Genomic DNA, 136,725 nt, shown 5'->3' on the forward strand with positions numbered 1-136,725 from the left:
CTTACCCAAAATGTTTTCCTAAGCACTTATTCTCGAACATCCTTAACCTCTGTTCCTCTCTCAAAGTGAGAGTCCAAGTTTCATAACCATACAGAATTGAAAGCAGACTAGATGACAAAAGCTTCTCAACGGAATAATAGCAAGCATTTTCTCATCATTATTCTGCGTGTAATCTCCTACCAAGTGTAATTTATATTTGTTACTGTTCTTTCAAGGTATTTGAATTTTTCCACCTCTTCAAAAGATAAATTTCCAATTTTTATATTTCCATTTCGTACTTATGTTCTGGTCACGAGGCATAATCATATTATTATTATTATTATTATTATTATTATTATTATTATTATTATTATTATTATTACATCTCCACTCAAGAGAACCCGAATTTACCAAATGGTACGTTAGGTTTCTAGTTAAGAAATAAAACAAATACAGATTATATATATATATATATATATATATATATATATACACACACACACACACACACACACACACACACACACACACACACACACATTTAAATAACGAAGCGATTGCTCTACAGCCTTTTAAAGATACAGCAAAAAAAATTTATAAATAAATTGTATATAGCAGCAGAGTTTCTGGGACACTTTACATACCTGAGAGCACAATCTCTAAGAAAATGTTCACTACAACACACCAATACTATGAAAAATGTCCACTATAATACACCATTACTATGAAAATGTTCACTGAAACAAACTATCACTATTAAAATGTCCACTAAAATACACCAATACTACGAAAATGTTCACTGCAACAAACTATCACTATTAAAATGTCCACTACAACACACAATCTGTAAGAAATGTTCACCGCAACACACCATCACTACAAAAAAAGATCCATTACAACACACCATCACTACAAAAATGTTCACTACAACATATCAATATGAAAATGTCCACTGCAACAAACTATCACTACTAAAATGTCCACTACAACAATCTGTAAGAAATGTTCACCACAACACACCATCACTACAAAAAAAGATCCATTACAACACACCATCACTACGAAAAATGTTCACTACAACATATCAATATGAAAATGTCCACTGCAACAAACTATCACTACTAAAATGTCCACTACAACAATCTGTAAGAAAATGTTCACCACAACACACCATCATTAAGAAAATGTCCACTACGTCACACTATTGCTACGAAAATGTCCACTACAAAACACAATCTGTAAGAAAATGTTCACCACAACACACCATCACTAAAAAAAAAGGTCCACAACAACACACCATCACTACGAAAAATGTTCACTACAACACACCATCACTAAGAAAATGTTCACTACAACACGCCATCGCTATGAAAAATGTCCGCTACAACACACCATCACTAAGAAAATGTCCGCTACAACACACCATCACTAAGAAAATGTCCGCTACAACACACCATCACTAAGAAAATGTCCATTACAACACACTACTGCTACATAAATGCTCACTACAACATACTATCACTATGAAAATGTCCACTACATAGACAACTACTATGAAACTTTCTATTACAACACGTAATAATGAACTTGCTGAACGATATCGTAATCTCATGACATCATTATCATGGAAATTGTGAGTAAAATACAGCTACGTGCCTTAAATCCTTAACATCGATGCCAACACGTGCAAGCAAGTAAGAACTCGAAGATAATAATATAGCGATGCTCTCTCTGATATTTTGAGAATGTACCACTGCTATACGAGCGTGGAGTTTCCAGCCAGAACTCTCTTTATTCCGACACTGAGAAATACGTAACTAATTGCTGCCACATATAATTGGCTGTTGTTTGGTTCCCCGCAAAGAAACAGCTTGTCTTGTCAGTGATCTAGAAAATATGTTGGCGAAGAAGGGCACAAAAAGAGAAAACTGAGCGATACTAATTGGCGGGTTGTGTGCAACCGTTAGGTGGATGCAATGAATTTGGCCTCGAAGACAGAGTAATGCCTGCCCTTCACAATACGGTGTACGCCGTACAGAGGTTCGTTTCGTTCAGAGAGCCTCGTCACGAAGATACAGATTAGAGTTCTTCGTCTTGTATGCTGGTCAAGTTTTCATAAATTTATAGTTCGTGTGTTAACAGCTTCACATGTTTTATTGCAGCGTGTGGAAATAAAGACTACTTTGAAATAGGGGCTCTCTTTCTTTACGCGTTAGGCATAGTAAATATGGTACATCTACAGAAATTAATCAAATCTTATTTCAGCTTTCAAGTAATTCAAAACAAACCCTCCTTCAATTTCCCTGGGCATAAAAATGAATGTAAGAACATTATTATCATTATTATTATTTACATATAATCATGGTTAAGAATATTAGTTTCAGTTACAAGGAACTTACGCGTAATGTAATGTTAGGGACGTATATGGCGAGACCCGATTTCTAATTTCAATTTGCCTATTACTGAATTGTCCTGCGTATTCCAGTGACTGCGACAGTCTTTTCACATACAATTAACTACATCTTTCTCTTCACTAGATATGGAGTGGGGTAACTTGGGAATTAACTGTCAAATAAAAATGCAACCCCCTCCCGACATTGTATTCCTTTTTTCTTCCTTGACTCCTCTTTGTTCTGCTTTTTTCTTTTCCCTTGCATTCCTATTTATCTCCTTGTGCTTCTATTGTTCTCTTTGTCGTCCCCTTGTTCATCATTCTTCCTGCCCCCTTGCATTCCTCGATTTACTCTTGTTCTACTTATCTTTTGCGTAATCTACTTTTGATTTTCTGGTTCTCCTTGCCTTCTCTAGCTTCTCCTTTGTTCTCTTTGTCCTTCCCTCATTCTCCCAGTCTTTCCCTTGTTCTCCTAGCCTTCTCCTGCTGTAAATCAATGCTCCTAGCACAGTGACCATTGAAATCTTGTATTACGTAATAGAGCAGCGATTGTTTCATACATTTGAAATATTGAAAGTCTCGAAGTAGCCATATTTTGTAAATACAGTGGCTGTCTCTGATTTATAGTAAACAATACAGCCCTAACGGTAGAAATCCAAGTTGCAAGAAAAAAAAGCATGCAACTCAGTGCTTTAGGGCAATACAAGAAGTCTATGGGAGAGAAGTCCTACCTTATTGAAGTATTGTAAGTTGGGTGGTAGCGAGGCATTCGCTTTCAATCAAGAGTTGACATCCGAAGAGATTTAGATTGATCGGTGAGAGAGATATCCAGAAATGTTGCTGCAGATGGAGTCCGCCATCTCTCAAGATTTTGGCAACGTATTGTTGACATGGCAGGAAACTTTTTGAAGTATGTAATGTCAAAAGTAAGCTAAATAAATTTAGTGTCAAACAGTAACTATGTTGCCATTACTTTTCGAATGCTCTAATATTTAGTAATTCAGTTCATTCTACATATCTATATTTTATGTAAGAAACACTGAACCCAAGATAGTTGAAAGTATTAATTTATCGATTATTTTACTATCTAGTTATTAGTTTGGATCTTCTAGAACTTAAATTAACAAAAGCCATAATATTGGTTTCATTCACCGATATACTAAGGTTAAAATCCTTCGTTACTTGCCACAGCTTATATGACGGGTTCAGAGCCATAGTGGGCCAAGCGCCATTTATTAAAAACGGAGAAAACAAGAGTTAAAATTAATTGATTACCATAATTTAACGAAACATATAGCAAGTAAGATAAAGTATGGACATTAAAATTAAACGATATGTCAATCTTCATTAAATTATGGGATTTACTTAACTTTAACCCTTACTTTCTTCGTTTTCAATAAATAGCGCTTGGCCCACTATGGCTCTGAATCCTTCATATGTAATCATTTGAAGGTCATCTTCTGAGTCTGCCATTACGACCTGGTCATTGACAAATAAAATTCAATTTTAATTAATTTTATTAATTATTTTATTTAAAACATTCAGCCATTTCTTGATGTCTTCGTATAAACAACATTAAAACCTGATTTTATTCGTCGTACCAACCTCTCCAAACATTCCTACTTTTCGCCTCGGTTTCTGTATCCGATGTGGTCCACCAGAAAAAAAGCTCAGAAACCGCTGCTGTATAGGGATCACATTATTACACGAAGCACTCGCTTGATATGAAACAGATGTCATCATCGCATTTCCTTGCTTCACGCTCAATTAATTATCACTATTCTATAACTTTCCGAAACCATTAATTACTGTCACTTTATCTCAAGTTCCGATGAAAAATCACCTCTGATATTATTCACTAATTGGGCTCATGCCGTCACATTGGTGTCAGCGAAGAGGGCTTTAAGTTTTGAGGCAGGATGTCGTAAAGTTGCGCGATTTCCATAACGGGTTCTAATTCATTAAAGACACATAAAGCGACACGAGCACGGATACTTAAACTCCTCCACTCGGTAACATCTTCACTGATCAGTCCTACTCGGCATACAATCTGTCATTAATTTGTTTATTTCTATTTTATTTTATTTAAACCGCAGATGCTATTCTCAGTCACTAAATTGACTCATTATAAACAGGCGAATGACAGAAACCTTTATGATTATCATTTTTCATCCTAAAATTTCAGTCGCCATAATTTTATAAAAATTACAGACAGAATTAAGACATTACGACATTATTAACAGTGTAGATTGGACTTTAACATTGCTGGTGATAAACACAGAAATTCATAATGTTTCGAAAGACTATTCTAAGTTTCTCTTCAGATGAACAAAAGTGTATGGGGTTGAGCAAGATATTTTATTATTATTATTATTATTATTATTATTATTATTATTATTATTATTATTATATAATTTTATGGTAAATTTCAATTTTATTTAATAATATTGGCAATATTGGTCCATTTCTTTATTGTACTTCTAAAAAATAAACAATAATGGTTTACCACACACAATTACACGAACTTTTTTTTTTAAATGCAACATTTTAATCTCTCCCGCTTCCATAAAGCAGTAACATTTTTAAAGAAATTTCTGTTTGTGCGATTTTCGAAACGAGGTAAGAGACTCCTAGTTTCTAATAATCGATGAGAAACCGCTACAAATGTTCGCCGATTAGGTAACCTTCATTGCGGAAAACATTGACGGTACATCTTCTTGTCTCACTTGAATTACGACAACTTTCTCCATAAATTAATAACATATATATTCCTAAACTGTGAATGACATTGTAAGTTCTTTATCGAACACCTGGTACCGAACTGTCATCCGCTCTACAGTAGACCTATGGACAGGGAGCTTGAACTCAGCTGACATGTACGTACGTCTGTGCAGAGTACTGCCTGCTGAACACGTTGCCACGTCTCTCACGCCAGAATATTAACAAATTTAAGCATGCATTTTTATTTAATTTCACGAAAACGTAATAGAACACACAAATATTTATTGAAACTAATATTAACTCTTTGCTAGATATACCTACTGATGTAATTGTTTTCGTAATTTTACTAACGATATAAGCAGCATAACGCGAATAAAATAAGAGAAGAAATATTTTTTTTCTGGGTAAACTATCAAGTTTTGACCCTATGTTGTATGGACATTTCTTGATCCTGTAGACCGTCTCCGACGACTGTGAAAAGGACGATACATATACCCCTTACACCTGTATAAAATGACAAAATAATACCCATTATGATGCAACATTGGTTCTCTTTCTGTGAATAAAAAAAAAAGATTTCTGCCATGTTATTTATGACTTAAAATTTCGTTTGTGAACTCAATAAAACTGCAGATTTATATTGTTTGTTGCCGATTTACAGTTAATTGGAGAAAATACAACAATGAGTACACATATATTTGTAAGAAAAAAACATTAAACCTGAACATTTTTCAACATTGGACCATACTGATTGTATCAAATATAACCATTGGAGCAAATATCCTGATAGAGAGATCCTCCGTAACTCCGCGGATGAAAATTGTACAGTAATAATAATGTGTTTTTGTTTTTAAAGCGAGAGCAGACTAAAATTGTTGCATCTTTAATTTTATTTCTCGTTCAGCTAATACTGCAATGTCCTTTACCTCCCCTCCATATTGTATGTGGAGATAATTTCATAATATAGAAGATACCAGATTGAACTGAAGAAATAACGTTAGAAACTTCACTAAAACGTGTTTCTTTTCCTCCTTCATTATAGCACTTCATTTATTTGAAATTTTCAAAGCAATAACATAACTGGCATGGAGTTTCTTGTCACTCATTTCTTGTTTCATCATATTTTAGTATTATCGGAAATTATTTCAATTTATTTTTGAATTAATATTGTAATTGGTTCTCTACGAAAATAAAATTATTTTGATCTCCATTTTCTTGATATTATACACTTCCGTTTACAATTAGATTGATTATATTCATGCGTACGTATGATTTCTGTCATAATGCTACTCGATCTTTGATTAATAAATCCCTATTAGAATTTTACAATACGTAAGGTATCTTACATTGTCACAATGTGTACCAGCGAAAATACTAGTCCTCCCATTTTTCCTTAAATACACGTTCCCGAACAGACGTCGTAGACTTTGAGAAAAAAACTATATGTAAGCAGGTAAATCCGTCAGTGATAGATACTTGTTTATTGGAGTTGTTGAGGAGTTGAATGGGAGGGGGTGAAGCAAACACAGTCCGTGCTTCTCTGCTCTTATCACGCCATTATTGTAAGCAATCACGATTACAAGCCGATGCATGCTTTAAGTAAAGTATCCATTATGGATATGGAATACTTCTCATGGTACAAGCATTAATAATAATAATAATAATAATAATAATAATAATAATAATAATAATAATAATAATAATAATAATAATAATAATAATGTAACTATGACAATCATAATCGCGAACGTCTTGTATAGAATCCTGGGACGTTTCGAGTAGACTGGCTGTTATTAATTTCTCTACCAAACTTATTACGTTGCTTCTATCTGTGTCCTGAGGATAATATTCGGTAAATTTGTAGTTGGTCCTTACCCCAATCACAAGATATTTCCATTTTTATTACACTCCCTCTGTTCCAAAATATGGTATAGAACGATGTCATTTATTCCGTTCCAAAATATGGTATACATTTCTTAAAGTTCTCAGTAATATAATGTAACTTTAATGCATCTTCTAGATACTTTTTTATTTTTAGTAGGTTATTTTATGACGCTTTATCAACATCTTAGGTCAGGCATGTCAATTGATACCCACAGGAGCAAGCGCGCGCTTTATAGCCCAGGAGAGCCTGAGCGCTTTACAGCGGAAAAGAAAGACGAAAGAGGTGGTATATGCCGCTTGGTCGAGCTATATTCAGGGATGGCCAGCACTGATTCAATGGCTAAAGGGAAGAGAACTTATTAAAACTGTATCCATGTTAATTTTTAGATTTGCCTGATAAGTATAAGTGCACTATAAGAATGTAAGTTTTAATTTTAATCCTCATTTTTCACAAGTTTGATTTTCTTATTCAAAAGAAATATTTTCTCAACTTTTCGTATATAAAAGTGAAATTTTCAGGTATAGGCCTATTTATTTAGTAGCCTTACAGAATGTTTTCGTAAATCTAATATACCGTATATACGTATTACTGAAGATAGTGTATTGAAAATTTTGAAAATATTCGCATGAAAATTGTTTGTAAGGAAATGAATTAACAACGTAACTACTGTTACATCATAAGCAAAAGATACGTACCCATATGTTGTAAAAATGTCAGCTCTATAGCTTCAGCAGATTTCGAGAAAATAATTGAATGATAGGAAGTTGCTCACAAATATCACCTTAAAAGCATAATGCGATAAGAGTTTTGTTATGTAATATTAGTTACACTTAAAACAGAGACAGTACCTAGGTAACTTTGCTTTGTACTGTAATATTGTTTTGATTAGTTTATTGATTACTTTTGTAAGGCTAAAGATACCATCAATATAAATTCCAAAATATCACTTTCTTTATGACTGATGTGTTTCATCCACTTAATACAGTATAATATTTTACTACTATGGAATTTAAGTGAATATTCCTTCTTAACTCTCTATTATGTTATTAAGATTTAAAACACAAGTGCAATATTAAGAAATCACTGTTAGTACTTTTGTTTTACAGACAATATAGATAATATTAAACAGAAAGAAGCCATATAAAAATAACGACATAAAATTTCAAGTTCCGTTTGAAGTTTGTGCACCACTGTTTTCTTAATCCAACAGGTTGCTTCCTCTTTCCATACTTAGCGCTTGCTGCCCGCGCACGACGTCAAGGTCAGAAAAATGCGCTTGCTTTGACATTACTGTCTTAGGTTATTAGCGTCTGAATGAGATGAAGGTGATAATGCCGGTGAAATGAGTCCGGGGTCTAGTACTGATAGTTACCCAGTATTTGCTCATAATGGGTTGAGGGAAAACCCCGGAAAAACCTCAACCAGGTAACTTGCCCCGACCAGGAATTGAACCCGGGGCACCTGGTTTCGCGGCCAGACGCTCCAACCGTTACTCCACAGGTGTAGACTTCTAGATACTTATTTGTATGATAAATTAACATATGAAAAACTAATAAATAAAGTACACTTCATTCTATGTGATGTCAAATTAATAAAGAAAAACAAACATTGTTTTGAGAAAGGCAAATTAACAGAAAAACTGCAATATATAAACCCGTTTTATACGACTATTGTACCTTAGATGTCCTATTCAAAATTGAATGGGTTGTTGTTCCATTTTCTGCAATAGGAACACCACAGCAGGTACCCAATTGATATCTCTCCACAATGATCTGTTTAAATATTATAGTTTGATGCACTACAGAAGATTAGAAATATTCACAACTGCACTATCTGATAGTCCCTTCAATACTGAACAGAATACCACACAGCGAAATAATTCGTGTGCGCATGCGCAATAATCAAACTTGTTTTCTTGGTTACTAATCCATATTTTGGAACGGAGGGAATATCTTTTAACGTCATTAACTATAACGATCTACATACTAAACATATTAGAAATAGGCTATATATTAAGAAAATACGAAGAGAAAGAATTAATCACATGTAAACGTTCTGATATCCATCCATATTTTGCTCATTAATCTAGTACGACTATTGTAACAATCTTAAATATACGGCTACGTTTCAGCATTTCCTAACATTCGACTTACTACCTGAGGAAGGCTACAGAGGGAATAATAATAATAATAATAATAATAATAATAATAATAATAATAATAATAATAATAATAATAATATTTATTTGCAATTGCTTTACCATGTTAAGGTATAAACTTATTTACGTAATGGACTTCTAATCGAGTCATATGTACTGTAAACAAAAGAAAAATTGAGTGCCGACACTAATTTCGCACCGAAATACGGTTTGAAAGTTGCTGTAAAAGTGGGGTGTGATGAAAATATGCGGGCAGGCGAGATCGCACAATTAAGGTGGAAGGGAAGAACACATACATTTCATTTCCGTGCGTTTCCATAGTGTTCATAGACAAAAGGCGAGTTTTCGTAAGGTCTAATCAGTGACAGGTTAGGTTAGTTTAGGCTTTTGGTATGCCTCGCATATAATTACAATTATCTAAGAATATCACTACCCCTCCCAAACTCCTCTCTCCCCATTCTAACCCATTGTTTATTATCTGAGAGGGATCTTTCCTTCGCCTTCCTATGGTAACGCTATTGTAAATAATTACGATAATAATAACAATAATAATAATAATAATAATAATAATAATAATAATAATAATAATAATAATAATAATAATAATATGAACTGATCCTATTAATTTTAAAACTGATTCCAGATCTTAAAAATCGTCACTATTTGTCACAGTGTGACCTGTCGGAAATACGAAATAGACGTAATCGCTTTGAAAATGGGTGTAGACACTCATGGTAGAAAGCAGGCCTACCTATTCACCGAAGTATTCTCAGAGTTATTTAGGATCACTATCGATCAATATTTACGATGGAATAATACTACTGTCCGACCGAGTGGTTAGTTAGTTAGTAGGGTTTAAAAAAGGGCGCGTCAGCTACTATGGCTATTTGCGTCCTTATCTAAAATCATTCACTAAACAGAAACACAATACAATAACCAGAATACTTAAAAGAACTAAAAAACGTTGTCACGGTTAAAACGAGGCAAACAAATGCAGTTTCAACAAGGTGATGCATAAAAACCATAAAAGTGAGAAGTTCTCAGACTCTAATTAGTATTTAAAAAGAAACAACAAAACAATAAAACAAATGCCACCAGAAATAAATTGTCTGGCGCATTTATAAAATACATGGATGTAAAAGGTCCGAATGTCAAATTTGTTAAAATCATATACTAAAAAATGTAACCTCCGGATGTAATCCGAGTGGTTATGTCGCAGGGTCGACGAAAGAGATGTCACGTGACAGTAACTTACTTTACGGGACGCTTCTCTTTAAATAATTTTGAACAGTTGTATAATATTTTTTTATTGGGTTATTTTACGACGCTGTATCAACATCTAGGTTATTTAGCGTCTGAATGAAATGAAGGTGATAATGCCGGTGAAATGAGTCCGGAGTCCAGCACCGAAACTTACCCAGCATTTGTTCGTATTGGGTTGAGGGAAAACCCCGGAAAAAACCTCAACCAGGTAACTTGCCCCGACCGGGATTCGAACCCGGGCCACCTGGTTTCGCGGCCAAACGCGCTGACCGTTACTCCACAGGTGTGGACTGTATAATATTACGTAGACTTCCAATTCCGTACAACAAATATTTTCACGAAAGAGCCTAACAGTCCAACAACTAGCCTTTAGGGAGAGGCCAGCATAAACGGGTGGGGGAAATCGAGATGCGATATAACCACTCGATCGGACAGTACCTATGTAGTGCAATACACGTTAAATAATTTATTTTTTGTTACACTTTGATCATATTTACCAATTTGTGTTTTCGTCTAATTTATTTAGCTGTATTTCAATCTATTCTCCAGTATGGGAGATACTGGATGGAATGTGAGAATTCTACTCTCACTCCACTATTACTTCTTCAGAAAAGCGTAATTAAAATATGTCTTAATAATCCTCTTGATTAGCCATCAGAACTTTTTTATTGATTTAAATGTTCTTAAAATAAAACAAATTTATTGCAATTTATTATTAATTCTGGAGGAAAACCTCTCCATGAATTTTAGAAGTTCTGAGCATGTATAATTATTCAATATTAATTTCCCAAAATTGATACGCTATCCTCTGATTGAGGTTCTGGCAGCACATCTCACTTGATATGTGTCAGAGGAAGAACAATTGTTTGTATACATCTGAAGTCTGACTAGTGTAATATGTAGCTAATTGGCGATGTATGCAATGGAGGGGGAAAGGAACTGGTCACTCTATCCCATTATCTCCCGGCTTACCACACCTGTGGAATAACGGTTAGCGCGTCTGTCCGCGAAACTAGGTGGCCCGGGGTTCGATTCCCAGTCGGGGAAAATTACCTGGTTGAGGTTTTATCCGGGGTTTTCCCTCAACCCAATATGAGCAAATGCTGGGTAACTATCTGTGCTGGACCCCGGACTCACTTCACCGGCATTATCACCTTCATCTCATTCAGACGCTAAATAACCTGAGATGTTGATAAAGCGTCGTAAAATAACCTACTTAATAATAATCTCTTGGTCCAGTTGCCTAATAAGTGTTGTCTTCTTGGTATCACTTGTGAGGTTCAGACCTGTCTTCGAACAGTTCACTAAACAAGAATTGATATACGTAAATTGTTGAGGGCGGAATATAGTTTTACATGTTTTAGATTTTTATGGTTTTACATAATTTTAGGCTTAAGTTAGCTTAAGTTAGTTTAGCTTGCGTTAGGTCAGTTTAGGTTGTGATGGGTTATGTTAGGTTACAGTCGAAATTATCTGTTTCCAACATTTTTTTGTATTATCTTTCGAAAATCGAGCATAAAATCGTCGTTTGTGAAAACAAAAGTGTTCGAAAATCGTGAAGTGGTCATCCTCCAGGATTATCGATTTATTAAACTTTATACACAAAAATCGTAATAAATTCAAATTGTATCATCATAAATACAGGATTACAAGATTGGACTTAATAGACTTGAAGAACCTAAGTGTTTCACAAGCACCACTCTTAATCATGGTACCTACTTCGGCAGGAGACCATATAAAAATAATTGAAAATTTCCGAGTTTACAAAATGTCAATATCAGTTAGAATAATTAAAAATGTCGTTACAAATTTTATTTTTATTATAAGCTTAGTAGGCACGTAGTTCTTAATTTGCATTCCTGCATTTGTGTAAGTGAAATTGTATTATTCCTACGTGAATTTAAATTTAAGTTCTAAACCCTCATTGTCTGTCTTTGTTTACTATGTAATGTGTACGGATTGCTCCTAGAGCACTAATTTTACTATTTCAGGGATGCGCTACAACATGGCTTGTTGTTTGTATTTGTATAAACTAAGCGTTTTCTGCTAGCAGTAGTATCTTTAAATAAGTAAAACAACTTGTAGTAAACATAGGTACAAAAATTATACGTACAGAGCTGCAGGTCACCATTGTTACTTCAACAGACAGTGTTGCATGTGATGTCCAGTCTTCATTTCGCAGCGTCGAGTCCTTCATCCCTAGAATGTCCCGTCTGTTCGAGAATATTACTTTTTCACGAGCCTGCTGACCTGCATTCACAATTCTTTGATGAAATAACGTGATCTTCAATAACTAAAGCGAGCAACACATTTAGTAGTACACCGAATGATGTTCAACTACGAAATGAACGATATACAGCTACAGCCAACTGACGCTTAGTTAGAAGCACGTAGCGTTCCGAAAGAGAGGCACACGGTCAAGCAGAAGCTACCTTTCAGATGGGGGAAATGCTAGAGAGTCATATGGTGTCCTCTGCCTTTCACGTGAAATGTAAACACATACAAGATATTTCGTTCTTCACATTGGATGTACTGCAACGTTATAGCGTTATTCTGTTATGTTCACTCCCTTGGTACTTGATACAATTTGAATTGTTGGAGGGCTGGCATACGACAACAGCGGAACAGAGTTCAAATCTAGGCATTGACGGAGTTCTATTTACAATAAACATGAGCAAGATTGTGAGGGTTTTACAAGGATTCTCCCGGTCTTTTCTTGTCAATCCAATAATATCTCCAAGGTACTTTTCAGTACCACGTTCGTACAGAAAAACAAGCCATCTGCTATGTTGAATAACCATTTCCGTAACACTATAGCCATTATCATCATATCGTAATCTTTTCCGTCACAGCAGCGTCATTATCATACCGTCATAATCATTTCCGTTCCACTACCGACATACTACCGTCACAGAACTGTCATCTTTATCGCCGTAATCATTTTCGTTACATTACCGTCATTATTATCGTCATAATCATCACCGTCATTATCATTACCGTCGCAATCACCGTCACACTACCGTCATTATCATTATCGTCGTAATCATCTCCGTCACAGTACCGTCATTATCATTATATCGTAATATTTTCCGTCACAGCACCGTCAGCATCATTAGAATATTGTCATAATCATCACCGTCACAGCACCGTCATTATCATTCCATCGCAATCATCACCGTCACACTACCGTCATTATCATTACCGTCATAATCACTTCCGTTACACTACAGTCATTATCATTACATCGTAACATTTTCCCTCACAGCGCCGTCAGTATCATTATTGTCATAATCATCACCGTCACAGTACCGTCATTATCATTATATCGTAATATTTTCCGTCACAGCACCGTCAGCATCATTAGAATATTGTCATAATCATCACCGTCACAGTACCGTCATGATTCCATCGCAATCATCACCGTCACACTACCGTCATTATCATTACCGTAATAATCATTTCCGTTACACTACAGTCATTATCATTATATCGTAACATTTTCCCTCACAGCGCCGTCAGTATCATTATTGTCATAATCATCACCGTCACAGTACCGTCATTATCATTACCGTCATAATCATTTCCGTTACACTACCGTCATTATCATTATATCGTAACATTTTCCCTCACAGAGCCGTCAGTATCATTATTGTCATAATCATCACCGTCACACCACCGTCATTATCATTACCGTCATAATCATTTCCGTTACACTACCGTCATTATCATTATATCGTAACATTTTCCCTCACAGCGCCGTCAGTATCATTATTGTCATTATCATCACCGTCACAGTACCGTCATTATCATTACCGTCATAATCATTTCCGTTACACTACCGTCATTATCATTATATCGTAACATTTTCCCTCACAGCGCCGTCAGTATCATTATTGTCATAATCATCACCGTCACAGCACCGTCATTATCATTACCGTCATAATCATTTCCGTTACACTACCGTCATTATCATTATATCGTAACATTTTCCCTCACAGCGCCGTCAGTATCATTATTGTCATAATCATCACCGTCACACTACCGTCATTATCATTACCGTCATAATCATTTCCGTTACACTACCGTCATTACCATTATCGTCGTAATCTTTTCCGTCACAGCACCATCATTATCATTATCGTCATAATAATCACCATCACAGTACCGTCATTATCATTACAGTCATAACTATAGCAGTGCAAAGGGAGCAGTTTTTCGACACAACGGCAACAGGGCAAGGGTTGTAAATTCACCTTGTGTGCCCGCAGAGGTCTAACTCTGCGGTACACAGGATAGCTGCAAGCCAGTAGGTACAGCTTAGTAAAGCAAATGTCAATACTAAAGGAACGTGAGAACAGTTCGGTTCTAGTATTACGATGCCTAAGGGGGAGAAAATTCGTTCGGCGAAGTTTAAGAGACTTATTTCCGAATATGGTCATTTTTTTTTTTGTTGCAGCGAAGATAAACTATTCTGCAAATTGTGTAAAATATCAGTTTCATTAAATAGAGCATGTAATATTCTAAGACATGTAAATAGGGATGTACACAAACGTGCCCTCATGAAGTTGAAAAAAAAAAGGCGAAAAATGTGAGCAGAGTCATAGTTCTTCATCCGTTCTCCATGAAGAAATGTGTGATGCGTTTTGTTAAGCATTCAAGAAGATATGTCCTGGTGTATCTCTTCCTCCTTCTCCTATACTTACTCGATGGGATTCCTGATTGAAGGCCTGCATTTATTACTGTAAATATTTCGACCAGGTCCAGAATGTTATTCAATCATTTGATGTGAAAGATGCATTTGCAATACCACTAGCCCAACGTCTGTTGGTTGATTCAAGCATAAAACAACAATTGGAATACATTGAATCGAATTACGGGTTTATTCCTGATTGCATAACAGCTTTAGAAAAGTCTGGTACAAAACTGGTTGATCAGTTTTTCCTATTGCGAAATATCTGGAAGAAAGTGACTCAAGTAGACGATAAAATTGCTAAAATAATATCTGCGAAAATAACAAATATGTTGAAAAAAATGGTGGATATTATAAACTTTGCAAGATTAGTGACAGTATTTCTGGAGATAAGGATTCCTTTGAAGAACTAACAGAAGTTTAAAAAGATGTTGCACAGGATTTTACGTATGCCCCAGTTGTTTCAACAGACGTAGAAAGAAGCTTCTCAACATATAAGGCCATGCTATCAGATAGACGATAATCGTTTTCTGTTAATAACTTACAAATGTCATTTGTTGTGCATTGTAACAATATTTGGAAGAAAAGTGATAACGTATAACATGTGCATTAATAAATCACACTCATTGTAAGGAAAAGAAAAAGACAAAAATCAATAGTTCAAGTTCTTTTGCGAATAGAATATCATGAACCCGTTACAAATAAACAGTGATTTTGTTTGTGTTCTGTATGAAATCATACATGTAAAGTATATATTATTTGTTTAGGATGAAATGGTTAATTAGTTTTGCAATTTTGATATCTTATGAAAGTATCTGTAGAAAATTAATTGCAGAAACGTTAGGGAACTGTGTCATTTCTATTGTGTCGTCTGTACGTCAACACATCGTGTACATGACCGTCGCTTGTACACAGGGAACACGCCGAGTAACGTCGGAACCCTTGCTATGATGCCATTCTGTCTGTCATGTGCTCCGTCTGCACCGCTCTAGTCATAACCATTTCCGTTCCTCTACCGACGTAAACATCTCCGTCACAGAACTGTCATCATTGACGCCGTAATCTTTTCCGTCACAGCACCGTCATTATCATTATCGTCATAATCATCACCGTCACAGTACCGTCATTATCATTACCGTCATAATCATCTCCGTCACAGTACCATCATTATCAATATATCGTAATATTTTCCGTCACAGCGCCGTCAGTATTATTGCCGTCATAATCATCACCGTCCAGTACCGTCATTATCATTTTCGTTACACTACTGTCATTATCATTATATCGTAATATATTCCGTCACAGCGTCGTCAGTATTATTATCGTCATAATAATCACCGTCACAGTACCGCCATTATCATTACCGTCATAATCATTTCCGTTCCTCTACCGACGAAAAACATCTCCGTCACAGAACTGTCATCATTAACGCCGTAATCATTTCCGTTACATTACCGTCATTATCATTATCGTGGTAATCATCTCCGTCACAGTACCATTATTATCATTACCATCATTATCATTGCCGACGTAATCATTTCCATTACACTATCGTCGTAATCATCTCCGTCACACTACTTCATTATTACCGTCTTAATAATTTCCGTTACAGTGTCGTCATTATCATTATCGTCGTAATCATCTCCGTCACAGTACCGTCATGATCATTATCGTCGTAATCATCTCCGTCACACTACTTCATTATTACCGTCTTAATAATTTCCGTTACAGTGTCGTCATTATCATTATCGTCGTAATCATCTCCGTCACAGTACCGTCATGATCATTATCGTCGTAACCATCTCCGTCACACTACTTCATTATTACCGTCTTAATAATTTCCGTTACAGTGTCGTCATTATCATTATCGTCGTAATCATCTCCGTCACAGTACCGTCATGATCATTATCGTCGTAACCATCTCCGTCACACTACTTCATTATTACCGTCTTCATAATTTCCGTTACAGTGTCGTCATTATCATTATCGTCGTAATCATCTCCGTCACAGTACCGTCATTATCATTACCGTCATAATCATCTCCGTCACAGTACCATCATTATCAATATATCGCAATATTTTCCGTCACAGCGCCGTCAGTATTATTGCCGTCATAATCATCACCGTCCAGTACCGTCATTATCATTTTCGTTACACTACTGTCATTATCATTATATCGTAATATATTCCGTCACAGCGTCGTCAGTATTATTATCGTCATAATAATCACCGTCACAGTACCGCCATTATCATTACCGTCATAATCATTTCCGTTCCTCTACCGACGAAAAACATCTCCGTCACAGAACTGTCATCATTAACGCCGTAATCATTTCCGTTACATTACCGTCATTATCATTATCGTGGTAATCATCTCCGTCACAGTACCATTATTATCATTACCATCATTATCATTGCCGACGTAATCATTTCCATTACACTATCGTCGTAATCATCTCCGTCACACTACTTCATTATTACCGTCTTAATAATTTCCGTTACAGTGTCGTCATTATCATTATCGTCGTAATCATCTCCGTCACAGTACCGTCATGATCATTATCGTCGTAATCATCTCCGTCACACTACTTCATTATTACCGTCTTAATAATTTCCGTTACAGTGTCGTCATTATCATTATCGTCGTAATCATCTCCGTCACAGTACCGTCATGATCATTATCGTCGTAACCATCTCCGTCACACTACTTCATTATTACCGTCTTAATAATTTCCGTTACAGTGTCGTCATTATCATTATCGTCGTAATCATCTCCGTCACAGTACCGTCATGATCATTATCGTCGTAACCATCTCCGTCACACTACTTCATTATTACCGTCTTCATAATTTCCGTTACAGTGTCGTCATTATCATTATCGTCGTAATCATCTCCGTCACAGTACCGTCATGATCATTATCGTCGTAACCATCTCCGTCACACTACTTCATTATTACCGTCTTCATAATTTCCGTTACAGTGTCGTCATTATCATTATCGTCGTAATCATCTCCGTCACAGTACCGTCATTATCATTATCGTCGTAATCATCTCCGTCACACTACTTCATTATTACCGTCTTCATAATTTCCGTTACAGTGTCGTCATTATCATTATCGTCGTAATCATCTCCGTCACAGTACCATTATTATCATTACCATCATTATCATTGCCGACGTAATCATTTCCATTACACTCTCGTCGTAATCATCTCCGTCACAGTACCATTATTATCATTACCATCATTATCATTGCCGACGTAATCATTTCCATTACACTCTCGTCGTAATCATCTCCGTCACACTACTTCATTATTACCGTCTTAATAATTTCCGTTACAGTGTCGTCATTATCATTATCGTCGTAATCATCTCCGTCACAGTACCGTCATGATCATTAACGTCGTAATCATCTGTCATACTGCCGTCATAATTATTACAGTCGTCATCTCCGTCAAATCATACTCATGAACATAACCAGCAATAGTATAATTGCTATGCCAGCCGCATGTGTCATGCAATTGACTGCTCTGCTCAGGGGAAAAAAAAACAACAGAAAGGGTGTTGAATTGAACGGGTTACATTAGCTGGTTGTTTATGCGGATGACGTGAATATGTTAGAAAAAATCCACAAACTATTAGGGAAAGCACGGGAATTTTACTTGAAGCAAGTCATGAGATAGGTTTGGAAGTAAATCCCGAGAAGATAAAGTACTGTAGATGATTATGAATCGTGATCAGAACATAGCACGAAATGGAAATATAAAAATTGGAAATTTATCGTTTGTAAAGCTCAAAAAAATAGAAATATTTCGGAGCAGCAGTAACAAATATAAATGATACTCCGGAAGAAATTAATAATAATAATAATAATAATAATAATAATAATAATAATAATAATAATAATAATAATAATAATAATCCGTGGCGTTACAGCCCGTGAAGGGCCTAGATCGACCAGCCGGCTGCTGGCCTCACGTCCACATGCCGAAGCAGAGGTGGACGATCATACAACCAGAATGGAGGTATCGTGTGGTTAGCATGATGATCCCCCCAGCCGTTATAGCTGGCATTCGCAACCGGATTTCGCTACCTATCGTAGCTCCCCAAGAGTATCACGATGCAGGGTGGGCACCGGTCCCATACACTGGCCGAACTTTCATGAGAAAATTTCTTCTCTCATGAGGACTCGAAACAGCGCGCATTCCGTAACGCGAGACCTAGGCAGGATGCCTGACGCCACGGCGCAGGACGGAAGAAATTAAACGCAGAATAAATATGGGAGATGCCTGTTATTATTCGGTTGAGTAGCTTTTATCATCCAGTTTGCTCTCAAAAAATCTGGAAGTTAGAATTTATAAAACAGTTATATTACTGGTTGTTCTATATGGTTGTGAAACTTGGACTCTCACTTTGAGAGAGGAACAGATGTGTTTGAATATTTACATTATTATTTCAAAATGGATGAACGCTTTCGGCATATAATTATGCTATCCTCAGATCATACAATAATAACATACAATTATGAATACGCAGTGTGTGGATTTTGTTTGAATGATAAAACAATTTTACAATAAATGAATACACGTTAAGTTACACATTAAAATAAAACGAGTAGACAAGCGGACGTTAACAGATTAAAATATAAATATAAATGTATTATAATTGTAATAATTTCGAGGGAAAAATTGTTCCGGAGCCGGGTATCGAACCCGGGACCTTTGGTTTAACGTGTCGGTGTCGGTGGATCGGTGTCGGTTAGAGTTCCCGAGTAGCTCAGTGGTAGAGCGTTGGTACGTTAAACCAAAGGTCCCGGGTTCGATACCCGGCTCCGGAACAATTTTTCCCTCGAAATTATTCAAATCAACTTTACAGGGAGTTATACCTGAAAATCTTGATTTGCGTATTATAATTGTGTTCTTCTAGACACACTAGTGAACATCTTTAAGTCTTGTGTTTCACTTTGTAATATTCGACACCGCTATTTAGCGAATCCAACACATTACAACACATTACTAATTCTTTTCTTATTTGGTGGTCGGACATGGAACATTTACCAACATGACGCACCGCAGCTACTACAAATTTAATTTAACCCTATACGGTAGTATTACTGCGTAATTTGAAATATTACTCACATATTTGTAATTTTATTATCCTACAAATACAAGTAGGTCTATTATTTATTGTAGGCCTACCATTAACACGCGATTCTAAGCTTGATAATAAACCGTCAGAATGTAAGACTAACTTCTGGTGGTCACTAAATAAACTAAATAAAACTCATAACAAACTCGACTCATAATTTCAAATCAAATTAATGAAATACACTGTATTTGTCCCAGGCGTAGAAGTGTCGAGTTTCAAAATAAACAGTCAACTGAACGGGAAGAGAGGCGAAAAAAACTGAAGTAACACCTTTTAAATATAAAGTTCTTTGTATTGTATTGAATCAAAGAAGTCCTTAAAAGAGACAAACTTCTTGGGAAGTTCATTACGAAGTAATATTAAATTATTACGCACTATTTTAACCTTCTGAGTCCTGAGAGTATAGTATACTATACTTCATACATGATTATGATATAAAATGTATATACAGAGACCCTAAGTATAGTATAATATACCTGCAATTGTGCATTAACTATAACCTGCAGATTTTTTTCAGCATTTTCCCTCATGTTAGTGACTTTTTTGAGGTGTAGAATTATACCGAACTTTACAAATAAAGCAACAAATGTCTCAGGACTCAGGAGGTTAAACAATTATTTTCCCGTGAAACTGATGAAAAATACATGTTGGAGGGGAGGCCTTAGTGGTGGGCCCCTGCTGGTGCCGCCTCTACGTATGAGAAAGAGAATTTGTTTCACGCTGGTTATTATTATACGAATGTACCGACACGGAAGTTCATCTCAGTCTAAAAGCTATCTTTCCCCTCTATACACACTGGAGCTATAGCCACGGCACATAAGGTCACAGGACAGGTCTTGCCTCCTCTCACTTGCGTTTTGTCGCTTCTATGAGTCACACTGCAGCAACAGATAACCCATCTCAACCTCGAAACAGTTACTTTCTAATATCATTAAGAAAACGGAATGTTTCCAATTTGTGGGAGCCTTTTACTACGTTACTTAATTATAAAACCAAGTTTTCCGTGTAAACAATAATTAACACTCAGCAGCGGCATTAATTTGTAATTTGATCGACAGTACAACCACCGCCACCTTGAAAAGATAGTTGGAAACGTTTCATTGCGGTGAATTTCTCTTAAACAGACGGTTTCCCAGATCCATAACCATTTAGATTCCCTGACTAGTACTGCTATATCCAGACCATCTCAATACGTTTCCGTATGAAGTAATCAAAATGATGGAAATTCTAAGTAGGTTGTGAAAAAGTGGATCACTAAAGAGAGATATCATTAACGAACGCTCAATAAAGTCTGCAGAAGAATTTTTCCCTAACCTAATGATTATGTATCACCCCTATTGTCATGTCATACAGCACTGTGGGACTTAGAAATATATTTTGCTAAGGAAATGTAAAAGTTGAATAATTTCGAGGGGAAAATTGTTCCGGGGCCGGGTATCGAACCCGGGACCTTTCGTTAAACGTACCAACGCTCTCCCAACTGAGCTACCCGGGAACTCTACCCGACACCGATCCAATTTTTCCCTCTATATCCACAGACCTCAAAGTGGGCTGACAACCGTCAAGCAACCAACATTGAGTGCACACTAACTCTGTGTGACTTAAATTGTGGTTTTTCTATTACGTACAGTGACGTGTATTATGTAAATCAAGCTTTCAGGTCCCGGAACAATTTTTCCCTCGAAATTATACAAATTAACTTTATAGGGAGTTATACCTGAAAGCTTGATTTGCAATGTAAAAGTTGATTTATGATTAGATATACGCTTTGTATGGATGGATAGTGGGGTTTAAAAAGGGCGGGTCAGCTACTAGGTCTATTTCCGCCCTTATGTAAAATTCTTAACAAAACTAAAACATAAACAGTACAATAAGCTGAATGCTAAAACGAATTAAAAAATGTTGTCATGGTATGAACGAGATAAACAAATGCAGTATCAACAGGGGGATGAACAAAAATCATATAAGTGAGCAGTTTTCAGACCCTAGCTAGTATTACAAAGAACCAATAGAATAAAAGCCACCAGAGTCAAATTATATAGCACATTTCAAAATAATAAAATTTTATAAGACATTCGGATGTAAAAAGTCCGAAATGTCAAGTATTTAAAAGAAACAAATATAAAACAAATGTCACCTTTGGATGTAAAGGGTCCAGAGGAAGCTTTGTATGCATTGCAATATTATTTTTATTAAGAATTTAATATTAAAAACGCATTACTGGTTTTATCACATTTGTAAGTTAGGTAGTGTTAATATTGTAGTTCATTTATTATATTACTCGTTGAACTTTAAAACATTCCTTGCCATAAATTTCTACAATGCACGCCACTGATGCAGCGAGCTTGCATCCGAGAGCGGGACTGTGGACTTCCCTTGTCAGCGGGACATGAGCACGCTCGTACGGGCAGAGCACGCATGAGTCTGATCTAAACTGTTACGGAAGCACAAGACGTATAATGTAGAAACTACGAACGGGTAGCGCGAGATATGAAACAAGGAAAATGACGGGAATATAAAAAGAACATGGGAAAGACAAGGAGAACGAGAATATAGGGAGAATAGAAGGAGAACAAGCGGACGACAAAAGAAACAAGGCAACTATAAGAAGAACAAGTTGAAGACAAGGAGAAGGGGAAGGCAAGGAGAACAAAGGGAAAGCAAGGAGAATAAGGTGAAGGCAAAGAGAATGGAAGATACAAGGAGAACGAGGGAAAGATGAGGAAAACATGGGGAATAAAAGAACAAAGAGAATACAATGAGAACAAAGTGAAGGCAGGCAGAACAAGAGGAAGGCAAGTAGAACAAGGGAAAGACAAGAAGGGGAATGCAAGGATAACAAGAGAACGCAAGGACAACAAGGGGAAGGCAAAGAGATCGAGATGAAGTAGAACGAGAGGGATACAAGGGTAGGACAAGAAGAGGAATACTTGCAGAATAAGAGGAAGGTAAAGATAAGAAGGTGAAGGCAAGCACCATAAGGTGAAAACAAGAACAAGGGGAAGGCAATGAGGACAAGGGGAAGAGAAGTAGAGTAAAAAGGAATATAAGTAGAACAGGGGGAATACAAGTACAATCAGAGAAATAAAAGGAGAACAAGGGGAAGGCAGAAGGAAGACAAGCAGAACAAGGTGAAGAAAAGAAGAAGGCCAACACAAGACTAATAAGGAGAAGATAAAGGAACAGGAAGTATAAAAGAACAAGAGGAAGGAAATAAAATGAAAACAAGAATAAGAAAGGAACAAGGGTAAGACAAGAACAAGGCGAAGACAAGAAAAACGGGAATGCAAAAAGAACGTCGGGAATGTAAGGAAAACGGGAGTACAAGGAGAAGACAAGTTAACATGGGAAGGATTGCATTTTTATGTGAAGGACAATTCTTAACTTACTACCGTATACCTCGGGAGGAGGAAGATTTAGTTCTATATCAAACTCAATGTAAATTTTATGAGCGCAAAATTCAACAGATTCCTAGCTCAAGTCTCGTGAACTACTATATTATTGGACTGGAGTAATAAAATTATTAGTCCGGTTCCCCGTGCGTCGGCAACCCACCACACATGCATGCAAGAACGTTTGCCTGACTTTTCAGTATTTAGTGACAACTATTTTGGGTCCTAACTCGGAACCACGATGTTTGGATACTAAAGGGAAATGGTAATGATTTGTTTACCTGAAGCGTCAAGAAGCGCAGCTATTTACGTCATTCTTTAAGATCTTTCAAAAAATAAAAATTAAAGAATGACTAATTTCAGAGATGAACATTATTTAAAAATGCTTTTTAATTAAAGTTTTTTTATTCACTTCTATTAAATATGGTGTCAGCCCAAACGTTTGTCCTTTCTTTCGTTACCAATCTAAAAAAAACTTCGATTATCTATGATACAAACCTAAATATTGGTATTTTGTATCGTGATCAAGCTGTAAAGTTTCGATTATCTGCATGAGTTAGTGGGGTTTAAAAAGGGTGCATCAGCTACTCTGGCTATTTGCGCCCTTATCTAAAATGTTTGAAAACTAAAAACAAGCAATACAATAAACTGAAAGCTAACACGAAACTAAAACACGTTGTCACAGTAAAAACGAGGTACATAATGCTGTCTCTACAAGGTGATTCTAAAGAAATTATAAAAGTGAACAGTTCTCATAACTAAGGTAGTATTTCAAAGGAGATAATAAAATAATAAAACAAATGCCACCAAAGATAAATTATCTGGCGCATTTAAAACAAGAATTTTTTTTTTAAACATTCGGATGTAAAAGGTCCGAAATATCAAGTTTGTTAAAAACATATACTAAACAACAAATGTAACTTCCGGATGTAAAGGGTCCGGAGGATAAGTAAAACGGGTCAATAAAAAACTAAATCACCCTGTCAAGTCCTGTATTCCATAAAAATCTCAGAACTACATATGCTCGACCACGCCGAAATGTAGTAATTATACACCTGGTAGCAGCCCTTTAATGGACCGCATTAAAGTACACCTATTTATCAAAGTTCAGGTTTTCAAACAATCAGAAAGCAATATGAAAGCGCAAGTATCGATTATTCTCGGATATGCAATCGAAAGACAACTAGCGAAAGGTCACGGAGGCTGGAAATCCAATACTGTCGCAGAAGGTTATGTTCTTTTACTATAATAATTAGTGTTAATTGTAAATAATATTCAAATAAATTCAATTTGTCATCTCGTTTTTCAATATCTAAACCCATTTCAAGGTTATATCAAGGTTAATGTTTATTTTACTCTCTAGATTATATCAAGGTCAATGACATTCGTTTCTCGGAAAAAATCAATACTTTCGCGCCTGCGCACATCTCACAATTTACGAGGTAGGCTATTGCACAAGGTCAGTTCCGCTCCTCACTTAGATAAGAATAACATGAATACTTATGAATAACTTCAAGTTAGAAACATGGTCGAGCATAAAAAGTCGTATGAAACTTGCCTATAATGGTAATTAAGATGCTCGTATGAAAATTATGAAACTCGCTTGCGCTCGTTTCATAAACATACTCGCGTCTTAATTACTAGCATTATAGGCTCGTTGCATAATGTACTATTGTACAATTAAAATCATTTCCAAGAGCGTCACATAGAGTCGGCCGAATTCCATATTTTCTACAGTGCAATAAAAAATGTTCCACCGGCTAAGGCAGGGTTTCTATCTCACTGCAGTAGGTTGTGCTTATGAAGGGGCCCGGAAGGGAACGTACCGCTGCCACCATTCATGATTTGATCAACAGTATCACCTCTTAAAATACTGAAAGCTATTTTAACACCCTGTATACTTAGCAATGTCAATTTTTGTTTGTGGTAAATAAAATAGAAGATGCTGGTCTGTTACATTCTTCCGTATTTGATGTGTGTTGCAGAAGGATCACCCACGTTACGCTTACGAATATGGCGTGCACGACCCCCATACCGGCGACATCAAGCGGGCCTGGGAGAAGCGCGACGGAGATGTTGTCAAGGGACAGTACAGCCTGGTGGAGCCCGACGGCAGTGTGCGCATCGTGGACTACGTCGCAGACTGGGAGACCGGCTTCCATGCCACCGTCACCAAGAAGGGACCCTCCATCCATAAGAAGAGGGAAGCTCCCACCAAAACTGACGATAAGGCGCAATGAAACCGACCCCACCATCACCATTAGCACATACATCGTCCAAGCGCGGCGCAGCATCACTGATCTCTAACCTGTACCAGTTCAGAATTTGGGCATACCGGCAGTTACCACACTTCTATTTCTCGTTTTTGGTGGCCAAGTAGACACCATTTGGTTCATGGGTCCAAACACAGCGGAAACGGATTTTAAAAAAAGTTTGATTTCCTTGGGGTTTGAAATACGTGTCATAGAATTGCGGTAAGAATTCATTTCTGATGAATTCACAAACCATGCATGTCAAAATCAATCTCTGTAAGCCATCATCTTCGTTTCCACTCTATCGTTAGGGGGATTCAATATCATATGTCTGTTACCCATAGTTCAGAAATAAGAGTGTTTACATTATTTGAAGCTTACAAAAGTTATAGCTAATGGTTTATGAATGCATGGAGTTAGTAATGAACAACTAGTTTCTTTATATGAGATAAGGTGTTCATGATTGGGTGTTGTAGGGGGAATTTCATAACGTTCAAATACTAAAAAGTTATACATCTCTTAAATTTTCCAAAATATAATATAGTTTCAATACTCATGAAGAGGCATGGCAAAAATGTATATTAGAGGAATGTAAAACACAACACACGTAATTTGTACTAACACAACTTTCAACTTCTTCCGATTTCTCTACAAAACAGTAGACCGAGAAACCTAAATAAACAGGTCAATATTATTCGTACATCAAACACAGCGTTAGTATCTTTTTTTCGTGCGAAAAAAAAAATCAATATTGTGTGGAGAACTGTGCTCAACGTTTATTAAATCATTCCAGCGTTGTAAATATTAGTTTTATACACCCTGTACGTAAGTGGAATATCCAACGCATGCGACTGAATTAATTTCCCTGTCGCTCCCTGAAAACTGAATTATAAAAGAGATCGGAAAAGTTGGAGATAGTTCCCTTCACACTTCAGAATAAATTCTAAAAATCCACAACACAAAAGTTTTATTGTTTAAAACTTCGCTCACATAAAGTAAAATTTTTCAAAAGTGTTTCAATGACGTCAACCCTTATACTCTGTGATATTACGACTTCTTCTTGTACTACAGGGCTTCACAAATGCTCAAAATTGCACGCGTCTAAATAGCCGTGCAACGGTGCAATGCACGGTGCAACGAGGTAAAGATTACTGCTCTGAGGTATTCAAATACATCTTCCGTGATTATTGCACTAAGTCTAGGAGACGGAACTAGACGTCGGAGCCTGAGTCGAAAGGTTACGCAGTTTAGCGATCGATCTTTTTTTGTTCTAACCTTCAGAATAGTGTTGTTTAGATAAATAAAATCTTAGGTTGGCACAACATGTAAAGATAATTCTGTGGTGTTTGGGTAAAGGGAGATAAGTCATAAAAATGAGTTCAGAGATAAATGAAAATTAAACTTGGAACCCTTATTACAAATAATTTTCTACATAAATAAAACACATCAACTGCTAGTATTCTTTGATTTTTACACACCCGCTTGTACAATTTAACTTGTGTGTTCATTTGGGGAACAAAATTCCACCTGGACAAAAAAATGACTTATACCCCTTTACCCGAACGCCACAGAATTGTGTTGTATCGATCACTGAATGGAACTTAACTTTGTTTACTTTAAGTTTTACTCAACTTTTATATGTGAACGATTTTTTTTTTGTCCTCAAGTGTACAAAAACAAACCTGCGGTCGAGTATTTCAGATGCTAATTTAAACCATATTTTCAGGGTTTCTGTCAGTCGGACAATTGTTCCTGATATAACTGGCATCATCGTAAAAAAACGAAAGAAACATCAATAAGCAACGTTTTATGTTAATTGTTATGTTTCTGCCAATAAAAGAAAACATTCAAGTTACCTCAACACACTTACTGTTGGACATTACTTAATAAAAACAAAAATTGTAAATATATATGAAACTTACATTTATTTCGCCGTCACGCATACAGGTTGCACTGACGCCCCCTCAGTATTGTCTTTTTAATGGACGTGCAAAGTGCATTGCGCAGATCAGTGCATTCTGTGAAGCACTGTCGTACCACAACAGATCCCTTCATATGATGGAGATTTCTGTAACAAAGAAACACAATACGATCACCTTTACAGTCATAGATAAAGCCTGCCTACCTATTGGAGCTGCCCTAATTAATTTTATTGAAATACAATCGATTATGCAATGATGTATAATAAAAAAACCAAACGACTTGTTTATTCCTGCTACAATTCTCATAAAACATCCCCATGTCGAGCGACAATGACTGGTATATTTTAGAGATCCGTAGCGTCATAAATTGTCTAGTTACCATATAAAGAATGCTTTAACTTTCATTAAAGTCGGACCTTGACCATATAATTCTCCGAGGTCTGACAGGCGGAAGCCATTTATGGAGACTAACCATATCACACGTAAATGCCAAGTAGTAATGGTTCACATCAATTCTGCAAATACGGAGCTTTAGCCGATGACAATTCCATTATGCTTTTCACAGATTAAATCCACAATACACGTGCTTCATACTAGCCTTTGATTTCATCTACTTTTACCATTCAACGTATAAAATTACCCGCGAAACTCCTTGATTCTTATATCACTTCTTGCAACGATAATTAAAATTCTTTTGTTTCACTTATATTAGTTTTATTTTTCTCAATATTACCTACTGTTAGAGCTAAATTAGCTAAGCGATTAGGTATTCATTACAAGTGCTTTCACCAAAACGGTTCTGCTATGCTGACACTTCCTTCCAGCACCACGGTTAAGAAAGTAATAGGTTGCTATTAATACATTGTTATGTAGTTCGCTTAGTGTACGAATACGTCACACAAGCATAAAAAATAAAATTCCTACAGGCAAAAAAATAACACTGCAATGATTCTTCGCTGTCGTATTTTTTTATTTTTATTAGAAACAGTTAACATTAACACCACCGCATCAACTTCATTCTATAGCTAACTTCAAAGTGATATAAACAGGTATACTATATAGATTATTTGCAATAATCCAAACCCAAATCATAATTTTCGAAAGTGATATTGCAAACATACGACGCTACATAGCCCTACTATTAGTTACCTATAATACAATCGTACAAACATACCTACAATAATATTAGGTTTATATTACGTCTGATCATTTAAAGTCATAATTAATAACTGTGCAAATATTTTACTCTGTATACCTCACATTAATATTTAACAAACTATTAACATTAATCACAAATACTTTAACAGTAAATTAATTTCAATAACATTCCGGCACAAAGGAGCAAACAGTAGCGTTTCTAACTATAACCCGAGTACGATTTCCCGCAGATAAATATTAATGCATCTTCTACCGGAGTTCTCTGCCTCAATCGGCGATGGAACTACATCAGGCAGAGCATAAGGAAAAGGAATCTCGCTATTTGTAAAATTTTAATTGTAGTTCATAATCGAAGGAACAAGGTACCTACGTAATTATTAAGGGGTGATATACACATACGAGTATTCAAAAATTGGTGAAATTCAATTTTTTTTTTTTCAGCAATGAATAATTCTGTAACCCTGGAATTGTATAGCCTTAAAATACGATATTTCTGCTATTGTATATTATTTTCAGATTTAGTATAACTATTACAGTTAGGGGTAATTAGCAATACAAAATTACAGTTGCAATTCCCGTTTTCCTGTTAATTTCCACAAATATCAATATATCTGTGCGATTCTGTATTCTATTCATTAATGAATGCCATAACAACATTACCTACAATTTCAGAAATGTCTTCAGCAAAAATATTCTTTTATTTATATTTTGAAGACCATTTCTTTTAGTTGCATTAGGTCAAAAAATTAAACAAAATAATAAACAAATAAATAAAGTATGTCTTAAACCAATGCTTTCTAGGTAGGTTTTTTCACAAGTATGAAATACAGTTGTACGCAAAATTTACCTGCAATATCTTAAAAATTGATTGAGTTATAAGGGAAACCGTTTTAACAAAAACAAGTTGTGGATGTCATTTTGTATACCCGTGAAGGTAATAGATTCACAAAATCTGAAAATAGTATTATACTAGCGGAAATAGAGGACATCGAGCATACTGTATTTCAAAGTTATAGAGTTATTCATTGCTGAGGAAAAAATATTGAATTTCTTCGTCTCATTACTCAAAGGTGTATGTCCTCCCTCAATTTTAATTCAGCGGCGAAAATGTAAGAATTTCATATTGTAAGCTTACTTTAGATACCGGTATAGGTAAGAAACACACGTCGGCATAGCATGAAAGGGAAACTGTTTAGGGAAATTCAAATTATTAACGTCTCGTAAGATTCTGTTTAGGGAAATTCAAATTATTAACGTCTCGTAAGATTCTGTTTAGGAAAATTCAAATTATTAACGTCTCGTAAGATTCTCTTTAGGGAAATTCAAATTATTAACGTCTCGTAAGATTCTGTTTAGGAAAATTCAAATTATTAACGTCTCGTAAGATTCTGTTTAGGGAAATCCAAATTATTAACGTCTCGTAAGATTCTGTTTAGGGAAATTCAAATTATTAACGCCTCGTAAGATTCTGTTTATCTCGTAAGATTTTGTTTAGGGAAATTCAAATTATTAACGTCTCGTAAGATTCTGTTTAGGAAAATTCAAATTATTAACGTCTCGTAAGATTCTGTTTAGGAAAATTCAAATTATTAACGTCACGTAAAATTCTAATTCAAATTATTAAATTCTCGTAAGATTTAAATATTGCTGAGCCTTTCTTTACATTCTTAAATTTGCAATTCAAACTCATTCACTTGTCCATTCTCCTCAACTCTTCGTCGGCGTTTTTTCCTCACCATTCGTGATTGTCTTCTGTTTCTGCTCCGTATGTACATACTAACCGCAGGTCTTTCTGGTTATCGTGTACCAAATAGTTACCATTATTCGCCAACATATTCGATACACCAGAGATTCCTGCCACTTGAAAGTTACCTTACATAATTCAGCGTCATATCGTTCTCGTGACAATTACCATTAATTCGCTTCGCTAATCGGAACAAGTTAGATCATTCCATAAAACACTCCATCAAGGCGGAGTACATTTCCTTATAAAACACGGTAATTTCAGCCATCATAACGCGGCCATGTATAGTAGCTAATGGAGCAAAACCCGCCCGACTTCCTGACTCGAAGCACTTGCCAATACAACAGGTTTTATCTCCATGCTTTGTTCCATAACCATGCCCATGTATAACGCCATTCAATTTCCTACCATGAAGCATGTTATTTGCCATATTACGTAATAGATTTTTTTACCACTTAACACAATCAACATTATAACTAGTCCAATTTAATTTTTTTGTATATAGCCTGTAGATCATGGGTCTAAATAATTCGAGGTGATCTAGAACTCCATTTACAAACGACTTTTTTCTTTATCATTCATTTGTTCTTATTTTTGTACAATTTTGATACATATATTTTGGATTTAGTTTTAGATTCATTGCCATTTTTTTTATGTAGTTCACGCATTTCATAACTAGTTATTTTTATATGTAAATCGCATAAAAAGTCAATATATTTGACGGTGCTACAATAAAAATATTTTTATACAATTTTGCATTTTAGCAAAGCTTTAGTTTAGTAATATGGCTGAAATTGAGTTCAGCACAATTGTGTAAACTATATGAACATGATTATGTTGGAAATTCATGTGAAGTTTGCATTTATGTTTATAAAGAAAACAATAAAAATATTTTTTCACAAAAAATGACAATCAACTCATTTATAACACTTTCCTAATGAAGGGTAAACTGTAAACAACATCCTTACATGATAATGTCCACAATAATCCTGTAGAATATCCTAATCCTAACATAACGATGTTGAAGCTCTGGTTACCCAAGGATTAGACAGATAGCGCGAGTCTGCCTTGTTACGCATATGCTATCTTTCCTGAAAACATCATTATGAGTAGCCCTACAATATACGCTTCCGGTCAAAAGTTTTCGATGAGCTATGAAAACAACTACATACTTTATTTCAATGTGCAAATACGTCAGGAAACTAAATAGACCAACAAAATAAATATTTTCTCTCTCTAGCTTTATGATATGATAGAATATTCAAAACGAAATCCCTGTTTTAACCACAAATCCATAGTTGTGATAGGTGATCGAAAACTTTTGACCGGTAGTGTACCTTCGTGCAAAGCTCACCAAGTCATTGCTGTAAGATGGATTGTCAAATAGATTGATCCTTTTGGGCGTAACTAATTTAATAAAAACAAATAATTATTATTTTCTTGCTTACATTTTATACATCTTCATTACACAACTTTTAACACTGTATCACTTCGTAATATGTATTATATGACTTTCTTGTGTTAAATTCTATCGTTCCTGGTTTACATGTTTCGACCTATTATTGGCCTTCTTCAGAACTGGTCGTTGCTGGTCTTGGCGCCTCTTGTGTCAGTTTCTCTGTTCTAAGATGTCGAGTAAAACGAAACGTGGAAGACAAAAATGTTTCGTTTTGTTGACAGTCTTGCACTCATTTTTCGCGAATCGTACATGGAACAAGATGGTGGAGGAAATTTTCATTTACATCGCTGTAGCATTAGCTTTGGGATCAAAAACTGAAAAGAGAAGGCTTAGGTCAAAATGGACAAACGCATGGGTACTTAAATGAGATAAACTCTCGCTTACAAATTTACGGACAGATTCAACTCTATAATGAGGGTCACGTAAGAACAGTTCCTAAACAGCAAATATTGCCGTCTTGTCAGTGTTGCAAACTGTTACCAGATAGCATACGATCCTTCGTACTAAATGACTTATTTACTTACCGTTGAAAGGTTATTATAAATAATTCAATAATTTATAACACATTTTCGTTGGCAAACTATACGAGAAAGGGATCAACATGCCAAGTATTTTGTCTGGCAATACGAAATTCATTGGTTTGACTAAACAATTGACTCACGAGACCTAATCTAAAATGTATTTTGTTTGACCACATGAAATTATTAGTAGCCTACTGTAACTCTGAAAACTTACCTGACTATAGTCTTGAATTATAACCACAACGCAACACATAAAGTAACTATTATGTATTAATATTAATACTGATATTATTAATTATTAGTATGTTCAGATTTCACTAGTTTCCATTAACAGGCTCAGAAATCTAGTAAAATTTCAATTTCATGGAACTCCAATACCGACAAATATTGTCGATATTTGTCTCAGCTGCCAACATACTACTTACAAAATCACTACCATTTGTAGTATTTGTCAGTATCGAAATTCGAAACGAAGTTGGCAAAAGAATATTCAACCTGCAAACTAGAAAATCACCACAACCCACAGCACATGTAGTAATGGGGGGAAAAATGGTTAGGTTTCACCCTTAGGGTATGAAGTAAGCTGACCCGGACTATACAACCGGATGACTGATGCTATTATTGAAGGATTTACAATGAAACTTATTTACACCTTCTTCATTTGGTACAGTCAGGTATCAGAAAACGGAATGGCTTCATAATAAGTTTTCTGCAAAACATTGTCATTGCGTTGAAAGACTTCTCACCTCTTGTGCAACATGCTTCACGTATGCAGAAAGTTATCCTTCGCTGGGCTGCAATCTAGTAGCAACAGAGTTCAACACCTCATCAGACCGATCGCCTCTTTTTTTTTTTCTTGCTGAACGACTGCAATGTTGAACTTTCTTCTGGCAGTGAAACCTCCGACAGTGATGCACACACATTTGCAGGCACATCGACGTCTTGATCATCAGCCTATGAAGAAAACAAATTCAGAATACTGTTAGACATAAGATTGTTTTTCAATTTTGAAGTAGAGTATACCAATATAAAATGAAAGTTGTTTTATAATAAAACAATACATTATGATTTTAAAAATTTCGAGCTTAATAATAATAATAATAATAATAATAATAATAATAATAATAATAATAATAATAATAATAATAATATACGGTTTAAAATAACCACAAATTATACTATTATTATTACCTCTTACCTCTTTTGGGGAATTAAAATCGCTGACTATCTGTCTGGAAAGTTTTTGAAGCGTTAAAAATAAAAGGTTACTGCAGCGTTTCTCAAACCATGGTCCGCGGACCACCTGTGGTCCTCGAGGTCTGCTCTTGTGGTCCTTCAAAAAAGACAGAAGAAAAAAATAAAATTCATACGAATTGCGTATCACACAATAGGTAAAAATCTCAAGAGTTTATAAATGACACATGGCAATCGCCTTTCACTTTTTCTCCCAGTACTGATATTTTATGAAATTTATTTACCCTAGCCGTCTATTGACTTCCCACTCTACTCTCAAAAACAAAAGAGGGAATTAAAGCACTATGAACGTGGTGTTTCTTGCTGTCTTTTCCGTGCACATCTGGCGTCGTGCTTGTAACCCAGCTAGGGACCACCCGAATTCATAATAGGACTAAAGTACCGAACCTTTTCATGTACCGTATTTATGACTTTCTTAATAGCTTGGCGACACCCAGTCTGCACATTGAAATGGCCACGTACTATATGTAGTACACCAATTATAGAACGTGCAAAATTGCATCTTTACTTGTTGAAAATCGGGCATGTTTCTGCATTAATTTTTTTTATTTCTGTTTTTACAGATGGCGATATAAGAAATTTTCTTATATTAACATTAACTTAATTAGTTAATACTAATATACAATTAACTGAATTAAATTAATTGTTTCTACGTTAAAATGTAAGTATACTGGTATTAAAATATGCTACATAAATTATAAATTTGCTTTCGAAGGGAACAAGAGTAAGATGGTCCGCGGAACTGTTCTGACTTAAAAAAGTGGTCCCCACTTCAGAAAAGTTTGAGAAACGCTGGGTTAGAGTATAACTGAATGGCACGTAAAAAGTCGGAGCAGATTAGATATCTGCCCCGAGGTTGTCTAATTAAAAATAAATAAGGCCCTGTAAAAAGCATATAATTCTGCAGTAAAAACACTGGTACATTCGCTCAATTTATATTTAAATATCTGTTCATTTGCAATGAAGGAGCAACCAACACAATCATTTACCCGGGATCCGTCAGTAAAAACTGAAGAATAATTTGAAAATCGTGATAAAAGTTCACTAAAACGAAATCTATAAACAAAAGCTAGTGTAAAATTCTTAAAACTTCGGCTGAGACTTACATCAAACATGGAACGTCGCATAATCCACGATGGAGTGGTGCGAACTAGTGGTAGACGGATGTCAAGTTCAGAGAGCAGTTCACGAAACCGGACACTTGCTGGACGAAGTCTCCGTGGACTTCACTGTATCGGCCGTAAAGAGACGAATGGTGAAAGGAGTCGTAAGAATTGTGCTCAGGCTACGAGTGGAGTTTAACAGCATATGAGCACAACACATGACGTCGCCGATACAGAGATGGTTCTCCCGCTTCACAATACAGGCTCTCTATACGAATCGTTCGGAAGGCAGAAAACTATGAAGAGTTATTTATTACATTTCATATATACAGTGACGAAGATATGAAGTCATGGACAATATGTTCTCGCGCGAGCACTGTTTACACAGTCTCTTCAAAATCGCCTTGTATACTAAACATGAAATTGCAGCTGACGTAGATGTTGCATATTCTTGCACCTATGCCTTGTTCTTCTCTCCTCTGTCTCTTCCTCGTCTATGTCTGATGATGGTGTTGTAAACCAATTATGGTGTGGCAAACAACTGGATAAGAGACTAGAAAACTCGGATGCAGACAGGGACAGTGAATATTTGCAGCATTTCCAATGCACCAGAGCTAGTAGAGGTGGTAGCTGCATGCATCGTTTTTTTTAATGTGGTTTCCCCAGTAGGCCTATTCCACAGTTATGTTAGGCTAATTTCACACACATCGATTTCTACCGGCCGGTTTGTTTCTCCTTTCACACTTTCCGTTAGAGACCGGCCAGTTGGTCCTCGTCGGTCGTTGCTATGGATCGTAGGTGCATTATTGCCATGTGGTTTTTATATAGACGTTAACACTGACGGAATATGATTTATTAAGTTCATCCAATAAATGAAAAAAGAAAAGCTGGTCTTTTCAACATATTTGAAGATCTGAGGAAAAATGATTTTTTATACTATTTCCACATGCGCATTGCTTCTTTTGATGAGACACATGAGCCACTGAAATAATTATGATTTTCAGCGTCAGAACACTAAGGCCCGATTTCACCGAGCATTGGTAAAATAGTTCTAAGCTCATGCTACTTAACACAGTGTTAACACTTTAACTCCATGTTATGACAGCAGAGTTTCACCAAACATTTATGACACTTCGTTAAGTAACTTCATGTTATAAACCTTGTTCTTATATAGGGTGTAAAAAATGTATGTTACAAGACTCGGTGGTAGGTAGATGGGTGCCACATGATCATATTTTGTTAATAAACCCATGTCCAGAAACGCTCTGTTTACGTGGTAGCATTTCTGAAATGTAAAGGAGGACGTAGGCAGTAAGGATCACAAAATGTAGGAAAGAAGTAAGAAAGAGTAAGATTTGCTCTAGATTATTGAAGTATGGCATACATACACAATGCAAAACAAGCAATATGTAGTAAAAAATTATTCTGATATTTAGGTAATTGTAGAAGTTACAAAATTCAGTACCCTTAGGCCGTTCTCTCACCAATCCTATGCTACTACGACGCTACAGTAATGAAACTGATACCTTCGATATCGCTCAACGACTGAGAGATAAGGGGCTCGCACACATACACTACGCGACAGCTACACAGTTGATTGGAAGATGTCTTCTGATGATGTCATGATTGCTGATCACTATCTCAGAAGGAAGAAAAAGCGGAGCTGTTGGATGATGTATATTAGGAACAATGTTAATAGAGGGGCTTTTGTTTGTGCCCAAGAACTGCAATATGATGAAAGAAAAAGTTTCAGTTATTCTATCGAATGTCTAAGGCAAGTTTCAAAATTCTTGCTGACTTAGTAATATTCGCAAAGAAGACACTCACAATAGAAGATGTATGTTGAGAAGCAACTATTAATAAATTTGAGGTAAGCATTAGTAAATAAAGTAGATATAATAATTGTATTTTATTGTGAAAGGAAATTATTCAGAATACATACTAATGTTATTTATCTACACCCATAATGTAAAAGCGGTTTTCAAGATTCCTATATTTTAAAAAGGATCATTGATCAGATTTTCGAAATGGAAATAGATCTCAGAAATTCAAGCAAAAGAGATGCTGTTAAAGAACTGTGCTTCCCCTAAAACAGCAACGAAAATATAAAAATTCAGACAGTTGTTCGAATCTAAACCGAAGAAAATGACTCCTGCACAGGTATTAGCCTTCCATGTTAGTGCCAATCTTACGTACAATCAATATGAAATGATGTGCGATAATGCTCAAGAATTAGGATCACACATTTATCTACCGCACACATTTTACGTCAGGCAAAAAAAGCATGTATTTCGGTCACAGAAGTAACTGCAGAAATTAAATTACAGTCAATACTGAAAGTGTGTTATTCTGTGGTGTAATTCACAATAGAGAAAGAAGAAGAAAATATTACTCAGAATTCTGAATCCCCTATAAGTTCTTCTGCTAAGAAACTTCGATTGGACTTGGAGGTTATGTCAAGTACATGTGCACAAGTTCATTCTGTAAATAATATAGCTGTGGGTTATAGAATTATTCACATTCCTAATATTATAATAGCAATTAGTGATAATGCATGTTGTAAAATATGCCATGGTGAAATAACATTAGTAGAAACTTCAGTTCAGGGTTTAGCCAGCACATTTAGTTTTGAATGCAGTGTTTGTGTTGGTGAAGACAGCGAAGAAGGGGACGATTATCGAGAACGCATTCTTAAGGAGTATGAAGCAGAACAAGCTACTGAGGACATAGATATTGATGACTGTACCAGTGTGCTTCAAGGAAAATGTTCTAGTGAAGTTTTGTGGAAAGAAAACTGTAAAACATTATGCTGGACTTCTTGAGAGTGAGGATGAAATTACATTTCTGAGGAAATGGCATTCGAAGATGAAGTCAAGTGAAGTGCTTTTTGTATGGCCTGCTGTACCTGATATATCCTGTATTGAAAAAGGTGATATTTGCAAGGTTTTACCTGATCCCAAGGTAGACAGAAGGGGAAGACTTTCTTTTGGTGTCATGTTTGACAGTTATAATATCCAGTGACTGCTATCACTGCTGTGTTAAATATGTTTCTTAAAAACGTGCTATTTTGATTACTAGCAGATTAATAAAATTGTTCAAATTATTCTAGAAAGCTCTGTTTTTAAATAATTTTCTCATTTTTTAAGTATCTAATATAAAATTTGCATTACTGTGAAAATTTAACTACATTCATAACAGAACCTTCCAGATTTTCGAAGAAAACATAAATAAAAAAATATTTTAAATTAGCAACTTTAAAATTTTATTTCTACAGAAATACTATGCCCTTTCATATGAGAGGGGTGTCATTAAACAACATATGCTGAGATGGGCATAGAACGGGAAAATCTTTTTGTGTTCAAAGTGACCCAACTTTGAACAATGAAAAAAATTTTTGAAAATTGTTTTTGAAGGATTAGAAATTATTGAACTAGCATTTCTATAATCTGTAGCACCTCTTGCAACTTTCGAAGAAAGTTAATTATTAATAGCTAGAGAAGTTTTCATTTACTTTGCAAAAATATTTTTTTTGTACTCAAAGTCACCCCATTTTAGTCCTAATCCTAATGGAAACAATAATGCTTCTGAAATTAATACAAGGATGCCATGAGATGTCTTGAACAAGGTTTGACTAGTATTCAGTTATTTGGGCAGTTATTACTGCCTCCACCAGTCAAACAGACTACAGATGCTCTAATTGTGAACAGAATTGTAAGTGCTCCTAAGTTAGTGGCAAAACAATCAATGGAGAAGGCTGTAGAAGATGAATTAAGCTTACATCAGAACCTGAAAAGCGTGAAATCTCCATCTCAGGAGATGGGTCGTGGAAAACCTGTAGTCATTTATCACGTTATGGTATTGTGTCTGTAATTGGGGCAGAGTCAGGGAAAGTAATCGATGTGAAGGTGAAGTCATCATATTGCAGAACATGCAAGAAATGGAAAGGTCCAAAGAAAGGTCCTCAGTATGAAGATTGGATGGAAAAACATACCCCCCTGTGTACAGCAAATCACCAAGGTAGTGCTGCCAGTATGGAGTGTTGTGGGTTGCAAGATATTTTCAATCACTTCGAGAGAAAATATAATGTGAAGTATGTTGAATACATAAGGAATGGTGATACAAAAAGTTTTAAAACTGTACATGACTCCATGTCCTATGGACCACAAGTAGATATCCAGAAGGTGAAATGCATGGGCCATGTAAGAAAAGAATGGGCACCGGACTTAGAAATTAAAAAAAAAAAATGTCAGGAAAAAAATTAGCTGATGGGAAAGGTATTGGTGGTGCTGGTCGTCTCACTGATTCTGTTATAGAGAAGCTGCAAGTTTATTATGGCAATACTATAAGGGGGAATACGGGGAATATTGAAGCCATGAGGAAGTCAATATAGGCTATATGGTACCACGAAGCATCAACGGATTCTGAACCTTTACATTCTATGTGCCCTTCAGGAAAAGAATCATGGTGTGGATATCGAGCACAAGCAGGTGTTGAAAAAACCTACAGACATCCACATCCTATTCCAATGGCTGTCATGCCAGAAATTAAGCCTATATTCAAAGATTTAGTAGTGACAGAACTTCTAAAAGGTGTCTCAAAGGTTGTACACAAAATCCAAATGAATCTTTTAACAAAGTGTGTTCTATTTGTCCTAAAAACAAAAACTGTGGGTACAAAGTGGTGAAAGTAGCTGCTACTGATGCTGTGGCTACATTTAATGAAGGAAATCCCAGCAGATTACTAGTACTTAAGCACTTAGATGTGACAGTGGAAAAGTTTGCAGAGACTGCTCTCAGACAATGTGACATCCTTCGTGTAAAATATGCTGAAAAGAGACTTCTAAGATTGGTCTCAGTAGACCAATATAGATCAAGAGGACACAAATCAAGACATCAATGGAGGGATCAAGGCCATCTTTCTTAGATTATATCGTTACATATCACATAGTCTAAAACGAAGAAGTTCATATGCTGATGATGAATTATTCAACACTTCAGGAGTCTGGTTCATCGTCTGATATTCCTTTCAGTAACTCAGCTTGTAGAACGAAGAGAAAAACAACGGGAAGTAAGAGGAGTTATTCATAGATCCAGGAACTTGCAGCACAGAGCACATCACTCTGTGAAATCGAGAAAGAATTGCTTATTAAAAAGTATAGGAAAGAAGAACAATTTCTTGACATCAAGATTAAGAATGTGCAACTAAAATAATTGAATCGGTTTTTGTAAAAACCAATTAAGTCAAAATTTAAAAATTTGTAGTAGAAAGAAAAAACTGTTGATTTCAATAATAATTGATACTAACTGCATGATTATGCTTACACATACTTTAAAACATTCCTACTTCAGTATCGTAACGGCTTTGTGTTGTCGTTTTACAGATTAAACGCTAATTTATGTCCTTTTTAAATAGGGTCATATTGCAATAAGAAATTGGAAGAATTAAAACGTTCATTAAAAACTAAAGACTAGCCAGCTTCACTTTGTTTAGCAACAAACATACTTCACGTTAGTTATCTTCTCTCAAAACAGATAGCAGAGAAATTTTGGAGTCTCTCGGAAGGAGAATTTATTAAAGAATGTTTGCTCATCATCTCCAAGTATGTCTGTCCAGAAATGCTAGAATCATTCAAATAAATACGTCTTTCTTATAGAACTGTGACAGACAGGATTACCGAAATGGCTAATGATGTCGAAGATCAGTTAAAATATAAATTAGAAATGCTGGAGTGGTATTCCTTGGCTATTGATGAGAGCGCCGACACCAAAGATATAGCTCAATTAGACATTTTATGCGGACTGTACATTCTGACATGAATATATTTGAAGAGTTTCTTGATTTTGTTCCTTTGGTAAACACCACAAAGGGAGAAGACATCTTCGAGACTGTACTGCAAATTGTGACAAAATACGAATTACCTTGGAGAAAATTGGTCTATGTTGCTACAGATGGCGCCCCCACAATGAGAGGAAAGCAGAATGTCTTCATTGGTATATTGAGACAATTCCTAAAATCAATGAATGAGTCACATGAACTAGTGGCAATACACTGTTTAATCCACCGAGAGGTATTGTGTGCTAAAGCTGCATCTCTCAATCATGTAGTGTAGACAGTAGTGAAATTAATTAATGCAATTCAAGGATCGTCACTCCGTCATCACCGATTTCAGGCATATTTAGACGAAATTGGAGCCGAATTAACTGATGATGTGTCCTACTATTGTCAGGTGCGATTGTTAAGTAGACGAGCAATGTTGAGGTGAAATAGATGCATTTTTGAAATTGGAAGGAATGGAAATACCAGAACTCATGAATGAAGAATGGATAAGCGATCTCGCTTTTCTAACAGATTTAACAATGTATTTAGATAATTTAAACACTTTTATCTTTGGGGTATGTTAAAACATAAAATGTAACTGAACAATCCTCATGCATTGGAGGAACTTCAAGAAAATATTCGGGCCATAATCTCCAGCATTTCAAGGCAAGAATTGGATCGCGAATTTCAGCATCATCTTCGCAGGTGTGAGCATTGATTGAAGCTGGTGGAGGTCATGGTCCGAGGAAGATATGAATCTAGCAGTAAGAAGTGTTGTAAGCAGAACCGTGAGTATGAGAGGAGCTGCTGCATTGTTTAAAATTCCTTATTCCACACTCAAAGATCGAGTAAAAATTTCAAAAGTTGATTTGCGAATGGGAGAAAAGAACCTTATAGACCAGCTGGTCATCCAACTGTATTTAGTCCAGGCGTGATTTCACTATTAGATTGAAAGACTTGGCTGCAAGGGGTTTTGGCTGCACACCAGAACAAATTCGCCGAGCATTTACTTATGCAATGACAAATAACATCAAGCATCCCTGGGACATGGAAAACATGATTGCAGGTTGAGACTGGTTTACCGGGTTTATGAAGAGGAAGAGTGATATATGACTCCGAAAACCAGAAGGATTATCAAAATCTAGAGCTGAGGGGATGAATAAGCAGGCTGTGACTGATTTTTTTTTGACTTGTATCGGAATTTGTGTGAGACTGAAATTGGCACTACCCCTTAATAATTTCCCACCTAAAATAGTGGGAGCAAAAAGTACCAGGGAAGTAGTTAAGAAAACAAGCGTGGAGAGAGGGGAAAATGTTACTATTGTAGCTTGCTGATTCCCCCCTTCGCTATCTTCAAAGGTGTTCGATTTAGAGAAGTGTACAAACATTCTCTACCAGCGGGTTCAGAAGTCGCCATGTCTGATTCTGGATATGTTAACGAAGATGTTTTTCTAAAGTGGCTCAAACACTTTCAGAAGCACCGCTCACCTGCAAAGTATCTTCTAATCTTGGCTGGTATAGTTCTCATTCTTCTCTTCAGTAGATGTGTATAATGTTCAGTATCTAGCATTTGTAACGGGTTTACTTTAAGAAGTAGAGTTTCTTTTTTAGTAGGGAGAGTTATCTGTTTTTTGATATCGTGAACTTTAGAGAGAAAACTTTCCTGTGTTTTGAGATTTGCTGTAAAATTTTTTGTCTGCCAGGTGTTGAAGGGGAGCCTAACTTTTCATACTGTATAACAGCAGTCTTTTCTAGTTTGTATTGAAGAGGTTGTTGGTTTGTTTTTCCATAGTTAGTATTGGGGTAGATTTTACAGACCCTGTGATTAGTCTGAGGCTTTGGTTCTGGAAACATTGGATTGTGTTAAGGTTTTGCTGTTATAAGAACTTCACCACGATATGTGACTAAAGGTTTTATATAAGGTAGTGGTGCAAATGTTGGAAGCCTGCTGGTAAAGTGGAAACGTCGACTATATGGCTCAATAAATGCTGCAGACTAGCGGAAATCATGGGAAACTATTCTTGCAGTTCATAACACCTACGGTAGAGTACTAGCAGCTTGTTGTATTGTGGATTTTAAAAACTTTTAGAGGTAAGTTTTAGCCCTCAAATTAAATACGTTTCTTTCATGCAATTAAATTAACACTTGATATTTTTGGTTAAGGGTTTAATTTAGCAGTTCTTTATGATTTTAAATCGAAGATAAACATTTAAGTTTTAATCAATAACGACTTCGATTCCAATATGGTGATGTGCTGGTAATATGGAAACATACAAGTGGGTCAATAGTGGAAGCGTTTCCATTACCCACACCCAAAGTATTGTTTCTAAAAATCCTATTTGCATATCTTTTAGATGCCACGGACGCATATTGTACCTAAAACGAAGGCTGTTTTGAAGTAGTGGATAACGTCTGTGAGGGAAAAGAAAATGGGATTGAGGAAGGCCGTAAAATTGTATAACGTGACACAGACAACACTTCAAAGATTTGTCAATAATAATATGTCACCTGAGGAGTGTGTCAAGTTAAAAATAGGGCGTAAGACAGTTCTTCCAGCTGAACTAGAGAAACAATTGATGGAATTTCTAGTCGAAATGGACAATCGTTTCTATGGGCTGACAAGAACAGATGTCAAAAGGATGGCATATCAACTAGCACAACGGAATAACATTCTATATCCTTTTGGCTCTAACGTAACAGCAGGTAGAGCTTGGTTCGATCTTTTCATCAGGCGACACAAGAATACACTCACCATCCATAAACCCATAGGAACCTCTTTCTCACGAGCTAATGGATTTAATAGAGAAGCAATAAACAAGTTCTTTGATATGCTGGAAGCAGAATGTGATAAACACTCTTATCCTGCTGATCGGGTCTACAATGTGGACGAGACCGGACTCACTGTGGTTCAGAGCAAGATACCACATGTGATTGGACTAAAAGGTAAACAGCAAGTGGGTGCCATCACATCAGCAGAACGAGGATCTCTGGTGACTGTGATATGCTGCATGAGCGCTGGTGGTACATTTGTACCCCCAATGATAATTTTCCCCCGGAAAACCTGGACCGACACGCTGATGAAAGAAGTATCACCTGAAGCAATAGGCAGATGCCACCCTTCTGGTTGGATTCAAACAGAGCTTTTCACAGAGTGGTTTGATCATTTTCTGAAAAAGACGAATCCAACCAAGGAGTCTCCTGTGCTGTTGATACTTGGGCATAACAGCCATACAAGAAACCTAAATGTCATACAGCGCGCATAAGAGAAGTATGTCACCATCGTGAGCATTCCTCCCCACATATCTCACGAAACTCACCCCCTGGATAAATCTTTTATGGGCACCCTTAAGACATACTATAGTGAGTATATCCGCCAATGACATCACCAGAATCGTCCTTTAGGACCATATGATATTGCAGAAATGTTTGGAAAAGCATATTTTCAATGCCACACAACTCTATTGCTTCCAAAGGACTTTTGGAAACAGGGATTTTCCCATGTGATAGGACTGTTTTTTAAGATAGCGACTTCATTGCTTCCACCCCGCCCCTGACTTCGCAATCTGCAGAAGACCCTCTGCTATAAAGTGATGAAAGCAGGTCTGTGCATAACGCACTGATAGAAATGAATTCTGCCACGACTAGTACAAGTCAGGCTACATCAGCTGTTGTGATTACGCCAGCTACGTAAAACATCAATCAGCCTCGAACCGACCCACATCAACCAAGTGAAATTGGCTTATGAGAAGATGGTTGTTCCAAATCTGCAGACAGCGACTCTCAAAAGGTATGCATGTCTCCCAAAGACATAATGCCAGTACCTCAGCTGAAGATGACGACGTCCAACAGAGGTCGTAAGCAGCAGTCATTACATCTTCACCCTACAAAGCTGACTCGAACAATCTCTAGTCAAGGCTAAAGAGAGAATTGCTTTCAAACCTAAGCTCACAAAAAACAAGTCCAATAAAGGAAACAAGATTAATAAATCTAAATCATGCAAAAGACGACTAATGCTGGATCAGAAATTGGATGAAAAGTCAACCCCATCAAACATTTCTTCAGGAGAATCAGAGATGGACCTTCCAGTTGGCGAAACTGCTCCAAGTGAAGAAGATGCCACTTGCATATTTTGTGGCAATGCTTTTTCGACCGATATTCGAGGAGAACTTTGGACACAGTGTTTAGTCTGTGAAATGTGGAATCACTCAGTGTGTCCTGGATGTGAAAATGAACATTACATAAATGTGAGCTTTGTATATAAACACAAATAGACAAGTAGTTACAAGTTATGTTCTCATAAAAATATTGTTTTTGAGTTATACAGTGATGATTTGCTTTTATTGTATTTGTTTCATTGAAGTAAGTTTTTTTTAGAAATGTTTAAGTGTTTCCACATGAACAGCACTTTTTAAAAATGCAAAAAAAAAAAAAAACTGCAGACTGTTCTGTTTCCATTTTTTTATAAGCACCTATATATTATTTTTGTTATTCTGAGAGCAGTTTCACGTTAAAGATACATCAAAGTATGTTTGTGCAAATTTTTATACGCAAAGAGTCATAAATAAATTTCTTGTGTAGAAAAAACAAACAGGGTTTCCACATTTTCACCACTACCTCTACACACTATATATATATTAACCCCCCCCCCCCCAGGGACTATCACCTTGCCGCAGTGGGGGGGCTTAGTATCCAATGAACCCGACGACCAAATCAGGAAAGCTGGACATATCTAACTTGCTGGTTGGTAAGAGGTGAGAAGAAGCTAAGAATAGTCCCAACATGGGAAGAGAATGACCAACACCTCCGTACAGAAGAACCACAACAATTATTGACATGCTGACCCGTCATGGCATGTGAGGTGTCCCCTCAGTCAGGGGAGAAGGTTGGTGGACTTACATTGATAATCCTCCCAGCTAGGTCAAATGAATCCGCCAATCAACGACAGATGTGGCCCTCCAAACATTTTGGGGGTAGTGTATGAGCGAAGTAACCACCAAAGCAGAAAAAGATGGTGCTCAATCTGAAACGATTACATTTCTGCTAAACTAGCACTGGAGTTTTAATGGTAAAAGTAATATATATATTTTGTATTCCAAACTTCAAGAACTCATGCAAGAGGGATTCGAGTCTGTAACTAAAGAAGATTGGACAGTATACTGTAAACATGCAATTGACATTAAAAACTACTACTGAGACAAAGACATAATAACAGAAGACGTTATAGACAAATTCATAATTTTAATGTAGGCAACATGAACACCAGTAACAATGATGGGAGTGATGATAATCATAGCGACAGTAACGCCAAAGATGTGGAATCCTTTATGTCTGACTCCGTTCCCCTGTAGCCAGGTAAGTGAACTAAGTTTTCAGGTCTGTAGCACACAGAGTTCCTCCATCCCACTTATCCATATCTCTTATCAACTCAAAAACAGTAAAGGATTCTGTATTAAGAGTGTTCTCAGATTCATGTGATTTCCTCGATATGTAGATAGAGAACCACACTGTAGGTTTTGGCTGCACATTCAATTATCATACTCACAAATCTGTGTGTTGACAGGTTTGAAGAATAAGTTGTCAGGTCCTGTGTGCATCTGCATAAGCAACCTACTGCAGACTGCAGCCAACAATTTGCAGGGTCTAAGTAAAAAAAAAAGAATAGAGCGACATACAGACTTTTTTTTTTTTAGTTACGTCGACCTGGTAGAGTGTAAGAGAAGGTCCTACGGCCTTAACTCTGCCAGTATAAATAAATAAAATAAATATCAGTCTGGAACCAAAGGTGTTATCTCTCAGGCATACTTTTAGTAACAATTTGTGTATTTGCAAATCAATAAATCACTTTTAGTTTCATTTGAGGTAAATGCATGTATGCCTGACCTTGTACATGTGCCCGACACTCTGTCCTTTAAATGTATTTAATAAGGAAACTGCTTTGCTTTAAGCGTTTCTCTTTGCTACTATAGTTTCTACTGGTGTAAAAGACCACACAAAATATTTTGAGAGTTTCCTTTTGGAGGATACTCTTCAGCAATTTAAAGGAAACTTTACTGCTGGGAAGTGGACAGGACCAGTGATCAACACTTCCCTCTTCAGTGTTTGGAGATAAATGCAACTCCAGCACGAATCAGGTAGCGATGATTCCGTAAATGCTCCCACAAATGATTCTCTTCTGTTTAACATGGAATTACCAATACTGGATATTTCTGAAGTTATTCAGAATAGTGATTCTCCATTATCTGTGCAAATGGATGCTATCACATCTGTAATTGAAACAGCTACATCACTGGAAACACCAGTGATTAATGAAGAAATCGCCATCAAATATCGCACACAATACAACTGTGAGGCCTGTGCAGGATATGACTATACCATCGCCATTTAAACAAGTGCTATTCTGGCCAGAAGAAAAGACGGAAAGATCCAACAGGAAGAGAAAGGAGAAAATTCCTTCAGGTACTTGGCAGTATCATCACCAAAAGAAGGGTCGAGAGAAAGCATGGAGGGAGCAAGAAACTGCTGAAAGGAAGGAATTACGAGAAGTGAAAAAACAAAAAGAGAAGAGTAGTCAGACACATTGACTCTGATATATATCTCTCCATTCAGATGCAGTTAGTGACGTAGTTTGTGATACTAACATTGAACACTGTACCACCAAATTCAAAGTGAAGGATTATGTTGTCGTGCAATATTATTCCCAGTATTTTCCTGATCAGATAGAGGAAATCCATGAAGTACTATATTACGAAGTGACCCTTTAGGATGGCGTTGGCCAGAAAAAAGGGAAGACAAAACTTGGTACAGTGCAGATAAAGTTTTTGGAAAAAATAGTACCACCTTCAATTATAAATTCAAGAGGTGCATGTAACGTGACAGAAATGCAAAAATACTAAAAGTGTATAGTTAAAGTGACAGCAACAAAAACTATGCATATTTAACATCATTTAATACATTCTAAACATTTGTTTCTTAATACGTAAATTGTTATGATATTCTTTAAAATATTAAGTTCCCACATTGTTGTTGTTTTCTAATGCCAGGCATTTGACAATAAAGTCATTTGACCTCTTGCACTCCAATATTTTTCAAAGATATTGTCATGGTTAGCCACTGACGCACAGATTGTAGATTCCCACAATGTAGATGTTTGTGTGTATATAGGTTTCTTTTGTTTGCTTCTTTTTTCTTCCTTTGTCGATTTAAATAGTTCGATATAAATGTCAATTTCGTTCAGTAAGTTTATAATCAATAGCTTCCAATAGTTTCAATGCAATGTAACACTTGTGTTCCAGTCTTTTTATCATAGGTCTGCTATAGGTACAGAAGTGTCAGCATTGAGTACAGGAGCAAGAAAAGAGTCAGGTATTTGGGCAAGTGCAGAGTATTCCACTTATTAAGTTAACTTTTCTTAATATATTGGTGTAGCACACATTTTGCTACACATAATAATGCTTTAAGTTTACTCAGATTCTTTAAGTGAAATGTTGTGCATTAATTTGTTACAAAATATCATAAAAGTATCATTGGTGCAATTACCTTATTCCTTTTATAACATACCGCAAGACTTTTATTTTTTTATAGCAAATTCAATTTAAAATATCATTTTTCTGTTTTGCATCCATCATACACATGTATTTTTCTCTTACATTTCAATTCAGCATCATGCTTATTCTATGAATTCATTTCTTTAAATCCCATATCCTTATTCACTTTGAATGTCTCTTGTCTTTATACGTCCCAGCTTCAGAGTTTTTATTTTTAATGGATCTTGTGTTGCACTCGGAAACTCATCAGAGATATCTAACCTTTGTCCTCTTCTATATGTTTGTTCACTTCCATCCAGTTTTATTGCTGTGCTTGTTCTCAGTAATTTAAATTTTCAACAAATTTAAATATTAGTAACTCATACCATACGAAGTATGTTTTCAGAATTTCCTCGTCGTAAGTGGATTACCTCCACTTCATACCTCTCCCACGTAATCCTGGGGTAGGAGCCCTAACCTGGTGCTACCCACCGGGCCAGTGGGACCAGGAGCTCACATGGGCAGGGGCGACTACTCCCTGGGATGGGCTGTCTCAAGAGAGTCCCATCCTGTTACCCTGAGATATTCACAGTCTGTTTCCAATGATGCTTTCACTTTTATGTAAGTTTCCTTCTTCATTATCAGCAAAACTAACTTGTGTCTTACCTTTTTGTATCTATATCTTTGTTTATAGTGCATTTGAATAAATGTTATGCATTCACGATACAAATAAAATAGTTATATTTTCTGCAGTTACCAGGAATACTGAAGTCCTGAATTGTTTATTCATATTAAAAAATCATGCCTTAAGGTTCTACTAAGTTTTTTTTTTATTCAATGCAGTGACACTTGACTAGAGTCACTGGCCGTACAATGGCGATAAAAACTAAAAGGAAAGAAAACGAAATAAAGTGAACAATGTCCAAGGAAACTATGAAGGAGTGGATGCCAGCACTGCTGCATTCTGTCTCTGGCCTCCCAGTACCTACCCACAAAGCCGACGGATGAAAGAGCTGGACAAGTCTTAATGTGGTTTGAGTCCATGGCGTCGAAACATCCACAGAGCATGCAGTGGGGGCTGGATAATACACCCAGGCGGTGGAGGTGATTAGCCAGACAGTCATGACCGACTGCGGCGCGGAACGTTGCAACAGCTTCTCTTCTGGGCCATTCGGGGAGAGTGGAGTATAGTGCGTCCTTCCAGTGTTTATCTTTAATTTGGTCCTCCAAACTTTTATGGAAACATTGTCTCACGCGACTGCTTATATTTGTAGATGCTCTATGGAATGGCAGCATGTTAGAATATGAAAGGGGGATAGTTGTTCCTTTCTTTGCTAGAAAGTCTGCTGCTTCATTCCCGGCAATACCGCAGTGAGAAGGTATCCATTGCAGATGTACAATTTTATTTAGTTTCTTGATGTCATCTCTGCATTGTTGAATGTCATCATCAGCTGGTTGTAGTAAGTAGTTTCCAATTGCAGATATCGCTGCTTTTGAGTCACTGAGGAGGACAATGTTTGGAAATGGGAAGGACCTGCACAACAGTTGTTTCACAGCAGTACATATGGCTCTTACTTCTCCATCAAAAGGTGTATGGTTGTTGCCTAGAGTGAGATAGGTAGAGAACAGTTGGCAATGAATTCTGGCTCCAGTGGGCCCGTGTTTTTCTATTTGGGAGCCGTCAGTGTACACATGCAGCCATTTGTCTTGTGGGTAGCAGATATGTAATGTTTCTAAGGCAGAAAGACGGAGTACTTCACTGCAGTCGTCCTGTTTATTTTCTATTGCAATAAGATCTAGTGCATAGTTAATATGATATAACGCAAGTGGGTTGGTTGGTAGTATCAATTGCTGGGGTTTCCAGGATAGATCCAGATTAGGTTTTACTAAGTAGTCTGTTAAAAAATAAAAACTTACCGAACATTCTCACCAGAACTCAGCTTAGTTCAAATAAATTACATAATGTTGTTGTTTTATAATGCCAGGCGTTTGACAATAAAGTCATTTGACCTCTTGCACTCCAATATTTTTCAAAGATATTATCATGCCCAGCCACTGAAGCACAGATTTTGAGGTGTTCTGAATCCATTTCTTGGTTTGAGTTGCACAATGGGCAGTTAGGGGACTGATATATTCCAATTCTATGCAGATGTTTGGCCAAACAATCACGGCCTGTTGCCAATCTAAATGCAGCTACAGACGATTTTCGTGGTAAATCGGGAATTAACATAATTATATAATATTTCACGGCTTGCAAATTTTATTATTAAAGATATAAATTCAATCACTGCCAAGGAGTATTTATTTAAAGTAAACAGCCTGCATTTTTGAGAGTAAGTTTCTACACTCTGCAGGGAATCTATATTTGTAACTTCATGATGGTCTCCTGCATTTCATTTTCCATTCGTCCATACAGATAAAATACAGTACCGGTATATAGGAGTGCAATAAAATTATAGTCTTGAATTTCATATCTATAATTTTTCCATTCATATCTTTCTACAGTAACTAGTACTCAGTCATTATGTGTTATTCATGCAGTTATGAAAACATACAAGTCATTTTAATATACACAGTTGTCTTGAGAACAATGGTTAAACACAACTGGCATTCTTACTCAAAGCAAGCATTAATGATTTTAAGAAGGGAAACGTTATGGTATGGTCTGATCTGGTCATGTCTGCTTCAGAAACTGAAAAACTTGCTCTCTTCGTTTTTCAAACTTTTTCTGGATTTTGTAAAAAGCACTTCCCAACCTTGTACCGTAACATACTATTATCACATTTTCAGGAAGAGTATACAACGTAGACTAATAAATAATGTATTTTGATAATTTGGCAGCCAAGCAGACCTATCTAGTGTGCAAATGAACATACACCTAATGTTTTTATATACACGTGACACTTTTCTCCATCTATATACAGTATAACTGGCCTTATTAATATTGGCATTTTCCTGCCAACGGAAATTCTCTCTGAATTAAATTTGAATAAAGCCATGTTGTGCTGATGAAAGAAAGGAAATTACTGAAGTTCTACTGAATATGATGATCAATACATGATTTCCATGCCAAATTCGAACTTTTTTTTTTTTTTTTTTACTATTTATATGTTTAAATACACTTTTTCCATGATTTACAATTTAAATAAAGACTTTTCCTCATGAATTACGGTAATTTTATTGACTTCGATGTATTTTATTCATGGCATCACTAAAATTGCACATTTTCACTCATTATACCCCCCAAGGGATTGGTGACCAATATATATCCCCACAAAAGAAAAAAAAAGACACACCAAGTACCCAATACACAGCTAGACAATTGTTTGTGCTAACAGGGAAACAAACGCTAACCAATCAACAGAAATCCCATTTTGGATGAGAGAAAAATCTTCACTTTCTTCCCTAAAAGGGGTCCATTTTCTTCCCTGCAAGTGCTGTTCTCTTCTCACTTGATAGTGCGGTAACAGAATATCTTTGAGAGGCTGGGTTGCCAGATAACCTCTTGTTGTCATTATGTTACATTTTAGAATAAATGTGAATCACTAAAGAAACAATCAAATCAATATATCTGTTTATTACTCAGCAGGGATAAAATTAATACATCCGAGATTTGTAACAAAAAGAAAAAAAAAAAAAAAACAAACAAACTATTAACACATCACTGAGATAAAGACACTTCATTCTCCTGAATGTTAAAAAGAAAGGTACATCACCTCGTAAATATAACATGTTAATAAAATTCACTGGAAATTAACGAATTTCGTTTATGTATATGTCATTACTCAAGATCTTATTTCATCTGTGGGGATCACACTGTTATGCAACAAGTCTTCATGCAAGATTCTAAGCTCAGCATGCAAAACTGTTAGTTAAGAAGGAACAGAGCAGGGAGTGCTGTTGATTAACAATGACAACTGTTTGAAAATTAGGATGTACAGAAAAGAGTTTAACTCTAGAAATGACAGATCTTCCAACAATAGGAATGGCACAATTAAAAGCTGTTTAAATGTGATTTTCTGTACCTTCAAAAACACTGTCTCTAATAAACAGTACGGGAAGTTAATTCGAAGAACTTCTAATACTTGTATCACCCTATCTCACACGACCACAAAATGCAATGCCACGATAAAGAAAAGTAACTATCGAATACAAAAGTGCTACAAAGTGTACAGTACAGAAAACGAATTCAACTGTTGCTCTAAAGATCTGTCACGAGAGACTGGGGGGATTCTCTTAAACAACAATTTTAAGATACAGAACATAGATTGAAATAATAAATATCATACATAGTCATAATTTACTAAGAGTTATATCTTATACACAAGTCTGAATGTGATTTGACAGATTCTGAATAATAATATGGCCAATAGTCAATCGTTCCATCTGGTGTCAGAGTACAAGGTTCTTGGCAAGAGTGAAATTTTGTACATTCCACAGTAGACGGACTTCTTTAACCAAACTGGAAAGTAAATCCACCAGGAAACGATCCACTTGTGAAGTTGAACTGTCCTCCACCGGGTTCAGCAAAGAATGCTTGGAATACATTGTTTGGATCGATGTCACCTGAAAACAAGACAAAAATATAAAACCTGAAAATGCATAATGTTATTACATAATGTATACAAGAGATAATCAACCAATTTGTTGTTGTTTGCTTGTTTTCCAATGCTGCAAATCTCAAAATGAACAGACAACACTTTTTGAATCATCAATGTTGGTGATATTGTTTCAAATGTTATATTTTTATTTTCCTGAAGAAACTTTATTATTATTGTTTTACATACCTCTGGTCCCCATTTCTAGTCTAGTATAAATCTAGTATAAATGGACACCAGATTTCCGCAAATGATTTTTTCACAAATTTCTGGTAACTGAGTTAAAATTTGTATAATGAACGAGATTCGTTTTATAGACATGTTTTACGATCATGATTTATGATATATGACTAAGGGCTAGAATATCAATCCTTCTTGGTCAATATACAGTCAACTCCAGATATAGTGAACCTCTGCGGAGTTGCATATTTCGTTCACCCTATCTAAAGTGTCCCTCCCCTAACCTTAAACAACAGAAATGAATGAAATTGTGAGGAAGAAAATAAAATATTTCATTTTTGTGAAATGGATTACACTGTATACTGTACACAGTTACAGTTGATTTACTTAAACTATGCTGTTGGCCTAAGACCGCTTGCGAAAGATCACGTTCAATGTCACTTATAATATTCGCCTTATCTTCCAAAGAAAACACTTTACGCGTCGACATTTTTATACAATGCATTCACTATTGGAACACTAGATCAGGTAGAAATGACAAACGCTGTTATAGTCTGACTGCATACTCAGCCTTGGAATTTCCTGTGTCACTTAACAGAAACTAGGAGAGGGTTGATGGAGTTTGAAAGCCATCGAAATCTTACCTTCATTTATGCTCTGGACATAATGTCCGTCCCCTTTTAATAAAAGAAGGCAATTTCATTTTCCGTTGTTTCGATGCTATCCATCATAATGGAAATGTTTCTGAGAACAAAAGACAACCCTTTGACGGTGGAGGATTAGAAATAACAGTAGAGTAGAGTGCCTGAGAACAGAATATGAACCCTTCGATGGTGGAGTGAGGCAAAGTTGTCACGCATTGCCTGGATTTACAGTACAGCTCATTATCTAGGAATCACTAATCCGACCTTTGTGCTTTGACTAAAGGACTAAGAAACTTAGAATGTTGTTCTCAACACATTCTTTCAATTTGATACAAGGTCTGACTTCAAATAAGAATTTGTCAGGATACAAGGTTCACTATAACCGCAAATATTAATGTACTTTTTAATATTTGCAGTCGGAACCAACGATTTAGGTTCACTATAACCGAGTTCATTGTACTATGGTTTTCAAAGTTGAAGTGTTTGCGGTATTAGCTTGTCCTCAGGAAAACCTAGATATATCATGTCAAGGCATGTTGTGTTAGCCAGACTGCACTGGGTGTGCTAAATGCACACAAAGTAGACTCCAGGCTGATTGAAAAATGCAGAACTACACTGGAAACCTTATTCAGGATACAGTAAAAAAAACTCATTTAGGTCCCAGAATACAGTGGAGAGTAGGATAATGAACAAGCCAACCTATTGGCCAAGTATGCTTTGGTCTGGAACTTGTTTGGCATCTCTAAGTGTATAAGCAAACAGGCTCTATTGCATAATAAAGCATTCCTTAAAAGCAGGATTCTCGTTAAAGTGGGATTCCTCAAAAGCGGGAATCAATTACATTGTTTTATGATAATTCTGCGAATACTTTCGAAATCATTTCTTAAAAAACGTGAACATTTAAATGACGTAATGTAGTTGAGAACAGCAGAAAGAAGGCATGTAGATTAACTAAACTGGCAGAAGACTGCAACGTTCGCTTCCTGTAACTTGGCAACCTTTGAAATGTTGTAAAATTTGACTTTGTTATACTGTGATTCACACTATTAACTTCCATGTAAAACAAAAGTGATGATCATAAAAATGTCATCTCCTTGTAAGCAGTTGGTTTTTAAATAGTGTCAGGAAAGTATTGTTTTTTTTAAGTAGGTTATTTTACTTTACTATCACCTTTACTTTTTAACTTCGCTCTAGAATATGCCATTAGGAAAGTTCAGGTAACACAGAGGGTTTGGAATTGAACGGGTTACATCAGTTTCTTGTCTATGCGGATGACGTGAATATGTTAGGAGAAAATCCACAAACTATTAAGGAAAACTCGGAAATTCTAGTTGAAGCAAGTAAAGCGATAGGGTTGGAAGTAAATCCCGAAAAGACTAAGTATATGATTATGTCTCGTGACGAGAATATTGTACGAAATGGAAATATAAAAATTGGAAATTTATCCTTCGAAGAGGTGGAAAAATTCAAATATCTTGGAGCAACAGTAACAAATATATATGACACTCGGGAGGAAATTAAACGCAGAATAAATATGGGAAATGCCTGTTATTATTCGGTTGAGAAGCTTTTGTCATCTAGTCTGCTGTCAAAAAATCTGAAAGTTAGAATTTATAAAACAGTTACATTACCGGTTGTTCTGTATGGATGTGAAACTTGGACTCTCACTTTGAGAGAGGAACAGAGATTAAGGGTGTTTCAGAATAAGGTTCTTAGGAAAATATTTGGGGCTAAGAGGGATGAAGTTACAGGAGAATGGAGAAAGTTACACAACACAGAGCTGCATGCATTGTATACTTCACCTGACATAATTAGGAACATTAAATCCAGACGTTTGAGATGGGCAGGACATGTAGCACATATGGGCGAATCCAGAATGCATATAGAGTGTTAGTTGGGAGGCCAGAGGGAAAAAGACCTTTGGGGAGGCCAAGACGTAGATGGGAAGATAATATTAAAATGGATTTGAGGGAGGTAGGATATGATGGTAGAGACTGGATTAATCTTGCTCAGGATAGGGACCAATGGCGGGCTTATGTGAGGGCGGCAATGAACCTCTGGGTTCCTTAAAAGCCAGTAAGTAAGTAAGGTTATTTTACGACACTTCATCAACATCTTAGGTTGTTTAGCATCTGAATGAGATGAAGGTGATAAAGCCTGTGAAATGAATCCGGGGTCCAGCACTGAAAGTTACCCAGCATTTGAGGGAAAACTCCGGAAAAAACCTCAACCAAGTAACTTGCCCCGACCGGGAATCGAACCTGGGCCACCTGGTTTTGCAGACAGACGCGCTAACCATTACTTCACAGGTGTAGACAAGTATTGTTAATACGATTTTTACTATGATACATATGAAGTTATCCTTCTACATAGTTCCGTATATGATATCGTAACACAAGTTATTGAATGCCGTCATAATAAACATCAACCACAAGCCCATTTACTTCTGACAAAGATGAATCCAATTAAATAATGAATGAAATCGAAAGATACAATTAAACAATACTTACTTGCCATGCCCTCCATATCTTCGAGATCCTGGCCGTTGTCATAACGTGCTCTTTTCTTTGGATCCGATAATATTCCATATGCTTCCCCAACTTCCTTAAACTTCTTCTCCTGTTCTTTTTTCTCGCCATCAGATGCATTTGCATGACGATCTGACAAAGCAATAAGAATAGTAGGCTACAGTAAGTACAATCTGAAGTCTATACAATAAAATTATCAATACGAAAATTTGTTTGTACTCTCATGACTGCATATAGTCACTGATCCATAAATATAAAATGAGATTTACAATAATGGTCTGTTACACATGATTATATACCAAATAGATACGAAACTCTTAGAATTACATCACAAGGAAATTTGCGTAAAATGACATTTTAGCCATTCTGTGAACACATATGAACTATTTGTCTTGAGTTGTGCAATCAATTTAGGTACTGAAATATACAGAAGTTTCTAAAATTGTTATTGAGTTTTAAACAAATAAAAATAAATCAGTAATGTACAGTCTAAGAAAAGTTTTGTTACACACATACTTTACAAGTCCCAGAAAGGAGGCAGTGCGTTTGATTAGAGGACAAGTGACCTGGTTCACAAGAGAATGACTAGTTGAGGCAATAAAATTAGTTTTGTTACGTTGTATGTCTGATCATGCGCACTGTCTCCTTTCTGGAACTTGTAAACTATATGTGTAACAAAACTTTTATTACATGTTATACATCTTTGGATTCAGAATTTAGAGAGGAGTAAAAATAGGTACTAATATACAGGTTGTTTCCATTTGAAATAGAAAAATTAAGGTAAATCGGAAGTGGTATTTAAATAACACTTTCAAATGTTTGTGTATTTTATATCACTTGAACACTTCCCCAAGTGTCACATAAATGGTAGTATAACTGTGAAATACATTTGGGGGTCTACCAGAATCCAATTGCACCTATTATATACAAATCTTACAAGGATTTGTGACTAAAAATGACTAATATGAATTACATAAGATATCTAGTCGTAAGTAGTTAATCATTTATCCAGGAGTATATATACAAAACAAATTAAGTACTGTATTTACTCGCATATAAGATTCCTTGTATTTACTCGCATATAAGACTCCCTTTTTTTTTTTTTTTTTTTTCAATCCTGAAGAAATTGAGACAGGTTCTATTTGCGCATATCTAAAAAATTAGTGTGAATCAAAACGTAAAATAATCAATAAACATGTTCCTTAAAAACATACTGCAATACAATTTATATATCATAGTTAAAAAAAAAAAACATAGACCATAACTCATACCAGTAGTAAAGGCAAATGGGACATGAGAGTGACTAGAAATGAGGCTTAGGAACAAGAGAGGGTGAGTTTCCTCTACTAGCCAGCATTCAGCCCTTAAACATACGTAAGGAATGCAGCTTCTTACAGCTCAAAATTATTTAACTTACTGCTTACCAATTAACGGTAATATTTTGTCCAATATAAATGGCAGAAATATATCTCTTAATTCTTAAAAAAATTATAGGATGGAATCTTATATGAGAGCAAATACAGTATATTTAATATAAGAACACAGGCAAACTAACCAGGATGATGAACTAGAGCTCTTTTTCTGTATGCTTTCTTGATTTCATCAGTTGAAGCATTTTTATCCACTCCTAAAATCTTGTAATAGTCTTTGCGTTTAGACTTTTTCAACGCTAACTTTGCTTCTTGTAGAAGTCTTTTGTTTTCTGTGAAAAAGAGAAATAAATGAAGCTTTAATTATCCATTAACTTAACAATGAAACTTAAAGAGAGGTTCAGATAATTTAATACTGTAACTTTCCTACCTCGGCTTTTGTCCATTTTCAGAGCTTTTTCATAATCCCGTACAGCTTCTTCAAAATCATTCAAATCCATATAACATTTTGCTCTCCGTAATAATGCTTTCAGATAATTTTCATCCAATTCCAGAGCACTTGAGCAATCTGCTACTGCCTCATTAAGTCGACCAAGCTGAAAAATAACACATTTAAATTATAGTTGATGTATGGGGTTGGTTTCTATGCATGTCAGCTTGTCAGCTCTCTGTACACCCCTGGGTTTTAGTGCTGTAATCGAGTTCTGTGTTTTATACAAATTCCTTCAACCTCAGGGTATGGTACAAGCCAAAGTTAATGTTAAAATTTGTTAATAATGTTTATTAACATAGTTTAGACTGGCTCCGTGGTCTGGTGATCAGTGTGCTGGCTTCCAGACCTGGAGGCCTTGAGTTCGATTTCCGACCTCAGCTTTCGGGAAATTTTCGTTGAAAAAAGGTTACCTGGATTCTAGAGTCTGGAAATTTCTATGAATGTATGATTGTGAGTGTGCCGAGTTATAAATTACCCTACCTTCAAAAATATAAAATATATCAGGACTGTCACTGGGCAGAAACCTGCACACAGGTTTCAACATCACATTGACATGTAATACCATTACTTCACACAACCAGAAAGCTTCATAAAGCCTCATTCACACTTTTCAAATAACCTGAATTGAAGAAATGAACAATAGCTACTATTTTCTAAGTTAATATTATACTTCAATATTTTCCACAGCAATTTTACAAATATTACCTTAGAACAAACTGTTGCCCTGTTGAAGTATAATTTGGCATTTGTTGATTTGTTGTGAGGATCTATCTTCAGTGCGTCAGTATATAAGTTGTATGCTTCATTAAATCTTCCAGCTTTGAAGACTTCATTACCCTCTTCCTTTTTTTGTTTCAAAGCTTTAGCACGCTGAAAAGAATAGAAATATCACTAAGATCTTGCTTATATTTTTATAACAAATCATACATACGTTTCTGACGAAAATTATACTACCACAACTGGCGGTTTTGGACTCCTAAAAAAATAAGTCATGTACACATAGCATTGTGACTACTGGTCTACGTTATGCAGTCTCTTTTTACACTCAGCATAAGACAAGACTGATTATACTGATCTTAAGGAGGCGGTGTTATATGAAGGTACCGAGAGTTCAGTCGTTCAGTGCTTACAGTGGACACAATATGCTCCAACAAATAATTATTAAGTAAAATACTGTGAAGGAACTGGACAGTAAGCAATTCAGTGCAAGATTTGTCGTTCAGTTACAAGAGAATGAAAACGCAAATATATAGGCCTATTGTAATAGTAAGGTATGTAAGAAAAATATTGCATTAATGGAAAATAAAGGATACTACAGGCATGCCTTACACATCACAAAACCGGACATCAAAACTGACTTTTTCAGAGAGTTGTGTAAAATGATAGTGTGTGCAGGAAAGGCCACCAACACTTTGTAAAATTCATAAAATAAAGCTTCCATGCCGAAATACAATATGTCGAAATTATTTACTCTTTTGCTACGAGTATGTGCTAAATAACATATATCTACGAAAAACTATGGCAGACAAAAATTTGGATCTTCCTAGACGAAACTATAGGTACAGCTGGGATATTTATAGGTAAATTGTCATTCTTGAAATAGATGTTTGCAGCATCACAATACTTTATCTAATCACAATGCTAAAAGCAACCAATCTTGATTATTTTTGTGACAATGTTTCGTTTCTGGAATACACAGTACAAAACTACTGCAAGTGTAGTGTACCTTGTAAATGTCCATTGCTTTCTGATGGTCTGGTGCAAGACGCAAAACATGCTGGAAATGACTGAAGGCTCGCTCCACATTGTCTTGGTAGTATAAGCACATACCACGAACATAGACTGCATCTGCATTCTGTTTGTCAACATGAAGAATGTCACTGCAAAGCAAAACACAATACTAAAAAAATACTTCTACAAAAAACAGTGTTTGTTTCCAACTGGAATTAAACATCTCAATATGAGGCTGTATAATCAATGCATCACAGTGGACCAACAAAAGTGGCCTTAGTCCATAATCTATTTGTACTCGAAGTGCACTGTCAGAATTTATAATATTTATAGCCTAAATAAATTATTTTTCAAGCAGCCATGTCCAATTTCTAAAAGAACAATGATGATTTGATTCTATCAAAGATCTTTATTTAGTTCTCTGCGTTGTAGTAAGCTGCTGCTAACAATTTTGCTATTTTCTTCCTCAAAGGTAATACAGGTTTCTGATTTATAAATGCCTACTTTATGAAGGTGGGCAGCTAAGCAACATGTTTTGCCTGTTAACCTAGAAGTTGCAGTTGCTTCCTGTCTGGTTTGCTTTTGTTTTTCTCCCTTGTTCGACGGCTTTCGATTTTAATTTTGCGAATGATTTCGTCAGCTTAATATGCGTTCTGTGACAGTGTATTTGTACCACTGAATATTTATTTCTCAACTGTACAGCAGAATCTAATATCTCTGCACAAATATTTTCTTCTTGAAGTTAACTATATTTATTTATATACTTATGAATATAATTTCAATCATATCACGAACTCTTAATGGCAGACTAGATACAATCCAGTTCCTTCCTTGGGTTTGTTTTAACTTTACATAATTATTACAGTATCACTAAATTCTAATAAACTATTAACAGCAACATATTAGGCCTATATATTACATTTATCGGTGGTCTTGAAGATAATTATTCCTCGAATTGTTTTCTGATAGAAGTTCAATTGAAGACGTGTATAAAAACGATTTATCCCTCAAAATAGAAAATTTACAGATTAGACCTGTAATCTCTTAGCTGCAAGGAACTACTTTTGACGGGTCTAACATCAGGAAGCACTGTGGAGGTTAAATATAGTATATAAAAAACACACGCACACAAACAAAAAAAGCAATATTGATGTAAACCAGAACATGTAGTATTGCAAACTGTAATGGAACATGTTGTTTAATATAGTGCCTATAAAAAAAAGAAAACACATACACACACGGATGAGAATACAGCGAATAAGAAACACACAGTAAAATTAATGGCATTATAACCATTGTAATTTAATTTCTAAAGAGATCAAGTCAGAAATCCCTCAATTGTAAGGTATGAGGTCTGATGTTCTAAAGATGTTCCACTAATTTTGGTGACTGGCGAGTGCTTACACTACCACTCCAATCCTATTTAGCCTTACAGTATCTCTCTCAGGGGGAAGGTGGGAAAGTTCTTGTATCTCAGCATGTTCTTCAAATATTTTCTAGAGGAAGTCACATAAGAAGAATCCATAAGGCATCAAAAAAGAAATTGTGTATGATTTTAGCAGGAGGAGTATTGATCAGCATATTTTTTGATAGAGGAGAATTCGCATATTTCTATATTAAAACAATATCTTAACTTCAGTGATTGAAAACAAGTGAGTAACAGCATTTGCAATATAAATAAGCTACTATAATTAAGAAAAGTAAATATTTTATTTCTAATTCAATTTGTAGAAGTCCTTCAATAGAGACACTTATGCTCTCAGTTACTGTGATACAGTAAAACCAGTTCAAGATGGAAGTGACATGGTCCCAATTTTTTTTCCGTTGTGGACAGGTTTCTGTATTATTCTGGTGTGAAGTTGAAATGTAATATTTTTATCATTTCTATAAATGGAAAACAAAATGGCATGCCGCAAACTGCAAGAAGTACAAAATATTCTGTTTAACACTACTGTCATTAAATCAGCTTTCTGTCGCTTATTCCTGTGGTAAATCATATTGAAGAAAAATCTCATTTTCTATATAAATGTTATCATAACTCACCATTAAACACTATTAAATCACACTATAATAGTGTACTGTATATCACTGCACATTATTTAATTGGTCTAGGAGCCATCCATTAGAAGCCTTGAATTTTTTTTTTTTTTTTTTTTTTTTTTTTTTTTTTTTTTTTTTTTTGGCCAGTTCAAGGATTTCTTTTGCAGAATAGATCTTGAAATTGACACTATCTTTGAAAGGGCATGAAGAACTCACTCTCACAACAGTTCATTTATTTCCACATAACCAACTGTTTTCTGTTTCTTTTCTATGTTACCATTATTGCCTGCAAGCCACTCACTCATGAGACGGTCTTTATTTTTCACTCACTCATGAGATAGTCATTATTTTTCAAAGTGTTACACCTGAATTTTCCACAAATGAACTTAAACATTATCTCCCATACACTTAGTTTCTCATTTTCCTTCAAGTCGACAACTTTTACTTCATCACTTAATAATTGTGCCATAATTTTACGCAATTATGTTTTTTCTATCACGAAATCACTACACTTGCATTCTATCCAGCTACGGCAGTATGCCGGTGTGAAGCACTGTGAATCTTTGAAAGGACTCTTCTGCATAGTCTAGAGGGTAATAAAATTTATGACTGCCAGACCAACACACCTTCGCACCCTCTAAAATTTTTGCAAAGAAAACTTGTTTTTATCTTAGTGATCTACATACTTCATACATTTTTTAAATTACACACTGTTTCAAAATATAGTTTACATTAAAATAGTGTGTTCAAAATATTATATCCATTTTCAACAGTATCAGACAGTTTCCGTTTTATTCAGGACAAATTACATATAACACATACAAATTTCGCTGGAACCAATAAATTGTTCCAAAATAGACAGGATTCCGGATTATTCAGGTTCCGATTTGAACAGGTTTCACTGTATTTAGATTTTTAAGAAATTGGTTCTTAAGGATTGTGAATATGATTGAGAATGAAATAAATTTAATGCAATTTGTGTTGTATTATTATCTCCCTTTACTTCTTTACTGAATATATACCACATATTCAAGGCTAGACAAATTCTTGGTGCCAGGTCACCATGGTGCCTAAAATTTTCATCTGGTGCCAGAATTTTTAACTGAATTCAAAATGTTTTAAGACTGACTTATTTTATGTCGCTACAATACATACTGTAATGTTAACATAAGTGTCACAGAAGGAAGTTCGAATGTGCTTTTTGGATTAATATTGTTACATCTCTTGCACATCTTAAGATAAATGGCACTATATAAGCTTCAGTGGAGAGGACAGTATCTCTAGGAGTAAGTGCTTGCATTACATACACGTAATATTGTTTCATTTAATCCAGTAAATGTATCTTGGCTTGAATAGTTCTTTCATTACATGTGCTGGTAAAATGTGTTGGCTTCTGAAAATTTGGAGAGTTTTGTTTATCCCTGCATATATCTGTGTAAGTTTTTACAATAGAATTACTATGTTTCATGTGAATTGGTTTGTTGGAGAGCCATTAATAGACAAGAGAAATAAGAAATATAATTTTATTCATGCAAGAAAGTTAAATCTATCCATTTAACAAACACCATATCAATGCTAGTCATTCCTAACGTCGAATGTGATGTAATCCATTGCCGTTTCTAAGCAAGTGATGTCAGATGTTGAAACTTCCGTAATATTTTATCCATTTACCCCTCATGTATAAACATTTCACATTTAAAAAATAGAACAAAAAAGTAACTCCATACTATATAAAATATCAATAAAATCAATACGAAAACTCGTTAAGACCTTTCCCAATGTTCCCATGCATTATTCTGTTGAGAGCAGCATTTCCATTTCCCACTTGAAACAAATTTCAATGTTAAATACTTTGACGTAAATTTAATAAAGATGTCTGCTTACTTGGCTATTTCTTGGGCTTCCTGGTACCTTCCGAGGAATGCTAAACATTCTGCTTTCTTGAGTTTGAACCTCGTACAAGGAACCTGCTCAAGGATTCGATCCATGCAGAATACAACCTACACACAAAACAAAACATTCCATTATAATTACCATTTAAATGTACCAGAATACAGCATTCATGCTTGAATTCTTCAACATGACACATCCTTATTCACATGCCATCTAGAGTATATAAGGAGTCAAAATCTGATTCGGACTGTATTTATCTGTGAACATTACATAGCATATAACAAATACACTGTAAAGGCCACGGTGTTACCACAGTCTAGTATATACAGTCACGAAGCTTGAGTTGTGAGGGTGCTAGGAACAATAGACTGTGCCAGTACTATTTCGCATTGTCTGTAATGAGGCGATATTAGTGATCCTAGTGGTTAGCAACTATCTATGGATGCATATTTATTATGTATTGAGCTTCATGACTGTATATACTATACTGTGGTGTTAGCACACTAGAAATTACGCATTTAACACAACCATTCAAGCTCTAACTTGACAATTCTAACCTAACTTAAAATTAACAAATATTTATATTCGTTCAGATATACCTATTGTAAACTTTAATCAAATATGGCGACTGGTTAAACTGGATTCATAATGCTACTGCACACTACATGAGTCATAATAAAATTCAATATGGCGACTGGCTTCGTGATGCTATGACATGAGTCACAATGAAAGCTTAGGAAATTATATTTCGTGTGAAATATTGCACAAAATCTCAAAAAATATCCTATTTCGCGTAAAATGTCGTACAAAAAGCTACAAAGTACAAAATTTCTCAGAAAGAAAGTTACATTTAAAATACATTTACAATGACTTATCTTCTTACTACATACCCAAAAGAGCAACTGTTCTGCCTTCTTAAAAAAACCGTCAAAATCCATTCACGAAATTTCAGGATCCCTAGTTATGACTCATTTTCCTAGAAAGTTTAAAAATGGCACTTAGATTCCTGTTTACTTCAATTTTTCTAATAACCTAAATATTATTGTTATCTAATGTAACCAGTTGCAGTATAGTCTAACTTTCTATTATAATTATATTCTGTGATAGAGCTGAGGAATTTAATTTTCAATTGTTGCCTTTGTTGACTGCTGTTGATCTTAAAAATGAAATAGAGTTTTAATCACTTTTCTGTAATCTTGTTTCTGGTATGCTTTGTTCCCTTCCTCTTCAAACCTCCTAATGACTTCCAACTTTTGAATTTCTGGCAGTATACTCGTGTTACCAGGGTTGAGTTCTTTTACAGTAGTTATTGCATTATCTGCTGCAGTCAAGTCACCCAAAGCCAAACTGCATTTTGCAATTCTGATGTAACCCTGAAATAAATAGAATTTAGTAATTATATATACACTGGCTATTACAACTTCTCTTCAATGGGACACATATGGTCACTGCTGGTTTTTAGTAATTCAGGGTGTCTTACAAAAATGTGAAACAAAAATTAATTACTTTTTAGTTACCACAACTTAACAATTACTCAAAAGCTCTATGAACACTGGTATCATACTGTATGGTTTATCTTCAACTTCTGTATAAAACGCTTTTCTTTAATTAAAATTTAAGAAGTTATGAGTAATATGCCACAGTTTTTGAACACTCTTACATAGGCCTGACAATAGTTAGGCAGGATGGGACTAGCAGGGAAACATACTACTTGGCATAGCAAAATAAAATTGTAAAGTAAGGCAAACCTGGTGTAACATAAAATTGTAATAGGTCTGTTTTACAGAAATATGATGAATGAATAAAATATATTCTGTTCTATTCTATTCTACATGAAAGAATAAATAAAAAAATGACTGATATGAAACATCAATTTTGTAGCTTTTAGACACAGAAATGGAATCTTCTTGATTCTAACTCCTAAGTTTGGCCTTCATAGCTTCTTGTTATTTTCACGTTTTGTTAGCCAGTAATAAATAAAATTAAGTTAAAATTTGATTTACACGTAAGTTAGAATGGTTCAAATCTAGAAATCTGGAGCTTAGTCATGCTCCCTGTAATTTTTTTCGACATTGTTAAATGAAATGAACAGAATAAAAGTATGACAATGTACCTTAACAAAACTGGTATCCAATGCCACGGATTTCCTAGCATCCTCCAGTGCATCTTTGTATTGATGGAGCATCATGTAACAGGCAGACCGGTTGCCATAGTACGCTGGTGAGTCTGGACATAATTCTGTAACATATTACATTGCACACAGTATTTAGTTTTTTTTTGCAGTTATATTGTCAGACTCCAAAGCAGCTATTCTATCAATCGTCTCTAAACACACACCTTAATCTCAAACAGCAGAAATAACTAAAATGCTCTCTCAATTAATATCACTCAATAAAAGAATTGTATTCCAATGGATACCATCCCATTGTGGAATCCTGGGAAACGAGAATGCGGATGCTTTAGCAAAGAAGGGCAGCACTGCTACTTACAGACCTGTTACTAAATCTACGTATTACTCTGTGAAGAGATTTATTAAATCTACATACTTAGACTTCAACAAACAAAATTTGATAACTCAATCCCAAGGGAAAAAATGGAACTCTCTGCATCAAAATCCACAGTTAATTCCCGATTTACCACAAAAATCGTCTGTAGCTGCATTTAGATTGGCAACAGGCCATGATTGTTTGGCCAAACACCTGCATAGAATTGGAATGTATCAGTCCCCTAACTGCCCATTGTGCAACTCAAACCAAGAAATGGATTCGGAACACCTCAAAATCTGTGCTTCAGTGGCTGGTCATGATAATATCTTTGAAAAATATTGGAGTGCAAGAGGTCAAATGACTTTATTGTCAAGCGCCTGGCATTAGAAAACAACAACAACATTATTTAGTTTAAGAGAAACAAGAGATCCTGAAGGCATTTATGACCAATTGGAGCTACAAATACTTTCAATATAAAAATCGTTTGATACTTACCTGTATACTATTATGCATTCTTAAAACATCCCATCTCCTGCTTTTTACAAATACAGAGTGGAAGTGAAATAGCACTGCAGATCGAATAGCTCATGTTGTATGTAACAAAGAAGTGTAATACTGGTACCATACTAGTGGAAAGTTCATAATTTTCTCAGAAAAAAATGTTCCCCCCCCCCATATGTTTAACACCCTCCTATTCAGTAGGCTAACTACTACAAGTAGGATCGTGATTTTGTTCATATCGATAGAAAACCTAATAAAGAATCATTTATTCCTCTGGCATATTTCAGTAGTTTATACAGTTCTCGTGTAAATGTAATTTAAAAACTAAGTTACTAATTCCAAACCACTGAACAATGCAAACAGATTGCAATAATGTAGTCAAGAGAGGGAAGTGGGAGGCAGTTCACATAGGAAGATAGACCTGAGTTCATTGACCTCTTACATCTGCATGACAATATGTTAGCGGCAATGTTGCCAGACTGCTGAAACTTCCAACTTAATTTCCTAATTAACCATGCATTTAATCACAAAACGTATATAGCTTTTCTATTCATTTAAGTGTACTCTATTCTCCCTTTCAATATGCAGGGTTATATCACTTCCACCCTGTATAACATTCAAGAGATCCAGAATGTAATACTGACCATTTCACTAGTAATTCTTCCTGGATCTCCGGCATGTTATGTTGGTAATCAGTAACAAGTGGGGGGGGGGGGGCTACAAGATTGCATTAGAATATACAGTAATGTTATCGTTTGATTTTTATCTTTAAAGTATTTGTTGCTGCAAACTAAAACGTGTTTACCGCTAGTAGCCTATATACATCTCTCACAAGCCAGTGCCTTTGGTGTAGATTTTCTGGAAAATTTCAGCACTCCTTTTTTCGGTCCATGGTAAATTTATGAACCTATCTACCAAAAAGCACAATGCAATGCCAAAAGCCTCGAAAAAAACTAAATCTAACCTGTCACTAATCTTCGACCTTATAAAAATCGCTTATTGATTTTTCCAGATATTACGTATAGACCTATTTGTAAAGTTATACCATCTCTCAGTTTTTATTTCATAATGACATAATGCAACATAAATCAGACGTCATTCCCATGTGTGACACATAGTGAGATCAAAGATTCAATACAGTAATTAAAATAATAATTATTATGACCTTTTGTTTCTAGAAATGTACTATAGCCTATTGCAATGATAAGTAGTTAAAAAATTAATACTACAGACATATTATTATAGTATAAGGCAACCATCTGTCTCGATTTTTCCAGGACAGTCCCGAATTTACACCCCCTGTCTCGGATTTTTAAGATATTTCAAGGTGCCAAATTGTCCCGAATTTTACCAAGTTGTCATGATCTATCCAGATTTAGATTTTTCTACATTCATAATAATTGGAAATATAGGACCCAAGTCAGTTGCCACTACCAGTGTTAGCAGTGGGCAGTTAGCAGTTAGCAGTGACTCTGGTGGTGTGGAAGAGAAGACCTGATGGCCTTAACTACACCAGAATACATAAATAAATAAATAAATAACTAAATAAATAATTACTTAAATAAATACATAAATATAAATTCACTTCAAAATTTGAATTGAATATGGGCAGTAATCAATGAGAGCAGCTGGCACTGCCAGTATTCCAACATGCTGTGATTGGGCTAGGAGAGATATTAGCTTTGTTCGTAGTAAAGCAGGAAACCATTGCCACTAATCAGACACATACACCTATCCATTTTCGCGTTCATAGCAGCAAGATGATAGTTGCTGATTATTAATTGTTGTTTGTACAATGTTTTCAAACGATTTGAAACGATCATCTAACCGTTGGAACAGTTTCTGACAGTAGAGAAAATTTTTAGTCAGAACATGCGCATGCAGATTCACTGCCATCTATATACTACCATAACCTTCTCCAAGACAAAAGAATAATAGATTAGATTAAATTTAATCTTTATTAGCCGAGGCTGTAACAAAAAATACAAGCTAGTTATCTTGTCTTTCAGTTCCATTTTAATTTAGATCCAGTACACATTACACCATATACAAATAAATTATGCTTGAAAAATAAGTGAATTTGTATGATAATGAAAACCTGCCAACTACATAGATATATCACCAAGCAACACCATTTCCTCTACAGGACTTCCCCTGGGTAAAGAAAAGCTAACTAGCTCCAACAGTTGCCAACTGTGGGTATGCATGTAGACTATTAAATCAAACGAGTTTGTATTTGTTCTACGAACGAAGCTATTATGAACAATGTGATTGGCTAAGTGATTAAAGTTTTCATTCCACATAGCAGAGCTATAGTAGTCTAATGTTACCAGTGTGCCCAACTGTGTAGCAGAATTTGAGGCTTCGGGAGACATAGTGGCAATAATAATCTGCCGAAATGTAGCGGAATTTAAAAAACATTATGTTAGAAGCTTAAATTTGTATATTTTCTCTGAAATTTCTCAAATAAATTTTATTCGTTTTTCTTTAAGATTTTGCATAAGTAAAGTTCCCTGAAAGATGGTGCTGTCAGAATAAAATTAGATCTGAAAAATAAAAATATATGCTGTGAGACCTACAAAACAGGTGATAATCATATCAGTAGGATCAACCAACAAGTATGTGATAAGAATAGGCTCACTTCAACTTCACACGATTCATCTAGGGAGGAATCTGTGTGATAACTTTTATATTATCTAGGCTACATAAAAACAATACACTTACAGATGTGGAAGTACATTAACAATGTGATAATAGGCCCTAATATAAAAAATAAGAATTTAATATATAGGCCTATAATGTATTCTAGGATCTGTAAGTAAAGAAATAGATTAGAATATGCTAATTAAGCCTAGGCTACATGTATTCCAACTTGAAATAACATTATATTATAATAATAAAATAATAATAATAATAATAATAATAATAATAATAATAATAATAAAAATAAAAGTAAATTAATTTTTTTCTAATGTCGAGTACTTGACTTTATGCTATTCATCCATATAAAGCCAGTTGTATAGACCAATTTACCAGCAGAGTCGTTGCCCAGGGTGCGTCATAAGAGGCTGGTCTGTCCTACACCTGTGATGAAATTATGTGATGGTAGAGATTTGTTGGGATGCCACAGGGGAATCGGAGCTCCAGGAGTAAACCCCTGTGTTACCGGGACCACGATCTTGCCCAACACAAGTTATAAATCGGAGGTATGCCGGTGACCGAACCTGGATGCACAGGATTATAAATGCAGTGCTGAAACACTACACCACCGTGGCAGCTAGTAAATTAATACTTGTAGTGTGTTTATTATAGGGAGAAGAATAAGGCAACTTGCTTTCAGACTTGTCTTTATAAATTAATCAATTATGTTTTAATAACATAATAGCATACACCCTACTTATATCTCTGTTCACAAAATATATATTTATTAAAGATTAAGCATTTGCGAATAACTTAAATATTAAATAAAATTACTATAATTCAGAGCCTGATTTTCAAACAATATAAAATGTCAGGAGACACAATGAAACCAAGTTCTGTGATTCTTTAACATTTGTATATCCGTATTTATTCAGATCCCATAACCATAGAGGAATGGCGGAATTTTGACAGCGCTGTAGGGGATTTCGTGTTTCTCGAGTTGGGCACACAGGATGCTACAAGTTTGTACCAGCAAATAGGAATTATAAAGAATGGACACTGAGCGAATTTTCCTGTGTTTCTGTGTGTATGCGCTCCGTTAGCATGTAATTCCACTTTCACACACTAGAGGTTAGTGTAATCAAGCACCCACGAATGATCGAACAGCAATCAGTATTCGCCACTAAATCTGATAAAATGTATTTCTGCTGTCGATTGCTGGTGCGATATCAGTGTCTCAAACTGGTATTTGTACACAGCTGGTTTGAAGGTCATTGAAATAAATCATTGCTACATCAAAGGTAACAACACACAGTGCCCATACTTACAATTCCCTATACATTGCTTGTACCTTCATACGACTCATATAACAAGTGCTCTCTTTCTTACCAGCCACTATTCTAAGAAAATCTGTGCTGGTAGAATCTACAAAGCATAGAGAGAGAGAAAAAAAAACAGCAAGTTCTCCACGGATTCAAGAAAGCTGAGGGGATTTCTGTGCTTCCAAGGCAAAAGGTGGCTGTGTCAATTTTAGGCGAAAATAAGATTTTGCGATAAGTTGTACATCCTAATGATACCTATATTGTAGCAAAAGATGACAGGCATATATATATTATTTTCCTCTCTAACCCATTACGAAACATTGCTATGGTTCTATATAGTCGCTCAAACTTTAAATGCTCTCTCCTGAATTAAACAGCAAGAATAATCTATTAGGCTACATTTTGCCTTTGAGCCACAGAAATGGAAGTCAGGAAACAAGCAACTGATGACAGAGAAAAGAAACGATCAAATTTAAGCAAAGACCACAGACTTATCTCCCAGGCAAATCTAAATCTCTATGCAGATAAAAGAAAATCATATAAAAAAACTGCTAAAGAATGGTAAACTTCAGCTGTCCGTGTATTTTATCGTGGTTCTGTTTATATATATTGCGTGTTTATACAAAATGTTCACCATTCATTTACTATCCCCACTCTGCAAGGTATCCCAATTTTGGGACTTTAAAATTTGGGTTATGTTAATAAAGAAATAGCCCTATTTCGTAACTGTACTATCGAATGAACAATATGAGAGTCCCTAATTAACTAATTTTCGAACATTAAAAGAGTCATAAAAACTTAAAAGTAGTTTTAATGTCTCTAAGAATATATTACCGTGCTCTGAAAACTATTCAAACCATCACATAGCCCTAGGTTAGTACACCAAATGTATACTCCAACAAGTCAACAACATGATGCTCATTCTTTGTGGGCATCTGCATTATACTTGTATACTTACGGTAGGTGCGAGGGCAAACTTGCAGATTTGCGCGCAATTATGTTCCATTCTCAATGAAAACTTAACCGTTAACTTAAGAACGTAGACATTACAGCAAAATAACCAAGTCAAACAGCCACTGGCGCCATTCACGATGAAAAATGATTGGCAGTGTAGCCAACCTTCTAGTTGAAATGACATGCAATAAAAAAATAATTACCTACGCTACATTACAATAAAATATGCAAGAGCCTGACAACTGCAGAAATTCTGAAAGCCTCTCTTCAAATTTTACACTATCATCTAGGCCTATATATTAACACGTAAATTTTTGTTTTAATGTACAAATCTAATCCGTATTTTGCCCGTTTCATTTCCCTTTATCTTTTATGTCTGTTAATTCCGGATCCCAGTGGTCAACCTCACTTGAGGACGGATGATTTTAAATCTTAGTAGTAGACCTATGATTATTATTGTTGTTATTAGTCATTCCTACTGTAACATTCGACTTCTATTCTACAATAAATCGGCCATCTCAATTTCAGCGGAAAATTCCGAAAATCCCGATTTTCATACGTATTTTCCTTTTTCCGCCTCAAACATTAGCGGGAATGTCGTTTTCCCGATATTCTAGGGTAATATTCATTCAAAAGGATCTAATCATCTCACAACTTGTGGTGGCTAATATCCTTTGTTTTCAGTATCTCTGAGTCTAGCGCTCACGTAGAAAGAGTTTTTTTCTTTAATGAAAGTTAAATGGGCATAGTGTAAAAACAGATGCACAACAGAATTAATAAAATATAATATACGAAGTGCTTTGTGTGGAGTGTAGCATTGTATGGGGCAGAAACATGGACATTACGACGAAGTGAAGAGAAGTGAATAGAAGCATTTAAAATGTGAATATGGAGAAGCATTGAGCGTGTGAAGTGGACAGACAGAATAAGAAACTTAGCTGTGTTGGAAAGGGTGGATGAAGAAAGAATGATGCTGAAACTGATCAGAAAGAGGAAAAGAAATTGGCTGGGTCACTGGTTGAGAAGAAACGCCTTCTCAAGGATGCACTGGAAGGAATGGTGAACGAGAGAAGAGTTCGGGGCAGAAGAAGATATTAGATGATAGATGACATTAAGATATATGGATCATATGAGGAGACAAGGAAGAAGGCAGAAAATATAAAAGACTGGAGAATGCTGGATTTGCAGTGAAAGACCTCGGTGCACCAAGACCTTCCCTTGGGCAGAACACTATGAATGAATGAATATATATAATAAATAAATCAGAGCTTCAGGTCACTGTTAATTTCAATATGAATTGCAAGGATTTTTTAAACATATAAAAAGTGACACGCATTGTATTCTTCACCTGGCATAATTAGGAACATTAAATCCAGACGTTTGAGATGGGCAGGGCATGTAGCACGTATGGGCGAATCCAGAAATGCATATAGAGTGTTAGTTGGGAGGCCAGAGGGGAAAAGACCTTTAGGGAGGCTGAGACGTAGATGGGAAGATAATATTAAAATGGATTTGAGGGAGGTGGGATATGATGATAGAGAATGGATTCATTTTGCTCAGGATAGGGACCAATGGCGGGCTTATGTGAGGGCGGCAATGAACCTCCGGGTTCCTTAAAAGCCAGTAAGTAAGTGTAAGTAAGTATAAAAAGTGACACAAAATTTCTGAAAGAGGCAAAATCTGTTGATAAATATTAAATATTTTGTGACATGTTACTATTACAGTGTAATGTTAGTAATTAGGCAAATAATTAATAATAATAGTAATGTAAGTTGAATTCATAATTTTATAACTGTAAGCTGGATTAATTAAGCTTTGGTATTCAAATTCTACCCTAGTGTGCTTATTTTATTATGTATTTGCAACATAAGTTAATCTAATACATCTTGATTACACAACTTTTATTGGCTTAGGTATTTATTATGCCTTCTTAAAACTCATAGTACGTTTTATGTTTTAATTGTTTTTTTTTTTTGCCTGCCAATAGTGCGTTTTATTTTGTAAGTTTAAAAAATGGCATAATAAAAAATACCGTACCAAAGCTTATTTGTATGACATCCCAGCAACACACATTGTTGCACATTGCCACGAGATACATATTTAGACTTTCTGATGTTAAACTCTGCCATCTATCGGATAGAACAGTTTTCATCACACAGAGAAAGGTTCATCTGACGTAGTAATTGGGGAATGGTTGAAGCAGGTTAGTGCAGCAGACAGACTTCTGTCCACAACTGTAGTATCACCACAGTCTAGTACAATAAAGTCACAAAGCTTGAGGTGATTTTTTTGCACTTCTCGTGATACAATCACAGTCTAGTATACACAGTCATGAAGCTTGAGTTGTTGAGGATACTTGGAACAGTAGACTATGCCAGTACTATTTTGCATTGTCTGTGATGAGGCGATAGTAGCGATCCTAGTGATTAGCAATTATCTATGGATGCATATTCCCTAAGTATTGAGCTTCGTGACTGTATATACTAGACTATGATACAATGCTCCAAGCAGTTAGCAACTGAGAGTACTAGGAACAATAGACTGTGCGATAGTAGCGATCCTAGTGACTAGCAATTAAAGTTCAACTGTCATTGGATATATATTCCCTACGTATTGGGCTTTGTGATTGTATATACTAGACTGTGGTATCCCCTTTCATTATTTGGCAGATTTGTTTTATTCCCAGTGAGTCAGTATTTAGAGACAATACACATTTGTACTTTTCACTAATGGCATTTGTATGGGTAGGAGGAAATTATAAGTGTACTGGTAATTCCGTTTATATAAATAATTAAGTTCTGTAAATGTTTATAACACTTATGTATAAGTATACATGAATATCAAATAAAATATGTACACTACAGTGTTAAAGAAAGTACATAATCTTACCTACTGTATTTTATTATTTTAATTCCAGTATAGACGTTTCATGCAATCATTGGGATTTCCATAAATCCCTCGTCAATCTCTTTGTTTCATATTTAGAATCTGATATATTAAATATGATATACATGATAACAGCAAAGTACTTAAATTCCAATCAATCAGTCAACTATCAATAGGCCTACAGTAATGAGATAAGACAAGGAAAGTTTCCACAAAACTGTTAGTTACTGAAATGACTGTTTGCATCATTTCAACACATGTTTTAGCGACAATTCGTTCTGAAAATAAAACGTAGACACATGTAAATTTCTTTCAATTTGTAATTTTAAAATAAATCATGTAGGTATCACAATAGTACATTACGTAGACCTATCATGAACTGTAAATTACACTTTTCAGATCGAGAATACAGTTATCGCATTTCTGTAATATTTTGCAATATTTTTATTGATGGGTTCATGAAAAATTTTATTGTTTGATTTTTCGAGCAGCATAATATGACTTCGTTGCTAACGACTCGGAATTTAATCTGGGCACCGCAATGCATGGTACATAATATAGGCTACTAATAATTTTTTTATAATATGCAGGGGTGTCGTCGTAAATAAAATAGTCCCAGGGCACATTGCGAAAGTTTATTATTAATATTATTATTATTTCCATGTTTATATAAAGTTGTGTAAGATGCAAGTAAGACAATTATTATTATACTAGCTGTACCCGTGCGCTCCGCTGCACTTATTAGAAATAAATATAAAGTAATTACATAACTAAAACAGAACATTGGGTCCAGGGAACATTCGTGTTTGATAGGAGAATAAATAATAACTCCTATGTCATATATCGATTTTCAGATTTTTGCTCTATTAAATAACTTAAATAGTGATGTAGCAAATAATACAATCTGCTATATATAACTTAATTATATTTCTTTCTTTCGAAAATGTAAGAATTCACGATCTCCTATGCACTACTGCCATAGAATGAATAAATTTGTTTTTCTTTCTACTAAAAATTTAATATTTTGCACATAGAGTTACGGAACAACAACACTATAATCTGAGGCGGTGGTGGAAATGTATTGTTATTTTAAAACTCTTGTATATCCTTAAATATCAGTCTTATCAAACTTTTGCCCAGAATAAAACTTATCGGAAATCATATTTATAGAAACTTTTGTTATGTAACATTTTTCACAAAAATCAATAATAAGCGAGATATTTCGATTTATTTAATTCTGGCCCCCCTTATAACCCCCTTTTTAAATAATGTATTTTGAATGCCATATAGCCTAAAATCTAAGTTACAACGAACTTAATTTATATTCCAATTTTCATCGAAATCCGTTCAGCCATTATCGCGTGAAAAGGTAACAAACATACAGACAGACAGACAGACAGACAGACAGACAGACATACAAACAAACAAAAATTTCAAAAAAGCGATTTTCGGTTTCAGGGTGATTAATTATATATGTTAGGACCAATTATTTTTGGAAAATAAAAAATTACCAGAAAAATTTCGGCTACAGATTTATTATTAGTATAGATAAAATAAAAATAAAGAAACTAGACATTCCGAGGTGGCACCCTGGCCCATCTTGGCACGACTACACCCCTGATAACATGTAACATTCATAGTAGCTCACCTTGCACTGTAAGTAAATTATTACAGCCCTGTTGCCATGGCAAATAGTAAATGAATTATAAGTTCAACTTTAACAAAATATTTGTTAGTAATGATAAACTTACACTGTTGGTATCGCATATAATCATTCCTTAACACTATGATTTACCATATTTACGCGATTATAATATGCACTTTTTTTTTTGGCAAAAGTCATCTTGAAAATTGGAATGCGTATTATTGGGTGTATTATATTTGATGCAAACATTCATCAGACTTGAACAAATTTAAATTAACGCCCAATTTATTCTATGACATAAAGTTCGAAACTGATGATGGAAACGACCATTGCAGCAGGTTCTTATTATCTCGTCTTTTATGCACTTTTTATTCCTCATTTCATGTTCATTTTTTACAACAATCATTAACACGAATATTATTTTTAACTACGATAATGACTCAATGACACTTTTTTCTTTTATTCTAAGATTTTGTGTATATAATAATTATTAACAATCGCTCTTCTTTAAATAAACCAAAAGAATTTACCAGTAATAAAATTACTGATGAAATAGTGGCATGATGTTATTCATTGTCAGAGGCAAGAGTTTATGATGATAATTATTTTAAAAGTTCGCACTATTTTTTTTTAATTGATGGCGTTTTATGTTAAAAATTATACTAAAAATTCGTATTAATGTTGCACTAATTTTCGGTTAAAATTAATGATGACTGAAATAAAAGTTAAAAAATACAGCATATTGCAGGTAAGTAAGGCACTGTAACATTGATGTTTACGCCTCTTCCAATCAATTCTCGTATTGCAATATTTACACATACCAGTAATATTATCAGCACCTTTATAAAGTCCATGTTTTGGATATTGTTCAATATGGAAAGTCGGACTAATTTTACTAATCCTTCCCATGTTTAATCCTTAATTCCGAACATACTACTAACAAACCACTTAGGGCCATATTCATAGACATTCTTAGCGTGGGCTTCCGGTGGATGATCAGCGAACTAACATTTTTTGTATTCATAAACCAGTGTTAGCGATATGACATGATATGAATCCTGTAAAAGTAATCAGTCGATAGCCGGGACTAGTTTAGCACACTTGTAGCGTGGGCTAGCGAAATGTCTATGCATAGCACCCTTAGTTACAAAATTCTCTGGTTAATAAAACAACTTTTTTCAAAGAATCACAGGTCAAGAATCTTGGTGGTAAAACCCCGTAATTAGCAAAATTACCCTTTATTCTATACCTGAAGGCAACCGCCCCTTGTGAACTCCTTTTACAAAAGCGACAGCAAGTAGGGAAATTACAAGAAAATATGTCCTCATTCAAGTTAACTCTCGAGTGGCAAAGAAATCTGCTAACAGGTTTATTTATTTGATTGTTCGTGCAACAATTTAAATACTGATCTACTGCTTTAATTATTCCTCCATCGACTATCAGACTTCTAAAATTCAGTTATTAATACTGCTTTTGACTTCACTGCATGAAATTCAAGTTTCATAATATGTAAAGTGCTGTTTATTTTTGCAACTTGAAACAAATGTACAGCCTTAGACACAAAAAATAACTGCTTTCTGTAGCGTGAAATTTGTCTAAATCCACTTTGGGCAGTGCCTGGTTCACACGGTTATATATTTATTCATAACATTTGACCTATAAACATCTTCGTTATAGATTATTCATAACACTTGACCTACAAACAGACAGAAAAGGCAACAAACAAAACAAAGGAAAAACAGAGTGCAGTCCATGCATAAATTTCTTCATGTGTAAACTTAAGCTCTCATGAAATCAACCAAAGTCTTCCAAAGGGCACTTAGTGTATGGCAACCAGTCATTTTTTTTGTCTAAGACTGTACATTTTTTCTACCAAAAATGAAAAATAATAGAGATTTCTTATTTATCGCTAGAAAATAGAATTTTCTTGAAAAGTCAGAATTCTAAAAAATTCGCGAAAAAAATAATGTAAATCACTTCAAAACTATGAAAAATACAGAAAAATTTAATTACATAAATGGAACAATAAGAAGAACCATGAAATCAAAAGCTAGAAAAGATACATCGTTAAAATTTTATAAGGTGATGTCAGTGCCCAGTTTACTATATGGAAGCGAAACATAGGTTATGAAAAAGAGAGATGTCTCTAGATTACAAACAAATGAGATGAAATTTTTGAGAAGCGTAGCAGGTTACAGGAAAATAGAACATAAAAGAAACAAAGAAATAAGAGAAGAACTTGAGATATATGAATTAAACAACAAAATACAAGAATATAGAAATACATGGATGTCTCACATTTCAAGGATGTTGGAGGACAGGATACCATATAAGTTTTGGAAATATAAACCTCGGGAAGAAGAAATATTGGAAGACCAGCCAAAAGATGGATGGACCAATTTCAGTAGCTGCTACAGGAATCAATTTCCTAATGCATGAAGGATGATGATGATGATGATGAACAAAAACTCTTGCCTTTTATCATGGTCAGTCAATGTTCTGACATCAACCCAGATCTAATGTTGGAAATTTCAGTTCTAATACTGCAAGTAAGGATTAATGTGATATCTATTTAGAGGTAATATATAAGCCCTAATGAATACATACAAAATCTTATCAACAGTTTAGCTGAAATTGCTGTACATAGACGACATATGTATTTCTGCAGACATATTGAAATCAATTTTTCGTAGCATCACTAGTACTCTTTAAGTATCATGAGTAAATAAAACGAGATGTCTCATAAAACTCTCCTCCCATTTCGTGTCTCACAATATATCTTCATATTGTAATTTTTGGAAATATTATTAAATCTTGTAATATTCAGCTGTAATTCACTTTCGATACTTAGAATGAGCATTTAATCATCTACAAATTGAACTGATGTTCATTCCTTTCCAGGAACAGGGCTTTAGGATGTCATTTTTCAATTTTATATCTTATTAATACATATAATTAAGAAATAATAAAGAGGAAATGCAGCATCCTGGTCTTAGTCCCGTATTTATTTACTGGTAGTTAATCTTATCATTTTCCTTTTAATACTGATTAAAGTTCTATTTGTTTTAAGTAAATCGCGCACTTTGAACGATAAAAACATACTTTTATTCAAAAGAAAATAATCAGCATATGATAGATAGCTTATTAGCACATACGAATAGCTATCACTGAACACAACCTCTAGCAAACAGATGAAAATTCTCTGTAGCATGAATCTGTTTAACTCAAACAGCCTACATTTTGACAATCCATTTCACACATACTTTTCTTTCATTCTAAGGTGATGTAATGTAGTGTTTGCATGATAACTGTATACCTAATGCCATATTTTGATGTCGCTAATATTTCGCTAAAGGAGTCGCTAATATTTACAAAAGAAATTCTATGTCAATATTAAACTAAAAATGATCATCAACTTTAATAAATTATAAGACAATACTGACCAATGGCTTCTGTGTAGAATGGAATTGCTTGTTGGTATTTCTTTGTTTTGTACAATTGATTTCCACTTTCTTTCTTCAGTTCAGCCAATCTGAAATAAGAATACGAACAAGTAATATAAAAGGAATAGTCTACTTTATCTAACATCATAGAACATAATCCAAATTATCCATATTTATAGTACACAACTACCTTTCCTGGACAGCTACACATTTATTGCAACAAATCTGTGTATCTTTTCATACTTACTTACTTACGGGTTTTAAGAAACCCGGAGGTTCATTGCTGCTCCCACATAAGCCTATCCTGTGCAAGATTAATCCAGTCTATCATCATATCCCACCTCCCTCAAATCCATTTTAATACTATCCTCCCATCACATCTCGGCCTCCGCAAAGGTATTTTTCCCTCCAGCCTCCCAACACTATATGCATTTCTGGATTCGTCCATACACGCTACATGCTCTGCCCATCTCGAACATCTGGATTTAATGTTCCTAATTATGTCAGGTGAAGAATGCAATATAACATAAAAAAATTAATCACTTCTGGTTATAAAAGTAATTTACAGTATCTTGTTAAGACATACAAAAGCAAAAATTGGAAAATTCTTTGTTGTTATTGTTGTTGTTTAGTCAACTGTCCGAAGACAAGTCTGAACCTCACAAGTGCTACCAAGAAGGCACCACTTATGAAGCAACTAGACCAGGAGATAATGGGGTAGGATGGCAGTTCTTTTCCCCCTCCACTACATACATCGCAACTAGCTACATATTACACTAGTCAGACTAAGATGCACACAAATAATTGTTCTTCCTCTGACACAAATCACGTCAAGTAAGATGTACTGTCTGATAAGATATGTAAATATCAGCAAGAACCTCAATCAGAGGATTATACCAATCAAAACCTTATACCCAAATATCCAAGATTTGGAAACTTTCAGACTTTCACAGGTCACAGTTGTCTAGCCAACACCTGTAGTTTAGACTCTCTGTCTTTTCCCACTATGTAATCTCCAAGAAGAAATGGATCACGGTCTTCTCTTATGATACCCAGCATTTAAGAAGTAAACTTTTGTATTGGAGCATACAAGAGCAGTGGCGGCTGGTGAGGCATTCTGGTGGTGGTGCCAAAAATGAAAAAAGGTTGTACGCAAATTACCCCTAGTGAAATTGATAATCACAGTTCACGTTTGTATTATGTTAAATAAAACACATTAATTAAATCAGCTATTTTACCAGGTGTACAGTTAATAATGCATCTAGTAACAGTTACAATAACAATTCCGACACTAATAACGAAATTTACAGATATAGATAATGCAAAACTTTCACAGTATTGTTAGTCAAATACAAATAACTTTTATAACTAGTAAAATTACTGGCAAAAACACACGAGATAAACAGTAATATAGATAATAAACAAACACGTTTGCACTTTATTTAACAGGCCGATGAATCCAAGGCAGCGGCCTGAATAACGCATGTTCATGTCCTGCACATGATCTCATGTATCGTTAACAAAAGCATCAATACTATAGCAACAGTGTAGCAATATTTAGTTGCCGCAAAATAAAACAAATATTACACAACATTAAACAGTTTTACATAATATGAAAAAATATTTTATCTTTATAAAAAGAACCATGACTATCTCTGCATTCAATATAGTTAAATGGATAATAATTTACACATTCAAATCCAAGTTATGTGCATTATTTTTGAATTGGCAACATTACATTAACATTTGGAGTGGAACTTTAACTTGTGTTTTCGTGCAAGTCTGCGGTTGATGGTTTCCTTCCTAACGTTTTCAACAACCCTGCCATCTAGTGAAATTTCTGCATTACTGTGCTCTAGCGGGCGGAATGTTAACTACTGAGTCAAATTGAATTCAGGTCGGTGTCTGCCATAAGAAACGCATATAAACTAGAATCAGTAGCCTTTTGTACAGTGTTATATGGACGCAGGCAGTGGCACACGGAAGTGGCTCCAACGTTCGGAAAAATGCTGCAAGAGTGCGTCCCGATCTGTGTGCGTGCTCGTTCAAATGAGATACGAATAAAATGTGTAGAAATAAACTATTACAACTGCTTTTTAGGATATTATTTTTTGTTTCTTTCATTGGTGGTGCCATGGCACACTGGCACTACCCCAAAAGCCACCTCTGTACAAGAGTAAATTATTTAATTTGTCAACACCTCAGCTTTGGCAATTTACTGTATAACAATAACATTTATGCAGTATACTAATTATTAATCCATTACCTTATGCAAAGCTTTCGAGATAATGACTGTACTTCTTCCAAGTGAGAGGAAGTCAGTCAGTTTCAGTCCATCTTGTGACAGTACCAACAATGAACTAGTATACCTGGGCATCAGGTAATATCAAATTAGGGTGACCACGTTCTGAGTCAAAAACAAGATATGATCACAGATCTTGGTTAACAAAGAAACTGTTAATGAATTAATATCGAAATCTCCCCTCAAACTGCGCACAGTGTTTTACCTCCACAGAAGTTAGACAAATACAGAGAAAATTAGCTGTCATACTAACTGTAAAGTTGCGAAATTAGACCTTGGATAAAACATGGCGTGAATGCCCCTCGACCTTGCATGGATTGTACTCAATCAGCTGCACGCATCTGGCAAAGCACGTTGAGTGCACGAGCTTATCTTGCATGTCACATGACTGGGTGAGCATTCACGAGGATGGCAACCTACCTACTTTCATTCAATACGCGCCACTGTGTCTTAAAATAATATTCAAAACTTTTACACCCTAACAGCTAGTACAGACAGCACTGGGAACAGAATGGCCCACTCTGTAATTAAGGATTATCTGCTTTTCACAGTCAGTTACAAAGACAGCTTTTCTATGCAGAGGTAAATGTCTACAAAATATAATTTCTTTTTCCTTTGCATGGTTGGTTTCTATTCATAGCATTGTTGGTTATTTGATAAGTATACTCCAATCAGAATTTTGTTATAACAGAGTAACACCTTTCATTATTGCTATTAATTTTGAATACTGATCTTCGTAAACACAAGAGATTGCAATACACAGAGAGCAAAATTAATAATATACATCTACTTAAACCATACAATTTACAACATAAGTCAGATATCTCACTGTGTCATTCTCCATACCCCCTACTTTTTTTAATAACACAGAGGACAAAAACTTTCGCTAATTTTCATATAATTAAAATTTAAGGAACATTATCACCTTATCTCAAGTTATTAAAAAACTTTTACGTTAATACGACTTCGCTATGAAAATAATTTCCACAACATCAAAGCCATTTGCGTAAACAATCAGCACAAATTCAATGTCGCCAAATCTCAAACACCTACTGACTTTGCCCAATATATGCTTTGTACTAAAACAATGTCAGTATTACTATTCAATGAGCTCTAAAATGAATAAAAAGAATTAATAATAATTCCACTGACTACATAGTGCATTATTTATTATTACTCAGTTTTTAAACACACCCTAATGACATTCATCATTAAATTATAGCAGTATGCCTATACCTACGATGAGAGAATAACAGATCGATCATCTAAGAAATATCTAGTGTTCAAGTAGGAGAGAACAAATATTCACAACAAAGAAAAATCTAAGTGTCCATATCTCTCTATTGAAGACTTGGAAGGATAAAATCAGTGAATTCATTGAACAGAGCAAGCACCTAACTCTCGGTAACTTCCACTGGGTACTTTCTGAACTTCTATTACATACAAAATTGTCACATGTCATCTCGGCTACAAAGTGCATAAGATTTACTGATGATATGGTATTGTTAGCAGAAGCGGAAACGAACTGAGGGATATGCTACAGGAGCTAAATAACAGCTGTGAGCAATTTGGGATCTAAATAAGTGCAAACAAGATGAAGACCATGATTGTCGGAAGAAAAATAAAGAAGGCAAACTTGCGAATTCGAAATGAGGCAGTGGAAAAAGTGGACAGCTTCGAATACTTTGAGTGTACTACAAGTGTATGTAGTAACATGAGCTGCTGTCAAGGAGGATAGCAATGGCAAAAAAAAAAAAAATTAATAGAAAAACGAGTATTTTCTGCACACCTCTGCAAAAAAGAACCAAGGAAGAGACTAGTAAAGTGATTTGTGTGGAGTGTAGCATTGTATGGGACAGAAACATGGACATTATGACGAAGTGAAGAGAAATGATTAAAAGCGTTAATGTGGATATGGAGAAGAATGGAGAGTGTGAAATGAACAGCAGAATAAAAACGAAGCTGTGCTAGAAAGAGTGGATGAAGAAAGAATAATGCCGAAACTGATCAAGGAGAGAAAAAGGAATTGGCTGGGTCACCATGGCTAAAAAGAAACTGCCTACTGAAGGATGCACTGGAAGGAATGGTGAAAAGAAGAAAAGTTTGGCACAGGAGAAGATATCAGATGATAGATAACATTAAGATACATAGATTGTATGCAGAGACTAAAACGGAGACAAAAAATAGGTAAGATTGGGTAAGACTGGATAATGCTGAGTTTGCAGTGGAAAACCTACCCTTGAGCAGAACATTATAAATGAATGAATCTCGGCTACAAGAGAATTTGCTCGGAAAAAAAAAAAAAAAACATACATGGGAGCTGCCATGACGTTATTGGAATGTTAATAATACTTACTTACTTACAAATGGCTTTTAAGGAACCCGGAGGTTCATTGCCGCCCTCACATACACCCGCCATCGGTCCCTATCCTGTGCAAGATTAATCCAGACTCTATCATCATATCCCACCTCCCTTAAATCCATTTTAACATTATCCTCCCATCTATGTCTTGGCCTCCCCAAAGGTCTTTTTCCCTCCGGTCTCCTAACTAACATTCTATGCATTTCTGGATTCGCCCATACGTGCTACATGCCCTGTCCATCTCAAACGTCTGGATTCAATGTTCCTAATTATGTCAGGTGAAGAATACAATGCGTGCAGTTCTGCGTTGTATAACTTTCTCCATTCTCCTGTAACTTCATCCCTCTTAGCTTCAAATATTTGCCAATTTACTTATGATTTGAACTTCAAGGCAAACAACAGCTGGCTACAATATTTTAAAGACAGACATGGGACTACAGCTCGACCAAGTTAAGTCTGCGAGCCGAGAGGGGAAGTTGGAGGCAGTTCTTAGTGAAAGGAGGCGGTAACGAGAGGAGACCAGTACAGTCTCATATGACAGCAAAGTTTTCCTACTGCGCTTCAGTTCATAGAGCGGTAACAATTTAAGACGCTTTGAAATATACTGTACTTCTACTTCTGCTTGACAGTGAAGTTTGGCGTTCTGATTGGCAAGCGTGGAGAAAGTTGCATGAGGGGGGAGGCTGGGAGACAACGTAACTGTTGCCTTTATCTGAAGACAAGGACAAAAAATGCGTGCGCTCCATAGTGTATTTTAAACGATGTGCACACGTTGAAATCTGAGCATCAAGTGATCTATGTGGCAACTCTGTTTTGCCTCTACATTCCTCTACATTCCATCCCGATATCCCCACTCGCAGACTTGACTTGGGCAAGCTGTACTTTCATTACAGCGGTAGCCGGAAAACAATAATCAAATAGGGTAAACAAATAGTGTGTAACTTTTTTATACTATTTTCTACTATGTAGACCTATGCTCTTTCAGAACACAAATTTGAGAAAAATTTCAAAATTGTTGTATCGAGGTTCAACTGTAGTTGTCTTGCTCACAAGTCTATGCCATGCCATAAAGTACTAAATAGGTACTCCAATGTGTGTTCAATACAGTTCAGACAGCTGACTATCTGAGACGACAGCAGAACCATGAAACCAGTCTAGTGTAAAACTGATAAGAAAAACTCTTGCATTGTGTCCTATGCAAACCTAAGTTACTAGCATGTTTACCAAGCTGCGAGATTGCTGTGTGGCAAGTAGTGGATTGAGTTTTCCCAACTTCATGTACAGAACGTAATGGAGGACCCTTCTCTGAAATTCAGTTACTACTCTCTCAATTTCTTTACATGAATAATACCCTAGTTACACGAAATATTACTGGCCTGACTGAAGTGCTGTGAAATGCCAAAAATGTTGTTTGCAAGAGCTATAGTGTCAAGAGATAGCAGTAAGTTCCCAGGGGCCTGTTTCTCAAAAATACTAGTTTAGTAGTTCACCAGTTACTAGTTACCAGAGTATATTTCATCAGCTCTAGTAGATTCTGTTTCTCAAACTATTTTACCAGTCTATTAACTTGTGACAATTTTTCACTAGTCACATGATCTATTTCACTAGTCAGCTGATTGAGTTCAGCTGTTTATAGCCATTGGTAGGTATTGTTATTTGAATTTAGAAGGCTAAGTTGTTTGTGTTTTGGTTCTTACTTCTCTCTTTTCTTGAAATTCCATCAATTGAAAGCAAATTAACTATACTCAATATGATTAATGAATCAAAGGATATATTATTTGGTGCTTTTTCAAGCATAGTAACAAAAAATGATAAAGTAAACGAATGGACAAAAAAATTTGTAATATGTAAGGCTATGGAACTGATACCTCAGAACAAAGATTATGCATACGTTAGGGACACTTACTGGCCCGACATTAAGAAAGCAACTTTGACGAGTACCAATTCAAGTTCACAGTATCATAATATGAACACATTATGTAGCTAGTGGGTCTACTGGCGACATGAATGCTACTTATGACTTGAAAAATTCGCTAATTTTTTTTTTTTCAGTTTTACGTTTGATCTATTCGTAAATTAGTGTCATTTTGTACTTAATTTGTAGGCTAAAGTTGACAATGTCAGAAGAACTGGCAGTGGAGGAGGAAAGCCAGCAAAAATTACTGTAGTTGATGAATTGGTATCAGATTATTAGGAAAAAAATTCTGCATGTGTTGCTGGTCTAGGGCAGAAAAACCAGATGGCATTGGAAAATAATCAACATCCCGATTTGTAGAGCAATTTGTATTTGAAGCTTTGCTGATAATGCATGACTTCTATTTGTTTGTCTTGTTATGGCAGGTTCCACTATATTGAACAACTCTCCAAGCTTTTCAGCACTTTATTTAAACCATTCATTATATTTAAACAATGCTCCCGTAAAGGAATAATAATTGTTCCTTCTCGATATAGTTTTAGCTCTTCTCACAACAACTTCTTTACTACTTCAATCGGAATCACTAAACCACATATTAAAAAAATAACTACAATATTTTGTTTTGATTATCTGAGAAAGATTGCCACTGGTAACTGATAATATAGAAATCACCAGTCTTTAGAGTCCTGTAGGAATATTCCTGTGGAATACTAGTATAATCAACTAGATTAGCATTTTGAGAAACAGAATCTCTTAGGAACTGGTGAAATCGACCAATATTATTAGTCTGTGAACTGGTAACTACTACTTTACCCTTGTAGTTTCTAGAAACACAGACTTGTAAAACAAACTATTATTACTACTGTACAGACTAGTATTACTAGTCCGTGAGTTTTGAGAAACAGGCCCCAGGTTACTATAACAAGATCGTGGAGACCCAAATACCAGTTTCTTGGTATTCATTTAAAGCTGACCTAATAAGTGTGAATAATTCAATTACACGTACATTAAAAATAAATAACAATAAAATTAATATTGGCCTACTTAATGTGTAACTGTAGAACTGTTACCCAAGTCGAAATACACTGTAAACCTATCAGCTATCATCAAATAAGACACACAAACACTTTGCTGAATCATTGAGTGAATAGATTGTAGAGAAACTGCAATGCAGTAACCCAGCACTTAGCTGAGCACTTGCATACCGTACTCCAGTTAAATACAGAGGTACAGAAGCTTGCTCTCAATTATACATAGTGCAGAATAAGTGATTTGACATAGTTACTATCACAAACTAGTCGAACCTCCGTACAGCGAAAACCGATGTAACAATGAATTTGATTGGTTCTGATGTATTTCCTATATTTCCAATATGTTTTATCCATCAATGCAACAATAGTCAAATTTTGGTAAAACCACGATGGAACAATAAAAAAAAAAATATTTTTTTATTAACTTGGTTTTCATGTTCAATATTTCATTTTCACTTGGTAAGACTTATTCCACTTCTAAAGATGTTTTCTGTTATTTCGTCTACCATCTTTCATACTTTTGTTGACCGTTCTTGGCATTCTGTGCAAGAAGTGTATACGATAAACTGCTTCAAGGGCACATGACCTTTAACAGGATTTACCTTTATGGTTCCTATCACTGGCACCTTTCACATTCGAGTGTTAGTTGTTAATGATGGCAGGTGTAACACGAAAACAAATCAGTTTGGAGATCAAATTAGATTCGTTTAGCTTATTGATTTAAATAAGAGATTGAAGCAGACTGAAGTGGCTGAAAAGTGTGGGTTTGTAGCAGTTAACACTCGCAACATTAAAAAAGAAACAGAAGGAAATAGTGGACAATGTCACAAGTAGTAAAATTAATCCTGAATGACCTAAATATGTCTGCAGAGTTAGTTCTGTGGTAGCACATCTGCCTTCAGACTAGCCAGCCCAGTTCGATTTCCAGCACGGTGAGAGATTTTAGTGTAAAATTTCTACCTTGGGAAAGGTTGCAGTACACAACTTCTAATCACTAGATTGTGCCCCAATAAGCCTAGGTTAAATCTCAAATCTCCCTGCAGTGCATATGATAGTGATTCATCAGTCAGAGATGTTAAGCCTGGCACCCCCTTGGTCCTATTCAACAGGAGTAGGCTACATGCCAGCATGGGGTTTTCCCTTCTCCATTCCTTATCTTCATCATCATCCTCACCCATTCCCTACACGACACTTACATAGGCCTATACACATATCATGTAGTCGGACTGGGTGACACAGTCGATAGAATGCTGGCCTTCTGTGTCCGAGACTGCGGGTTCGATCCCCGCCCAGGTAAGTGTACTTAAATGCAACAGGCTCATGTCAGTAGATTTACTTGCATGTAAAAAAACTCCTGTGGGACAAAATTCCGACACACCAGAGACGCTGATATAACCTCAGCAGTTGCAAGCGTCGTTAAATAAAACACCAAAGTGTTGTGCAACTTAAAAATGGGTCACAAGTCCTGCCATCTGTCTACAATATGCGGAACCCGAATTACGCAAGTGAAGTGGGTAGCCATTGAATACACACACATATACATACCATTATTGTAAATCTTAGTCCCTTGTTCCTGAAACCGCAACTTTCTTGGCCTATTCGTATGAATAGAAAGGTTAGGTCTCATTGTATCACAGAAACTTCTGTCGCAAATGTTATTTATTAATTTCCAAGATAAGGTCGTTCTTTTAACCCACTCGCAATTAAACTGAGATTAAACTTTGCCTACTGGTAAGTCAAACGTAACTCTACTAGTTTAGGTTAGGTTTGGTGAGTTAGGAAGAGCGACCTTGCTTTGAAAATTAGCCTACCTGTTGTTTTCTATTACCGGTTCCACAGAAAACATGCCAGTCACACTCAATAAAAGTTTTGCATGCAAGTAAGTTAGGTATATCACATATTTTCCCCATCTGTAAAAACTTACAACGCACGCCATATCACATTGCAGAATCGAATAACATGACAATACTGATCTTCATATCATAGCCCACAACAATTAACTTCTTATTGTGTAGAGTCTTACCACGCACCTATTCTGCAGGAAATTAAATCTAGTTGCTCTCTGGAAGCTATAGCCACAAAGCTCAAGCTGTCATATTTCGGACACAGTGAAAATATCGTCTGTGATTGAGAATGACATCACGTTAGGAATAGTTAAAGGAAAAAAATAAAGGCGAAGAAGATGACGGCATGATGAAGTAAAAAAAAAAAAAAAAAGCAACCAACCTCTCATGCACAGAGATAATAAACCTGGCTCGAGACAGAAACCAATGGAGGAAGATAATCAAGAACGTGACAACCACAAGAATTAGTCAATTCAAGCTGTAAAGAAAGGTTGGCAACCAACTGCCGTGTATATCCAGTGGATCATCAAGATTCGCTTGCAGTATATTATTATTTGTTGGGGATTCTTTTATTATAGGATATCGCTTAATTTTCGTCAAGTTTGACAAACGATGACGTCACATGGCGGTAGTTACGTCACAACGCAGTGACGTCACAACATGGCAGACGTAAACCAACACGACGAGTAAATAAATCTAAAAAGAATAATCACACAAATTGACGATATCCCATTCTGGAACAGAGCCCATCCACTCTTATCCAAAATAGGATATCAGCAAAATAATTTCACAACATCCCATTCTGGAATACAACCCATCCGCTCTTATTCAAAATAGGATACCAACACGATCCCATAAGTTAGGTGAAATTTCGGCAATTCGACACTATACACGACAGAGAAAACGCACTTATATCATTGAATTCACAGTATTCATGTCACTGAGATATCACCTCAACTAACCCACTAATCTTCTCACATACGTTAACCTCATGTCACTGAGATATCACCTCAACTAACCCACTAACCTTCTCACATACGTCGACCTCATGTCACTGAGATATCACCTCAACTAACCCACTAATCTTCTCACATACGTCGACCTTTTTCAGCCCTCCGTTTCACTCCTCTTGGGCCAGCAACGTACTCCATAGCCAAACAAATCACCAGTAGCACAACTGCTCACCAGCAAATAATAGAATGATTTACACACCATCCAAACACATGCTTTACCGGTAAGCCATTCAAACCTCATCAGTACCAACCACCAATAAAATTTACACTTATACCAACCTAACCACCGGAATCCACAGCGACTCTATATTTACCCGCAAACACAAAATGTAATCCTACTAACCGATGACGTCAATCTTATGACATCACCCCATTCCCCAATCTAACCAACATAAATTCTCATAAACATACTAGCGATATCCTATAGTCATATAGACCCGACCACTTTTACACTAAACCTAACCTTAGTGTATACAACGTATACTAAAACCCTAAACTGACCTAACCTAACCTTTTCCTTAATCTGTGACAGGTTAGGTTAGTGTTTTAGTGTACGTTGTATACACTAAGGTTAGGTTTAGTGTAAAAATGGTCTATATGCAACGACGTCTCCTAGCAAATTACCCAATTAGTTATGATTTTTAAAATGAATGTTGTCTTGCGGTTCTGGCTGAAATTATGGAAAGCGTGTAAGCCCTATGGATTCATTTTTATAAATAACAATTTTGAAACATGTCTCGCTAATATGCTCATGCAGGGAAACGAAATCTTCACTGACAATAAATGCAAGTAAAATATAAACTACCATGAACGCTTAATAATACCGAAAATTACCAGTTTATCTTCAATGCCATATCACATTATTTATACACACGAAAAAAGTTATTGGCAAATATTTTTTGTAATTGAAATTACCCCAAAGGAAGTGTCAAGAAATTGAAAGTACATATTCATTACTAACTGTCCTTACACATAATTACTTCAATTATTAAGGTACGTATTGCATTAGGTCCATTTAAATTAACGCTTTCTGCATACAACTTACATTGTCACGCCATTAACAGTAACCAAACATTCTTTAGTACTTAAACTGAAATACAATCTCACCTATGAACATTTAAAAATTCAAATATTTACACTACATGAAATATTGTTTCTAAAATCTACCTTTTGCAGGTTTCTCTGTCCCTTTTCAAGAGCAGTGTTGTGTTTTCAGCGCATTGAAAGTTCTCAACGGAGACCAAGTTAGTTAGTAAATCACATTTTTATACCAAATATAAACTTATAAGAACATGCATTAATTCAAAATAATGTATTATATAAATGTAACTCACTCTTCTCCGTTAGAAGTAATAATTCCATCGACATTTTCAGTGACATCCATATCGAGTTCATTGACAGTATCAGCCATGTTTATGTGTAAGGACCGCCAGCTGGACGAACACGGTAGTAGGATTTCTTTTGTTTATATAGAGCGAGTCTCATTAAATATATTTGTGCACCCATCCAATAAGCGAATTGCAAAGGGTTCGGTAATGGCTGGTCATGGAGTGTAAATCAAATTGCAGAATTGTCTGTTTACATATTATCAGGTGGCCTATATTTAGTGCTGTTGTTTCAACTTTGCATTTTATGTTCACGAATATGGAATTCTAATTCGTAGCATTGTTTTTATCATTAAGCAGCTGTATGCCTATTGTTACGAATATTTTCAGCAATGTGGATTGTCCTGCCGGCAGGTCAAACAGTGGTAATATTAATAGAGTAGGCGTAGGCTATTATCTTTCTTCAGTCAAGTGTCTTGTGAACTGTCATATTCTCTTACCTTTCAGGAAATTTAGAAATATATTATAAAAAAAATGTTTTGGATAGCAGCATGCATGGCTGTGCTGTTTCTGAGTGCCAGAGTGTCCGTCCATACAATTGAGCCAAACATATTCTATGACATAGCCAAGTGTGTAATGAAGAATTTCTTACCATAATTTAAAATAGTATTTATAAGATGGAGACCCTACATGTATAAGATTATAATATAATTCTGGGACCAACTTAGCAACAATAATGGGTAACAAAAATAGCTGTTGTGCACATTCAAGTCCTCCACCTGGACGAAAAGACTTGCCCCACTTTGAAGAATATATACCTAAAGAACAAGAAAGTATCGGTAATATACAACATATAAGTGAAAGAGAACCAGAAGATTGGGATGCGGATCCATCTCTGCACCCAAAAGCTGGGACCATCTTCATGGAAAGATCAAAAGTGTCGTTAGAAAGTAAGTCTGTGTTACTTTAATTACATTAATCGTGTACTGTACGATGTTGCTTATCAGCATTTTCAAAAAAGAATTCTTATTTGGTATATTTCTATTATCTTCCAGATGGACTGGTGAGGAAGAGAAGCCAGAATCACGTATGTATTTTTTTAATTAGGCCAAGTGTACGCTATAAACACAGTTTTGACAAAAGTAGTTCACACATCTATTCAGTATAATAGCCATCTCCTATTTTATTTTGAAGAATAGGTTTCAGTTTTGTCGCAACAATGGTGTATGTAAAGTATCCTATATTAGGCTGTTAATCTTATGAGAAACATTTTCTGCATAATAGGCCTACGGTACAAAAATGATTAGCCTATTCAGTGAATATAATACCTTAGGCCTAATTTGTTAAAAATAGACTGAAAAGTTTTTATAGCCTTCTTCATTATTGGGAAGCATGACGTCGCTACATTGCATGTAAGCTACTTTCTACTGTGAAAGGAATGCTAGAAAAATAGCATTCCTATAAGCTTTCGGTGACTGGATTGCATAAAAAATGCTTTAAACATTCAGTGCGGGAGAAACGTGAAGATAAGATTTTTCCAAAGCACCCCAAAAATTAAACTGTTAAAAACATTGCAGACTTAAGGCTGTTGTAGGCCTAGTATGAATTAATATGGACAAAGTTTTACTGCAGTACATATAGGCTAAATATCCCATCACCCAGATTCCATACATGGCCAGGAGCTTAAGAGTCTTTTTCTCGCTTAAATTTCTCTTGACTTACTTTATAGAATGCATTGTTTCTACATAGACCTGTACATTTCAGATTACTGGTTGTCTAAATTTCGTTTTACAATTAATTTACTGATTGCTCTCTGCGTATGATTCGTTAATGAAAGGCCTAATTTATGTTCCCTAATTCAGAAATAAATGTAATTGCTTTAAAATTCAATAATGGAGCTGATATATAGTTTTTGGCAGTTATGTTACCTTAGACAAAACATTATTCACCACGTCAACCCTGAAACTGATATCAAAATAATGGTAGAATCCATTTTATTCTAAGCTTAATTATTTCTGTACAAGAGCGTTACTAAAGGTAGACATGATTTATTTACTTACTTTGCTTCTAGTCGAATTATACATACCGACAACAAAAGAAAAATTGGAGGGCGACGCCAATTTGGGACCGAAAGCCACTACATTCATTCATTTATTTTATTCCATAGATCTTACATGAGCAATGAAGCTTTAAGATGTGGAACAAGTCAAAATTTTACAATATTGCAATTACAATTCTTATAAATTTTTACAGTTTTACAATTTAGTAATTTTCTACAATTTGTACAATTTTGTGCAATTTTTTACAATATTTTGGCGAGATGTAGTGAGATGAGCACTCCATGTTTGCAACTAATGACTTAAAATACATTCAGTTGTACGTTGCAGCATTGCTAACACATGAATACATCCTACAGCCCTTCGAAAAATTCCTCTGGACCTTAATACGTTTATACAAATAGCATTCAATTCAGCCATTTTCCACTGAAAATTTGCTTTCCTTTGGTAGCTGTCTTGTACTTTATCAATAATTCTAATGCAGATTCTGCCTGGGATATTTACAGTATTAGGCCTAATTTTTTTGTATGTGGAAATAATTATCATGGTTAATTTCCTGAAACATGGTGTCACTATCATTGCTGAATATTTTTATCAATAGTCCACTAACTGGATTTTAGGCTATATAAAACATATATGAAGCATGCTTGCTGTGTTGTACTTTATCTGTCAGTGTGAAGTAATTCTAATTTTATTGTGCATGTTATTGACCTTAGTAATCAATCAACTGATTAAAGACTAATTTAACAAATTTTCGTAAAATTATTTTGTATTGGGTAGTAGTTCATTGTGGAGTTAAGAAAATAAGGTTGTAGACACACTAATAAAGAGAAAAGAAGAATAAAAATAAAACACAATCAAAAACGAAGATGTTATGTAACTTTCCGAATGTCTAAAATTTGTAATTTATGCATGCAATAAATGTCATTCTTCTTAATTTCAAAGAAATAGACTTGTCACAGTAAACACTTGCTTTGCAAAACTGCGTGAATGGGGAGTTTTAATGATTCCTGGCCATGTATGTTATCTTTCAATCATAAGAAATGGATGCAAAATATAGACCTATCGGTATTATATAAATACCACTACTCATGAAGCTCTAGTAATGAGTGCTCTATTACTTTGTAAGACTGGAAATGGCTTAATTATTACGTACAGACCAGAGAAGTAAGTTCTAATAATCGTAAACAAACTAACTCAGAAAGGCAAAATGAGGTCATGTCTCTTTTTAACTTTACAATAATTATATATATCGTCACTGTGCCTCCAAAATCTGCTATCGTATGTGTTTTTAAAAAGATTTTGCAGGAGAAAGAAAAAAATCATCTTTCACTTTTAAGTTCCTTGATTTTCAAAACTACTTTCGGTATAATTTCAATCATTATGATAAATGACGAAAGTACCTATACCGAAAGTAGCTTTGAATTATCAAGGGAACTAAAATTGACAATTCTTTTTTCCTTTCTCCTGCAAAATCTTTTTAAAAACACATAACTGATTTTGGAGGCACAGTTACAATATGAAATGTAGGTGATGCAAAATCAATTTCTAAACTTCTCACATGTGTTTCAGAATCGTTATATTGAAGACATATTTTCTTGAGCTATTGTTATTTTTGTATCAATTCATCTAAGAACTACGTGGACCTACATTATGTATAAAAAACACATGTTTAGAGTAAAAATTCTTTGAAGTCATAATAAATAGCTCAAGAAGGTGACTTAGGGTTACCAGATGTCCAGTTTTTGCCATAGGCCTACAGGTTCTTCATTGTAACTTGACCTCTGTTTGGCAGCAATATTAAAAATAAAGGAATGTCTGGCTAAGGGGATGTTAAATTGATGATATTTACTGTACCTTTTCCCTAAAATTGTTTGGAGTAGAACAACGAAACTTTTACAGCATATTTCTGACACTCGTATAAGTAATCTGATGGGTTTATATAAATTTATGAATTTTTTTCTGAATATGTAAATTTTTACCTCACTTTTTGCTATATTTTTCAAGAAAACTGCTTTAAAACCATTCTTTTTAAAAACCACTGTGTCAATTTAAGCTACAATATCAACTAAATACACAGAAAATTTTAAATAAATCTAACTAGGCCTACTAGAAGCTGAGATATGGTACACTGTATAAAGAAAAATACAAACTTACGGAAAATGGCTACCAAAGTTATCAGAACAGCCCAGCTGCATAATCCTCATCTTAGATAAAAATTTTAAAAATATATTTCGATACAGTACTAATAATGTGCATAAATGATACACCGTTGGAAAGAGGATTTTTCAGAGATTTGTTGTTTAGTCAACTGTCTGAAGACAGGTCTGAACCTCACAAGTGATACCAAGAAGGCACCACTTATGAGGCAACTAGGCCAGGAGATAATGGAGTAGGGTGGCCAGTTCCTTTCCCCCTCCATTGCATACATTGCCGACTAGCTACATATGACACTAGTCAGACTTCAGATGCATGTAAACAATTGTGTAAATCAATAAAAAACAAAAATTGAAATTTTGAGCATATTACAGGGTCCCAATCCCTTTATAAAGAATAGGTCTATTATGATTATGGCAGAAGTCGGTATCAACAGTGGGCAGTTAATTTTATTGTTATCAGAATGGAAGGAGAGAAAAGATTGTTATTTTTAAAACTAAGCTAGTTTACTGAACTTTCTAGTTAACAATTCATAGGAAGTTTCTTCCCATAAAGATAGAGAATTAACTAAAACTCTAGTAGAAAAAGAGTTACAAAAGGAATGTGACAGTTTTCGAGAATTCGCCACTGATTAGTAAAAGAATTATTTTTAGCATACAAGAATGGTAAAACCAATAGAAGAATTTTTGTGTAGTCATCTATAAGGCATTTGGAAGAGATGTACAGTAGATTCAACTTTTTCCATTGCTGCTGATAAAAAAGGAAATCGCCATGTTTCAAAGATTGTATCTAATCTTTGTCTTCATGTGGGCAAAAAATGGGGTGAAAAGGGTTTATACTCACTGAGAACATTACACTCAGCTAATCTGTTTAACTGGTCTGAATATGAAGAACGTTTTTTTTTTATCACCGGCAGTGGAAAAAGTCCAATCTACACTCTTCTATACAAAACAATTGCTTCCTCCCTCATTTTGATCATTGTTGGGTATTTTGTTAGGTAATTATTTGTTAAGAAAAACGTGGATAGACCAAAAACTTGTTGATCAATGTTCTGTATCTCAGTACGTGTTTTCAACGTGGAAAGTGAGGAGGCAAGGCCTGACAGAGTGAAGTATTTTTTTTAAGAAAAAACTCAAACCCTGAACTCAGTAGTTAACTGCTGAAAATTTGTGAATTCTTTTTTATGATTTCAAATCATAATGCAGGGTGTTGAACAGTTATTTTCATTGTTTAATGCACACTGAACAAATGTAATTATCTTTTCCATTCGATCAAAACATATACATACAGTAAATTAAATATAATTTGAAAAAAAATGTTTGTGCGAAGAGTTCTGTAAATACAGTGTTGGATAATTGACTTAGAACTTTCAATCAAAGGGGCTACCTCAAAAAGACATAAAAAAGAAAATTAGAAAAATATGGGCCTATTATACTTTGACTATTTTCAATTATGAAATTAATATCGTAAATCATGCTTGTTTATTGTAAATATTGGTCATTAAAAGAAATGTCATTTTGTGACAAAAGTTGTTTGTCTTTTTCTACACAAAATATCCTTTCTTAAGCCTAACTATTTAATGAATGGCAATCCTAGACTTGCCTGTGTGCACTATTTTCCTCTTGACTTTTTACAACAAAAGGCCATCTTTATAAAACATTGAACATGCAAATAATAGTCTTTGCGAGATGAAACAAGAAGTATGGAGACTCCTTCAGGTAACTAGTGAGGGAAAGAAGACAGAGGACGGACACTGGAAAGTTTTCTTTTCTCATTCGTACTATCAGGGACTGGAATGCTTTACCTGCAGACATACTAAAGGCTTTACCAACAACCAAAAATGTATTTAAAAATAGGCTTAAGGACTTTACTAATAGACGATAATTATACACAGTATTTAAAGGGTGTAATTGATATTTTGTTATTGAAGTGTTCTATCAGTGAAGAATTATGATGTGTCAGTGAAGTGTGTAGTGTAAGTGAAACGTATTCCTGTCAGTGAAGCTTTATAGTTTATAGTGGCAGTGCAAAGTATTTGAACAGTGAAATGTTATTGAAGTGTTAGTGAAATCAGGATAGAATCAGTGAAATGTGTCGTAGTTCCAGTGCAGTGAGTGAGTTGACAGCGAAATGAGAGTAATGTTGAAAGGTACTTGTGCAGATATGAACATATCATACTCGTGGGTTTTAGTTCGAACTTAGGTTTAAGATACAAATTAGATTTATTTTAAATGTTATTTTAAGTGATTGTGCTTCATTTAATTTAGGATATTACCTGTTATTATTATTATTATTAATTGTATTTTTTATTAATTGTGTTTATTATTGTCTTTATTGAGTGTAATTAGTTACCACTGCCACCGGGTATATACCCATTGCAGTGTGAATAAATACATACATACATAATGGGTAACAGGTTTTTTTTTTTTGTTCATGATTAATAGGTGTGTAATGTGAATCGTGATTGAGTTTTTCACTTATTTGAAGTAATTAAAATAATGGGCAATATTTTTTTTTTTTTCTTCCTTGTAGAGTGCTATATTGTAAGACATATTTAATGAACATTGTCCAATAATCATTGTGATTAAACATTTGATTATCAAAAGATATGTTCAAAAACTAATTATATTGTATTGCACATAGATGATTGCATTTTCACCAATCTTCACGCAGTTAAACAAAATGGTAACATCTTCAAAATACTTTTATGCTCCTTTTTAAATAAGTACCAAATTTACACTGATTATTTATGAGGCACTGTGAATATTAAGGACGAACTCTATAAAAAGTCTTGATTGCAAGTTCGTCACTAATAGCTGTGGATATTAGGGGCAAACTCGACAAAGAAAATTGATTGAAAATTCACTTCTAATATCCTCAATACTTCACATAATATAACGTAGAATGTAGGAAATTATTATTCTGTCAATATGAACTACTGTCCAATATATTTCTTTTAGTGCAGGGGGAAGTTTAGTATAATTGTATAGTTTCTGTTTTCGTGTTGCTCCATTTTCACTGCCCTTAAGTTCTGTCTCTTCTTGGCAGAATGGAATCAGAAAATTGATCCAGGGCATATAAAAATACGAGTTTTAAATGTTGAAAACAGAGTGTTTATTTACTATTTGATAAACAGCAAAAACACGAGATAAGATTCATGCGCCAGTTTCCAGATGTAAATATTCAACAGAAACAGTCTGAAGAATTGTGAATGAAGTTCCACGAACAAAGGAAGAATTCCACTTATCACTCCCAACTAGGTACACAAATGTTAGGAATATGTACACAACAGCAAGCCATATGTTACATAATGTAAATGTACTAGCGCAAGCACTGCTTTTGTTATACTGTATTTGCTTCAGAGCTCCATATTATGAGACTTTTGTTCTAAATAAATCACCTTAGAAACTTAATTTCGTGCATGAGACAATGCTTTCTACAGCTTAACAATTTGCGGAGTTAAGTCATGAAGAAGCTCAGTTATGAAAAATTGAAATGTCAAATTGGAAGTTAAACACTATAGTAGCTTATAAAAAAAATTAATGGTCCCCTAAACGCCAGCAATCTGCATAAATTAGGAAAATTTCTTTTTAGAATTAAAATTAGATGGGAAGAGAAAGTCAAAGCTCTAATGGATATGGAATGATAAATGTTGAGTAGTCGGACATGATAGGAAACTACGAAAAAGTAGTCAATGAAGCCAACAGAATAATTTTTAAGAGACTGAGTATAGAAATGAAAAAGTTAAAGTAAGAGTTTTGAATTCAAGCGCTATACTTATTATTAGTTTGTTATTGTTATTATTATTATTATTATTATTATTATTATTATTATTGCGAATAGAAGGTATTTATAGGTCCAATATGTATTATATAGAGAGTGATGGCAGATTAAGAACTGGAACACATCTAATCCGCCATGACGTGAACAAAGATTGATGAAATAAATACTGTAAATAAATAAATAAATTGGAAGTTGCAGTTTTAGAATGTGAGATCGTGCACAGTGAGAATATGGACTTTGGATGATTGAGTGAATTGTAAAGAAACAATAATAATAATAATAATAATAATAATAATAATAATAATGATAATAATAATAATCTGATAGAAATATAATAAAGGAGGAATTGATAAGCTACCGGTACTCAAATAGAGAACCTATAGACTGCCATCACACTAATTTTATTATCATTACACAAAGCTTCAATGAACATCTTTTTGTCTTTTTTAAGCATCAGATTTGACAAAATATTAGGCATTGCTCTAATCATGTACACAAAACACTTGTCTAGCGGCATCATAATCATCTTAATTATTGTAATGGTAAGAATGCTCTTCATTCCAGTTACACTTATTTCTCCTGCTTAAAGTTGTGTAAAAATAAATAATAATAATAATAATAATAATAATAATAATAATAATAATATATCAGCAAGTAGACTTGTTAAAAAATAAAAAATAAGAAAATAATTTTAAAACTTATAATAACAGAGGTGCCAACCTTCTAAGTGAGTTATCAGTAATCTCATATGCGCATGTGAGTGCTCACCCCCCTTTTCTGGCAAAGTCTCAATCGCAAAGCACATCATTACATGTTACCTGTCACTTTTTCTGCTAAAAAAAAAAAAGACATTATGACATTTTTGCATCTCAGAAAAATTCTTATTGAAATATGTGTTTCTTTGTAATGTCTAAAATTTCTGGATGAGAAGTGTTCATGAGTGTAATGTAGGTCTGAATTCTGTCAAGACTCTTTCCATTGGAGAGTCACTGTAAGACACACTCAATACTGCAAACACAACTTAATGTTTTATATATGCACTTTCATTTCTGAATTTGCAATTTTGGCTATATTTGAACATATTCTAGATCCATTTATAATGTATTCAGAAAAAGTATTGATAAGTCTGTCATATTCACCTTCATTAACGAAATTTTGGAATCTTTGAATAAAATATTCAAGAGATTAATATGAACCACTTTTTTCTGTGTGAATTATCTACAACTTCCGCATTTTTAAGAAATACAGTCACAACTAGAAATTTTTTACACATTTCTTTCTCTCCCTTTTTGGAGTCTCTATACATTTTTTTCCGTGTTAAAATTGTTTTTCCGTAATAATTTTTTCTTTAAACCATATTGCCGTGAGGGTATCCACAATAATGACAAAAAATCCGTAACAGTTGTCACTTCTGAAATACTATAATACTGGTACATGAAAGTAAATCGAAAATAAATATCAAGAGATTGTAGGCTAATTATACATGGCCTAAAACTTTGAAATTCTATATTAACCATCAGCATAATAAAATAAATATAACAGAAATCATCATCCATAATCGTCTTGCAAGGAAGTGAAAATTATTATTAAAGAGAGAGGGAGAGAATGTGTGCATGAGTTATATTGGGATTGTGAGATCAGGACCGACAAAACTACTACTTAAAGCAAAGTGACCAAATATTCTGTTATACAACAAAATGAAAGAAAGAAGAAAAAGTGTTTCTAAATCACATCATTCAATCAGTACAAACTACAAGAATAAAGTATTTTGACAATACAAAAACAAGATAAACTTTTAACAAGTTCAAAAATGGAAAAGTTGGAAAAGTAGCAAGTGATTACTGCAATTTTTGTTATTTCTATTGTTTGTAACTGTTTTAGACAATTTAAATTTTCCAAACGACTTAAATTTATATATTATAATATTCTGTAGTCATATATCAACACATGGAACTCTGTCTAGATAATAAATAGACGTAGAAAGTCACTGAATTCACATGTGTCCCATAAATTTGGTTACAAACAACATTTCATTTCAGCAAAGACAAGTTGGGATATGTTTCATGGCTCTGCACTCATATGCACTTCCTCGTCACCTTCCACTTCTGAGTTATAGAAGCAGTCCTCCCCACTCCTCTGTCATACCTCGTAGCTATATTTTATGCATAATCATTCCTCATAAATGACCAGAAGAATAAGAAGTAGAAATTCAATTTTAACATCAAAATTGTGAAGTGAAACTTCGAATTACAGATGATATACAGGGTGTTCCGAAACTATTCGTTCAAATTAATACAGAAGGTAGAGAACATGAAAACTAATATATTTCGATAAGGAATATATGGTGTCTGAAGTCAACTTGTAATGTTATGGAACATTATGTTAGCCACCTTTGGGAATCGATGGATTGGCCGAGGTGGCCCCGTGGCCTGGCCACCCAGGTCACCTGACCTCACGAGTCTGGATTTCTTCCTCTGGGGGCAAATGAAGCAGCTGGTGTATGAAACCGTTGTGGAAACAGAAGAAGACCTCGTCGCTAGAATTACTGTCACTGCTGATGCCATTGCGGACATGCCAGGTGTCTTCGAGCGGACATGACAATCAATGGTCCGACGATGTACTGCGTGTATACAGGCTAATGGTCGCGCATTCGAGCAGTTCCTGTGAATGCCGCTGATGTAATTAGCATGCTAAACTACCTTCTGTGTAAATCGTCCCTAGGATCAGAAATTGCCTTCAGGGACCATATGTACCATTACAAAATATATTTGTTTTGATGTTCTCTGCCTCCTGTATTATTTTGAACGAATAGTTTCGGAACACCCTGTATGTTATTTGTTCATAACCAGTATTTAACAGATTTACATAGAGAGAATGCACGTTATGTTAAAAAAGAATAACTTAAAATAACAATGCATATTGAAAATAGCTGTAGTCAGATAAATTCTTTGGTTTGAAAGGAGTGCTGTATACTTTCTATACAAATAATTGCTTAGTTTCTGGAAAAAATTAGTATTGTAGGAGAATGTATGATTCACACTGCACTGTTTATTTCAGCTTGTAGACGTGCGCCCACTGAAGAAGAGTAGTTCATGTTCAACTATCTACCTGGATGATAGTACTGTTTCACAACCGAATTTGAAGAACACTGTCAAATGTGTGGCACTTGCTATCTACTATCACATAAAAAATCGAACTTCACATCGACAGTTGGATATTTTTGATGAGAAACTTCATCCATTAACAGTAAGTGTTGCATGGACATAAAATAAAATACGTGTATATGTTAGCAAAACGTAGCTTTATTGTATTGAAAACTTACTCAAAAAAATTTGTCAAAAATATTACTTTTATTTACGAAGTTAGTTACACAACGGTGAGTTTATTTTCATGTCAATCAGTCTTATGTTTTATGCCCTCATTGACATTTGCTGAGCAGCTGGTTTCAAAATATATGCAGAGTTAATCTTTGCTTCCACTTTGTGTTTACATAGCAACACTACCTTGCTGTCAAATTTAAGATCTTTATCTTTCCACATGCTTGTTTTGTGCCCATTAGCATGAGGTGATTTCTCTAAAAGTAGCATTACACGAACAAAAAAGTCACTACCGGGTAGTTACAGTTTCTCATATAAAATTTTTAAATAAATTATTTGTGCATAGTTTGTTTAATAGACCTATCTTTTATTTTAATGAGTAACACATACAACCAAGTTAAAATACAGAACCTAACATCGAAACCATTCCAAATACACAATGGAGTTCGTCAAGGAGATGCATTAGCATGCCTCCTATTCAATATTGCATTGGAAAGTGTCGTCAGGAAGTCTGAAGTGCAAACACGGAGCAACATTTTTTTATAAATCCACACAAATATTGGCATTTGCGGATGACATTGTCATTATTGGCAGATCCATGAAATATGTAAAGGAAGTGTTCCTTTCCTTGGAACAGGCTGGAAAAGAAATAGGCCTCATCATCAACGAGAGGAAAACAAAATATATGTTGGCAGATAATGGAAAGATAGTTGACAAAATAGACAGCCTGCAGATATCAGATTATAATTTTGAGAAAGTTGACAACTTTACATATTTAGGATCAGTGGTCACTAGCGATAATAACATGTCCAAAGAAATCTCTAATCGATTAATGAAAGCAAACAGAGCATATTTCGGCTTGAAATATCACTTTAGTTCGCATGCTCTATCCAGGAAAGTAAAAGTTATTCTTTACAAAACATTAGTGAGACCAGTTTTGACATATGCGGCAGAAACGTGGTCCATCTCCAAAAATGATGAAAAAAGACTGGAGATTTTCGAAAGAAAGATTCTGCGAAGGATCTATGGCCCAACATTTGAGGAAGGTCTCTGGAGGAGGAGATGCAACTATGAATTATATAGACTTCTAGGAGAGCCAAATATAATCAATACAGTTAAAACTAGCAGATTGAGGTGGGCAGGACATGTAATACGCATGGACCCAAGTGAACCTTGCAAAAAAATTGTAATAACAAATCCGGGAGGTCAGAGAAGACGAGGTCGACCGCACTTGCGATGGATTGATGGAGTGGAAGAGGATGCCAGAAAGTTGGGGTGCAAGAATTGGAAGGCGGCTACACAAGATAGAGACGGATGGCGACAATTACTAAGGGAGGCCCAGGCCCACCAAGGGCTGTAGCGCCAATGATGATGATGATCTTTTATTTTAGTGTTAGTAAAATTTCACTTGTAATCAAATTAATGTACTTAGGCCTTGTAACAGCATAAATCTGCAGTATTTTAAATAGCCTAGGCCCAGTTTCTTCAACCTTTGTTAAATTATAACAGTGTGTTATTCCATTTTAACTGTAAACTTAACAGTTGAAGCATTTCTTCAACTACTGTTAGCACTAACAGGCTGTTAAAACCTATGTTAATTTAACTGCCCAATTTCATGCAGTTAAATTATTTAACTCTCGTTGGCATAGAAGTATCCAATATGGCTGGTGCGTTAGATGCTGAACTTATATATCTGGATTATTTAGAAAATGATAGCCATGAATACATAAACAGAGGGGTTGACTTCTGTGATTTGACAGACCAGAAGTTCATACAAAGGTATAGGCTATTTCCTGCCAAGCTTCACTTTTCACTTTCAACTTAGATCCATTTGTTTGTTTATTCTCATTAATTGCGAAATAATTTCCAGCAGAAGGTTTCTTTCGAACGAAGAGAAATTAGTCCCACGATTTCTTTTTGTTCCAGTGTTTTCCATTTCATAACAGCAATACCATTACGCCGCTCAATGCTATTGTGATACAGACGAGGAAAGAAGTAGAAATCAAACCTATCCTCTCTGAATCAAACAACAGAAACAAGCGAGAATCGCAATTGTCAGAGTTCAGAAAACAGAAGTGAGCCTGTACTTGGTTATAGGTTATGGTTTAACTCTAGAATCTCTGGTCCTAATAGAGAGTTAACAAACAGAATGTTAAAATGTGAAATGTAAAGTTGAAGAAACGCAATATTTTTAACAGAAATTCATACTTTTAACTTACAATTAATTAATGCCATGTTAGGTGCATTTTAACAAAGGTTGAAAAAACCGGGCCTGTAATAGTTTTTTTTATTAGTATGAACTTATAATATACACATTTGTTTGCGTGTACATGTGCAACTCATATAATATGTATGTGATGATGAATGTTTCTGGAACTATCCCCCAGTCTGCATGACAGTATTTGGTGACCATAGAATATGCTGCTGGTGCCCATCTTAAAAAATTGCACATTTATATCGAATTACTAATAAAAGAAAGCTGTATAATTTACATAATTTCATTCAATATTGTTGGTAAAATAATTAAAATAGCCTAAATGGCTTCCATTATTGAAAAGATAAAACAATTTAAAAATGGATATAGAAAAATTGTATCATGTGAAAATAAATTAACTTCGTTATTAATAGCATATGTACAATCCCGTCGCTCTAATTTTCGGCAGCCAATCGTGTTGCAGGTTGGCTACATTTAAACGTGTGCGTCTTGTGATTTGCTGATGAAGTTATTCATTTCTTAAGGCTCGATAAATACTTAATATAATCGCCCGCCATTTTGGCTCTTTCGTTGGAGTTCGCAGAAAGCACACAAAGACGTTATTTGCTGCTCAATTATTTGCTGAATTACAGTGCGTTTGATTTATTATCATAGGAGCTACGACATGATAATGTTTAACAATGTGGCAAATAGATTCCTCGTATGGTAGCTCGGCAACGAGAGAATAAAAATGGCAAATGATACTACCTACCTAGAATTTATAGAGCCTTCACTTTCTAAGACGTAAGCAAAGAGGAGGAGTCACGCCGGGAATAACAGCGTCGCGACTATAGTAACAGCATGTCTGACTGTAAAACAAGTGGGCCCAGGTTCAAATCCTGCTTGGGACAGTTTTCCGAGGTTTTCCCTCAACCACCTGAAACAGAATTGCTGGGTAACTTTCGGCGTTGGTTCTCAGACTCATTTTGCCATCATTAATTGAAATATCATTGCCATCATTACCATAGTTTGGGTTAAATTCATGGTGTAGCCTGCTGTATTCGTACATAACCATGGCTGTTCAGCGACAAAATCATTCACAGAACAGGCGTAGTAAGCACAATAAGCCTAAAGGTACGATCACACGTCGCTACTTTTGCAGCGCTGCAGTACAAAAAACTGGGCAACTCTTGTACTGCGACGTGTGAACAACGGTGCAACCCAAAAAGTAGTGGCTGCCGAACCTGCTGCCCGCTACTTTTCCATGCTGTGCGCAACTTAAAAGTAGCGACGTGTGAACAGGGTTCTCAGGGTTGCAGCCACAGCATTTTTGATATCGGTTTTGTTGAAACTTTTGCTGCGGTTGCAACCAGTGTTACCACGCAAATGTGTCAATGATACTTTTATTGTTTGGATATATTTTAATGTTAAATGTGATGAAAATAAATTATTTGTAACAGTTATTAAATACACAACATAGTCTGAGCATAATTGCTGACGATATAATTCATTTTTTAAATTTTCCGTAGCGTAATTCCAAACAGGAGGGTTGCCAACATTGATTAGGTGAATATACTGTTGGTTATCATTTAAGTATATAGGCGTTTTTAAAAGCTTTATAGTAAAAATAATGTCAATTTCTGAATACTAGATACGACAGAAAAGCAAATAATAGATAAGGAAGCTTTTGCATGAGTTTCTTAATAATGCGAACATAACCACAAAATTTATATTGAGAAGTCAACATGGAGATGGGAACCTGCAGCATGACTGCAGCTGCAAAAGTAGCGCCTTGCTTGTGAACAGACTCGCAACCTCCAGTTGCAACTTTTGCAGCACTCGGGTTGCGCAGCACGAAAAGTAGCGTGCAGCGCGCTACTTTTGGCTTACGTGTGAACACGACACGCAACTTTTGCAGCTGCAGTATAAAAGTAGCACTGCAAAAGTAGTGACGTGTGACCGTACCTTAAGGCTGCAGTGCAAGTCTTCAGGTCCCCTCCTCCATCAAAAGAAAGATAACATTAAAGAATTTAAGAATGAATATAAAAATTATAATATAAAATTAATATATAAAGACTGTAAATAGGTAAAGTGCTAATAAATAAATAAATAAATAATGAAGAAGTTAATTTTGCAATATTCCTTAGCATTAGTACAGTACTCCTTGTTAAAACATCACAAAATGAAGAGACATAAAGTCTCGATTTGCAAAGTTTTTTGCATTTTATGATGGAGCACAAAATAATGCTTTTCATTTTGCAGAACTTGAAAAGTGCAAAGTTTAGTTAGAATAGAGTCAGTTACCATAATTAAAATTTATACTGTCTGTAAAATACCGGATAATGGATTACCTGTCGTTAAAATCTGGATCCTGACCATTATAAATGCAGTACAGCATTACATTAGTTAGTTACATTAAATAAATTGAATGTTACAGAGAGATGGTGTGGCAGATGACTATGATAAGCACAATCCAGAACATCGCCAGATCTACAAGTTTGTGAGGACATTATTCAATGCAGCCCAACTAACAGCAGAATGTGCAATTATTACTCTTGTATACTTGGAAAGGTTAATATTAAACAAATTAGTTATCATTTTCTTTTGTTATATTTCTGTATCTTTACAAAACCGAACATGGTGATGAGCATTTGTTTTCCCCTTCCTTCAGTGCATTTTTTAAATGCTCAGTTGTTGAGCTATACATGCCATAGCACCTCTGTTCACTATTTCAGTTATCTGAAGTGTAGTATAATTGCCAATTCCTAAGACAAAATGTATATTGTGTTCATTTCAAAATTTCCTACCTTGAATAATTTTATATGTGCAGAGGAAAGATTCAGTTTGCTGACTGAATTTTGTGTTCCATCCCTTCAAACTCTCCTTCCACTTTTGAATTTCAAACTGCATTCTATCTTCAGACATCATTTTAAAGGGAAAACTACACCCTAACTCTGGCCACTAGCAACAGGCATCTATAATGAACACCGATTAAAATACCTCTCATTTCTCGTGAAAAACAACTGAATAGACTACATTGGACTATATGTTGTCAGCAAACAGCTGGATACATTAAGAAGATTGATTGATTTTAAAGGGAATGATAAATCTCATCAATCTATAAAAAAAAATTAATTTGGTCCATCCATTTCTGAGATAGAGCTACTGTCGGTGACTCAGGAGAAGATGAGAGCAGACTGAGGAGGAAGGAATGTGAACAGATAATGTAAGACAACACGTGCAATATTTGTACTGCCGTAAGAGGAAACATTAGGTCTCCTTCTGTTCAACTTAGTTTTAATTTCTATATGCACTGTTACTCATGTTTCCTGTACGAGTAATAACCTGGCTACTGGGATGCTTATCTGAGCAATGTTTATAATACTCAACAGCGATAGTCAAGAAGGTCACATTCTTTCTGCTCGTCTTCTCCTGAGTAACAGACAGTAGAAACATATCATTTAATGAATAACAGCAGTATGATCACAGTGGTTAAAAATGAATACAAGCCATTTATAACAAATGACAATAGAAACAGAATTACAAAATAGTTCACGGCCTGCTATTAAATACTCAAAGATCGTACACATGTGATATGACCTAAAGTTGTTAAAGCATGTATAAATAAACTTGATAAAAGAAACGCTGGACATTTACAGTACAGGAATCTAAGTCATGCAAGGCAAACAACAGATTTATTTTCTAGTACACACAGTATCTTCATAATATCTAATATCCAGTATCTACTGGAGTGACATGTACAGCTCTCTGCTACTTGCACGAGAGTATTATGCAATAGTGTAATTTCTCTCGCAGGTGAAATTCATGCGTGTTTTGTGCTATGTTATCACTACCTCAGTTTTCGAAGTGTTGACCACTAGCGCGAATTTTTGGTGGTAACTTTTCCAACACGAATATTTAGAAAATGTATTGTTTATAAATACTCCTTATTCGATTATAAGCAGCGGTCATTGCAGATATTTTCGGTCGGTAGCAGGCAGGTAGTAAGTTAAAGCAACAAGACAGGTCGAGGCACATACAGTATTTATTGCTGTGGCAAGCTGGTGGTAATCTACTGACATGATATTTCCTAGACCCGTACAGCCATGAAAAAGAACACTGTGTATGTTCTAATATCAAGTAAATTTTAATACACTAAATGATATTATGTTCCTCGCTGTATCTCAAAAATGGATGGACAGAATTAATTTTATTTTGGTAGCTGCATAGTGTTTATCATTCCTTTTAAAATTATGTATCTGAAGATAGGGGTGCAATTTGAAATTAAAGAGGGGGGAGAAAAGGGTGAAATAGAAAATTCAGACAGCAGTGGTTTTGAACTTTCCCTTCGAAACTAAATTGACATGTTTTTTCTCAAAATCGTGTTCCCTGCATATCTAAAATTATTCAAGTTGTGAAATTTTGAAATGAACACACGGTATGTTAACCTTCCATTAAGCATTTTACTCCTTGTATCTACATGTTGCTAAATGTGTACAGTTCGTATGAGCCATTCTCATTAAAAATTGCATGGGCATAGGCTGAAGATATAAAAACTACAGCTGAACTATAGCATGCTAAAAGTTACATGTCAGTTTGGGAATTATTCTTTGTAATATAGATTTTGAAGGGAAAAAATTGTACTTTGTTGACTCCAGTGAAGGTGTTCACACGATCAGTCCTGAGTACATTGTTGTGAGGAGGGTAAAAATGCTATTAAATGTAGTAATGGACAAGAGGTGATTTACTGCCCCCAATCTGAATATATAGGATTGAGCCACTGATAGCAGCATCCATCATATCTGTCAATTGGCCAATTCAAATCCTACCACTTTTCCTGGAATGAGTTTACATAGTTGTAACTATAATAACCTATTTTTGTATGCAATTTCTAATATTCTCTTCCAGGGGCCCGTTTCACAATCCTTACAAATTACAAATTAACAATTTACAAATAACAAGTAAAAGATTACAAATGCTTGTAAATTGTGTTTCACAATGCTATTTTATTAGTTTGTAAAGTCTGACGAACTTTACAAAATCAGCTAAAGAAATTTACAAATACGCATTATTGGTTATACACGATCGCCAACGACAGTTTACAAAAATCGCTAAGGAGCAGAGCTAAAGTCACTGTATTTTTACTACTATCGATACATATGTTTATATTTTGTACTAAAATAGATTATTCTAAGCTTGCTGATTCATGTTTCACCAATAGAAAATATAAAGTATTGTTAAAAATAATTAAAAGTATTTAGGTTTTTATATATTGGCGACAATGGAGTTTCATGTTTTTGTGATTGGTCGAGAATACCAATACACCTATTACTTAAATAACCAAAGTTAACACAAAATTCAGTCAAATAAGTAAATAACAGATTTGTTCCACGTACAAATATGCAATTGATAAAATAATTACGATATCTAACCACAAAATCAGGTTAATTTTTTGTGTTGATCCATCAGTATTTATTAATGTTGCATCCATAACCTCACAAACACTAGTGATCCCATCAGCAGCATAAAAATTCTGTGCTATAGTAAATAACATTTTGGTAATCAAAAACCTGCCCCGAATTTAACTCTTTTAACAACATCAACTACCCTGAGGGCACTTTTGCACACTGATATCTTAGAAATTCCGTGCTTATCTGCTAACCCACGGAACTGACAGCTAGTATGCATTCAATGCAAAACAATACAATTCTCGCTTAGAGGTTAGGGGCTAGGGCATTAATTTTCTCTTTTGGATGTTGGATATGATGTCCCATATCTTGTAGGAGAGATTCCAGCGAAACGGGACTCGAAACGACTTCAGAATACCGCGTAAGTAATGTCGCTATTGCATTATTGAATTATTTATTTTTGGTGCAGGGAACTTCTTTATTAAGTGCGAGTATTTATTAAATACAGTCTTCGTATATAAATATTTACGCGGTGTTCTGAAGTATAGCGCGGAACTTATTCGAAACCTTTCATTAAATTTATACAATGATACAAACGTGATATTAATAATTCTTGCCCGGAGAATTTTACGTATACGTCTTCGTTTGATTAGGCCTAAATTCAGTATCTTCGTCTGTGTCATTAGAACTCCTTAATAACATCAAAACTGCTTTAGTTTAATTCTTAATATTATTCAGTTACTCAAAAATTAATTTAATAAGTATTTCTTTATTGTATTTATTCATAATTTGTTGCAATATCAAACTTTACACATCTCAGAGGTATTGTAGAAAATGTGCTAATTTTACAAGTAAAATTTACACGTTTGTGAAATTACTCTTCATTGTGAAACAGAATACTTGTAAAGTGAGCAAAATTTAATTTGTAAAGATCTGATTTCCTTTGTAAAGTTCAACATTACAAACAAAGATTGTGAAACAGAAGTTTACAATTTACAAGCAAAGTTTACAATTTACAAAGATTGTAAACATTGTGAAACAGGCCCCAGATATAAAAATAATATCGGCACTCCTATATTTTCTACCCTTACAGGCTTCTTACATATGCTGAAGTAGATATCACACCTGCAAATTGGAAACGAATTGTGCTGGGAGCAATTTTACTAGCATCCAAAGTGTGGGATGACCAAGCTGTATGGAATGTTGACTATTGTCAAATTCTGAAGGATATTACAGTAGAAGATATGTAAGTATCATCATTTTGTTTTTGTATATTGGAACTTAATTAATTCTGAATGCTAAAGCTTCATGTTAAAGCTTTCTAGAATGTGTGTAGTGTATTTTGAAATAACTGTGTTAGTCCAAATTTGTGAATGATAGTAGTGATAGTATTAATCAATGCTTCTATTTATACATAAAATTCGTCATTAATTAGGCGTGAGCAATTAATAAGAAATGGATAATCTTCATATACGAAATTCATAACATAATATTTTGAAGTTCCTGCCACAATGCAGTCATTGTCATCTGCACACCACATAGGATATATACTGGATAACTCTTAATTGAACTATCACTATGCTACATTATATTAAATTAATAATATGTTGCATTGAAATATGATACAATGGAAACATTTATCAGTATATTTATATTAATTCTACGGAGAAAATCAGATAATCTGCTAGTCAGTTATCACATGCTGGGTTGACAGATAACCAGGGACCTATTCCACCATTAAACTTTGCAACATCGCAATATTTCACCTTTCAACTTTTGAAAAGTGAAGTTTTATTGTTTCTCCATGAATCAGAGACTCCTTTTCATTTCATTCTACTGTGTATAATTATAGTTTATCACAGTTATCTTTGAGGGGAAATGGAGATTACCCCTTGAGTTACCCCTTAAAGATAAAATTGTATGTGAAGAAGAAGTTGTCAAATATTTGAAGCTTTAATTTGGCTCCACAAGAATATGGAATCGTATTCAACAAATGCATTCTTGTGTAACTAGCGAGATGAGAATTTGTATTACTGCTTCTTTTGCAGGAATGAACTCGAACGTCAGTTTCTGGAGATGCTCCAGTTCAATATCAACGTTCCCTCCAGTGTCTATGCCAAATACTACTTCGACTTAAGGACTCTTGCCGAAGCCAATGACCTTTCATTTCCCGGAGAACCTCTCAGTAAAGACCGTGCTCAGAAGCTGGAGGCCATGTCGCGCGTGTGTGAAGACAAAGTGACTGAACAAGCCCTTCGCAACGGCTTTAAAAAATGGTCTAGTTTGGACAACGTGAGTACAGGTGGACCACGACGCAGTGTTGCCATACTCTCCTGAGCCCTATGGTGTGTGGCAGTGTTTGATTGAACTACAAACTTCTGGAGAGATGCCAGGCCATGGAAACACAATGAAGTTTTAGAACTAGTGAGCATATTACAACAAATGTCAGCAGTTCTCAATACTATCATTCTTTCTCCATGAAACTGTAATTTAGTCAAACTCAGTGTATAATGTGACTTTCACCGAAACTTGATGGTGATTTTGTTAGTATGTTATCTCTGTGAGGGCCTTCACTGTCTGACCTCGATTTCTGAATATTAGTAATGTCAACGAAGGAACCAAATACGAGCTATCAGAATGACGTAGACATGTTACCAGAGTTGTGGAGTGGAGATGTTTGTATCAACACTGGTGGTACATTTTGCACATGCAGGACATTAATTTTGAGAATAAGGTACATTAGAAGAGTAACAGAAAAATGCCTTGATTCTCAAACTGTGGGCTTCACTATTAATTCTTCCAGCATTTGTGTATTAACACGATTCCAAAGATAATTGGTTATACAGAGAAATACAAATATAATTTTTATCTTTTAATATTATGTAAAGGTCTAGCATTCATAAGATATATCATAAGCTATCATATTAATAGACTGCAGAATTCTTCAAACAGTTGGTTGGCATGAAGTAGGTACATACTTGGCTGCAAATAAATTCCAAGTATTATTTCTAAACACTATGCAGCTTAAATTGTATTACATAATTTGATTCGATATATACATTATATATATAGCACAATGCCAGCCATTGCTTTCTGTGATGAGTTATACATTATTTATGCATAAAACAGCATTTATTAACATACTCTTATGAAGAGAGGGCACGTATCAAACACTAATATTTTATTTCATTGTCATAGTGAAACCAATTTGACCACTTGCACACAATAAGGTAATTATTATTGGAATAAAAGTCTTTCACACGGGTAAGTCACAAATTATATGACATTAGTGGCTTGTGCAGGTTGCTTTTAACTGAATGCTGTTTATAAAAAAATTTGAGATGTGTGAATGATTTAGAAGAAAATGTATTTCTGAATGATGTGCTAAAAATTAATGGAAAAACAAATCACAGTTGATTGATGAAATATATGTCATCTACTACTTCACTCTAATAGAATGGAAAATGCTTTCGAACATTAACTTCCCTGCAAATCTAATCTTTCAGGTAAAGCTTCCTGTAAAGCAGATTAGAATAATTTCAAGGGAAAAAATTGTTCTGGGGCCAGGTATCAATCCCGGGACCTCTGGTTGAACGTACCAGTGCTCTGCCAACTGAGCTACCCGGGAACTCTGCCCGACACAGTCTCAACTTTCTGCTTTACAGGAAGCTTTACTGAAAGATTAGATTTGCATATTATATACGTCACTGTGTACGTTACCAGAAAACCACAATTTCAAGTCACACAGAGTTTGTGTGCACTCGATGTGGGTCTCTGGCATTTCGTCAGCCCACGCGAGTTGTGTGGATATAAAGGGAAAAGTTGAGACGGTGTCTGGTAGAGTTCCCGGGTAGCTCAGTTGGCAGAGCGCTGGTACGTTCAACCAGAGGTCCCGGGATCGATACCTGGCCCCGGAACAATTTTTCCCTTGAAATTATTCATTAACTTCCCTGCCACCGAATCTTTCATTATGCAAAATTATTTTAAATCGGAAACCAATGTAAAATTCGTATTTACAACTTCTGTAATTTGTGACCCACCTGTAAAATGTGATGGGAAATTTACAAGGTAGCTTTTATTGAATGGAATACAGATATGCTGTCTGTATTCATTTGCTGTGACACTTACATGCGAGGGGCATGTAAGCTGCTTTCATTCCTATCAGGTGTTTTGATTATGGTAAGTCAGGGTTATTTTAAACATGCTAAGCTTGTTCAGAGAAAAACTTAATAAAATGGAAGGATGTATCGTATGTTTTAAGACTCTAGCTGCAGCATTTGGAAAGCAATACACGCAGTATTCCAGACTATTTAGCAGTCTTCATTTGTTTCATAGTAGATTTGAAATGTTTGAGATAAAGTTCATTATAAATTATGCTTATAATTTTGTTGCCAAAAATTACTTGCCCGTTGGCTCTCTTACGTTTATTGTTCCATTGAAAATTAGTTTTTGTTCGGATCCAGATTAACTTATCTGTATGCAACATACAGTCTGGGCTGTAGGACAGTACACTAGCAACAGCTCTATTCATCTACATGTAGAGTATTTGCAACACGAATGTTACTGTTTGCATGAAGTGAATATGAATATCTTACAACTGATCTTTTTATAACGAAATAATAAAGTCAATAAATTGAACATTAGAAATATATTTTAAAAAATAAAGCTTTCATTTTGATAGTGATACACCCAACTCATCCATTCTGAACCTTACAATCCACACAGTCTGCTGGTAGTTACCGTATTTCATAGCATAATCGTCACATTTTTAATGCCTTCCCACCCCCCCCCCCCCCCAGTGAAAATATTTGGTGCACCATTATGTGAAGAATAAATTAAAATGGTAACAATAGGTTGCGTCAGCTTTCAGTGATAGCTTCCGTGTAACAGGAGAATGTGCACGCAAGTAGGGCCAAGTTGCGTGATTCATAGTAAAAGAGGAAGGAAAGGGATGCTATATAATATTCTTACTGAATTTGGTATTCCCAAGAAACTAGTTCGATTAATTAAAATGTGTCTCAGTGAAACGTACAGCAGAGTCCATATAGGCCAGTTTCTATCTGATGCTTTTCCAATTCACTGTGGGCTAAAGCAAGGAGATGCACTATCACCTTTACTTTTTAACTTCACTCTAGAATATTCCATTAGGAAAGTTCAGGATAACAGACAGGGTTTGGAACTGAACGGGTTACATCAGCTTCTTGTCTATGTGGATGACGTGAACATGTTAGGAGAAAATCCACAAAAGGTTAGAGAAAAGACGGAAATTTTACTTGAAGCAAGTAAAGCGATAGGTCTGACAGTAAATCCCGAAAAGACAAAGTATATGATTATGTCTCATGACCCGAATATTATACGAAATGGAAACATAAAAATTGGAGATTTGTCTTTCAAAGAGGTGGAAAAATTCAAATAGGCTATCTTGGAGCAACAGCAACAAATATAAATGACACTCGGGAGGAAATTAAATGCAGAATAAATATCGGAAATGCCTGTTATTATTCGGTTGAGAAGCTTTTGTCATATAGTCTGCTGTAAAAAAATCTGAAAGTTAGCATTTGTAAAACAGTTATATTATCGGTTGTTCTGTATGGTTGTGAAACTTGGACTCTCACTTTGAGGAACAGAGATTAAGGATATTTGAGAATAAAGTGCTTAGGAAAATATTTGGGGCTAAGAGGGATGAAGTTACAGGAGAATGGAGAAAGTTACACAACGCAGAACTGCATGCATTGTATTCTTCACCTGACATAATTAGGAACATTAAATGCAAATGTTTGAGATGGGCAGGGCATGTACCACGTATGGGCGAACCCAGAAATGCATATAGAGTGTTAGTTGGGAGACCAGAGAGAAAAGACCTTTAGGGAGGCTGAGACGTAAGTGGGAGGATAATATTAAAATGGATTTGAGGGAGGTGGGATATGATGATAGAGATTGGATTAATCTTGCACAGGATAGGGACAGATGGCAGGCTTATATGAGGGCGGCAATGAGCCTGTGGGTTCTTAAAAGCCATTTGTAAGTAAGTTACTGAATTAAAGACACGTTTATTGATTAAAAGCATCCACAGTATTGTTGAATCACATGCACTGGTACATTGGATACACTGGAGTCTATATTATCTGAATAATTAGCTAGTTCGCAAAAAAATGATTGGTCTAGCCTGAAACAATAGTATTTGAACACTCATAAACAACCACCACTCACAACCAACAATTATACTGAACTGAAGTCATTTATGGCCATTGGCTTGGTGCTAACATCTCGCACCCCCACTCCATTCACCTTTGTCAGCGACCACCACTGTTTCTCGCACATTTGACTTCGAGCATAACAGTACTTTATGTTGCAGTGGCGGCATGTTATTTTTAAATAAATTCTTGATCGTGATAAACAGAAATATCCATGCGACGATTATGCAGTGAAATTTTGAAGTCCTGATCGGCTTGTCTATAAATAAGGGTGTGACCATTATGCAATGGCGACGATTACACAGTGAAATACGGTAATTCTGACAGCAAGTTTCACTAATATTGGCTGCTGATAATTTTGGTAAATGTTATCACATTATCAAGTCTAGTACTTCTATTGTGGCCAGTTGTTTACCAAAATATCATTAAGTGCGTGCCTATTATTCAAACAATAAAAATTAACCTTTGTAAACATGATTTCATTAAATGGTTTCGGCAGGGCCATACCCTAGCTTGCATGTTCTTTAACACTGCCTTATGATAGCGATGGAGTCTAGTGTACAAAGAACTGGCCATAAATCAACCCAAATAACAGCGTATGCTGATGATATAGATAAAATAAGTAGAATGGAAAAAGAACTTGACAATATTCTTAACTTTCAAAAGGATAGAAAAAAAAAAAGCAAGACTGAAAATTTTATTTGTGAAAGCAAAAAACGACGAAATATACTTTTGCAAATCAAGATTTCAGGTATAACTCCCTGTAAAGTTGATTTGAATAATTTCGAGGGAAAAATTGTTCCGGAGCCGGGTATCGAAATTATTCAAATCAACTTTACAGGGAGTTATACCTGAAATCTTGATTTGCATAATACACGTCACTGTTCATTAACAGAAAACCACAATTTAAGTCACACGGAGTTAGTGTGCACTCGAAGTTGGTTGCTTGACGGTTGTCAGCCCACTTTGAGGTCTGTGGATATAGAGGGAAAAATTGGATCGGTGTCGGTTAGAGTTCCCGGGTAGCTCAGTGGTAGAGCGTTGGTACGTTAAACCAAAAGGTCCCGGGTTCGATACCCGGCTCCGGAACAGTTTTTCCCTCGAAATTATTCAAATCAACTTTACAGGGAGTTATACCTGAAATCTTGATTTGCATAATACACGTCACTGTTCGTTAACAGAAAACCACAATTTAAGTCACACGGAGTTAGTGTGCACTCGAAGTTGGTTGCTTGACGGTTGTCAGCCCACTTTGAGGTCTGTAGATATAGAGGGAAAAATTGGATCGGTGTCGGTTAGAGTTCCCGGGTAGCTCAGTGGTAGAGCGTTGGTACGTTAAACCAAAAGGTCCCGGGTTCGATACCCGGCTCCGGAACAATTTTTCCCTCGAAATTATTGAAATATACTTTTGTTTACTGGGGTGGAATGGAAGACACTCCTCTTCAAATTGCTACAAATACAGTGCGTTCGTAGCTCGGCCGGTCCGTTCTGCGTCGTTAAATAACCAACTAAAAATCAGCAAGTAGAATATGTGTTTGAACATTGAATTCCCGCCATTTCTAAATCGTTTCGTATTCATAATCGGTTATTTTTATCGATGCTTTATCAAATTATCGCTATCTAGTGTCGATGGAATTGTTGATAGTGAGATCAGGCCACCACGGAACGGTCCAGCCGAGCTACGAAGGCACTGTATATAAAAGAATTGGTGGGTCACTGGCTGAGAAGAAACTGCCTACTGGAAGGAATGGTGAAGGGAAAAAGAGTTCAGGGCAGAAGAAGATGTCAGATGATAGGCGACATTAAGATATGTGGATCATATGAGGAGATTAAGAGGAAAGCAGAAAATAGGAAAGATTGGAGAAAGCTGTGTTTGCAGTGAAAGACCTGCCCACGGGCAGAACACTTCTGTAAGTATATTTGGTAAGTTTACATATTTAGGATCAGAAATAGGTTCAAATGGAAGAATTCAGAAAAAAATTAGTAAAGAATTTGTAAATCTTCTCACTATTCGTGATCTGCCACAAGGGACAAAGAGTACTTAATCATATAAATGTTTACAAGTTCAGTGAACCATTAATTTTGTTTTGACAATGAAACTCCTACAAGTACATAGCTGCAAATACATTTTGTGATTGGTGGGAATATACCTAGTAAGGTATAGAGAGGTAAGTGTTACAAAAAAGTAAAGAATGCTAATGAACTTGGTTTCATTTCGAATATATATACAGAAAAGTTCAAATGTATACAGTACTGATTAAACAATTTTATTGATTTCGAACAAAATACACTTAGGAAGTTAGTAATGTATAAACATAGCGCTATACTGGAGAATTAGCACGGTCACTTTGAACCGTGCCATTACGTTTACCACCAAATTTAAGTAAATACACAATGTCACCAACATAAGAACATGATGTTGGTGTGTGGCGTAGTTGGCGGGAGAAATTTTTTCTCTCTCTGTCTACCTCCTTCGTTCTGAACATTATTGAGAGATAGCACCACTGTTAGCGACAATGTGTATTTGCGTAAATATTGCGAGTAAATTATGACGAGTGCCTTAGACGAGAGGCTCGGGACAGAAACAGTTTTGCTGTAGCGCATGCGCGGACCTCTCATGCAGTGGGAGCGTGATCCTTACTTGAATTTATTTTTGCGTGTACTTGCAGATTAAATGATTGAGATCCCTTCTTGCTCCGGTTACAGGCCTTGCATTTACGAAGGTTATGTTATGTTAGGTTAGCTTAGATTAGCTTAGCTTAGGTTAGGTTAGATTAGCTTAGGTTAGGTTAGATTAGCTTTGGTTAGGTTAGATTAGTTTTGGTTAGGTTAGCTTAGCTTTGGTTAGGTTAGGTTAGCTTGATTTGATTTGTCAATGTAGTAGTTAAAATTATATAATATGACAGTTTTTGATTCGTAATATTGTTAAAAAATAATAGGCCTATAATGAAAGCGGTGAATAATTTCATGGTCCTTAAATTTTTTTTTTCGTGAAAGGCTAGGTATTTTTGTATAGGCCAGAAATAAAACAGCAACGCCGTCATAATTACGTAGTAAATATGCATCCATAGATAATTGCTAACCACTAGGATCGCTACTATTGCCTCATTACAGACAATGCGAAATAGTACCTGCATAGTCTATTGTTTCTATTACCCTCATAAACTCAAGCTTCGTGTGCTGAAACCACTTGCCTCTCTCCCATCGGACACTAAGTTTCGCTCTCTGGTCATAATATTGTTTTTTCAGTCATACATAATTTATAAATTGTTTTTTAATTTATTAAAGAAATAACCATATTTTCCAAGATCTTCAATTGTTGCTCAGCAGGTCATTCTGCAATTGTGGGCCGGTGGCTAGAGCTCTGGACTCGTCCTGCGGACTCATGTTCGATTCCCGCGTATGACATGTACGCAGAAGTGCTACATGCAGAAACGAATATAAATGTATACAGTACACACGACTGGCAAATTCGCTCAAACACCACGTTGTCATCACGGATAAGTTTTTTTTAGTTTATTTATCTACGCTTTAGCATCTCTGGTCATAGGATCTTTGGGTATACTAGTAAATCGTTTTTACTATTGTTGAGTTCCTGTTTAAATTGCTTGTGTTCATGTAACTGATAGGTTATTATATTTTTATTAGGCCTAATGTTTATGATAATAATAATAATAATAATAATAATAATAATAATAATAATAATAATAATAATAATACATCAAGGGCTGGAGACCACAGAATTCCGTATTAATTTCGATATACTGTATATTTTGATAAATTACTCGTCCCAGCGTGATAAGCAGTCCTGATTGGTTGAAAGACGTCCTTTCGTACCGTTTTATTGGTAGTATGACGTAGTGTAATAGTCTCGTAAAAATCCCTGTCCAATTTATACGAAATTATTGCGATTATCTTACATCTAACTAGCGATAAAACGCCTAGTGATTGAAGCGGTTGCACTTTGAAGAGAACAACCACCAGAATCATGGTATGCAAATTTACAATCCAGAATTTACTTTTGTGACTGAGATAAACTATGAAAAATCCAGTCAGACTGGCCGGGCACGGGGTTTGAACCCGGAACCTCCCGAATGCGAATCTCAAACGTTACCGTCTGAGCCAGCTCGCTCGGAAATTTCAGCTTTGTATGAATACTTATATATTTTATGTTTTAAAATTATAGTGGTATAAAATAGTATTAAATATATTTTTAAATAAATAAATAGTGAAAAGAGATTAGAGTTATTTTCGGCTACTTTTAGGGTAAATGTATGAGAAAGTGTGCAGCTCGCACTTCAACAGCTCAATCTACATGTAATTTCAACTTAGAACTTAAAGTTTTTCAAATTACGAAGAGAAGATATTTGGCATGTGTACAGTTTTCAAGCTGAATATTTACATCGCATAATCAATGGAAAAAAACTTTACCTCATTTTTATTAATCCATTACCAACTATTACCTACATACATGGAAAATTACTTCGTCGCTTCCGGAATTGCAATTATTAGAGATTAAAAGACTTGAGATGTAATCACAGTCTAGTATATACAGTCATGAAACTCAATACGTAGTAAATATGCATCCATAGATAGTTGCTAACCACTAGGATCGCTAATATCACCTCATTACAGAACATGCGAAATAGTACCGGCACAGTCTATTGTTCCTAGCACCCTCATAACTCGAGCTTCGTGGCTGTATATGCTAGACTGTGATATAATGGTGAAATAAATATTCCATGCATAATGGAAGTGCTCTTGAGAAACAACTACTTACTATATTTTATCCAACACAAATAATTTTCTCTCGGCAAGTTGTCAGCTGCCAAGAACTACTCAGTCTCCAAATTCAGGAACTTTTTTCACATGTTTTACTCAAAGTGAAGACTATACACAAGAGACAACTTTTACAAGTATGATAAAATCTGGACACAATCTCAGAACTTAAGTTTTGAAAGTTTTGTCGCTTTCCGGTTGAAAACATAGAAGGTACAGTATCAATATTAAAAAAGTTTCTGTAAAGCTTAATATAGGCTATAACTCACCACAAATTGCTTAAGTCGTTTTACGCTTTTAAATGTAAAAGTTATTCTGAATTTTGTATGCTTCACACGTACCGCTAGATTGTCAAATTTTCATAACAAATGCAATTATCTGTTACATTTATGAACCTTATTTTACGCATAGTTAATAACCAAGTTCTTATAATAGAGTTCAAGAATTTGTAGCGGTTCAACGGTTCGTGAACGAAGTATCTGCTTAGTTGTTCATTATGAAAGAAGAAAAAGAATTAATTACAATTCTGAGGAAATAATTTCGTAAAACCTTGGTCAAGAATCTTTTGAAAAATTCATTCGACAGAAGTTAGAGATTTAACTTAAAAATTCGAATAAATTTTTGGTACAGGTCATGAACAAAATTAATTAATTCTTTAGAACAGAAATATATTACTCAGACAAGAAACAAAGACCAGACAAAACAATTGAAATAGATTATTTCTCACTCACTCATTCATTTCCAACGCATTCCAATTTCGCAACGAAAGAGTATTCATAAAAGAAAGGAAACGAATTAGCTCATAGCTTTGTTTCCATATCTATCGAATAAAATTAGTAAATTAATTACGGCTGAAATTATTTTCCAACGAAATATTCTGTATACAACTTGAAAAAGGGATATCTGTACGTTTCATGAATCTGAATCTGAAGGATAGTATTGTATTGGTTAAAACTTGTATCAATAATTACGATGTGAAAAGTATGAGTTTTCAGTACCTGACTACAATAATTTTTGGGTGTCAAAATTTTCATCGATCTCTCGAAATCTGACAAAGCGTTTATAACTTCATTAAGAAACATCTATTGTAGTCGATTAATGCAATGTAAGTACACTGTGATCTTTTAAGTCCCCCCACAGTAGAGTAGGTAATATGGTGGTCAGTATACCAGCAGAGAAGTTGGTACTTTCCTTTAGACAAATCAAGCTTTCAGGTATAACTTCCTGTAAAGTTGATTCGAATAATTTCGAGGAAAAAATTGTTCCGGGGCCGGGCATCGAACCCGCGACATTTGGTTAAACGTACCAACGCTCTACCAACTGAGATACCCGGGAACTCTACCAGATACCGATCCAATTTTTCCCTCTATATCCACAGACTTCAAAGTGGGCCGACAACCGTCAAGCAACCAACATTGAGTGCACACAAACTCTGTGTGACTTAAATTGTGGTTTTCTGTTAACGAACAGTGACGTATAGTATGTAAATCAAGCTTTCAGGTATAACTCCCTGTAAAGTTGATTTGAATAATTTCGAGGGAAAAAGTGTTCCGGGGCCGGGCATCGAACCCGGGACCTTTGGTTAAACGTACCAACGCTCTACCAACTGAGCTACCCGGGAACTCAACCAGACACCGATCCAATTTTTCCCTCTATATGCACAGACCTCAAAGTGGGCTGACAACTGTCAAGCAACCAACATTGAGTGCACATAAACTCTGTGTGACTTAAACTGAGGTTTTCTGTTAACAGTGACGTATATTATGCAAATCAAGCTTTCAGGTATAACTCCCTGTAAAGTTGATTTGAATAATTTCGAGGGAAAAAGTGTTCCGGGGCCGGGCATCGAACCCGGGACCTTTGGTTAAACGTACCAACGCTCTACCAACTGAGCTACCCGGGAACTCAACCAGACACCGATCCAATTTTTCCCTCTATATACACAGACCTCAAAGTGGGCTGACAACTGTCAAGCAACCAACATTGAGTGCACATAAACTCTGTGTGACTTAAATTGAGGTTTTCTGTTAACAGTGACGTATATTATGCAAATCAAGCTTTCAGGTATAACTCCCTGTAAAGTTGATTTGAATAATTTCGAGGGAAAAATTGTTTCGGGGCCGGAAATTAACTGCCATTATTTTCAAAAAATGTGTTTAAATATCCATATTATGATTATTTTTCAATTTAACTTCATTCTCTATATTGTACGCTAATGTGCTGCAGACAGTATAATATACACTGCATAATGAATACGTTCGAATGGATAGCTCAGTTCGTGAGTATAAACACTTATTGTTAATACAGTACTGCATTTTGATTAAACAAAACTTACTTACTTACTGGCTTTTAAGGAACCCGGAGGTTCATTGCCGCCCTCCCATAAGCCCGCCATTGGTCCCTATCCTGAACAAGATTAATCCAGTCTCTACCATCATATCCCACCTCCCTCAAATCCATTTTAATATTATCTTTCCATCTACGTCTCGGACTCCCCAAAGGTCTTTTTCCCTCCAGCCTCCCAACTAACATTCCATATGCATTTCTGGATTCGCCCATATGTGCTACATGCCCTGCCCATCTCAAACGTCTAGATTTAATGCTCCTAATTATGTCAGGTGAAGAATACAATGCGTGCAGCTCTGCGTTGTGTAACTTTCTCCATTCTCCTGTAACCTAATCCATCTTAGCCCCAAATACTTTCCTAAGAACCTTATTCTCAAACACCCTTAATCTCTGTTCCTCTCTCAAAGTGAGAGTCCAATTTTCACAACCATATAGAACAAACGGTAATATAACTGTTTTATAAATGCTAACTTTCAGATTTTTTTTACAGCAGACTAGATAGCAAAAGCTTCTCAACCGAATAATAACAAAAACCTAATGAAAATTATCAAACACAAAATCGTGATATTTCCTAGTTTACGTAAATGGATGAACTACATTTCTTCCCTCCTATACCTAGTAAAGTGATTTGTTTGTATTTTACGCAGTATCATCGAACTCTAGTCATGGAAGAGGGTAGCGAACGGTGTTTCCGGTTCTCAACAGTTAATCTAAAGGTATAGGCAGGTTAATATTAGAAATGTTAGTAAAAATAAAATGATGTCCCTGTACCACTCAAACAGCGAGTACACCTACTGTAAGTAAGTTGTAAAAGTTATTGAGAACGTTAGAGACAATGGTGTTAGAATCCCGTTCTGAAGTTATCCCACAATCCTGAACACGTACTTCTACAGCGGACTGTAGAAGTACGAGTAGAAGGCCATAAATTCTCTCAGCTGCGAAACAGTCGAATGTCCAACCCCTGTTCACCGTTAACTCGTTGACGGATCGTCACATCTATATGCATCCTGAAGTGTAGAATAAACACGATCGACTACGAAGCTACCACTCAAAAGAGAATTTGTTGCGTGTGCACACATACATGCATTATACAGTGGATTGCATTTTTACTCATTATAAGAAGGCTAAAATGAATAAACAGGATGATCCGTAAGTCGTGTTATTAATTTCAGGGAGTTAATCTTTGCGAGATCTCAAAGAAATAGTACATTATGCAACGAGCCTATAATGGTAGTAATTAAGACGCAAGTATGATTGTTTATGAATTGTGAGATGTGCGCAGACGCGAAAGTATTGATTTTTTCCGAGGCCGAATGTCATTGACCTTGGCAGAGAATAAGATGAAGATTACTCTGATATAACCTGGAAATTGATTTAGAATTGAAAAACGAGATAACAAATTGAATTTATTTGAATATTATTTACAATTAACGCTAATTATTATAGTAACAGAACATAACCTTCTGCGACAGCATTGGATTTCCTCCGTGACTTTTCGCTAATTGTCTTTCGATTGCATATCCGAGAATAATCGATATAACGGTACAAAGCTGACTTGTCATTGGCTGAACACCTGAACTTTAATGAGTAGGTGTACTTTAATGACATGCATTGAAGGACTGCTACCAAGTGTATAATTACTACATTTCGGCATGGTCGAGCATAAAAATATTTATAAAATTTAGCTGGATTTTTCTTACGTTTATAGAGAAAAAATGTTTTAAATGAAATGTTTGGCGTATTTTAGGAAAACTACTGAATAAATTCCCAATCCTCGGTAAATTTAAGAGAAGTGAATTCTGATAATAGATGAGTAAACGAATTTTAGTTTTATCCCTAAAATTTGCTGAAATTTGATCCGAACAAATGTAAATTTTCGTTCCTCAGAGCAATTTTAAATTATATGGAATCGTGACAACGCTGTAAAAGGTTACTGCCTGGAGTTAAGAGATACATGTAGCTCACATGTACGTTTGTTAGAACGGTGGATAAGAGAATAAGAATCGTAAGCAATGTAAACATAAACAAATGAGTTTAAAGACATTTCTGAAAATTTATTTTCTCTTATGGAAGTTTACAGGTTAACTACTTTAAAAACTGAAGTGTGAGGAAACTATTTCTAATTGATTGAAGCAAAATATTGCTTGCAACTTCTCTCTACACGTTTAAACAGAAAAAATAAATAGTATACATATCTGTAGTCATTGAAAACAATCTACATGGCAATGACCTCCCACTCCCCTATTCAAAACAGGGGTTGCTCACCTGAACACAAGAAACTACTGTGCATTCGATCACTGATTACAACGTTGCACGATGGCATAATTAACGTGTACAGTATTGCAAGTTTTTCTGGAAAATTATCCAAATTAAGATTTTTATTGGTGTTTACATTGGGAAAAATATAATATAACTACCGGTACCTATATTTTTATTTTCGCAACATAGTTCATTTTTCATGATATACGACAGAGCGATCTACGTTACTAAATAATCTAAGAATAAGAACGGAAAATGTTTACCCATTTAGTTTTTCTCTATTATTTTCCCATTCTTAAAAAAATCGGCGCTATACATATATTCTGGCAAATTACATCACCTTTTGTAGCATGCTTATTGAAATTTAGGACAAGTTTAAAAATGTGAGCTATGATTAAAACGTTATTTCAAGAGTAGATTTTATGAAACACAGGAAGTCAATAGATATAACTTTCTCCTATCTTTCTTCGAAAAGCTTGTATGTTGCATGTACCTTAATTTTCTTCATTTATTAGTTGTCCAAAGACTTTAAATGGAATGGAAAGTCAATAATAGTACATTATGCAACGAGCCTATAATGATAGTAATTAAGAAGCGAGTATGGATGTTTATGAAACGAGCGCAGGCGAGTTTCATAATTTTCATACGAGCGTCTTAATTACCATTATAGGCGAGTTTCATACGACTTTTTATGCTCGACCATATTTCTAACTTGAAATTATTCAGATGTATACATTTTATTTGTATCTGACAAGATCGGAAGTGACCTTGTTCTAGGTCGTGAATTGTGAGATGTGCGCAGACGCGAAAGTATTGATTTTTTCCGAAGAACAATAATGTCATTGACCTTGATGTAATCCCGTTAAACTTGATATAACCTTGATTATTGAATTCGACATTGAAAAAAGAGATGACAAATTGAATTTATTTGAATATTATTTACAATTAACGCTAATTATTATAGTAACAGAACATAACCTTCTGCGACAGTATTGGATTTCCAGCCTCCGTGACTTTTCGCTAATTCTCTTTCCATTGCATATCCGAGAATAATCGATACTTGCGGTTTTATAACGGTACAAAGCTGACTTGTCATTGGCTGAACACCTGTAAGCTGAGTTGTCATTGGCTGAACACCTGTAAGCTGAGTTGTCATTGGCTGAACACCTGTAAGCTGAGTTGTCATTGGCTGAACACCTGTAAGCTGAGTTGTCATTGGCTGAACACCTGTAAGCTGAGTTGTCATTGGCTGAACACCTGTACTTTAATGAGTAGGTGTACTTTAATGACATGCATTAAAGGACTGCTACCAGGTGTATAATTACTACATTTCGGCATGGTCGAGCATAAAGATAATTTTCTCCCATCTTTATTCGAAAAGCTTGTATGTTGCATGTTTTTGTGGAAGTGAGGCAAGTTTAAATTTATTATATACCGGTATATTAGCTTATAGTGTCACCAGTAATATATTTAAACTTTTTTAAATTTTGGTATACCTACGTTTTCAGCAATATGAAACGAAACTTTTTAACCATTCTCTATTTGAAAAAATAGGATGATTATTTTATATTTTTACATTTTATCGAGGTCTACAGTCAATACCGTAAACTGGGGTAAAGAGGATCACATGTGGTAAAGTGGATCATATGTGTATTGCCTAGATAAGGCACCGCCACATGGATCACACATGAAAAGAAAACCTTTCTTCTGTAAGTGCCACTAAAATAGTTTTCTTTGCATGTGTGATCCATGTGGCGCTGACTTATCTAACAATACACATATATCCACTTTACCACATGTGATCCTCTTTACCCCAGTTTACGGTAATACATAAATTGTTAAATAGTCTATTCCAAATTCTTAACAAAGTTTGGTATATGATTTTGATGGATGTAATTGTATTAGCCCCTTTGGTATTGGTAACTTCTAAAAGCTTTGGTAGCAGGAGGATTAATTTATATACCTCTCCCAAACACAAACCTCTCAATCTTACGACTTTTCATTGAACAGACTTCACCGTTTCATAACGTTTAATTTTTCTTTCCCTTTTTACAACTACTTTTCACGTGTTGCATTATGATGTAGGTCACTGCTACGAATGCCGTACCAAGAATATTGCTTGCATTTACTGTAGATGCAGTAAGTCTTCTTGCGTCCTTTTTTTCGTAGCTGTATAGAAAGAGCTTAAAACATGAATGTGACATTTTTTCAGCTTAGAACTTCCATGTAATATCATAACGTCTTTTATAAAAAGAAGCAAGTAAAAAAAATCTGTACTTCCCTGCTCTTACAGTTTCCTTCCTGCAAAAGTTTGCATTTTCAAAATGATTCAAGGTAATTATATTCTATTATATTATATTATATTATATTATATTATATTATATTATATATTATTATTATTATTATTATTATTATTATTATTATTATTATTATTATTATTATTATTATTATTAAAGACACAGTAAAGGTTAAACCGTTTCAAATAATAAATCCTATCTCCGACACATGCCAAGGAAGAACTCACTGAGATTTTACATCTTTAACGTACAGCAGAGTCAGTATAGGTTAGTTTCTGTCGGATGCTTTTCCAATTCAGTGCGGGCTAAAGCAAGGAGATGCACTATCACTTTTACTTTCTAACATTGCTCTAGACCTAGGAAATTCCAGGAAAACAAAGAGGGTTTGGAATTGAACGGGTTACATCAGCTGATTGTCTATGCGGATGACGTGAATGTTAGGAGAAAATGCACGAACCATGAGGAAAAACACGGGAATTTTACTTGAAGCAAATAAAGAGAGAGATTTGGAAGTAAATTCCTAAAAGACAAAGTATATGATTGTGTCTCGTGACCAGAATATTGTACGAAATGGAATTATAAAAATTGGAAATTCATCCTTTGAAGGGATGGAAAAATTCAAATATCTTGGAGTAACAGTAACAAATATAAATGACACTCGGGAGGAAAGTAAACGCAGAATAAATATGGGAAATGCCTGTTATTATTCGGTTCAGAAGCTTTTGTAATTCAGTCTGCTCTCAAAAACCTGAAAGTTGGATTTTATAAAACAGTTATATTAGCGGGCGGTTGTTCTGTATGATTGTGAAACTTCGACTCTCACTTTGAGAGAGGAACAGAGGTTAAGGGTGTTTGAGACTAAGGTGCTTAGGAATTATTTGGGGCTAAGAGGGATGAAGTTACAGGAGAATGGAGAAGTTATACAACGCAGAACTGCACGCATTGTATTCTTGTGACCATGTGATAGTCGTCAAATATTAATACAAAGGATATAAAATGGAGGTGATAAAGTTTGAGATTAGTTCGTCTAAAGTACTATTGGAAACATGAATATAAATCTGTTGCCGCGCGGCTCGAAGAATATGTGAAGCCGAGAGTGAAGGTGTCGTTAGTGAGCGATTAGCACAATGATGGTTCCAGTGTTTCAATAATAGAGAAGGATACATTAAAGTTTTAAAACGTCCCGGAAGACATAAGGTATGAAATATGAAGAATATACGCAGAGATTTGGAAGAAAATCCACAAAACATACTTGTAATTTGTCTGAACTTGGTGCTTCACTTACAATAGCCTATATCGTCACGTTAAGATGCTTAGAATACAGAAGTTTTAGAGCTGTACCCCATGAATTAATACCTGAATAGATTCAACGCAGAGTAGATACCTTTCGTCAGCTTATCGCTAATTTAATGAATGACAGATTTATTAGGAGAACAACTGTTACATGTGATGAAAATGGGAGTATTACCACAACCCTAACACTTTAAAACAATGGTTCGATTCCCATTGGCATAGTCGTTATTAAAAATCGGTTACATAGAAGAGTTACTTGTGTTGTGACCAGTGTTGAGTCCAGCCAACGTAAGAAGTTACTTATTTTTTAATTAATTCCTGAATTCAGTTAATGGTTTGATGATGCTCAAAATCGTTTTAGTTATGCAGATTTATTGAATTTCATTTGATGGAATATTAAATACAGACAACTATTAATCTAGAATAACTCTTCTCGTGTTCTCAGGCAGGTGAGTTGGAGATTAGCTTCCAAGCTTTCGATGGCTAGCTCTGCCATCTTCTTCTGGGAAGGAACCTTCATTCCCAGAAAAAGATGGCAGAGCTAGCCATCGAAAGCTTGGAAGCTAATCTCCAACCCACCGAGAAGAGTTATTCTACATCAAATGCCGGGAAAGCCTCAAGTCATACAACTATTAATCTCTAAATGTTTATTTTTAAAATAATGATGTAAACCTGTTATACATGAATTAGGAACGAAGGTATTTTATCACTTGAAATAGTTCATGTTTTAATGTTTTACCAAGATAAATTTCATATTTTTGCAAAATTTTCTTCATATTGTGCCGGTCTCTAGTTACAAGAATGCGGAACTTGGGCATTCAATAGAACTCAAAAAAGAGGAATTTGAATCGCCAAAATGAAGTTTCTAAGATATGTAGCTGGGTACAATGGAAGAGATGAAATCAGTAACCTCACAATCCAACAGAAATTGCAAATGTTTAACTTAAATTAGCTATACAATAACAGAAAGGAGACATAGTTGAACAGACCGTGACTTAAGAATGGAATAATCAAAGACAACGAGACAAGCTGTGACTTACAGATCAGGTGACTTTGACTTCTAAGTGAGCGAAACGGTCCTAGAAGGTTCAACTCATGTAGATGATGATGAGTTCGGAAACCTCGAACTAGAAAAAGAGAAATAATAATTACTTAAAAACTAAATTAAGAATATCATAATAAACAAACCAATTAACAAATGAAGAGTCCACTGCAAGAATGATGGATGTCATTTGGAATACATTTTGCAGGAGAAGCAATTGAAAGTTTGAAATACTTAGCGCTCAAAGCTTAACTGTGATTTTCCGATCATTACTGGACAATGACGATCAGTGTTAATGCCATATAATTCTCTATGTACATTCTATATGTCTTAAGCTATGCATTGACAGTCTTGGTTCATTTTCGACAAGAAAGTGACATCCATCATTCTTGCAGTGGACTCTTCAAATATATTACACTTCACAATCTCATTTAAACTCAACTGATGTGTGTTAGGGATGATTCATCGAAGTTCAGTGAAACCCTCATTCATCGTAATTTCAGCAAATAATTCATACAGAGATTCCAAAATCATACATTTTCTGCGTGAAGTTTGGAGGCTAGGTCTGTTTGTACGTAATCAATATTTTTGCTTATGACTTTCGACTCAGTCATTTCCGGATCAGGGTTCCTTATCTCAAATTGATACATGTGCCCTTCCCCATCATCCCTGAAAGTTTGTAACACCAGCCCGGAAACACCCCGTATATCAAAAATTAAAATAGGAAGATATTTGTCACATGGATTCCAATTTATCTAAGGTCTTCGAAAAGGATTTTCTATATCACCACCAATATTATTTTAATATTATTATTATTATTATTATTATTATTATTATTATTATTATTATTATTATTACTTACTGGCTTTTAAGGAACTCGGAGGTTCATTGCCGCCCTCACATAAGCCCGCCAATGGTGCCTATCCTGAGCAAGATTAATCCAGCCTCTACCATCATATCCCATCTCCCTCAAATACATTTTAATATTATCTTTCCATCTACGTCTCGACCTCCCCACAGGTTTTTTTCCTTCTGGCCTCCCAACTAACACTCTATATGCATTTCTGGATTCGCCCATACGTGCTACATGCCCTGCCCACCTCAAACGTCTGGATTTAATGTTCTTAATTATGTCAGGTGAAGAATACAATGCGTGCAGATCTGCGTTGTGTAACTTTCTCCATTCTCCTGTAACTTCATCCCTCTTAGTCCCAAATATTTTCCTAAGAACCTTATTCTCAAACACCCTTAATCTCTGTTCCTCAAAGTGAGAGTCAAAGTTTCACAGCCATACAGAACAATCGGTAATATAACTGTTTTATAAATTCTAACTTTCAGGTTTTTTGACAGCAGATTAGATGACAAAAGCTTCTCAACCGAATAATAATAGGCATTTCCCATAGTTATTCTGCGTTTAATTTCCTCCCGAGTGTCATTTATATTTGTTACTGTTGCTCCAAGATGGTTTAATTTTTTCACCTCTTCGAAGGATAAATCTCCAATTTTTATAGTTCCATTTCGTACAATATTCTGGTCACGAGACATAATCAATGATTATTAATCATATACTTAGTCTTTTCGGGATTTACTTCCAACCCTATCGCTTTACTTGCTTCAAGTAGAATTTCCGCGTTTTTCCTAATCCTTTGTGGATTTTCTCCTAACATATTCACGTCATCCGCATAGACAAGAAGCTGCTGTAACCCGTTCAATATTTATTATTATTATTATTATTATTATTATTATTATTATTATTATTATTATTATTATTGCACTAGAGCGGAAAATATAGTATTTTACCTGATTTATCAAAATATCGAAAGTGTAGTAGGTAGAACAGGTAGTGCTTCTCGAAATGTTTCGTTTTTCTTGCAAATTTTGGCCTTATTTCGCATAGTAACATTAAATAAGTCTGTTGCTGTTATTTTACAGAAGTTCTGAAATCATTAAACAAGTTACTGTCTCTATATCTAGCACGACCTTCCTATAATGGCCCCTCCATAGCCTTTCATTTCTTAACTTACGCTTGTTAAACTGCCTAAAATAACAACGGCAACACTTCCAATAATTTACATCTTCGTCCGACATTACTTGCGGATAAATCATCGTAAGAGAACGTTCTCTGTCCATTCACTTGTGATTCGTATTCGCTTCGAACGGACAACGAATAGAGAATATTCGCGCTCGTCATTCATTCCTTGTTCGTTCGCTACCTGCATAGACTCCTTTACTCTCAGCTGTTCACCCGTTGTTTACACTGAACGTGTTCCACAGTCATCTCTTTAACGTCACAATCAAATCAATCCCCGGTCATTGTAGTAACATAGCAATGCTGCGATATTTTGAACCTATTATAGACACATTGATTGAAATATTGTATCGCATGATCAGAAGTTCTCTGTAGGGAATGCAGTCAAATAATTAAAATTTTCATTTACAAGATCAAAGCATAAACTTCGTGAATTTGTTTTAATTAAATTCTGCAATCAAATTAAGCACGCTATAACTGATAAAGTCAGTTCTAAATTTAATAAAATACAGGATTACTCAAAAGTTTCGATACTTTTAATATTGATTAAAGTTTGCTAAAATGAAGCTTACATTGAAATAAGGACATCACAATTCACTCACAAGGGAAAGGAGTTTGACGTCGCGGTAAATGATTTCAATTGTTTTACTTCCGTCGCTTTAGCAGCGTTATTTCCAAATGTAATAAGTCCAAATCAATCAAGCTAATCTTATGTAACATTCTCTTTTCATATATTTAATCTTCTAAATGTTTTTCTGCAAATGAGAATGGGTTTTGATCTGTGTCACTGTGAATACAATAGAAAATTCCTGAAGAACCTGAGAGATTTTTTTTCTGGGAGTTTCCAAAATATATTTCACACCTGTCATACAATGTGGAAGGAATGGTGAACAGGAAAGAAATTCGGGATGGAAGAATATATCAGATGATAGACAACATTGTGGTGTAAGATACGTGGATCATATGGGTAGATGCAGAGGAAGGCTGATATGAGGGAAGATTGGAGAATGCTGAGTTTGCAGTAAGGACAAATGGATGGATGGATGGATGGATGGATGGATGGATGGATGGATGGATGGATGGATGGATGCCATACAACTACAGTCTGTTCCATTAGTCCCTATACCTTCAGAGCCTAAATAATAATAAAGGAAATAAATAAAACAAAATAAATTGGGGCGTTGCCTGAAACAAGAACTGAATTACAAAATCTCGACTTTGAGGTACAGAGCATTTTGAGGTATAACAGCACTGTGCAGGATGACATTCAAATGTGTCTAGAAAGCCCTTCGTTTGCTGGGGGAAACAATATTTTGTCAGGAAGGAGGTGTGTTATTAAGGATTCAATATCCTGGAAACGGAAAAGCGACGTAACGTACGATAAGTTGTTATGCCAGGGTAACCCTCAATTGTAGATATAATCAATCCGAATTTGTTTCTGTGTTTATTTATGAGTCATGGCTGATGAGAGTCAATTTATATTAAGGAATGATTAATAATGGCATTTTGGATGTATAAACGACCCAATACTGACTTAATTGTTTGGGGATTTTCAACGACGTCTGAACAAAGAACCTCCAATGGAAGTATGAGCTCAGGCATGGCAAAGAAAATTATTTGTCTCAGCAAGCATTGAATATTCCCCATGTTCTGGAAAACCAAGAGCACAAGCCAGCAGAAGTGAAGAAATTGTTGAATCTGTCAAGCGTTCGCCCAAGGATTCCGTGAAAAAAAGTTCTGTAGAATTTGGATGAGCCAAATTAATCCCACGTAGGTATCTGTAGAAAGAAGAAATTTCATAACTACCGCCCAGAACTGGTCAATGAGCTGTATCATCAAGATTTCTCACATTCTGGGAGACCAAGAACACGAATCAGTAGAATCTGTTTAGCGTTTGTCCAAGAATTGTGTATGAGGACGTTAGCCAAATTAAGTCTAAACAGACTTCTGCACAAGGATGAAATTTCATGCCTGCCATCCAAATCTGGTCAGTGAGCTGTCTGATCAAATTTGGGCACAGAGAGAAAAACATTTAACACATCAAAACAAAATGCTATTTACTGACTAATGTGCAATTTATCGAAGTAATCACCATGTACGTGGTTTCGAACTGGTGTCTGACATAGTCCTGAAATTAATTATTAAAAAAACGTATGAACTTGCAATCCGAAATAGGCAAATTACAGAATGAAGTGGATGAACGGAGGTGCTTTCTAGATCGGGCAACACAAAATTCTGCCATATTCTTATGTAAAATGCTGAAGTAATAGTTGCTTAAAGACAATAAGGTCCTAGTAATCTAATTTTCAAACTTTTTTCCCCAGACAGAAAACCAGACGTATTGAGGTATTTCTCAACTATTTCATGCGGATTTATAACTGACCTATAATAAAATTGTTGATAGTTATCATGTCCACTAAGTTTGAAAAATGTTTTTTTTTGTACACAATACTAATGTGGAAAATGTAGTATCTCCTTTATTACGAATTATGAATGACTCTCAGAACTTCACTCGTCTATCGTAATCGTGTTCATGCAGTGCGTGAAGTAACTTTGAGCGATGTGGTCTGAAGTTTGTTTTTTAACATTCTACGCAAGTTATTATTGGGATAACGCCCAATGAAAAGATTACTTCGTTGTTGACTTACGAGGAATTCTTACAAATGCCTGAGGAATCCATTATATGTATTCTTCGTTACGAACAGTTTATAGCCTCGGTGTATCTGAACGCTTCTGTTTCAAATTTTACAAATGTCAGAAAATCTATACTTTGTTCCATAATGTCTGATAGCAGAAGTAAATATTGCTGGCAGAGGAGGAGAGAAGTATAATTGCTATTCAACAAATGGCGGAGGTCTCATTCCATGCTTGACTTAAAATTGGGCGGGTGTATAACGCTTCAGACTGTTCAACTTCAATATAATACGAAATATTTATTTTCAGTCAATGACTTTACTTTCTATATATGTGAGTCCTTACATTACATGATTTTAATATTGTATGAACGTTTTCGTCGGTTTCATACCAACATCATCAGATACAACATTTTATACAGCAATATCATCTCTAATAAGTGCATATGTCTCTACAACCAAAATACAATAATATATTAACGAGCATACAACATGATAAAAACAACATAATTTAAGGCATCAATATATCTCTTTTCTTGTGTGACTACACTCTACTGTCAATTTATTAAAAAGCACACGTGTGATTAAAATACATGTACATATATAAAATTGCAGGTCTTCACTAATAAAATAATACAAATAAAAACTTTATACTGTATTATGTGAATAGATGCATTACAGTCTTTGATCTATACTAGCTGATTTGTTTGTGCCCATGTTCTTGTTTTCACTAATACACGCCTTTTCACCGTCCAGAGATGTATAAATTGAGGTTATGCCTTGAGACCTAATTATTCAAAGTTGTTGTGGATTTCATTTGTAACAGATGATATGTTTCAATATTAGGTTCAACTTCAAGTCAAGCGTAGAATGAGATCTCTACCATTGGTTGAATAGCAATTCTCCTCCTCTGCAAGCAATGTTTATTTCTCCTGTCAGACATTATGAAACGAAGTATAGCACTAAAGTCATTCATTACAACTTTTTGTACTATCTTTTATCATGCTTCCACCACAACTCAAGCATATTATAAACTCTTTGTTCTATAGTAAACCTATGTGCAATAATTGCAAAACGTTTCACAGTACAGTACTTGCATAACCAGCTAATTTACGACAGACAAAAAGAAATGATGTGTATCAGTTCTATCTATAATCATTTCTGACTTCAATTTTAAAACAATAACATTTCATGCCTTTATCAAGTATTTTGTAAGGAGAAATATACTTTTGCCTCAATGTATACATTGAAAAGTTTGTTTTATTTTAAAATATACATTTTTGATCGAGTTAATCGATGAAAGTTATCCTTGATAGCGTCAGTTACAGATATGGTAGAACATTTTAAATTGTTTTCAAGTAACTTTCAAGCTTCGACGAAAGCTGTATCGTGTACCCGTAGGCAGATATTT

General features: G+C 35.2%; 3 protein-coding genes across 5 annotated transcripts in view; 2 read left to right on the forward strand and 1 right to left on the reverse strand.

Annotated features, from left to right (window-relative positions):
- Positions 1–28,077, forward strand: part of LOC138716235 (uncharacterized) — a 127,748-nt gene extending 99,671 nt beyond the window's left edge. The window contains exon 3 of the mRNA XM_069849080.1: positions 25,613–28,077. Coding sequence (XP_069705181.1) covers positions 25,613–25,867 — 255 coding nt within the window. The 3' untranslated portion in view covers positions 25,868–28,077. The remainder of the gene's footprint in view (positions 1–25,612) is intronic.
- A 24,589-nt stretch (positions 28,078–52,666) lies between these two features.
- On the reverse strand, positions 52,667–91,673 carry Tpr2 (Tetratricopeptide repeat protein 2). The gene is made up of 11 exons (XM_069849083.1): positions 91,536–91,673; positions 79,735–79,823; positions 65,971–66,095; positions 65,042–65,230; positions 63,849–63,964; positions 59,920–60,073; positions 58,899–59,063; positions 58,131–58,296; positions 57,886–58,032; positions 56,313–56,462; positions 52,667–52,946 (listed from the first exon to the last, which is right to left on the reverse strand). The coding sequence occupies exons 1-11, from the start codon at positions 91,610–91,612 to the stop codon at positions 52,834–52,836; spliced, it is 1,491 nt and encodes a 496-aa protein (XP_069705184.1). The 5' UTR covers positions 91,613–91,673; the 3' UTR covers positions 52,667–52,833.
- An 11-nt stretch (positions 91,674–91,684) lies between these two features.
- CycY (cyclin Y) lies at positions 91,685–115,093 on the forward strand. Of its 3 annotated transcripts, none has more exons than XM_069849086.1 (7): positions 91,685–91,773; positions 92,034–92,476; positions 92,582–92,613; positions 102,581–102,769; positions 107,472–107,605; positions 111,536–111,688; positions 112,491–115,093. In XM_069849086.1, the coding sequence occupies exons 2-7, from the start codon at positions 92,263–92,265 to the stop codon at positions 112,777–112,779; spliced, it is 1,011 nt and encodes a 336-aa protein (XP_069705187.1). In that variant the 5' UTR covers positions 91,685–91,773; positions 92,034–92,262; the 3' UTR covers positions 112,780–115,093. The 3 variants fall into 3 exon arrangements, with proteins under 3 accessions (XP_069705187.1, XP_069705186.1, XP_069705185.1); XM_069849085.1 differs by having other exon boundaries at positions 91,715–91,793; XM_069849084.1 differs by having other exon boundaries at positions 91,736–91,951.
- The last annotated feature ends 21,632 nt before the right edge of the window (positions 115,094–136,725 follow it).

The sequence above is a fragment of the Periplaneta americana genome, chromosome 16 (assembly GCF_040183065.1).
Source record: "Periplaneta americana isolate PAMFEO1 chromosome 16, P.americana_PAMFEO1_priV1, whole genome shotgun sequence".
Lineage (NCBI taxonomy): Eukaryota > Metazoa > Arthropoda > Insecta > Blattodea > Blattidae > Periplaneta > Periplaneta americana.

Bases quoted from the DNA above. Each gene is read 5' to 3' on its own strand.
- CycY (XM_069849086.1), top strand. From the start codon at position 92,263: ATGGGTAACAAAAATAGCTGTTGTGCACATTCAAGTCCTCCACCTGGA. The intron at 92,614-102,580 runs GTATGTATTTTT...TGTTTATTTCAG, and splicing joins GGAAGAGAAGCCAGAATCAC to CTTGTAGACGTGCGCCCACT. The intron at 107,606-111,535 runs GTTAATATTAAA...CTACCCTTACAG, and splicing joins ACTCTTGTATACTTGGAAAG to GCTTCTTACATATGCTGAAG.
- Tpr2 (XM_069849083.1), bottom strand. From the start codon at position 91,612: ATGGCTGATACTGTCAATGAACTCGATATGGATGTCACTGAAAATGTC. The intron at 58,297-58,898 runs GTAATATTTGTA...GTTATTTTTCAG, and splicing joins GGGCAACAGTTTGTTCTAAG to CTTGGTCGACTTAATGAGGC. The intron at 58,033-58,130 runs GTAGGAAAGTTA...TCTTTTTCACAG, and splicing joins GAAAATGGACAAAAGCCGAG to AAAACAAAAGACTTCTACAA.